General features: G+C 33.5%; 16 protein-coding genes and 3 pseudogenes across 25 annotated transcripts; 10 read left to right on the forward strand and 9 right to left on the reverse strand.

Moving 5' to 3' along the window:
* The first annotated feature begins 9,997 nt into the window (after positions 1-9,997).
* LOC7458219 (BTB/POZ domain-containing protein POB1) lies at positions 9,998-13,601 on the forward strand. Its single transcript, XM_002303584.4, has 6 exons — positions 9,998-10,377; positions 11,163-11,318; positions 11,442-11,563; positions 11,644-11,707; positions 11,903-12,182; positions 12,461-13,601. The coding sequence occupies exons 1-6, from the start codon at positions 10,128-10,130 to the stop codon at positions 13,272-13,274; spliced, it is 1,686 nt and encodes a 561-aa protein (XP_002303620.1). The 5' UTR covers positions 9,998-10,127; the 3' UTR covers positions 13,275-13,601.
* A 761-nt stretch (positions 13,602-14,362) lies between these two features.
* LOC7497818 (uncharacterized) lies at positions 14,363-15,751 on the forward strand. Of its 2 annotated transcripts, XM_024598081.2 has the most exons (2): positions 14,363-14,685; positions 14,850-15,751. In XM_024598081.2, exon 2 carries the CDS (start codon positions 14,852-14,854, stop codon positions 15,557-15,559), a length of 708 nt encoding a protein of 235 aa, XP_024453849.1. In that variant the 5' UTR covers positions 14,363-14,685; positions 14,850-14,851; the 3' UTR covers positions 15,560-15,751. The 2 variants fall into 2 exon arrangements, with proteins under 2 accessions (XP_024453849.1, XP_024453848.1); XM_024598080.2 differs by having other exon boundaries at positions 14,363-15,751.
* A 12-nt stretch (positions 15,752-15,763) lies between these two features.
* Positions 15,764-17,971, reverse strand: LOC18097049 (dynamin-related protein 4C-like; annotated as a pseudogene).
* A 3,313-nt stretch (positions 17,972-21,284) lies between these two features.
* Positions 21,285-23,134, reverse strand: LOC7458220 (6-phosphogluconate dehydrogenase, decarboxylating 3, chloroplastic). The gene has a single exon (XM_002304504.4). The coding sequence runs from the start codon at positions 22,925-22,927 to the stop codon at positions 21,449-21,451; it is 1,479 nt and encodes a 492-aa protein (XP_002304540.1). The 5' UTR covers positions 22,928-23,134; the 3' UTR covers positions 21,285-21,448.
* Positions 23,135-27,592: 4,458 nt separating this feature from the next.
* Positions 27,593-29,672, reverse strand: LOC18097050 (ABC transporter C family member 10). The gene is given in 8 exon segments (XM_052451668.1): positions 27,593-27,694; positions 27,886-28,166; positions 28,242-28,308; positions 28,411-28,512; positions 28,514-28,717; positions 28,792-29,006; positions 29,324-29,456; positions 29,487-29,672. Coding segments are annotated over 8 exon segments (1,290 nt in total).
* A 3,320-nt stretch (positions 29,673-32,992) lies between these two features.
* Positions 32,993-39,445, reverse strand: LOC7458222 (ABC transporter C family member 10). The gene is made up of 12 exons (XM_024597273.2): positions 39,317-39,445; positions 36,826-38,307; positions 36,200-36,520; positions 36,026-36,112; positions 35,333-35,923; positions 35,088-35,252; positions 34,662-34,956; positions 34,291-34,505; positions 33,921-34,226; positions 33,757-33,820; positions 33,438-33,677; positions 32,993-33,357 (listed from the first exon to the last, which is right to left on the reverse strand). Exons 2-12 carry the CDS (start codon positions 38,290-38,292, stop codon positions 33,245-33,247), a joined length of 3,864 nt encoding a protein of 1,287 aa, XP_024453041.1. The 5' UTR covers positions 38,293-38,307; positions 39,317-39,445; the 3' UTR covers positions 32,993-33,244.
* A 4,446-nt stretch (positions 39,446-43,891) lies between these two features.
* On the reverse strand, positions 43,892-46,233 carry LOC7458224 (uncharacterized; annotated as a pseudogene).
* Positions 46,234-47,832: 1,599 nt separating this feature from the next.
* LOC7458225 (hydroxyproline O-galactosyltransferase HPGT1) lies at positions 47,833-52,275 on the forward strand. The gene is made up of 13 exons (XM_002303586.4): positions 47,833-48,111; positions 48,196-48,259; positions 48,346-48,395; positions 48,511-48,704; positions 49,255-49,318; positions 49,437-49,509; positions 49,944-50,067; positions 50,365-50,452; positions 50,564-50,614; positions 51,000-51,071; positions 51,158-51,270; positions 51,729-51,798; positions 51,882-52,275. The coding sequence occupies exons 1-12, from the start codon at positions 47,993-47,995 to the stop codon at positions 51,749-51,751; spliced, it is 1,035 nt and encodes a 344-aa protein (XP_002303622.1). The 5' UTR covers positions 47,833-47,992; the 3' UTR covers positions 51,752-51,798; positions 51,882-52,275.
* A 5,764-nt stretch (positions 52,276-58,039) lies between these two features.
* LOC7497820 (probable inactive receptor kinase At4g23740) lies at positions 58,040-62,315 on the forward strand. Of its 2 annotated transcripts, none has more exons than XM_024597117.2 (3): positions 58,040-58,206; positions 58,831-60,137; positions 61,337-62,315. In XM_024597117.2, the coding sequence occupies exons 2-3, from the start codon at positions 58,904-58,906 to the stop codon at positions 61,981-61,983; spliced, it is 1,881 nt and encodes a 626-aa protein (XP_024452885.1). In that variant the 5' UTR covers positions 58,040-58,206; positions 58,831-58,903; the 3' UTR covers positions 61,984-62,315. The 2 variants fall into 2 exon arrangements, with proteins under 2 accessions (XP_024452885.1, XP_002303623.1); XM_002303587.4 differs by lacking the exon at positions 58,040-58,206 and adding an exon at positions 58,224-58,383.
* A 635-nt stretch (positions 62,316-62,950) lies between these two features.
* On the forward strand, positions 62,951-66,128 carry LOC7497821 (ubiquitin-conjugating enzyme E2-17 kDa). Its single transcript, XM_002303588.4, has 5 exons — positions 62,951-63,118; positions 63,229-63,315; positions 64,205-64,332; positions 64,760-64,864; positions 65,636-66,128. The coding sequence occupies exons 2-5, from the start codon at positions 63,246-63,248 to the stop codon at positions 65,777-65,779; spliced, it is 447 nt and encodes a 148-aa protein (XP_002303624.1). The 5' UTR covers positions 62,951-63,118; positions 63,229-63,245; the 3' UTR covers positions 65,780-66,128.
* Positions 66,129-77,259: 11,131 nt separating this feature from the next.
* On the forward strand, positions 77,260-79,208 carry LOC7497822 (ethylene-responsive transcription factor CRF1). The gene has a single exon (XM_002303589.3). It carries the CDS (start codon positions 77,922-77,924, stop codon positions 78,972-78,974), a length of 1,053 nt encoding a protein of 350 aa, XP_002303625.2. The 5' UTR covers positions 77,260-77,921; the 3' UTR covers positions 78,975-79,208.
* Positions 79,209-83,850: 4,642 nt separating this feature from the next.
* Positions 83,851-84,353, forward strand: LOC7497823 (60S ribosomal protein L23; the record flags this gene model as incomplete). Its single annotated transcript, XM_024598129.2, has 1 exon — positions 83,851-84,353. A coding segment is annotated over one exon (447 nt), but the record flags the coding sequence as incomplete, so codon positions are not given.
* Positions 84,354-89,256: 4,903 nt separating this feature from the next.
* On the reverse strand, positions 89,257-90,642 carry LOC7497825 (arabinogalactan protein 41). The gene is made up of 2 exons (XM_002304508.4): positions 90,376-90,642; positions 89,257-89,555 (listed from the first exon to the last, which is right to left on the reverse strand). The coding sequence occupies exons 1-2, from the start codon at positions 90,485-90,487 to the stop codon at positions 89,458-89,460; spliced, it is 210 nt and encodes a 69-aa protein (XP_002304544.1). The 5' UTR covers positions 90,488-90,642; the 3' UTR covers positions 89,257-89,457.
* Positions 90,643-97,194: 6,552 nt separating this feature from the next.
* LOC127905057 (uncharacterized) lies at positions 97,195-97,807 on the reverse strand. The gene has a single exon (XM_052451219.1). The coding sequence runs from the start codon at positions 97,692-97,694 to the stop codon at positions 97,416-97,418; it is 279 nt and encodes a 92-aa protein (XP_052307179.1). The 5' UTR covers positions 97,695-97,807; the 3' UTR covers positions 97,195-97,415.
* A 3,678-nt stretch (positions 97,808-101,485) lies between these two features.
* On the reverse strand, positions 101,486-104,893 carry LOC7458227 (CMP-sialic acid transporter 1). Its single transcript, XM_002304510.4, has 8 exons — positions 104,725-104,893; positions 104,245-104,328; positions 103,948-104,162; positions 103,720-103,798; positions 103,307-103,476; positions 102,863-103,049; positions 102,139-102,216; positions 101,486-102,029 (listed from the first exon to the last, which is right to left on the reverse strand). Exons 1-8 carry the CDS (start codon positions 104,773-104,775, stop codon positions 101,886-101,888), a joined length of 1,008 nt encoding a protein of 335 aa, XP_002304546.1. The 5' UTR covers positions 104,776-104,893; the 3' UTR covers positions 101,486-101,885.
* Positions 104,894-107,665: 2,772 nt separating this feature from the next.
* Positions 107,666-108,467, forward strand: LOC112327006 (uncharacterized; annotated as a pseudogene).
* Positions 108,468-112,551: 4,084 nt separating this feature from the next.
* On the forward strand, positions 112,552-116,051 carry LOC7497826 (uncharacterized). Of its 3 annotated transcripts, none has more exons than XM_024598279.2 (4): positions 112,552-112,929; positions 113,049-113,162; positions 113,407-115,461; positions 115,609-116,051. In XM_024598279.2, the coding sequence occupies exons 3-4, from the start codon at positions 113,472-113,474 to the stop codon at positions 115,758-115,760; spliced, it is 2,142 nt and encodes a 713-aa protein (XP_024454047.1). In that variant the 5' UTR covers positions 112,552-112,929; positions 113,049-113,162; positions 113,407-113,471; the 3' UTR covers positions 115,761-116,051. The 3 variants fall into 3 exon arrangements, with proteins under 3 accessions (XP_024454047.1, XP_052307131.1, XP_002303628.2); XM_052451171.1 differs by having other exon boundaries at positions 113,120-113,162; XM_002303592.4 differs by having other exon boundaries at positions 112,552-113,162.
* A 68-nt stretch (positions 116,052-116,119) lies between these two features.
* Positions 116,120-124,327, reverse strand: LOC18097053 (protein SPA1-RELATED 2). Of its 4 annotated transcripts, XM_052451170.1 has the most exons (9): positions 124,079-124,324; positions 122,281-123,099; positions 121,444-122,160; positions 120,712-120,869; positions 118,819-119,656; positions 118,248-118,394; positions 117,392-117,709; positions 117,224-117,283; positions 116,120-117,035 (listed from the first exon to the last, which is right to left on the reverse strand). In XM_052451170.1, the coding sequence occupies exons 2-9, from the start codon at positions 123,061-123,063 to the stop codon at positions 116,844-116,846; spliced, it is 3,213 nt and encodes a 1,070-aa protein (XP_052307130.1). In that variant the 5' UTR covers positions 123,064-123,099; positions 124,079-124,324; the 3' UTR covers positions 116,120-116,843. The 4 variants fall into 4 exon arrangements, with proteins under 4 accessions (XP_052307130.1, XP_052307129.1, XP_024454042.1 ...); XM_052451169.1 differs by having other exon boundaries at positions 117,392-117,658; positions 121,444-123,099; positions 124,079-124,326; XM_024598274.2 differs by having other exon boundaries at positions 121,444-123,099; positions 124,079-124,325.
* A 1,466-nt stretch (positions 124,328-125,793) lies between these two features.
* Positions 125,794-131,070, forward strand: LOC7458229 (uncharacterized). 3 transcript variants are annotated; one of them, XM_002303593.4, is made up of 7 exons: positions 125,794-127,092; positions 127,180-127,245; positions 128,058-128,202; positions 128,288-128,506; positions 129,709-129,871; positions 129,956-130,151; positions 130,585-131,070. In XM_002303593.4, exons 1-7 carry the CDS (start codon positions 125,936-125,938, stop codon positions 130,700-130,702), a joined length of 2,064 nt encoding a protein of 687 aa, XP_002303629.1. In that variant the 5' UTR covers positions 125,794-125,935; the 3' UTR covers positions 130,703-131,070. The 3 variants fall into 3 exon arrangements, with proteins under 3 accessions (XP_002303629.1, XP_052307483.1, XP_052307484.1); XM_052451523.1 differs by lacking the exons at positions 129,956-130,151; positions 130,585-131,070 and adding an exon at positions 129,538-129,628 and having other exon boundaries at positions 129,709-129,788; XM_052451524.1 differs by lacking the exons at positions 129,709-129,871; positions 129,956-130,151; positions 130,585-131,070 and adding an exon at positions 129,480-129,512.
* Positions 131,071-134,850: the final 3,780 nt, after the last annotated feature.

A 134,850-nucleotide genomic window follows, 5' to 3' on the forward strand; every position in this document is an offset into this window, starting at 1 on the left:
ATGGATTTAATCCCCCGATCATGTAGCTTGATTAGAGAAAGCATCAAGAGACTAATGAAATCATGTTTTCTGTGAGAAATTTTAAAGTGCTACTGGAATACGTATTAATAATTATTTTACAAGTGAGATATATATATATATATATATATATATATAAAAGAGAGAGTTTAAATGTTTTTTTTTCCATTCATTACCTCTCTTTTCCTTCAAAATATATCCATAAAATAAGTATCATGAATCACTTCAAAATTTTCCATATCATGTTATCTTGATAGAAGATCCTGGTAGAATTTGTTAAGCATTGTTGTTGATTTCCAAGACAATTATGGGAAATGTGAATTATTAGCAAATTATAAAAAGAAGATTTTACTTTCATGTGAAATCAAATTTATGTCAAAAAATTATATCAACCCAAAAATTTAAATTGTTAGGTGAATGTGAGTTTTCAAGAATAGTTTATATTATTTTCTAACACATTTTATCAAGTAAAAATCTTTAAATCTCAATTTACACAAATTTAAATTACTTTTGACTTAATTTTTATTAATTAAAATGGAAATAATAAAATTTAAATTCATAACTAATTGATCAATAAAATTACGATATCATATTGAAATTGCATGTTTTAGCATGTCTCTTCCTCTTAACATTCTCATTCAAGGGCGGAGGTATGTTAAAGGCTACGGTAGGCTGTAGCCCAGGTCAAGATTTTATCAATATTTTTTGACTAATTTTATGTAAACAAAATTTATAATTCTTGATTGAGTTATCAAAAAATTCTGAAAATTTACGTGAAGCCTTCTAATATGATGCTTTAACTTGGGTTAAAATTTCAGAATTTTTTAAGAAATTCAGAAATTTGATAAAAAATCACAATTTGACCAATTTTACGTTGTTGGGCGTAATTTTCAATCCAACCATCAGATTGAGTTAAAATTTTACGAGGAATCTTAAAATATATTGAATAAAATCTGGTTAAAATTTTAGGATGAACGGAGCTTGGTAGTGCTAAAAAAAAGAACCGTAAAATAAAAGCAAAACGACTCATTAAGAGTAAAATGATTATTTGCCATTAAAAAATAAAATAAATCAGTTCTTCCTTCCTTTTATATGTTGCCGACTGGGCAGAAGCAGAATAGAAAAAGAAAGAAAAGAAAAGGTTAGAGAGAAATAGAGAAAAGTAAGGGAAAAACATAAAAAAAAAATCCAAGGAAAAAAAATAAGAAAAGTGAAAGAATAACTTTGTAAACTTACAAAGTCCAACTTATAAAACACTAATCTAAGAAAGAATCAAGTGAAGGAAGGAGGAATTGAGAGAGAAAAAAAAATTAATTACTTTGTTTTTTAGTTGATATGAGATTGTTATTTTATCCCGATTGAGGAGTTGTTACAATATCGATTCAGATTTGATTATAGATGAATTATATTCCACAAAACATTGAAGGATGTAACTTTAATAGTGAATTTATTTTTACTTTTACTTCAATTTTATGTACTTTTAAATTTATTTCTTAATATTTTAAGTAGTGTATTTGAATTAAAACTTTACTGTTAACTTTAAAACTTCATGTATATAAATTAATAATTGATCGTAAATAATATTTATATATTTATTTAATAGCACAGAGCAGGAAAAATTCTTGAATCCGCACTTGTTCTCATTACAGAAAAAGACATTTAAGCATGTCTCTTCCTCTTGAAATTGCATGTTTACAATGCACCACTAACATTCTTTATAATATTTCAATATTTCTCACGTTCTAGAAAAGCAAAAAAACAGTATTAATGGATGCCATTAAAAGCAACTTTAATTGAGATGACTTAACAAGTCTAATCTTGCAATTGTGGGGGCTTTGTGTTGATACTGATGGCTACATAATTATATCCATGAAATCACTAATGGTACTTTTAAGATGATTATTTAAAAGGTGTAAACTTAAAAACTTCGGTATTAGGGCATCATTTAAATTCTTCCTGCCGGAGTCGGTAATAGAAAAGAGTTTCCAAATATAAACAAGTTTATGATTCACAAAAAAGGCGGTCCTTCTTAAATGTTAAAGAACAATCAGAAACAAGCAGAATTTTCCACTTTGTTTCCTTTCAACTGTACGCATGCCGATAGCCATGAGTAAACGAGAGTGATTAACAAGAAAGGAGGAGATTAGATCATCAAAGGAAAGATCCCCGCACGATTAATTGTAACTTGCTGACATTTCAGAGATACTAATTCTTAATCACTTGGTGACGATTAAGATTAATTATTGAGTTAAATAGAAAACTTTGTATTTGGAACTTGGGGGCTTAACGCGAACTTAATTTTCAACATAGATCCTTCTTTTTATTGTTCTTTGTTCTTTTCTTGATGACATGTTAAATCAGTATTAAAAAAACAATAATAATTGGATGAATAATTCTCTTCGAATGCCTACTTTTATTCGTAATTATCAGATCTAAGATGCTTTTTAAAATGGCACTATATGTTTTAGGTATTACCCATTTATAATATTCCACCAAAATGTTTCGTAGAGAAAGCATCCAAATGCGAAAGATTTATTTTGTAAAGTTGTTGAGCTCTTGAGTTTCAATGGCGAATTAGGTCAAGTTTAGCCTCATGCATCCTTGTTTTATTTTGTCCTCTTGATATTAATTTGGTTGGGGTTGATCGGATTTTTCTTGTCAGAGAATTGGGCGGATGGGTTTCGATGCACATTTTAAAAAAATATATATTTTTACATTTTAGTTTCGATTTAAAATTATTATTCACTGTATAACCGTTTACATCAAATAAATGATAAAAAAATAATATAAAAACCTTATATGATTTTGTAAAATTAGAATATTTTTGGTTTAACACCTTTTTTTTTGTTAATGTAAGATGTGTTCATACATTTTAAATATATATATATATATATATATATATATATATATATATATATATATATATATATATATCCCTAAAAAGGGAAGTGATATTTTATTTTTCAAGCACAAATTAAAATAACTACAATCCTTCAATAGGTAAGTACCCTCCCATACACTATTATGGGCTGTCCTTGTAAGGAAGCTTGCACCCTCTTGGACTCTTGGACTAGATTCCTTTTCTTCCTCTGTGAGAAGACTCGTAGCCTTGCTCAAGGCAAGTTTTTCAGAAATTTTTGTTTTCCAATTATTGAAAAAATAAAGTTGATTTGAGACCATGGATATTACAGATTGAGTTTAATGTTATATTGATGAATTCGTGAAAAAATTTCAAATAAAAATTAAGTTTTTCATTATTGTGTCACATGTTCATGAAGTACTGGCCTAGATTGTTTCTGAAAAACTAATTCTCTAATAAAACAAGAAATCCTCCAATGTTTAAATGTTTAAGTTGATAAATATGTATAGAAAAAAAGATAATATATAAGAAATAAAATAAAATAAAGTTACAGGAAGTGCGTATCTATATGTGTATAGAGTCCAGGAGTTGGGATTTAAAATTTATTAATTACCGCTAGGGATAGGCTTGAAATTTGTATGGCATTGGCGTATGGTCTGGAACTTATATTTTGCATGGTCACGACTTTTTATTCTTACTTTATGACTTAGATATATTTATATATTCAGTTCTTGAACTTTCACGAAGAAAAGAAATATTTTCATGAAAAAATAAATAATTAAATATTGTAAAATGTTTATTTGTTATTGGTGAGGATATTGGTTGCAATATTTTTTTTTTAGAAAAGATTGTTGTGTGGGAATGTTGGAATAACTATTGGTCTAGAAAAATTAATGTCTATATTGAATAAAAAATTATTGCATGCTTAGAAAAAATTATACGCACATAAAAAGATTGTATATTGGGAACTAAAAAAATATATAAAGATGTGTGTCAGGACAAAATTAAACACGAGAATAAATACCTAAAATGCTAGGTTTGTAATTATTTAAGGTCAAATAACTATAATTTCTAGCTGTTTATCAGGTTGAAGAGTATGTTTGGAAACGCGGTGTAAATCACGTCATTAAAACTTTTGAATTGTTTTTGTTTAAAATAAAAAAAAAATATTTTTAAATCGTTTTGATATGTTGATGTCAAAAATAATTTTTTAAAAATAAAAAAAAATATTTTAATGTGTTTATAAATAAAAAAACATTTTAAATCATCATCATTATTATAATCTCAAACCTTGAGGTTAGCATGCCTAAATGGTTGGAATGCCGGTTAACGCATGCATTGCACGCACAAGCTATTTTATTTTTTCCTGAATCGGCAGATCTCTTATATATGCAATACCTTGGAATGTGCTGTTTTTTTTTTTTATTTACGTGGGTGTCCGGGCCAACTTGCGCGCATCACGACTAATCTCACGGCCCACTGAACATCCTGCAAGCCCAGTGAGCATGTAAGGCACCGCGAGAGTAACATGCATGCACAATAAGATTCGAACCCAGATACAGAGAAAAGAAACAAACCCCTACCATTACTGGGCCAAGACCTCAAGTACATGTGCTGCTTTTCATCATATTGATGGAGAAGGAAATAATATTGCAGATTATTTCGCAAAACAGTGCACTGATAAGGATACGGAGTTTTTGGCAATGTTGTAAGAAATTTGTTTTAGACTTTTTATTCCAGCCACCCTTCGCTGGCTAGTTTTTATTATTAAGAAAAAAAAATTATTTTCACAAAAAAAATCACAATAATGATAGGAGTGAAAGTTTAATATGAAAGAAAAGTTTTTTTAATATTTTAAAAACCAAACTCAGTAATTTTGTAGCATATCAGGACAAAACATTGTGCTGAATGCCAACTAGAATGTTGACCGTTCAGTCCAGTTTGATTTGAGCTAAAACAAATCTAATCAAATTAGAATTTTTAATTTTAGAAATATTGATTTGGACTGAACTGAAAACTGGTTCAAACTGATTTAGTTTGGATTAGTTCAAGTTATTTTTTACTTTAAAAATCATGAAACCAATGCTTTTAAAATGGGTTTATTTTTTAGTTCTTTAATGAGTTTATTTTAAATTGAATTTTAATAATTTAGCTTAGATTTTTTAAGTTTTATTAACAAACTTTTTGTAATGGACTTTCTAAACCAAACCAGCCCAATTCCTTTTTGTAATGGGCTTTCTAAACCAAACCATGAATGCCAGCCCAACTTTTTGAATAATCCTCTCCATCCAATTCTATTAGCCTTAACAGATATTGATTTGACAAATACTTCTATTAATTTTGTTGATTTAAGATTTAAAAAATCAAATTTTCAAAAAGTTAGATTTTATACTTTTCATAACTCTTTGTTAATTCCTTAAATATAAAATTAAATAAAAATTAGTTAAAACATATTGACCTCTGAAAAATCAAAAGGGTCACATGAGCTAGGACAGAAAGATCAAAAATCATGTGGAAGGCCAAAATTAATTATTAAAAAATAATATGATTCACAGAATGAATCGTGACCCCTTCCAAAAAGAAAATGACATTAATAAATCAAAAGATATGATCTGTATAGCTTGACCCTGTCGTTATCAATCCCAGTATAAATTCACACATAAATCAATATAGCCCCTAGTTTAGTTGTATCAGGAGACGGATGTCTCTCATGGAACGTCTCTCGTCATATGGAGTTAATTTATTATAAATGGTGTACGCTTTTACATAGAACAAAGGATAAGCTATCTAGATGATGGCTCAGTGGTAAGAGTTTGAGACCAAGAAATTTGCTTTCTTTGTAGTCTCAGGTTCGAGCCATGTGATTGCTCATATGATGGTCATTGGAGGCTTACATGGTCGTTAACTTCAGTGCCCGTGGGATTAATCGAGGTGCGCACAAGCTGGCCCGGACACCCACGTTAAACTAAAAAAAAAAGAATAGATTTAAAAAAAATAAAATTTGAAGTTTGATTTGGCTTTTAATGCTTTAAAAGTGGATTGAAATCATTTTCTAAGTTCCTTGTTATTGTTTTAAGGCATTTTGCTTTAAAGAGGATGAAAAAAGACGAGTTTTTTAGGGTTCGGTGTCACAAATGTAGCTCTTCAGTAACTAACTAACCATGCCTTGCATTGGTTGGCATGCTCCCCCTCTTTTTATTGCTTTTTAATTTTTTTAAACATTATTTGATCATTTTATTATTTTTAAAAATAATCATTCATTTTTTTATTAAAATAAAAAATAAAAATATCTCTTCATGTTTATTTATCTTCTATCTAAATAAATATTCACAAAATTACTCTCGATATTATATATTTTACATCGAAATAATACATCAGAAACACGTATATACATGTAATTTTGCTAACAATTTAAATGTATCATAATAAAGTGTCATAGATATTTAAAATATAGTCTACATGAAATATTTTAAATATGTTCTTTATGGTATATTTATGTTTTTTAAGTTTTACATTTCTTCTTAATTATAGTTTGGGGTTTCAAAAAATTAGAAAAAAATATAATTATTTTTAAAATTTTAGTTATGATTTTTTTATATAACCTGTCATTTCGCTAGTATGTTTATCAAAATTTCTCAATTTCATCTCTATGTTAATAATTTTCAATTTACCACATGTATTATCTGATTTTGTTAGAATTTAATTCAATGTCAATAAAAATAACATGGGAAATAAGAATACACTAAACTCAAAAATTTAAATTGCAATGAGTTTCACCCAGAACCAATAATAATAAAAACCAAATATGAGAAAAAGACACTAATACCCCTATTTCAATGGGTTAATTTTTTTGTTCTTAAGGTCATACACGTAATTTTATTGTATTCTAAAAAAAAAAGACAACAACACTTGTGTTCTATAATGCTAGTTTTTTTTTCAGGGCTATTTTAGTTTTTTTTATTATTCATAAATATATTGAATGGACAAAAATATTCCCAAACAAATTCATAATTAATGCATCGTATGAAAAAAATATATATATAAAAAGCAATTTTTTTGGGAAGGACAAAAAAAAAATCACTGTACTGTAATGGTAAGTAGAAAAATATGAGAAATACTTCAGTGTTTTTACTTTCTATTTTAGTTGTTTTGTAATTTTCAAAACGATGTCTCTACATTATTTGATGAGGTATGTTTGTTGCCTAGTTACATTCAAAAGGTTTTTTTGGTTCACAGATGGCTTGTTGAAGAAACAACTAGGCCCATTCTCAAGGAAAAAAAACAAGTAGGCCCAATATCTAATTTGGTATTACTATTATAAATTTTTATTTAAATTTTAATAATTTGTTATCAATTATTATATATTTCATATGAAAATAATAATATTAATAATAATTTTTCCATGAGAATTGGATACAAATTGTTTTTTTTATTAAAGTTTTAAAGTTATTAAATAGATTTTGAATATGATTTTATAACATTTATGATTTTTTTAGCTTTCAATTACACATAAAATATGAATATACTATTTTAATATTTTTTTTTAACTTGCTTTGACAATTATAAAATATTTTTGTCTTAAGAGAAACATTGATTCCATGTAAAAACATTGCATTCTTTAAGATAAATAAGAAATACATCAATTAAAACTTTTATCTTGATGGAAACAAAATCAAAACAATTGTATTTTTGTGTTTGATAAAAACAAAGAATTCTCTAAGATCTGAAAAAAAATTTAAATTTCTTTTTTATCCGTCATACAAAGTGTGAGTATACAAATTAGTGAGACTATATAAGTTAAAGACTAGATTATTGGCCTGTTTTATGTTGTAGATCAAATCAATTTTTTAACGTGAAACAAATAACTAGGCATTGTTAATGTATTTTTCAATAGAAAAGAAATTTAAACCATGTGAAAATTGATCTAATATGACCCGATTATCTTGACTTAAAGACAACCTAAATTACCAGTAAAAATATAGTTTGACTCAAAATAAATATTTAAAATGATTTTTTTATATAAATATTGAGATGACAACACTTTGGATTGATTTGGATCAACCCGGGTTAACCTTCCAATCCGTATGCCGAGTCATAAGATATAACCTTATAAAAAATAAATCAAAACAAATTATAAAACGTAATTTTCAATAATCTTAAGTTTGAAGGATGAAATTGAAAAAATAAATCAATTAAAAAATATATAAAAAAATGACCAAAATCAACTCGGTATAACCTGTTAAACCCATGACTTGATTCACGAGTAGGGATGACAATTTAATTTGAACCTGAGGATACCGACCCAACTTGACTTGAATGTGTAGGAATTTTTTGGACCTGATAAATAATGGGTAGGGTATGAATATTGTCAAATTCGACCTGAAATCCGTCTTGACCTAACCCAAAATATATATTTGTATTATACATATATATTTATAGAATATATAGATTTTTTAAAATATGATATGATATATACATACCTTAATATTGACATAAAACACACACACAAACACGCGTGCGCGCATACATATATATTTATCATTTTATCATATACATACTTCAAATATATATATTAACTATATTTATTTTTTATTGATTAATAAATAATAGTAGATAATAGATACCCATTGAACACTCAAAACTCGATGGATAGTTTATGAATATCTAAATTTCTTACCCAATGGATAATGAGAAGGGTATGAATATTAAGAAATTCAACTCGCGGGTACTTATTGCCATCCCTAATCATGAGATCAAGATAACCCAATAAAAAATAAATTGAAACAAATTATGAAACTCAATTCCTAATCAACCTAGTATTGAAAGATAAAATTGATAAATAAAAAAATAGTTTAAAAAAGAATACAAAAAAACTACTTGAATATATCTGTCAAACTCGTGACCCGACTTATAAGACAGAGATAACCTTATAAAAAACAAACAGAAACAAATCCTAAAATCTAGTTTTCAATTAACCCAATGTTAAAGGATAAAATAAAAATAAAAATTCAATCAGGAAAAAATTAAAAAAAACTTGAGTCAACCTATCAAACTCGCGGTTTGGATTATGAGACTAATATAATCTTATAAAAAAATAAATTAATTTTTTTATAAAACTTAATTCTCTATTAATCTATGTTGTAGAATAAAAAAAACTAGAAAAAAAAACCGATCCCCTCCTCTTTTGGTTTATTTTTTAATAATGTTAATGTTAGTATTTGAGAATTTTATTTTATACTATTTCTTAAGGCTATGTTTGTTTCCCGAAATTCACTTTCCGGGAAACCACTTTCCAAACTTTCCTGTGTTTGTTTGACATTAGGAAAGTTGGTCAACGGAAAACACTTTCCAGTCAAAGGAAAATTTGGCTTGATTTTCAGGAAAGTATTTTCCTGTAAAATTTGGGCGGAAAACATTTTTTGAAAATTGTGAAAAATTTAGAAATGTCATATTATTTGCTAATTATATCAAATTTGGTCTTCAAACTTTTGATTGCTATACGTATTTTGCTTTGAATATTTATTTTTTAATTTCATCTCTTAAAATTTAATTTTTATATTAACTTTGGTTCTCATTTTTATAATTGTTATTTGCTTTTTCCTTATCATTTTTTATTGAAATTTTTTATCTATCAAGTTTGGTCCTCATTCTTTTGATTGTTACTTATTGTTTTTGAAATAATTTATGAAATGTTAATTATTATTATTTTAATTTCTTTATCTTTTATTATTTTTTATTTTTTAGATTTGATCTCTATTATTTTAATTATTATTTATTTTATTTGAGATAATTTATGAAATATTATTTTTTTTCAATTTCATTCTCATTCAACTTTTTAATTTGTAAGATTTGTTCCTCATTATTTTAATAAACTTGAGAAAAATAAAATATTAAAAAGTTATTTTCCAGCTCATTTTCCATGACATAATTAAACACTAAAAATTATTTTTCAATTTATTTTTTATTACACTATCATACATCAGAAAATAATTTACTTTTTCAAAATTAATTATTTTTTTAAAAATTATTTTTCAGCAAACAAATGGCTCTAAAAAATAGAGAACCGGAAAATACTGTCTATTTTGGTAATTATACATTACACCTCCGTCTTCACACTCAAACTAACTTCGGCATTTCCCACACCTTCCTTAACTAACATCAAATCCAAACTAATAAATAAATCCCCAAATTCTAGGTTTCAAAATCTCTAAAAATCCAAACAAAAAATCCTAAAAATTCTCTCCTTTCAATGAGATTACCAGGGGCAGACCTCTTCGGTCCTCGAATTGGAATGGACTCGGACTTCTCTCCGGTCGAGTATCGGTCTGACTATGATTTCGGTTTCGCTTTCAATGACAGTAATTTCTCCGATAGGGTCTTAAAGATTGAGATCGTTGCTGATTTGCCAGATGCAAAATCAGTCGGTGATGGTTGTTCTAGCATCACTGAGTGGGCCCGTAACAGAAAGAGAAGAAGAGAGGATATTATGAAAGATAAAGGTCAGTACTTGTTTTTGATTTTTTTCTTTCTGATTTTTTTTATGTGAATTTGAATAATTGGGAGTTATTTGGATTGATGATCTTTGGAAATTAGTATTGCCAAAGTTGTAGAATTTTGGTATAATGTGTTAACTGGATTAGAAGTAATTTTTTTTTTTTGCTGATCGGGAACCATTAGTTTTACTTTAATGTGTAATTGTTGGCATTACAAATTGATTTTTTTTTTTGAATTTTTATGTGAATTTGAACGTTATGTTTCCAAAGTAAGGAAATTTAGGATATAATTGTTGATGGGAATTGTTGGTCTTTAGTGTTTTTAAGTGTCATTGGATAATTTAGAGTTATCACTTTTTTTTTTTAAAGTAATGGGATTTTGATGTTACCTGAGTGTTTGTTTTTGCTTTACAACTTTTTTTTCAAACTGTTTTTCTCTGAAAAAGCATCAAATTGATGTTCTTTAGGTGTTTTTAGATGATTTTGATGTGCTGATGTAAAAAAAAAAAAAAAAAAAATTGAAAAAAAATAATCATTTTGATGCATTTTCAATTGAAAATTACTTTTAAAAACATCACTGCACCACAATACGAAACATACTCATAATGTCTTTTATGTATAAACAGTGATGAAGTTGTTGCATTTGGAACTGTCAGTTTACTTTAAAGTTCCAATATTTAGCCATATTGGGTTCTTTGATTTTCTTTTTTATAATAAAATATTTTAATTATTGTCCATGTTGATATTGGTTTTACTGATTTAGAAACTGGTTTACACTTTGTGGCATTTAGCTGTGGAAGTTGTGGGGCAAAACAAGGACGAGCAGGTACTGAATTTTAATATTCCAGACACAGAGAATAATGTGGCTTATGAAAATCAAGATGTAGAAGCTGTAGTCATGACTGAGGGGTCTCCTACAGATGCTCAATTGGATTTTAATCAACGTGGTATTTTTCTTATTTTATTTTATTCTATAATCTTTTCTTTTGTGGTCACTTGCATGCAAGCTTTAGCGATTGCCCCGTTAAAACAGCATTCTGTTTGTATGATTGGCTGTTTTAATTGTGTAGGTGATGCTGCTGGTCCAAGCAGTGACTCATCCTGGAGCATGGATTGTTCAACAATTCTAAGAGTTAAGTGTATATATATTAGCTCTGCAATATTGGCAGCCAAGAGTCTGTTTTTTCACAAGGTGAGAAGCTGTGCCTTGTTTTTGCTACTTTTATTGACTGAACTTTGTGCCTTATAAACTTCTTATGTTGTTTCTTGTAGTTATTTTTAAATGGGATAAAGGAGTCAGAGCAGCGAGACGTAACTGTACAGATACATGCCTCTGGTAAATACAGTAGCCTGTTGATGGCTATTTGTTTTCTAAAAAAAATAAAATTTATATAGTTTTTCCAGTGTTAGTTCTGCACCTCTACACATTTATGGGCCATCATTGTTGTCATTATTTCTTTATTCCAATGTTAAGTAAATGAAGTTGACTTGACGCTGTTTTCTTCTTCCCCTATTTGCTCTGCTGGAACAGAAGAAGAGGCCTTATTGGACCTCCTCAATTTTATGTACAGTAATACCTTATCGGCAACCCGAGCTACTGCTTTGCTGGATGTGCTCTTGGCTGCTGACAAATTCAAGGTTGCATCATGTATGAGATATTGCAGCAGGTTATTGCGCAGCATTCCAATGACCTGTGAATCTGCTTTGCTCTACTTGGACCTTCCTTCAAGTATTTTAATGGCAGAAGCAGTTCAGCCCCTGACAGATGCAGCAAAGCAGTTTCTTGCTGTAAAATACAAAGAAATATCAAAGTAAGCCTCTTTTATTTGCCGCTCATTTTTCATTGTAATTGATGGCATGCCTGTTATTATTTGAAATTATCCTTGTAATTTAATGCCGATGTTCTGTGATAAAAAATCGATTTTGGCATTGCCTAAAAATTTTGCTTAACAAGAAACATTTGAGCTTATTATTTTTAGCTGCTTGCAGCACTAATTTCTCATGGAATATGTGGAAAATACATTTAAGCTTCTTTGTCATTTATGTCCTGAATTATTGAGACATCCTGTTGAGCTTCATTTCTGGTTAGGTTTCAGGAAGAGGTGCTTAAATTGCCTTTGGCTGGTATTGAGGCAGTGCTATCCAGTGATGATCTCCAGGCAGCTTCAGAGGATACTCTTTACGACTTAGTGCTTAAGTGGGCTCGTACTCATTATCCAAAATTGGAGGAGCGAAAAGAAGTTCTTGCCAAACGACTAGTTCTATTAATCCGTTTCCCTTACATGACCTGTCGAAAACTGAAGAAGGTTTTAAATTGCAATGAGTTTCACCCAGAACTTGCATCCAAGGTTGTGCTTGAGGCCTTGTTTTTCAAGGCTGAAACATCACATAGGCAGCGTGCTATTGCAGCAGATGAGCCAAATGCTGTCAATCGTCGCTTTGTGGAGCGGGCATACAAGTATCGACCAGTCAAGGTGGTTGAGCTTGAACTTCCTCATCAGCAGTGTGTGGTCTACCTGGACTTGAAGCGGGAGGAGTGTGCACAACTATTTCCAACTGGCCGGGTGTACTCACAAGCATTTCACCTGGGTGGACAGGGATTTTTCTTGTCTGCTCACTGCAACATGGACCAACAGGGCACGTACCACTGCTTTGGACTTTTTCTGGGAATGCAAGAAAAAGGTTCAGTGAGCTTTGCTGTCGACTATGAGTTTGCAGCCAGGTCAAAGCAAACTGAGGAGTATGTGAGCAAGTACAAAGGAAACTACACTTTCACAGGTGGGAAGGCAGTTGGGTATCGAAACCTGTTTGGTGTACACTGGCAAGCATTCATAGAAGATGACAGCAATAATTTTATTAATGGCATCCTCCATCTCAGGGCTGAGCTTACCATAAGGCAATAAGTTTTTATCTCCAAGACATGGCTTTTTGGAGGCTCAGGTTGATTTTGGGTTTTCCAGGCTGCTGTTATTTGATATATTCATTCCAGACATGCCACGTTGTGATGGTGAAAGTAATGTATTTTGACCTCGCTAGATGAATTGTAGTTACTGATCGAGCAATTATTTATTTATTTTTTTCATGCTCATTTCCTTTCCGCTGAGGGGAGGAAAAACAGGGGGGGGGGGGGGGGGGATGTTAGAGCTTAGATCATATTGACTTGGATACTTTTGTTGGTGACCCAGATGCATTTGAGCTCATGATTTTAGCAGGAAATTTTCAAATATTCAGGGTGAGGAAGGAGTCGTATATATTTTGTTGTTTTTCATTCGAGTGGAAACGAACATAGCAATCAAGCTAATCTTCTGTGATGATCATGAAGATCTTTTGTGAGTGTATATATGATATGTCTATGTAGTTACATATAGGACTTGCTTTAGCTACTTTGGCATTTGGCACCCATCTAGAATTTCTATGTCAATGCCGTGTAAAAGAAGAACAAAGACGCTGCTTTGCCGTCAGCCATCATTAAACAGAACCCAGAAATTCAAAGGTACCCGGCTATAATAAGCTTGACCCCTCCAGTTCATGTAAAAAGAAAAAAGTCCTGCTTTTTCTCACTTATGGAGCATGACACGTTTAAATTGGGACAACTAGGTCGCTATAATTGCTTTATTAATCAATTACAGGGCGGGCTTTTGCATCAAATTCCACATGCGAAGTTGCTTCCACAGTGGGGAGAGCAATCAGGGCATGCTTTTATAGCTAATACAAATCCGCGTGTTACTCTCTTTTATTTTTTTTATCCACCAGAAAATGATTAGTCTAACAAAAAAAGCAATTTCTTAAAGCAACGAGGTATGATCGATGCAGCTTTTGCATATCAAGATTAAAGCCTTCTTTTGCTGGAGTTTCTGACGATTCATCCGCACCTCAATTCACGTATTTATAAAAATATCAATGCCAAACGCCGTCTTACCCTCTCGAATCTCTGCTTCGATTTTAACATTTGACTGATAAAACACAGGAACAAACCTACTTCTCTCTCGTGTCAAGCCTCCAAGGGTGACACCACATGAGCTAAATTGTAGAAAACATACTCACCTCAACATATTGGATTGCAGTGGCCTGAAGTCAAACTAAATTGACTTTTTAGACCTTCCTACAGGGTCCCGCTATAAGCGTGCTTTGAAAAGGCATCATGATTCAAGAAAACACTAATTAAGTTTCCAAGAGTTTATGTGGCAATTATTATAGAGTATAGACCCTTCTTCATGCCTCTGATCTCTGGTGTTAATCTGACCCTTTTTCTGATTATATTAAAAAACATTGCTGTTTACAACCAAGATCCAACATGAGCTTGAACATCATCTGGTTAGTTCTCAGCTTGTGTTTTTCACCATTTGTGCACAGCTCAGACAACTTTACTACTGATACTTTGGATACATTTCTTCAGGATTCTGCTTTTAAATCCTTGGTTCGCCAGTGGCCTCACACTGGTGCTTTATACAAGGGTCTGATTCCTGTGAATCTATCAGGTATGGAAGTCTCAATAGTACGAATCAGAAGCCGGACACTATGGAAGATTGGTGCTAATTTTAGCAACTTTCAGATTCCACCCAGAACCATGACATCGCCACATGTGAAGAGGCTGGCTATAGTCTATCAAGACTTGGGCAACTGGTCTTCTTACTACTACAGTGCTCCAGGTTACTCAATGATCACTCCTGTTGTTGGTTTCATGGTTTTCAATGCATCAAACGCAAGGACCGAAAGCACTGAGAAGATTAGCCTTGATACAAGGGGAAAGGCTATAGTAATTCGTTTCGCCAACTCAACGATTCCTGAGAGCATGATAGTCTTTGGAGCAAAATGTGTAACATTTAGTGCTAGTGGGAAATTTCACCTTAGTGAAATCAACCAGCTTAATGAATGTCATTCTCAAGATCAAGGCCACTTCTCCATTGTGGTTCCACTACAGAGGAAAGGAAGAGATAAGAGGAAGCGTAGTCTGTGGTATTTATGGGTGATAGAGTTTGTGCTTGGATTCAGTGTAGTGGCTTTTCTAGGATACTTTGGGATAGTGTCTCTGAAACTCTTGAAAACGAAGACGATTCAAGCAATGGAAAGACAAGCTGATGAAGATTTGGTTCTTGATACTATTTGGGTTGGCACTAGTAAAATGCCTTCTGCAACAGTAACAAGAACTCAGCCAAACCTTGACAATGGAGGTTTTTTAGAGTCCTAGAGTATAGACCTTTTCCTTTGATCCTTGCTTAAATCCTCTTCTTTGTTCAACTCTTCTCTTTTCCCTAGTATTTCTTTTTTCGGAAAGCCTGAGGTATAAAATGTTTTTTTATTTTTTAAGATTTATGAATCTGTTGAACGATGAATATTCATATTCGGCAAAGAAAAATGGACAGTGTTTTGAGCACGTGAATTAGAGGTTACTATATATTCAAGTTAATGTGCCATCACGAACACACTGCAATTAATACTTGCACTCGGATTTGAAAGCTGTTGTTGAACAAGAAGATCCTTTATTCGAAACAAACTACTTCATTGTACGTAGCGGATTGCAAGCAGTACATAACATACTAACAACAAACTGACAGCTAGCCACCGAAGGCAGAAATGTTGTCCATGATATTGGACAGGACATCCTTAGCGTCCCTCACCAACTTTATACTAAGCCTACCGCGTTTAGCTGCTACAGAAGGAGCCTCCTCTAACACCTTTTCAATCTTTCCACCATTAGGATCTGACGAAGTCGGAGATAACTTCAAAGGATTATGAGCCTTTCCATAGCTGTTTGATGGGCTTAGGAGATCGGGTCGTTGAAAGTGGCTGCTAAACTTGAGCCTCACGAACACCTGCAAAACAAGCTTTCTATTATGAGGTTGTACTGTTCAGGAAAGCAGCTTTGGCAAAAGTGTTTTACACCATTTTGTGTAATGTATTAAATGGAGAATTGCCTGAAACACAAAAAGGAAGTAGGGCCTAACCTGAATAGCTCATGCAAGCCCTAGCCCGAACCCATCATTCAATAGTTGGGTTTGGGTTTGAGCCCTCTAACGTGGAATTGGGTCTGGCCTTTTAAGCCCACACCATCAGGACCCATCACTTCATAAACAATCTTCCTTTTCAATTCTTCGTTGACTAGATTTCAAACGCTAAGCTGCAAACGAAAAGCCGCGCAATCAACTAGCCTCCTCAATACAATCTTCCAGTTAGCAGTCATCAAATGCCTGAGATACTCTCAGATTATTGACCTCAACCCCTCCAAAACCTTCAATCTGTATTTTTGAAGATTCATTTTTCGGAACATCATAAATGAATGCCTTCTGTTTGGCCGCCAGCTTGTTCCACTCGTCCAGGTATTCAGGATTGCAAGTGTAATCTGTCAGCTTCTCCATTTGAACAATCTTTAAAACCAAGTCAGTGGACTGCTCTCTCATTTTCACCATTAGAATCTGACTTCCCCATTTAGTGGTTATCAGAAGCTGGTGATAGTTCAGTGTGGTGTACCAAAATAGACAGAACCACGGCAGGACGGGGAAGTAAATTTAGAAGTTCGATCGCTTTGGCTTCATCCGAAGCATGAATTTCGTCCATCCGGATGTTTCTAGCATGGTTATTTCCTGGGAAGTTGAGGAGTTTACTGGAGTATTGGTTGAACATTTCAATCAGGATACTCACCATATTCACCTATCACCAGGGTTTTCCTCAGCTACTCTTTGATCCATAACTTCCATGAAAGCAGTCACGGATTCAGTACTTGACGTCATAGCCTTGGATATCCTCTTCAAACCAGGCACATTTCCATTCAACTTCTCGCAAATTTTCTAACAATCTCCAGCCAGCATCTAGCCATTATAGTAGCTTGAATCTGCATCAATTTTTGAGCCAAAACAGGAATACCAGCAATGGACTTGTCGATCATGGAAAGAAGTGGATGAATTGCAAACATTTTTTCTTCTTCCATCCGCGTCATCCTCACAAGACTCATCACCAATATGATTTCTCACAGAGACATAACCAAGGCCTATGTTCACATCATCTGGAGTAACCTTCTCAAGCAACCCTTCAGGTGCTTTATGTGCCTTTGTAACCACAGCTATAGTCCACTGCCCGGTCTTGTCCACTTGCCGTGACACCCTAATGGATTCAAATGTGGTGAAAGCAACACTCGCGTACAAAATATTAAGGATGATACTCTCTTCAGGTCGTATCCGCTAGATGTTGTCAGGCTGCCGTGAACAGGCACTCCAGTGATTCCAGAAAGATCAGCCATTGTTAGATCAGGAAAACCATTTTTCATTACCACCAAAGTTAATGGAGCATTCGAAATGCCCTTACCACTGCCTGAAATCTCCTCAGTTGCAATATTTATGGCATCTGCAATGTGGACTTCATCTGTCTGACATGTTTTGCTATTAAACTCCAAGAACATCTCTGGTATGAGAGATGGGTGATGTTGCAGCCTCATAATGAGGGGCAATCTAGTGCATATTCCCTGGCCTCGAGGAAGGCTAATACCAGCAAGTGATTCAAGAACACTAGATTTTCCGGAAGATTGATCACCGACAACGACAATGGTGGGGAGTAGTATCGCTTCTTTCATCACTATGAGGTGCGCAACTTGTCAACTCCATCAGGATTGGTCGAATACAATAACTCAAAACACTAAAAATTAAAATTTAATGTAACGATGTTTAATTTACCATATTAGCATTAAAAACATAAAAAATATTCAAGAAAAGTCTATGCAATTTTAAAACTATAAACATGCAAAATAAAAACTAATGGCAAATATCTTTTCAACTCAAATATAATAATAAAATTATAGTATGCATACTAAACATATATTTAAATTTGTAATTGATGTTAATTCAAAGTTCCAGTATGTATCCTAATAATAAAAATATCTATGTTTAAATTAAAATAAAAAATAATATTTATTTATTGAAACACTTTAAAGTTAGAAAATCTTTATTATTGTATTCAATGATGAATCCCCTGTTCTTAAATTTTTTTTGCTCTTTACTTGTATAATTAGGATGTTTATAATATATTGCATAAGATTTCAATAACATCATTTTAGTTTAGATTCACTTCTAAATAAGGTATTAATTTGAACCAAAGTAAAATAATTCAATTATCTCTCAACAAAGTTAACCTAAGCTTTAGATTTGAGAGGAAACACAAAGCATATATAAAAAGAGAAGGAATACACTAAAATGAGATGAGAAAGAGTGTATAAAAATTTGAAGAAAAAAAACTTGTAGAAAACTCTTGCTTCATCCCCCTTTTATAGTAACTTTTGGAAGCAAAACGGTTAAAGAATTAATTCTCGTAATAATCAGAATTAATTCTAAACAAGGTTTTTGAATTAAAATAAAAGAACTCAATTATCTCTCAACAAAGTGAAACTAACCTTTAGATTTGAAAGAAAACACAAAATATAAAAAGAGAATGAATACACTAAAATAAGGTAAGAATGAGTGAATAAAAATTTATAAAAAACTCTTGCTTCACCCTCTTTTTATATAGTGACTTTTGGAAGCTAAATTGTTAAAAAGTTAATTCTTGTAATAATCAAAATTAATTCTTATTATTAACAATATTTAATTAGCCACCATAACTCAAGAATTAAATCTGAATATAGTGGTCGTAAATCTAAATTTTTTACCTAAAAAAACTATTCAGATTATGGAAGAGACTATTAACATTTATGATCTAGAGTGAACAAAACAATAGGTTAGAAGAAATAATTCATCATGGACAAGGTCTAAGTTCAAATTTCAGTTGGCAAAAAATAATTATGTCCTAAAATATTATTTTACAATAAACCCAAACTTGAAGCCCGAGTACAAGTCGATGTGTGTGTGTGGATTTAAACTCAAAGTCTGCTTTGTTTAGGATCTCTCTCCTTTAAAAGCCTAAGTGCTTTTTAGGCTCAATTTAACTTTTTTACTTTTTACTTTATAAATATCAAGAAATTTTTTTTTAGGTAGGATAAAGTTTTTTTAGAAGGTTTTTGGATTTCGTCGAAGTATGCAAACCAAGAATTCTTTAAGATCAATTTCTTATTCACTTAAAATTTATTTAAATTATGTTTATGTTCAATGTTAAAGAACTTATATTAGAGATTAAATTTCTATAAAATTTTAATTCAAAATATGCCAACCAATGATTTTTTTTTCAAAGCAAAAAAATAATATATAGACATTGTTAATGTATTTTCTAACATTAAGATTTTGTATTTTAATTATGAACTAAGAAAGTTAATGTTTGCATTTAATAAAATAAATCTAGAATTACATAGGCAAATAGATATTCAATAAAGTTGTTAATGACAATTAAGAACAAAGTCAAGAAGTTGAGTGATAAATGCGAATTAAGATATCTAATCTCAGTTGCAGGTATTTTTTAATTTTTTTTTATCTAAATACGATAATAATAAAATTTTAAGAGAAAAGTAATAATTTAAATCTTATTAAAATAAAATAATTTTATAGTATAATTCATTATTATTTTTAATAAAAAATATAGTTTTTCGAGTTATTTTGCTCACTCAATAAAAACTAATAACAATCCGAATATATATATAAAAAAATTGAATAATTTTAAACCAGGACAAAAAAGTATTTATTTAATTAAAATTCATTCACATTGAATAATCATTATATATATTTTGGTTAACTTTTATATAATATATATTCAAAAACTAATTAAATAAAAGTTAACCAAAATAATTAGTTTTTGAAAACTACTTATCAGAATCATAAAAGTAAATTTTAATTAAAAAAAACTATTTTGACAATCATGATGCAATTGTATTAGAAATAAAAAGAATAATATAATGCTCAGACGTTATTATAGAAAACTTCTCAGAATCAATTTTTTATTAATTATACAAAAAAAGACATTCATAGGAAATAAAATGAATAAAATAATGGAGAAAAAATTATTTTTTTTCATCAAAGCCTTTTTTTAATTCATGTATTTTTTTTTTGGCTTTTTTACAAAATTATTTTTATAAGAAGCATAAATAAATTTTCTATTCGTTATCTGTAAATTGTAATCCTTAACATATTTATGAACTATAAATATGTGTTGAATTCGCAACAAGTATTTAATAAATAATTAATATGAAATAAATCTATTTATATATTTTTTTAAATACCTATATTTTATATCATTTTAAATAAATATAAGGATTATTGTAACAAAAAAGATCTATAATAAAAATAATTTATAAATTAAAGACAAAATAATCAGAAGTTAATTCAATTCATTTTCGTATAATTTAATATAACAACTGTAATACATCATCAATTAAATTCAAATTTAAAGATTTCGACAGTAATTGAATGTGTTAGCAAAATGACGAGATGATCCCTAACCATTAAGCTCCAAGCCCAATAATCTGCCAGCTATTGCAAAAAACAAGCTTCTGGTGAATCGTGCAGAAGTTGAGCATCATGTAAAGTTCATAGCAGATGATGCATGAAAACTAAAGATTTCCATGGAAAAGGTTTGGAATAAACACAAACTAAAAAGCAACCGATGATAAACTGCCACAAACACCTTAAAGGCTGGAATAGAGTGCATTCCCTTCTCTCTTAACAGAGCATTCAAGATCCAAAAAATCAGCAAATCATCAATTGTTCATTGAATATAAGCAAATCAACAGCAAACTTGAACTGAAGATGAAGTTAACATCCCCGCCAACAAGCATGCTTTCACACTGCAACCAACCTTGTAGCATTGATTTTCATGAACATGTACGACGCATTCAAACAGGCTTATTACTGGAACAAGGAACTTTCATAGAGCATGCGAACTAAGAAGTTTCATATCGAATAGCCTCACAGGAGTTGTAAACATTATTCAGCAGCAAATAAGCAAAATCTATAAAGCAGAGCTGAACTGTATCCTATCTACAGAAAATAAAAAAACAAACTTGCTGTACTCAAGAGGCATGCGTTTCTTATTAACAGCAAATTCTGTGAGGCTAACCAATAACAGCAACGAATCCTCTCAAGGAAACATACAAGTACTACAGCTCAAAGAGAAACATTACCAACAGCCAATTGAAACAAACAAACAGCCGATCAACCCATGAACAGGCTTAACTGAAAGCACCAGCACTGCTCTTGCGAGCAAGTTTTGTCCACTCAGTATGAAATGCCCCTGGACGATCAGTCCTCTCATAAGTATGGGCCCCAAACAAGTCTCTCTGAGCCTGAACAAGATTTGCTGGCAGCCTAGCACGCCTATAAGTATCAAAATAAGCAAGACTGGCACACATTCCCGGAGTGCTAATTCCAGCTGAAATCGCCAACCCCACAACTCTCCTCCAAGCCGCCTGCCTCTGCACCATCTCCCTGGCAAACTCCGGGTCGACAACTAAACTTGCCAAGTTAGGATTCCTCTGGTAAGCCTTTTTAATCCTATCCAAAAACACAGCCCTAATAATGCACCCACCTTTCCAAATCCTAGCTAGCTCACCAAAATCCAAATCCCAACCTTTCTCAACACTCTTAGCCCTCAACAAGTTCATCCCTTGAGCATAACTACAAATCTTGGATGCATACAATGCTTTCCTCACATCATCAATCAACCTCTTCTTATCAACCCCACTCTTAACACTCCCCACTTCCTCCTCCAACCCAGCTTCCTTCAAAATCTCCGCCGCACTCTCCCTCTCCTCTTTCAAACCACTCAAATATCTACAATCCAACGAAGCAGCAATCGTCGGTGCAGCAACAGACAATTCAGCAGCTTGCTGAACAGTCCATTTCCCTGTCCCTTTCATTCCAGTCTTATCCAATATCTTATCAACCAAATCCCCATCAACCAAATTATCCTTGACCTTAAAAATATCACTCGTAATCTCAATCAAGAAACTCTCCAACTCCCCTCTATTCCACTCCCCAAAAATTTCCGCCAGTTCGCTATTCGAAAGCCCACCAACATTCTTCAAAACATCATAAGCTTCCGATATCAACTGCATATCTCCATACTCAATCCCATTATGAACCATTTTAACAAAATTTCCAGAACCCCCTTCGCCAATATAAGTAACACAAGGACCGTCATCAACTTGAGCTGCAACACTCTTCAAGACAGACTCAATATTCTTATACGCCTCAAAAGAACCACCAGGCATCAACGAAGGCCCGTGTCTTGCACCTTCTTCGCCACCGGAAACCCCCATGCCCAAATAAAGAATCCCTTTATCTGCCACCTGTTGAATTCTCCTCTCAGTATTCTGGTACCACTCATTCCCACCATCGATGATAGTGTCACCAGGCTCCATGAACTCGGTCAGAGCAGAGATCGTTTGGTCAACTGGGTTTCCAGCTTTGACCAAGATGATGATGGATCTAGGCCTTTGGATTGAGAGAACAAAATCACGAGGAGAGTAGTGACCAGTTAGGGAGAATGGGCCTTCGGATTGAGCACGGATAAGAGTTTCGTCGACTTTGGAAGTTGTTCGGTTATAGACTGAGATTGGAAAACCTTTTTCGGCAATGTTTAGGGCTAAGTTTTGACCCATCACGGCTAGACCTGCTAGGCCTATGCGTGAAAGAGTAGAGGCGTCCATGGTAGACAGAGAGTAAAGAGGCGAATGAAAGAAATGGGGTTGGTGAATGCGGGGGAGAAGGGAGATATTCTCTTTCTTAAAGAAGGGGAAATGCGACGGACTCGTCGAGATACTGAAAGGTTAATGACTAATGTGACAGGCAGAGGGTTTCGTGACTGTCGATGATTCCTAGGGGGCTGCTGCTCCTGGATGGATGGATGGATGGATGGGTTGGTGGGCGGTTTGGTGTGTTCTGAACGGTGTCATTTTGGGGTAGTTAGAAAGATATATCGCTTTTTTATGTTTTTTTTTAGGGGTGGAACCTTCTAAGTTTAAAGGTGGTTTTTTTTTTAAAGAAAAAAGCAGCTAAGTAAAAAATAATAATTAAATAATACAGCACAAAACTTAATTTTGATAGTACTAGCATTGCCGTCTGTGATTTGCCGCGAGTTCGGTTTTTTTTTTTTTTTTAAAAAATGATGTTCATGTAGATAAAAAAATCACATGAAAAACTGGTTATTTCAAACTTGTAATATTGATAATTAGAATTGAGACTTGAGATATTTTGTTAAATTTATTATCTAAATCATGACATTTAAAAATCTGATAAAAAAATAAAAAGAATTATAAAAGCTTTTTTTTAAAAAATAACTATGATAACTTTTCAAACTCGTGATCCGAGTCATTAAATTTGAAACACCTAATCTGGAAAAACCATGAAGTTCAATTCTCAATCAATCAAATGTTGAATGATGAAATTGAAAAATAAATTTTAATTATGTGAAAGGATTAAAAAATATAAAAATTAAAAGAATAAAGATCAAAATTAAAATACAAAATAAATTTTATATTTATATCAAGGGTGAGATTGAAAAAAAATCAATTTGGTAAAAAAAAAAAAAAAAAAATGAGGATCAAAATTGACATAAAAAATAAAAAAGAATGTTGTAATTAAAGGGTGAAATTGAAAAAGAATAATAACTTTTACAAAAGAGTCAAGAAATAAATAAAAAAATAGAAACAATGAGGATCAAATTGGAAAATATAATATTATCAATTTGAATTGAATGATGAAATCGAAACCATTAAAAGTTTTACAAAAGGGCCAAGAAAAAAAATTATAATCCATAGAATGAGGACCACATTGGAGAATATAATATTTAATAAATTAGGATTGAATGATGAAATTGAAAATAAATAAAACTTATACAAAAAAAAGCCAATATCAAAAATTAAAAATCAAAATAAAAGAAAATGAAGTTGAATTACCAACAACTAAGATGGGTGAACCTGTAACTTTTTAGGGAGGAGAGAGAGGAAAAAAAAAATCCACTAGTGACAAACTGAATAACTAACAGTTACACGCGTCGCACCAACAGGAAAAGTACATGAAAGCTCTTCCAATGACACGGTGGAAGGGTATTTTTGGGCATTGCAAGGGACCGCCCGAACTGTCCAAAGGGCGTTGGAGCCTCAAATGCACCACAGGGTGTCATACACGCGCGCTCACCTTTTTTTATTTAGCCAACTACAAAATTGTCTTTGAGCTAATTTTATAATTATAAAAAAAACATTATTAAAAGTAAAAAACGCACCTTGACCTTAAGCTTAAATTTTTTTGATTTAAAGGGTATTTTTATAGTTTCACTGTGTATTTTAATTATTTATTATTTTTTATATTTACGTAAATATCAAAGTGCCCCTCAACTTAAATTATAATAGTAAAAAAAACCATTGTGAAAACATAAAAATATTTTTTAATATCAAGTTTAATATTTTTTCTTTTTATGATATTGAAGTTATTTCGCTGTGGAATTAAGATGAGAATAATTATTTTCCTCAATCTATTTAATAATAACAAACATATCATGATAAAAAAACTTAAATATTCTTAGTGTTTTAAGTTTTTTTTTTTTGGTGAAGAGATAAAAATCCCATTACATTATACCAATGAATGATGACAATAGATCTAGAGCTCCAGTACTATAAGTTTTAGTTTTTTTAGTAGGTGATTTATTAAAAACAAATATGGCAGAAGCAATTTTAAAATTATAATAGTGAAATATATTTTGAAACAATATAAAGACTTTGGGGCTTTTTAGCGTGCTACTTAAAAAAAAAAAAAACTCATTTTGAAATATATTTTCCATTTTAAAATGATATCAAAGAATTATATATATATATAAAATAAATTATAAGCTGTTTTAGTTTTGAAATTATGCATTACCCTTACTAGCTTCCCAAGTCAGCTTTGAAAAACTATAAGCTTGTTTATTTGGGAAAGACAATTTCCATCCAATCAGATGCTTATTCGATGGATAAGTGGTATTGGGTGAGTTTCACTCAATTTAATTATAATTATGGTCATATTATTTTACCTGCTTTTATAATCAATAAGATATTATATAGACATTTATAGTTATAGTTATAGTATACACAATTCACTGTTAAGTGTTTCAATATAAAAGACAGCTTCGCGAAGAAGTTATAGAAAATATTTAAAAATATTTTTTTACTTGAAAATATATTAAAATAATATATTTTTTATTATTTAAAATTATTTTTAATATTAATACATTAAAAAAATTATTTTTAAATAATATTATTTCAACCATGTTTTCAAATAGCCATGTATCTACACCCTATTCCTTCAAAAAAAATAAAAAAAAATAAAGCAACAAATAAGTAGTAATAAACTAGCAAACTTATATTTGGATTAAAGATTAATTTTTAATAAAAAAAAAAGAAAGTGTGAGCATTGTGGCTTGTTTATTAGCTTGAAAAACTTTGATACATGTGTTTAATCAAATAAATTAAAAATTATATAAGTAAATAAATATTAGAAAGAAATGTTGATATAAATCAAAGACTAAATTGAAAAGTTAAGAAATAAATACAGATTAAATTATATAATCTTGTGTCATGAGGAATTATTTAATTTTATTTATTTAATTATATGCCAATAATTTCTTATAAAAAACTAATAATTTAAATTATATTGAAATAGGATAATTTGTTACTATAACCCTTCATTTTTTTATTAATCTATTTTTCTCAGCCAAGGAAAGGAATATAGTTTTTTTTAGCAATATATTTCATTTAATAAAAACCATAGACGATTAGAATAAATATTCCAAAAAAAATCAGAACAATCCAAAATAAAGATAAAAACACATCTCTTTAATTAAAACCTATTTATCCTGTTAATGCAATTTTTTTTAGCAATTTTTTTATCCAAATATTTACTTGTTGAAGCAAAAAATTATCAGAATCATAAAAGCAGTTTATTTTTTTGAAAAAATTAATGTTTTTATTATTATGTCACAAATGTATTAAGAGTATATGAATGATACACTGAAATGTTTTTTTTTTCTATACAATCATGTGATAATAAAAAAAAAATTGCCAAGGAAAGACAAATAATGTTGTCCACTCTTTTTTTCAAAAATAAAAAATAAAAATAGAAGACATGTTGTTTGCTTGCCTAATTTTCAACCATTAGAATGGTGGTTAAAAAATTAAATGATTTATGTTATTATAAAAAATTTATACAAATACATTTAATTCATATAAAAAAAATCAAAGCATATCAAACTAATATATTTGAAATATTATGCTACTAAAAAAAATAAAAAATATGAACCACTATTTAAAAACAAAACTAATTCAATTTGTTGGTTTCAAAAAATAAGTGACGGCATAAATTAATATTTAAATAGAAACAATTAATAAAAAAAATAAAAATAAAAACAAAACAAAAGAGGCTAGGCATTCACACCAAGCCCAGAGCCACATCAAGCCCAAGCCCAATCCCATGCATTTTTTATTTGTTTCTTAGGAGTGGAGTGAACGACATGTGATTCGTTTTTTTTTTCTACTATAAGCAAGCAACTTGTTATCAACTTGCTAGTATGATAAAATAATAATAATAATAATAATAATAAGGATTCAAGATTTTGGATTTTAAAATCCCAATCTAAGCTTTTTAAACTGAAAACATCTTTAAAACATAATATAAATCTTGAATAACTGCTCACCAGCTCCAAACACTGTAAAATCACTCTCTAAAAATAAAAATCAATTAAACTATAAAAATTTAAACAAATCTCGATATACTTACTTTCGCCGGCATGTTTAGAGAGAAACAACGAATTTAACATAAAGAATTAAAGATCATTTTTTTTGGATAAATATGATGAACCAATAACTTTATCTTCTTCTTTGTTGTTTTCTAGTAGGTTTTTCTTTTCTTTTTTAAACTCAGAACTATGAAATAAATAAAATGATTTTTTAGATCAAAAGAAAAATTCTAAATAATAAAGGAGCTGAAATGGAGAAAAAAGAAAATTAGATGGACAAAAAAAAACACTTTTTTCATGAATTCAAGATTGGCCATAAAGTTTTCGTGATAGTTTATTCCTCTCACTTTTATTTTTTTTCTTTCCTATACAATTTCAAACTATATCTCATGAAATTGGGTAAATTAAAAGAGCTAAAGAGCAGCTTCACGGTTACTATAAATAGTGACATCCGTGCTAGTTCAATTAATTGCATAGCAGTAATAAATTAAACATGAATAAAAATGGAACACATCATTAAATAAAGCATTCAAGGCAACATGCTGACTCTTAAAAATTTCTACTCCATTCCACTTTCAAATCCTGATGGATCTTCGCAAAAATACTGCTAGTCATCAATGCTTGGAGCACGAGACCAATATTCTTTCACCAGCTGCCCAAATAGTGATCCTTCTTCATTCATCAGCTTCCCTGGCTCGTCATAACTTCCCTGTTAATATAAAACCATTTCATTTGCATACCTTATGTTCGCACTGGTTAAAAAAATAAATAAAAAAATTGTTACATTTAATAAGGAAATGCTACTCTTCGAGAAACAATGTCGTCTCTCACCGATCCCAAGTTCTGGCATGACCTACCCCCAGCCAGTTTTCTGTAATGAGGTTATATATTTCACGGTACTTGTAACATATCAAAAAGGCGAAAAAGGAAATACCACTCACCATCACTAATGGCAAGCACCTTGGTGCAGTCCATCACGGTCGGTATCCTGTGAGCCACGGTTATTACAGTGCAGTCCGCGAATTCTGTACGTATAGTTTTCTGGAGGATGGCATCTGTTGCGTTATCGATTGATGCAGTGGCTTCGTCTAGGACTAATATCTTGCTCCGCTTCAATAATGCACGTCCGAGACAGAATAATTGCCGCTGTCCCATGCTCCAGTTTGATCCATCTTGTGCCACTGCGATATAAGATGTAAACGTTCAGGTTCTTAGACCAAGAAATGTTTACCTATAGACATCCAGATTTGCCTTACCTAAAGCATTTAGGCTCTCTTCTTTCTGCTGAATGGCCTCTCGGAGCTGACATTTTTCAAGAACCTTTTGCACATCATGAGCACACTTTTTTGTTAGGAAAGCAATATGGGAAGCTAGACACTATCAAACTTTGGAGTTCGCACATTGGAAATAGTATTTCTGAATCTCCCATATTTCTATATCAGCATGTTCTGATAGAGGGTCCAGGTTGTATCTCACAGTCCCGCTAAAAAGTGTTGGATCTTGTGGAATGATGCCAAGATGGGATCGATCTAAGATCATGAAGACCAATTGTGGAGATGTTAAGGCCATCTATAATGATTTTCCCCTCTGTTGGTTCCACCATTCGAAACAAACTACTGATAAGTGTTGTCTTTCCACTACCAGTCCGACCAACGAGCCCGATTTTGTGTCCTCCTTCAACGAAGCAGCTTATTCCTTGGAGAACAAATGGAGCATTGGGTTGATATCTCACCTGTTTGATGTTATTTGATATATTGGAAGGTCAGGACCTGTAAATTTGTGAATTTGTGAAATTGTAAAATCTACCTTCAAATTGCGAATCTCCACTTCACCAACACTTGGCCAGTTGTGCAAGGGTCGGTTGGTTTCTATTGCTTCTGGAGCTTCACTTGGAATATGCATGTACTGTTCTAGTCTTTCTACAGAAACATTTGATTCTGCTACAAAGCACTGGTACTGGACAGAGAGGATGAGAAAGACATTTATTGCAAGATCATATGATAATGCCATCCCAACAAACCCTGCAATCAAATAGTAGACAACCAAAATGTCCCATTAGACAATAACCCATCAGTTTTGTTCAAACACCACCATGTTTTTTAGTATTTAATTGTTGATTCTTATCAGACGATAGGTGAGAAAATTTCATGCTTTGGAGAATTATGATCTTTTCATATGTAGTTAACTGTTAGCAGAATAGCTAGAAGAGTTTTATACGCGTTCACAAAAGATTAATAAGAAAATAGTAACTGAGGAATGTCTTCATCTTCTAGGATTTTCTTCTTGCCCTTCTTCATTAATGGATTCAGCCACCAAAATGAGATTGTGCTGAATAAACCAGCTTTGGAAAATGGAGTAACATTGTCATCTGAACTGATGTTACTAGCGTCATTGGCTTCATCACCTAGCAGAGGTGCATGGAGAACTTCACAATTGATGTGCGCATCCCTTTCTGCAACAGGACTCTTTCCCTGGAAAACACAAAAGAATAATAAAATTACTCCAAGAGAAGATGAAACATTCGAAACCATTTTAGCTGACACCATCCTGTACAACAGAACAGCTTCCAAAGAGAGGAAGAGTATCAGAATCCTAGAAACAATTAGAAGGCCAGAAATGAACAGAAAAAATTCAGTAACCCCTCTGGCAGCAATTATTTGAAGCCTTGGAATAACACCACCATCCATCCATGCACAGGCAAAGCAGAATAATGACTAGTATTAAACCAGCCCCAAAATACTACTGAAAATGACTGAGAAAATTAGCATCGAGGCGCTGTTGATGTCTTATTGTGCTATGAAAATTTTCAAAATACCCATTAATTATAAGTGAAGATGGTTAAGAAGATTAGCACTTAACATGTAGCAGGAGAATTACAGAAATTGTGTTTATTCATGAATGCGGATCCCTTTTGGTGGGGGAAAAAACTAGAACACTGCATTTTCTTTGCAACCTTTTTAGAGCGTTCCCTGCCATTGCTGAATGCAGTCCATAGATTGTTCTTCATGCTTTATCTCTTTATTAACAAACCTGTAACATTTTACATGGACTGAAAAAGAAAAGTGAAGTGAAAATCAGATCGTGTAGGATTTTAACCAGCATCAGTGGAAGAACTGGCAATGAAATGAATTTCTTCTGAATAATAACAGTTACCATGTATTTCACAAAAAAAAAAATTTAAAGAAAATGAAAGCAAGAGGCATGGGGGCCAAGAAATAATTTCAAAAAGAGAGAGGATAGTAAGATGTTAAATTTGATCATTTTTTTGGCAGATGCATATAAATTTATCTGACAAAATAGTATCAGTAGAACAGAATTTATCTGACAAGTTAAGGGTTTTTCAGAACCCAAACCTGAGCTTGCTTCAGAGCTTGATTTTCAATCCAATTAATATCAGAAAATTAATGGTCTTCTCTAGCTAACAACATGATCAAGCATGCCTCTGGCACGAGCTTTAGGAGATGAAGCAAAACAGAAACAAGAAATTAAGCCCATTACTAATCCAGCAGAAACTAATTTCATGCAAGAAAAGAAAACAAGAGAGTGCAAGCGAGACAGTACATATGTAAACATGCAGCAAAAGCCAAAAAAAAAACAAAAAAATTTTGAGCTTCTTATAAGTACTATTAACAACACAGCAAGGCTAGCTTGTGCACTCGAATAGAATCGTGATTTTGAAAAATTTTATCTAAAAATTATTTTAACCCACATCATCATCTAAAAATTATTTCCAACAAATATATTTATCTTTTTATAAGTTAGTATTAAAAAAAAAAACTTAAATTAATTTGCAAAAAACATAATATGTCAAATGGAACCTTTATCTAATTAATTAACAGTGACTTTGCAGCAAGAGACCAGTAGTACTAATACATGAAACACAACGTCAGAACCAGGCTTTGGACAGGAATTACTGTATGGGCAGTCTTCTGGATCAAATAATTCTTCTATTGTCGTTGATAATCATGTCAGTTGTTGAAATGTCTTTATCACAAACATTGTTTAAAAGATTCGCTTGTCGTGCCGTGTAATAAATCACAAAACTGATAAATGAATTAAAGGTAGTTAGTTTTGTTCCGTTTTGTATGAAATCACTGGTATATTTCATTATAGTTAAAAAAAAAAAAAAAAAAGCAAATCAGAATAGATTTTATCTCCTGAAATCTTGTTTTACTTTAGAAATTCTATTCAAATCCTGGTTGAAATATTTCGGTTCCGTTGCCATTTCGTTACGGCAAGATAGTGCTTTTTCTGTTTTTTTTTTTTATAGAAATATTGTCTCAATTATATTTTTCAATTCAAAAGTTGGATCAAATTAAATAAGTAAATTTTTACATGAAGTCTTTTTACATATTATTATATCTTAGATTAAATTTTTAGGAAAATTAAAGTTTAAAAAGACCTTCAAGACTGTTAATGATATTTTCATAATTTTTTTAAGAAAGATTATTTTATTGTGTTTTTTTTAGATTGATTTTTTTAATTTTATCATTCAACAATAAATTTATTGGTAATTGAGCTTTATAATTTATTTTGATCTGTTTTATTTAGGGTTATTATAATCTTATGACCCGAGTTACAGATTTAGAAAGTTAACCTAATTTGACCTGTATCAATATAATAATTGTCGTCTCAATATTTTTTTTTAAAAAAAAATTATTATCTTGAATTTTTCTTAGTTAAAAAATATTTTGATTTTAGTTCAACAAATAAAATATATATATTGATTTGTGCCATTTTGATTACAAGCTTATTATTATTATAAAAGTAGTTTTGTTCAATGATTATATAGATACAATATATTGATGAAGCAAATTTAAAGTTTGCAATTTATTACTATAGAAGTTAATAGAAAAAAAATAATTTGACAATTATTATTTCTTATCTAAATTTGAATGTGAAAGGACAAAAACTAATATCTAAAATTGTTATATACCTAAAATAAAAAAAGAAAATATATAAAATCAGCATGGCATGAAAAAATCATCATTTGTCACATACGTGACTCTAAGTTGCAGGAAATTATGGTTGGAAAAATGGTCACCGCTGTAGCTGGCCAAAATATACTTTCGTAGAAAGAATTATGAGGAATAAGAACATAATTGTAATCGTAAAGGATGGGGATTTGAGGAGCAAGTTGGTGAGTGTTGCACATGGTTCTTACATAAAGGAACATTCAAAATTCAAAATTCATATAAAAAACTTAAAACAATGTTTTATTGGCCATCAATTGGTTAAAGTTAGTCCAATGGCTGTTATAGAGATGAAGATGATGAAGAAAGGAAATAAAGTTGTGACAATAAGACTTATTCAATGGTCTAATAAGCTTAAGGAAGATGCGACATGGGAAGATCTTGAGGAACTTTAACAACCAATTTCCTGAATTTTGCACTGGTTCTTGAGGACATGAATCTTATATGAAATGGGCACTCTTACGAGCATGATGATTGAGCTACGAAGGATGCTAAAAGCAGAAAGAGCAGCTACAATGGCAGTTATTGTAGTTAGTAGTATAGGTAGAGCAACATTGAAGCAATTAGAAGAAATTTCACATGGCTAAGTAGTTACTAGTTACCAGTTAGGAAGTTGGTTGCTATTCTGTTAGTAGTTAGTTTGGCGGGAAATTCTTTTATATAAGCAAAGGTTGTAAGAACATGATAAACAAGTAATAAGAAATTGCAGTTTGCAGTTACAATTCTTCTCAATCTCTTTCTTCTTCTTCTTCTTCTTCTTCTTAAAGTTTCAGCAGTGCTGTGTTAAGGAAACCTTATCAACTAACTAGGAAGCTCTCTTGTCTATTGTTGTGTTCAATATTTTTTTTCTTTTACATTGGAGAGGATGAAGATGGGCTGTGGTTTTTTTTTCCTAACATGTATTAGTCACTGGGATTATTAAAAATCTGACAGGGTCAAACAGGTTTAATGAGGTCAAAGGTTTGACCGGTTCAATTAACAACCTTACTCAAGCCAGTCTCTGCATCCTAGATTTCTTGGGTTAATCTGCCAGGTTGTGTCAAGTTTAACAACTATGTCTATTGAATTAGCTGATGCTGCAAATATATGAAGTATACAGGTTTTTAATAACAAATTGCAACTCTTCTATCACACAAATAAGAATGCTTTTAAAAATCTCATACACATTAATTACTGTATTAAACCAAAGCCAATTTCTGCCAAGCAAAACACTTCGAATCTTGATGGATTTTCAAGACTTAGCATCTACTAAATACCAATATGTTGCAGCTTTCCTGCCAATCTTTTTAGTAGGTACCATTGTTCGTTGACCGTGACCAGTATTCCTTCACAAGCTGCCCAAATAATGATCCTTCCTTATTCATTAAGTTCAATGGCACATCATACTCTGCCAATTTCCCTGTTAATGGTACCAGTATTAGCATAAATAAACAACTGAACTGTTCTTGCCGCATGTAATAAGGAAACACTACCGCTCACCATCTCTTATAGCAAGCACTTTAGTGCAGTCCATCACAGTTGGTATTCTGTGAGCCACGGTTATTACAGTGCAGTCTGAAAATTCTGTTCTTATAGTTTTCTGCAGGATTGCATCTGTTGCATTGTCGATTGATGCAGTAGCTTCGTCAAGAACTAATATCCTGCTGCGTTTCAGCAATGCACGTCCAAGACAGAATAGTTGCCTCTGTCCCACGCTCCAGTTCGATCCATCTTGCGCAACTGCAAACCGTTATGGGCATGTTTAGCTTTCTAAAACCAAGAAATGTGCATCTTTTAGACACCCTTTTCTTTCCCTTACCTTTAGCGTTTAGGCCTTCATCTTTCTGCCGAATCGCCTCTTGGAGCTGACATTTCTCAAGAACCTTTTGTACATTCATGGGAACAATTTTTTAGAAGATATAGTGTGACTATGATGTTTTAGACAATGGAATTAGGATTTGGGCACATTTGGAGAAGCATTACCTCCCATATTTGTAGATCGGTATGTTCTGATAAGGGGTCTAGATTGTATCTGACAGACCCTCTAAAGAGTGTTGGATCTTGTGGGATGATGCCAAAATGTGCTCTAAGATCATGAAGACCAATTGTAGAGATGTCAAGGCCATCTATGATGATCTTTCCCTCCGTTGGCTCAACCAGGCGAAACAAAGTGCTGATAAGAGTTGTCTTTCCACTACCAGTACGACCAACGATCCCTATTTTGTGCCCGCCTTCGATGACGCAGCTTATTCCCCGAAGAACAAGTGGCGCATTGTGTTGATATCTGACCTGTTTGATGTTAACATATAAAGTCACTCTAAAAAAGTTTTAAGCTATGAAGTTGCAAATTTACCTTCAGATTGCGTATCTCCACTTTACCAACAGTGGGCCAGTTGCTTTGCGGTCTGCTACTTTCTATTATCTCAGGAGCTTCACTAGGAAGGTGCATGTATTGCTCTAGCCTTTCTACAGAAATAATTGATTCTGCTCTGAAGCATTGGTATTGAACTGAGATGATGAGAAAGACATTTAATGAAAGACCGTATGATAATGCCATTCCAATAAACCCTGCCATCAGATCGGAAATAACAATGTTCATTAGACAATTAAGCTTTAGATGAATACAATATCCAAATCATTTTTGTCCGAATACTTTTTCGCACAAAATGTGGATAGTGAAGTATATAATCTGCAGACGCAATTGAAAGTAAATCTCAGAGTTACCTGAGGAAGAAGCTCCTAGAGGAAACAAAGTCATGGCAAGTGCTGAGGCCGAGAGAACAAGTGCACACGGAATTTCCAGACATTGGATTAACCACTCGTTTGCTGAAAAGCTGTGGAAATAAGGACTTGCATTTGCATCAATGAGATCCAGACTATGTGAAAAGAATCGATCTTCCTCTCCAAAAGCTCTGATAGTCATGGCTCCAGCAATGGATTCAGCAAGGTGGTTCACGACCGAAGACTTGGTTGTGCCACTTATTCGTATCAACTCTTTTGCAGTACTGAAGTAGTATCTCTGTATGTTAAGCAAATAAAAACCACGAAATTCTATATCAGGAAGGCCAGGTAAGTCTAAGAAATTAAGAACCAAAGACACTTTCATATCAAAAGAGCAGACAGCAAGGTTGGGGATAGTGGAAGCAATACCTGCACAGCTATACATAGATAAACCATAGGTATGATGAGAAAAAGGACTGGCCAGGTAAGAATAGCTAATATCCCAAGACTCGTGTAAGCATTCAAAGTCGAACCAAGTGACACAGCTAATTTAAATGCCACATCAAGGTCAACAGTATTCAAATCAGAAGATACCTGTCAAAGTGAAGACACAAGAAAGTCTCATAAACCATGCTCCGAAAAAGCATTCAACATCTTAATTTCGAAATTCTTACCCGACTCAGTATCCTTCCCAGAGGAGTAGAGTCATAGAAGGACATTGGTGCTCGGAAAAGAGAGTTGACCAGTGTAGACGAAATTGACTCTGCTGCATCACAACCTAATCTAACTAGACAGAAACTCCTGAAGAGCAAAAGGACTGCCAAGATAAACCCTATGACTGAGTAGATAGTGAACAATTCTACTTTGCTTACATAAGGATTCTGGATGTCAGCAGCCAAGAAATAGTTTTGTATCAGTTGTCCAACTACAAATAAGAAATGCAGACAAACTGTCAAGAAGCAGAACAAAAACCCCTTTCTGTGACTCAAATACTGAATGTAAGGTTTGAGGCCTGTGTCTCCTGTTTCTCTTTCTTCTCTCTTAATAAGTTGATCTCCTGAAGCTTCTGTTTGTTGTTCCCTGATACAAGTCTTTTGAATCTCTTCTTTGGAAACTCCAGTTGTAGTTTTTACAGAAGCATATTCCCTATTCCTTTCAGAACCAACCGTATCATTATGTGCATCGACAAGTTCTCGAAATTCTTGACAAGAAGCCATCAACTCATCATATGTAGCAGCTTGAAGGATCTCACCTGCAGACATTAACTGGTCAAAGTACACAATTTATTATACGAATCGATGGCTTAAACCCATAGTTTATCTTCAAATAGACAGATTACTGAAAGAAAAAAAGTACAAGTAGCTAACCAAGATAGAATTAAATGCTGGAAGGAATTCGACTTGGTGAGTCACAAGTAATACTGTCTTCTCCGATAGAGCTTCCATAACATAGTCCTGCCAACAACCCTCGTAAGTTAGTTTCCACGGAGAAATTTATCATAAGTAGAACAGATAGAAGACAGAAAGAAAAGGGATGATCACATTGAACAGGCTGGTTGCAGTATGAGCATCGACAGCGCTAAAGGGATCATCCAAGAGGTAGATATCTGCATTCCGATAAAGCGCCCGTGCAAGTTGAACCCGCTGCTTCTGTCCACCACTCAGATTAACACCTCTTTCTCCTATTTCAGTGAGGTCTCCAAATGGAAGCAGGTCAATGTCTTTCAGCAGGGAACACCTCTTAAGCACCTCTTGATATCTGACTTGATCCTTTGTAGATCCAAACAGAATATTTTCCCTTATAGTCCCAGTTTGAATCCATGCAGTCTGTGAAACATAGGCTACTTCTCCATGAACATGAACCTTGAAATTGTGGATCAAAATAATTAGAGAGAAACCTCTATGATAGAAGTTTGAAATACAGCACTAAAATCTCGAGAATGTTGGTTTAGATAATTTCGAAATGGCTAATTACTGACTAACAAGTAATTGACAATTGCATGAGAAAATGCATGATGTTCTTATTACTGGATCTCCTAAATGGATATCTAGAGTAAATAAAATGAGAAATACTTGAATCGGAACCTCATATGATTGTATCACTAATATTAACAGAATACAAACATAGAATTGTATCAAGTGGACTATGCATTAATCTGTGGACTTACTATGCCATTGACTCGTGGAACTTCTCCAAGAACTGCAGCTAAAAGTGTTGATTTTCCAGATCCAAGTTCTCCACAAATAGCTACCTTGTCTCCTGGTTTAACTTCTAGGTTAATGCTTCTTAATGTGGCCTTGGAGGAAGGGTCAGTATCCCATGAAATTTCAGCACACCTGATGAAAACAGACAAATTGAGCTCTAGGTCATTGCCTTTTTGCCTTGTATGTTTGTTTTGCAACTCTGGTGCCTCCAGAAACTTTGTAATTCGATCTAATGAAACCTCTGCTTCGATGAACATTGTCGCAACATCAGGAATGAGCCTCACTGGCTCCTGAACAATGCGCAAACTTGCTAAAAATGTGAAGACATTGCTAGCATAAAGTGGAATTCCTAGGATGTAGCATGACCAGAAAGTAACCACTGACACTACAATAGGAGACGACCAAAACAAAATCATTTGACACCCTCTTTGAAATAGAACTATTGAGAGTGATCTTAGTTCCTCCTTTCTTGATGCTTCTATGACTTTCCTGAAATGTGTTTCCCAAGCATACAACTTCAAGACCTTCATATTTGCTAGTGCCTCTGAGATGGCCTTCAGTCTTGTATCTTGCTGTTCCATGAGCTTTGTCTGATACTTATGCTGTAACTTGGCCAATGGGGAACTCGCGAGTACGGTCAATATGATAGCGGCTAAAGCTGATGCAGTTGCCAGCCCCACAGAATAGTAGACAACAAATAATGCAAGACACAGTTGAAGGCTTGTTGTCCATATTTGATGAAACCAATATGGGAACTCGCCTAATTTATAAGCATCTATTGTTACATAGTTCACTATTTCACCAGGAGAGTGATTCATTTTAGCATCATTTGAAAGCCGTAGTTGCTTCTGATAAATAGCTGCAGACAGCATAGATCTTACTTGGACCCCAATTAATCTTGTTCGAAAGTTCCATTGCCTTTCCGACAAAGATTCTAAACATTTTGCTAAAAACAATGCCATTGTTAGCGCATAACCTTCATATGCAAAAGCAGCTTTGCGTTCAGCGACCTCAATGAAGGCTTTAAGAAGCAAAGGGCCAGTGGAAACTGTGATTACCTTGATCAATGCAAAAACCCCAGAAATTAAAATTTGTTTCTGGTGGCATGAAAAGATCATTGACCACATTGAAGGTGGATTAGATGATCCCTTTTCATTCAATTTGCTCATCTGCTCCATATACATTAAGTACCAGGTCTGTGCTTGATCTGCCTGCCTTAACTGTGGAATGTCTTCATCTTCAAGAATTTTCGTTTTACCCTTCTTCATTAATGAATTCAGCCACCAAAATGACATTGTGCTAAAAAATCCTGCTTTGGCAAAAGGAGTAACATTTTCATTTGAACTGATTTCACCAGTGTCATTTCCTTCTTCACCTTGTAAAGGTTCATAGAGAATTTTTGAAGTATCAACATGTGGATCATTTTCCATGATATAGCTCTTTCCCTGAAAAACGCAAAACAGCAATAAAATTGCTCAAGGAAAAGATAAAATATCGATCCAAAACCATTTTAACTGATTCAACCTTGTGCACTACAACAGCTTTCCAAAGAGAGGAACAACATATATAGAAGTCTAGAAACTAAAAAGGCCACAACTGAACAGAACTTCATCACTGCAAAGTGCTGGTCGTGGATTGCCATTATAACTGAAAATTTCAGGGTTTTTTTTTTCTTCTTTCTGGCTAGTCGTGGATTGCCAGAGTTGATACCTTAACAAGTTAATGTTCTTATTGCACCTTGCATTTTCTCGTGGCCTATTTTTTAAGCCATTCAATCACAAGCATTTGCCATGCGCATCCTGAATCAGACTGAAAACTTAGCAAGCATAATACACGAGCCAAGTAAAAATGTATTGTATATAGATCATTTGTGGAACGAGGTCAATATATTAAAAAACTACTGTATACATTTAATATTAGATTTGAATCTTTTGACCCACCAAAAAACTCTTTGACCTATTCATGGTCCAAACCTGTTACACTTTTCAAACAGCAACTCATAAGAAACTTTAATTCAATAATTAGGCAATTGCAGCATGAATGAGATATAAGTTATGTTGGAAGAGGAAAACAAGCATTTGATTGAGTTCAGAAACTAGTTTCTGTGAAACACACATGAGCTTGACAGGATTTCCTAATCATTATATGAGAGTAAAAGTCAAATTTAAAATAAGAAAAAGTGAATGCCACTGTGAAATAACTGTGCTAGCTAGACTCCATGTAACAGAAACTAGCAGTACTGTTGTATCCATTACAAAAGAGAACAAGAAAGAGAGAATGAAAGATAAGAAAAACACAAACGAAAAGCATGCAGAAAAAGCCACCGTATATACATGACTTGCATGTTCTGATCAGATTGTTGAACAAGTACTCTATCAAGAAAGCTAGTGCTTGTGTATGCATATGCTTCAAGCAATAGTAACACACTTTCTATGAATTTCTAGTTGTAATTACCTAAGTAGATCTTGCTTCTTGTTTTCCTTATTTCTTACTAGCTTATAGCTTCCTGCACTTGAACTTGAAGAGGATCTCCAGTACATGATATATAGAATAAAAGTCACAGTACATCCTTCATCATTCAAGTGGACCAATATGGTGACCAACTTTGGCAAACAAAATTAATTAAATGTCTTTCATCTCAACCAAAAAGCTACTTAATCGGCTTAAGTTATTAAGTCCGTAAGATTAATTTTACATTATTTTTTAATAGATATTTTCAAATGAAAGTTTTTTAAACTTGAAATTTACATAAATTTATTATTATCTTATGATTAATTTTATTAAATAAAAGCCCATCACAATCTTAGGTTTAATTTTATCAAATAAAATTATGGTGGTGAGATTTAAACTTATGACCACTAGGTCAATAAGATTTTGATACCATGTTAAAAAATTATCTCAACCAAAAAAATTAAGCAGTTGGATATGAACTAGTATCCATATAAATCGAATTAGTTCTTAATATTATGTTATTTAGTTATCAAGTATATGATGGTTCATCGGATCTAGCAGTTAGATACATTCCATTGCTAGATGATAATATCTGAAAAATTATTTCTGATGAATAAGTAATGTTGGGCTTACCCATAAAGAATTTACAAAAACAAGCAAGAAGTGTTGTCAAAGAAATTACCTGAAACATTTACACAATACTAGAAAATTGTTAAACGCCAACAGAATATTATGTCGGCATTTATACATGATGGTTGTCGACATCATAATTCCTGATGAATCCATGCTGTCAATTAGCTCATCGTCGAGGATTTTATGTTCGGCAGGAATTTCATTAACGAATTAAAAGGCCGATGGAATGTTTATGCCAAGAAAGAAAACTTTATTGATCAATGTTCGTTGAAAAATCCATTGGTATAAAAATTATTGTGGACATTTCCATTGTGGATCCATTAGTCAAGTTGTGACTATTGCAAATATCATCACCAACAGAATTTTCTATATAATTTTTTATTGTTTATTCCATCAGCAAGTCCAAAAACATCAAAAAATTATGTAATTCTCTAACCAAATTAGTTTGGCTACAACCGATGGAATCATCAATAAAATATTTATTTTTGTCGGTAATTTCATTGATATTTCATTACTTATTTATTTTTATTTTTATTTGCATGTTTATTTGTTATAACCTCAATTGTATTTTTTTAAAACCTAAAATCACAACAACAATAAACAATAAATTAAATAATAAAATTTTAGCAACAAAATTAACCACAACTGAGGATTATGAGGAGAATAGGTTGAAGTGTCTTCAATGTATTTAACAACCATACCGACATTATATGTTTCCTATGAAAAAATCCAAAATCTATATCTATCCAAAAAAACTAATAAGCCTATAATTATTCAAAAACAACTTACATCAAACGGTTCAATTATATTGTCAATAATTGTCGCATCTTCTTTTCTTTGTCCTTTTTTTTTATATGTGTTTCCACATGTAACTCCATCAGAATTGATTTGTGCCCAAACTATGAAGTTCGTAAAATAATCATTTTTAAAAAAAGTCTCACAATAAACACTAATTTGAAGAAAAATAATTATAAACATATAATAAAGCCTTACTAGGCACTTTTGAAAGTTCATAAAAGGAAGCGGTCCCTTATTATACATGCTTATAGAACTATAGGTTTCTTTATTTCTTATTTATGATTCGAATCATGATCGTTTCTTGAAATTATTTGACACTATAAATTCTTGAAATTATTCCCAATTATTCTATGTAATGTGGCTCTGTCTATAATGTTTTTATAATGCAACACCATCAAACTCGGCTCTTCTCTTTGTTTATTTATAGGCATTATACCACAAATCACATAATTTGATTCAGGAAATTATTAAACAGAAATAAGGTAACAAAAAAAATGTTTAGTTGAGAGCTCCAATTATTGGAGTTGGATTGGTCCCATAAGAAGAAGGATTGCCATACTGTATGAGTTAATTGTGAGCACAGCAACAAAATACTGGCATAAGCCTGCACAGATCTCAGAGGCACCAGAGGTGGTTGATGTGGTGGCCATCGTCTGGGATTGAATACCGCAAGCACTAGCCACTAGGGATGGAAGGGATTATGGCGGAGCACCGGTGGTGGCAGGGATTATTGTACGGAATATGTGGGCTACCTCCCCTTATAGACGACAGGACAGATCATGCAATGAACCGAGCAAATGGTCTTCGTCTCTTCTACCATGCCCTTTCATCATCATTTACCTGGAAACGGGTGGGAAACGACAACTGTCCTTTTTTATCCGACGCCACAGTGAGAGTCGACGTGCACTCCCCGCGGCCATGAGAAGAAAGTGAGATTTTTAATAATGAGGCTCGCAGGAGTCACGCGGTCCGCATCGGAGCATCATGAGGATTTTCTTGCTGGAGTAGGGTCATTTTATGATGCATATACAGTCCTTGTTATGCTTTGTAACGGTGTGTTTCACATTGAATGTTATCTTTTATTATTAAAATTTAAATTTTGTTTTTGTTTTAAATTTATTTTTTTAATATTTTAAAATTATTTTGATACGTTGATATCAAAAATAAATTTTAAAAAAATAAAAATAAAATTATTTTAATGTATTTCCAAATAAAAAACTACTTTAAAAAACAAACTTCCAAACACCCCACAAATCAAAAACTTAATTTGCTGTCCCATGTTAAGCTTAAAATAAAATATTTAAATTTTTTTTTATGTTTTCAAACTGTTTTGATACGCCATGTAAAAATTAATTTTTAAAAAATAAAATATATATTATTTTTAAATATTTTTAAATAAAAATATTTTAAAAAATAATCATTATTATATTTTCCATCACCTCCCAGTCTACGGCTTTAAAATGAAATGATTTTCTAGAACAGTGCCAGCCTCCTCATTTTTATTTTTTTCAGCCAGCTGACACTCTCTCATGTGAATTCTACTACTAAAAAATATTAAAATTAGGAGTATATTTATGTCTCATATTTTGGAAACGACATGTTTATCTTTTGAAAAAAAAAATAGTTTGAAAAGGCAAAAAGGTCCCATTAGAAATATTTAAAGATCACTTGCATAAGTTGACATGTCAACTTCTTAAATTTTAAAATACGTACATTTAAAAAAAATATTTTTAAAAGTTATAGATAACAGGTATAAAAATTAAGTTTTCAACAAAATATAACTAATTAGAATAGTGAATTTAAATATTAGTTTTATTACCGATAGTAAAAACATCAATTTCTTTTTCTTTTTCTTTTTTTTAGTTTTCTTTAACAATACTTGCTTCATCAAATACATACACGTGTGTGTATCTAATAAAAGAAACTAAAAGGAAAGGAGGTTGAGACTTCCTATTATTATAGCATTTGAGTCATTTCACCATTGGTTTCAATAGTAAAATTATAATTTACCTCTCAATTAAATTATATTTGGCCCAGGGATAATAGGGTTTTTTTCCTTTTTATAAATAGTAAAAATATGAAAATACCCTTAAAGACAAAGACTATATATATCTAGCATCTGGGGCGATTTCAATTTACTTTTGAATGCATAATAAAATTACTTAAATAACTTTAAAGTAAAAAAAAAAAATCATCCACTGCATACAAGAAACTCTTAGCCAGGATGTGGTGTTATTTCGCAACAAATACTGGAATGTGATAAACTTGATTGTTTTTTTATTTTAAAAAGTGTTTTTTAAAAAAAATTAAATTTTTTTATTTTTTTATTTTAAATTAATATTTTTTGATATTTTCATATTATTTTGATATGTTGATATCAAAAATAATTTTTAAAAAATAAAAAAAATTTAATTTAATATATTTTCAAGCGAAAAACACTTTAAACCACACTTTTAAACAGTAAACACCCCCAAAATCATGAAAAAAAAAAGAAACAAAATTGCTACTACGTGGGTATCACACAATACTAGCAACCTGTTTTTAGTAATTTTTAAAATTAGAAAAAGATGGAATCGCTCCAACCTGACTTAATAATCATAATAGAAAAAAAATGAAGAGAGAGAAAAAACGCCCCTTAAATTGGTGGATATCGCCACCCAATCATACACATCTGTTTATGCTTTGATGATGCTCCATGCTCCATGCTCCACCTCATCACTTAATTGTTTGTATCATAGCTCCACTTGAACCAGTATGGCCACCGAACACCCTCTGATTCCATCCTTTCCATGTATGGATGCCACGCAACAATTCCTACGAGACAGTTTTCCATATATAATTTATATTATTCTCTATCAAAATAACACCCTTCGGTTTTGCTGCTGAACGAATTATTAACATCAATATGAGGCAGCGGCACGACAGCACTAACATTTTTATCATCAACAAGAGTTATTCAAAGCTTTAGGTTCAATAATTATGCAGAGTATTGTACAAAAACCGCAATCAAATCGTTCAAAAATATGCGGTCATATTAGTCATGTGTTCTTTAGAGAATCCTTGTTTCTTTGTTGCTCTGGCTCAATAATTAGTCAATGTGTTCTTTAAAGAATCCATGTTTCTTTGTTGCTTTGGCTCAATAATTAGTCAATGCCACTATTACAAATCAGAAAGAGAATCGTATAAACATTATTACGCATTAAGTCAGGAATATGGCTCAAATTTTTTGGTTTACCTGATGGTTGTTTAAAGTCCTCAACGCATCTGTGACAGTTCCTTGCACAACAGTAACATCATCTTCGGCCACAGGAGGCCCCTTCAGCCCTTCAATCACAACCGGCATCGCTAGTCTTGCCTTCTCAGTCAACTTCCCCAACGTATCCCTAATGCCCATTATTCTGCCCCACCCTGAGCCAACAACCACATTCTGCCCACAAACTAATGTCCCTACCTTCACTACAGGCTACAGCAGGAGCCAAAGGGCCCCGTCCCTTGTCAAGTCTCGCCTCTTCTACATAATCTTGGGCATGACCATCAACACGTGCTTTTAAATCCATCATCTTTGCCTGAAGAAGTATAGCCTCCTACAGCTTATCAAACCCGTTTTTTGTAAATAGCCAAAACTACCTTAATATCTCCCACCCATTTCCTCCAGCAACAAGCCTTCTGATCTGCAAGCTGGAGTTTGACTCTCACTAGGTTTCCACTCGATTTATCACGTCATAAATTGCAACTACAATTGGTACATTCGCTGATTTTGCATGAGACATGGGTTCAAGTGTTTGAGGTTGTTATCAAAAGTTATAGTGAATACAAGATAGAATATAGTGAAAATTCAAATTAGATTTGTTTAGTTTAATTACAAGATGCGAACATGTAAACATGTGATCATCCAAAAATCATAAACATATGTTAAAACAAAGCAAGCATACTTAAATGAAATTACATAATTAAAATTAAACTAAATAGTATTTATGAATACTTATTTGGTAAAACATTTAAAATATAAAATAGATGTTGTCAAACATCATTTTAATAGAAGAATTGTATTTGCTCGTGATAATTTAAAATAGTTTTTTATTAGTTAAAAAATTATTTTATAACGAATTTAAATTTGAGTTCAAAATAAACTGGCATGTAGCCATGTCTGAAACTAAGTAAGTGACTTAAATTTAAATTCATTTTATTTATATTTATTTATCATCATTTAAGTTTTCATCGTATATATAAACTACAAAAAAATTATGTAATTTTTCAATATAAAATAAAAAGTTTTAAGTTTAATTAAAACATGATAATCAAATGTTTATTTATATCTATTTTTCTTTTTTAAGTCGACTCCACTTCTAATTTGTTTATTAATCATGTCTTAAAAACAAAATTTTAACAATGGTATCACCCCATCAGCAGCAGCAGCAGCAACGAGCACAACTATGCGTAACTGCTGCTGCACCTCTTGGTAGCAATGCGCTAAAATCAGCATTACCACGAGTGTCAAGGAATGTGATTGATGCCCCTAAAGGCATGCTCACAACAAAAGCACCCAGATGCTGAGTTATGCCTCCAGCTTCCTTTGCTGCCCCTGATGTTCAACGTAGTGCATCCATAAGAGAAGTTTTGCCATGGTCAAAATGACCCATGATTGTTACAAACGCAGGCCGTGGAAGAATTTCTAAACCTTCATTGCCTCCTGATATTGACCCAACTTCCTAAAAAATTGAAACGACAAACAGTCAATGACTGAATCTCGATTTTTCAAAGCAGCCATCTCAAAAATCAATCAAACATGATCAACTCGAAAATGGAGGGGGGGAAGGAAGCAGGGAGCTGAAAGAGCAGATCAAATGCTATTGCCGATATGGTCATCCAAGCTCCGTTGTCAGTTGAATTGAGACTCCCATTTTCTCAGCTTCTTGACATTACGTAATTGAATGTGAAAGACTCCTTACAACTCTTGATGTTAATTAAGCATGAAAAGCTCCATATAATTATGGAGACTTGGGAAGGGAAATTCCATTCCAACCAGCTCCACTACATCGACACAGGGTGGGTCAAATTCTGAGACAACATTTTCACCAACGTTAACAAGAATTTCCTGCGGAGTTGTAACGGGCTCACCAGTACACTTGGCAAGCTCAACAGTGTTCTTGCCTTCAAATATGTCAATCGTTTTATCTTGCAAGGACTTGGTAGTTCTGTTCAGTTTAGGAGGCTCACATGGAGCTTCAACTGGTCGTTGGATCTTCTTTTTGTCCCATTCAGCCAACTTCCATTTCTTTTGCATCTTCAAACCAACTGATTCACTGTCATTTCTTCTTCTACACTGTCATTTCTTCTTCTACCCCACTGATGATATCAAATTACAAAAATAAAAGAAGAAGGAAAAAAGACCAGTTCAGTTAGGCCAGCCCAACCAGCCTGCTCTCCAGCACTGTGGCTTGCTCTCCAGCCTACACAATTACTCTCCAGTCAAAGGGACTGCTCTCCATTACAAGGGATCACACTCCTTTCCAGTCTAAACGCTCGCCTTAGACTGGGCCTCATCCCAGCTATATCGGGACCAGTCCTCCCATGCAAATTCCCAGTAAGCCTAACAACTAGCACACACACTGAGTTTCAACCTCCAATTAATATGACACCGCACTCTCCTATATTTGTATGATAAAAAAAGTTAGAAAAAAATTATAATGATAAAAAAAAAAAAACAGTGTATAATATATATACACGGAGTACTTTTTTGAAAGAGTTCATAAATCATGGTTAACAATCTACTGGGATTTCTATATAAAACTGCAAAACTTGGTTAATCCAAGATGGTTGCCTCTGTGAGACAAAAATCAACACACGAGGGTAAGGATGATAATGAATTTACTTGCCATAATAAATAAGTTTATTTTATATTATTTTTATCATGCCTAATTAATTCTTCAAATATAAAGAATATGATAATTATATAAAAAGACAAGGAGAAGCTCTTTAGAACCAGCTCCTTCAAGATTAGAAGCCCATTTCCTCCCCAGAGTAGAGTCATGAACAATATTGATCAAGGTTATTGCTTCTAAGGAACTTGTTAACGTGGAACACCCGACTAATGATTTCATGGATCTCGCCAGATCGAGGGATAAAGATAATTCGAAAGGAAAAGGTGCGCCCTACACCTTTAACGGGACTCGACGTTTGATCTCACATCCTAATTAATATAATAATTAGCGACGGTAAAGCACAAAAGTTAAATTTTTTAAGGTCAAAATCTACTTAAAATACCTACTTTTAAGCGTCTTTTGTGATTTTCGCAAAGGCTCCGATTGTTCATGTTTAGGGATTGTCTTTTTAGCTTATTTATTTTCTTTATTTCATTATTGATACTGAGTTTTTTTTATTTATTTTTTGTTTGGCCCTTTATCAACTAGCACAAATTAAAATTATTTATCTTGTTTGTAGGCTTTTAGCCATTGGTTATCAATTATTCATAAATTTAAATTTTATTAGTTTTTATGCGAGACCTTTTTGAAAAAATAAATATTTTTTTTGTTTTTTTTAATTCTTTTTATTCAATTTAGGAATTTTTTATTTGATATTATTAAGTTTTCTTAGTTTTTTATTTGAAGAAAATCATTTCTATTTTATTTTTTCTAGATTTCTTAGTTTTTTTATATATAAAGACTTGAAATAATTTTTTTTACCGAGAAGAAAAATTTGGATGAATAAGAGTTAAATATCTTGAATGTTACACAAATTTTAATTTAATTATAATGTTCTAAGTTTTTTGTTTTCCTTTTCGGGTAATACAATAGAATGAACGTTGAAAAAATAAAAGATACTCTGATTTTTTTAATTTTTTTAAAAAAAATTTCACAGTGGCCTCCCTCTGCCACTGTGACCTCTTGCCAATACATCAACTCCTCCACAAACAAAGGAAGGTGTTCAGAAGGCTTTGAGTTATCCTAAATTAAAAGAATAAGGATTGATTTGAAACAATGATTTTTATGAGAAACGATTTAGATAAATATATAAACTATAAGGAGCAAAATGATTTTTTCCCTTTAATCCTTGCAATAAACGAAACCGAGGGACAAACAACTCTCAATTTTTAGGAATAGGAATCAGTTACGACGTTACATCCCTCGACTGACACTCCCTCTCTCTCTCTCTCTCTCAAGCCTCCATTAAAGCAGCAACTAATCCAGATCCAGTCACTCAAATCTACTCATCTAATCCACTTTTAACTACATTGAATTGCTAGCAGAAATGCATACTCGAGGTGGATCAAGTAGCCGGGGGCAATCCGGTTTAGGATTCGGGTCACGGGTTTCTTCTCTTTTGCTAGCCATGTTTGCAACCATGGCTACAATTTATGTTGCTGGCCGGTTAGTCAATCCCTTTTAAATTAATAGTTACAGCCCCATTATTTTTTAGTAATTAAGTGTTTGATTAGTGTTTCGTAATTATAGTTTATGGCAGGATGCAGAGACTAGATTACATTTAGTTGAAGAACTTGATGAAAGAATTGGACAGGTTAGTGTAATTTATTTATTTTTTTTCTTTTGGGTTTAAGTTTATTTGATAAATGAATTAATGAACATTTTTTATTATCATTTTAGGGGAAATCTGCTGTTTCTGTTGATGATACATTAAAAATCATAGCTTGCAGGTAATTAGCTAAAAAAGTTATTTTTTTTTTTAATTTTGTACGTTGGGTCAAATTTGAGAAGCTATAGTGTTATTTAATGTGGTTGGAGTTAATTGCTTAATTTATTGCTGTTTAGGGAGCAACAGAAGAGGTTATCAGCTGTTGAGATGGAATTAGCTGCAGCGAGGCAGGCAGGTTTTGTTTCGAACAAATTGGTTGATAAGGGTGATGGGCATTCTAAGAAAAGGATTTTAGTTGTTATTGGAATTATTACAACGTTTGGTCGAAAGAAGAATAGGGATGCTATTAGGAAGGCGTGGATGCCTACTGGTAAAATTGATTGCCCCTATGCAAGTTTGGAAAATTGTTTGTGTAGTTGGTGGTGGTTATTGATATAGGTGTTGGATTTCTTGACATGGCAGTAGAGTGCAATGTAGATCACTGATTGTATATAGATTTATGTGGTAATAAAGGAGGGGTGTCTGGGCATCATAATTCTTGCAACAATAGTTTTACTTGTCTGAGCAGAATTTTGGCAGGGTTTTTCATGTTGAGAGAGTACTAAACATTTCCGTAAGATTGGTCTTTAGTTGTACTATTTATAAGAATGTTAGTATGCTCCCAACATGGAGGAATTTGCTAGTGTAAAACTAACAGTTACTAGAATTGATATATGATTTGGTGGGTATAGCTAATTTAGTGAGTACCGAGAAAGGTCTCTGATAATGGCCTTGGGGATTGTTTGAAGGCTGATTACTTCTATGATAGAGAGCTTATGTTGCATCCATCTTTTATACATCTGAGGCCTTTTAAATGTATTACTATATACGTTTGGTTGCTTCTTTGGATGGTAGTTAACCTACAGTTGCAATATGTGCAGGTGCAGCCCTAAAAAAAATGGAGGATGAAAAGGGCATTGTTTTGCGATTTGTAATAGGAAGAAGGTTTCTGTTCGATGGTTTATTTTCATTTTAGAGAGACACTAGCTTCTTCTTTTTCTAATTCTGTCTTCAGAAAATCTTGGGGTCATTCTGTTTTTTAAGTCAGCATTACATTTTGCAGTGCAAATCGTGGAGACAGTTTGGACAGGGAGATCGACAATGAAAATAGGCAGACTAATGACTTCATTGTTCTCGTAAGTTTACCTGTTATTCTGTTAATTAGAATTAATTTAAGAACATTTTCTTTTTAAGGTCTTGTTAAATCTTTGCATGCTGGAAAGATTTATACTAAATTCTGCTTTACTAGAAGTTAAGTTTCTTAATCTTTCAACTTTTATAAGATATTTGAATTGTGAAGTATAATAATCACTGCTCTTTGCCTAAGCATTAAATATCCAGGTGTAGACAATCTTAATTTATAATTTTGGCAATGGAGCCTAAATCTTAGTTTACTAAGAAACAAACTAAATTGAATTGTGCTTCTGTCAGGCAACCTGAATTAATGTCGTAGTGGTTGGTGTATGGGGGTAATAAGCTCCATTGGTGTCAGACAGCATGTTTAAATACATGGTAATTTGAAGGAGCAGATTTTAGTTGTATTGTTTACATTCCTTTCTTGCCTCAACAGGATGGTCAAGTGGAGGCCACAGAGGAGCAACCAAAAAAGTCAAAATTATTCTTTATACATGCTGTGGAGACCTGGGATGCTGAATTTTATGCTAAGGTCAATGATGATGTTTATGTTAATATTGGTATGTAGTCTTCAGTAGCATCGTTGTGATAATTAAGCCAACTGCATGTGGCATCATTGTGTGATATACTAGAAAAAGGACCTTATAGGTTATTATTATAAAGGGTTTATTTATGTGAATAATTGAACAAACAGTTGTAATGTTGAGAATAGAAACAAGAAATAAAGAATACAGCTTCAAAATTTTGAGAAAAGTAATACTTGACCTCCTGGGTTATTTTGGAACTTGAATGCTGCAAAACTATGTAATTGCATTCCACATGGAGTACTGCTGTTTATCCTTCACTTTGATGTGCAGATGCCCTGGGAGCAACCCTTTCTACTCACTTGGATAAACCTCGCACTTATATTGGGTGTATGAAATCAGGCGAAGTTTTTTCTGAGCCGTGAGTTTGATCAAAATTCTTTATCCAACAATAACTCCTGTCTTGGTGTAGAAAATAATAATGTTTCATAAGAATGTTATCTGGAACCCTGATATTATATGTATTTTATAGGACCCACAAATGGTATGAACCAGACTGGTGGAAATTCGGCGATGCAAAATCGTAAGTAATAGAGAATTGGTTTTGTCATATTTTTTACAATGGAAGGATATTTGTGCTCTTTATAGTTTGCATATATGCATGGCAAGGTAAGCCTGCCTTTTGATGGTTTGTTTGGTCTTGATACAAAAACACCTATTCTGTCATGGCTTTCATAAATCCCATAATAGCTCTTTAATGTGTGAATAAGTGAACCAATTTTCTGTCGCACGGTGCTAAACACAATTGTAGCTTGATTTCCTCTGTTCATCTCTGCTATGTTGTCTAAATAATGACTCACTCCACATATTACTCTTAGTCCATCAAAGTTACTATAATATAACTGGTGCAGATAAAATACACTGCCAATTCTTCAAATCTGTAGTTAAGAAATCTCTTTATGGTGCAGATATTTCCGACACGCGTCAGGTGAAATTTATGCCATTTCACGAGCTTTGGCTCAGTTTATTTCAATTAACAGGTAGATTTTTCACTTTCTAGCTAATATGCATGACAAAAGAATGTATTTGACTTCAACAAGTCGACCCACTTATTTTGTTTTTACAGGTCCCTTCTCCGTACATATGCCCATGATGATGTCAGTACTGGGTCATGGTTCATTGGGCTTGATGTAAAGCACATTGATGAATCAAAATTTTGCTGCTCCTCATGGGCCACAGGTCTCTTTCTTTCTTGTGTGTGTGTGTGTACAAACAACAACTTTATTAGGAAGAAGTCATGGAAGAGCAAGAAAGAGGCCATAATAATATAACTGATTTGCTGGTTCCAACCTATAGTCTTCAAGTAACACCCTGATGGAGCTTTGACAGTGTGATTCAGTCATGATAGAGAAATACTTATATGTATGCACAAATCAGTTATAATATTGCCTGTTGGCAGTGTCCCATGACATCTATAAAAAGCACTGCCACCCAAGACTTGGTTTCTAATATAGTGACCAAGCAAGGTCAGATGTTGAGTTAAAAAATGATGTCTTGCCCATATCTGTCTGACATGATGAACTAGAAATTGGGTGCATGAATGCTAGCCCTTTTCCTTCTTGATAATAGCTGTTTATTCTCAAAGAGAAGATATCATATCTCCAGGGTCAATATTCTAATTCTATTTGATACCCCAGGGTCAATATGTGCAGCTGTGTGATTGGATCTGCCTTGTTAACACTGCACCTGAATCTAATACATAGCAAGGTAGGCCATGTCAACATGTAACAAGAAAGGGTTCTGTTTGCATTTCCCGTTGCGTGAACCCTCTCTCTGGTTTCTGATGACAGACACGCACGAACATCATGTAATGCATCTGGTGAGAGTTGATCCTGATTGCGACGAAAGTGTGAAATTGTTGATAGAAGATGTATTGTGATACTCTCGCCTTTAAACAACCAGTCTAGGGTCGTTCAAAACCTTTGGGCGAGCCACTTAGCAATTATGAAGATTTTTTACACTGCAGGAGAAGTTTCTCACTGATATATCTTGTAATTGGTTTCTGAGTTGATTCTTGAACTTCTGTTGTCGAGTTATCCTTAAGCACAATTAAAGAGACTCGGATTCTTTCGGATTTCTTTTCTCAGTGGGAAGCAGATCCTTTTTGTACTTGGTTAACTTAGAACAGTGTACTCTTTGATTTTCATGTTCTTTATAAACTATCACTGACAGTTAGAATGTTCATGGATTGGTTTCTAAAACATTTTATGACTGGCTTTCCTTTTGACTATCCATTATCACTGCTACATTTTTGGGTTTTCCACATTGGAAATAGAAATTGTTTGGTGAGCCTGGTGACTTTTCAACTCACTCGGAACAGCGTTGAAATTGAAACCGGTTTGATGCTAGGATGAGTGTTATATCTAGTGATGCTTTGTTTAAGGGATTTCCATCACCTTTCAAATTCATATCTGCCCGACTTTTATGTTTTCCTGCTGTTCGATATTCTCAACACTTTACTCTAAGGACTACTAGTAGTCGAACTCTGGCACGATTGGCTTCCACGTCCAAAGTTAGATTCCCCATTACCTTTCAACTGGTGCACGGGGGATTCTGGGATGGTTCTTCATGGTCGGAGGATTAATAACTAGTCTGGTGGTGAGGTAAACCTACAAAAAAAGGAAAAACTCAAAAGATCTCCTCGAAGCAAATCTTGAAAGTGGAACGAGGGCTAATAAAGAGAGGTGCATTGTATCTCTCTTTATATGACATGAAAATGACAACACGAAACATATCCAATACCATTATCATGCCCAGGACATTTCCTTTGAAATTATGCTAGCACTTCTAGACAAGAAAAACGCGGAGACAAGCTGGATTTTGTCCACCCTTGAAATTCAGTAGCTGCTGCGACCTTGTCTGAGGGTCTAAGCTTCCTTCCGTGGGTCCTTATTTGAGAGAGTAACATGGGACATCTTTTCCAGCATCGTTGCGAAAGAGAGGATCAAAACTGCTCATAAGTCAACAAATCATTCTTTCTGCTTTTTCAAACCATCTTCTTATAACTTCTTCCTCTCCATCGCTTTCTCGCTCACTCTTCAGGAAAAGGGCAAAAAAATCGGCGTTCTTAATTTATTGATTTTCATATATTTAAATCCTTTTCGTCCAATCTCTTCTATGAACTATTTTCCTTTTCCTATCATTAGCTTTATGTTTTTAGGTTTTTGTTTATATTAAAGGAAACAAAATTCATGTCAAAAAGGTTCGAGCTTCTTTCTTTCTCTGTTTTTTTGTTCGTATAAACAACATATCCTTTTAACTGCATCGTCTACGTTTGAAAACACTTTTGACTGACGTTAACTGCTCTCTTCCACGAACTCAATATTATGGGATGAATGAAGAAAATAAATGAATCGGTTTCCTTCATTTAATTGAAACGCTTTTAACCCTTTATTCAACGAATTTTGTTCATACATTAGCACCTTTTCGGCAATCTTTTCCCTTCTGACACAGCTCAACACTTTTCCCTATTACAGGATGGCCGAGCATTGCAGAAAACGTAGACCGCCAAGCTCGCATTCAAATGCTAGGGCTAATGTGTTTGATCACCTTTCAACTTTTTCCTCTGTTTTTGCTAATAAACTTGGCCAATAACTTGTGTTGCTTGCTAAAAAGATCAACTTCCGTTTCAGCTTTTAATTAGTATCTTGCAATTCCAAATTCAACATATTGTCTTTCAATTTTTGTAGTAGAAAACATGTCTATAGCATTAACACAAAATTAAGTTCAGGTCATCATGCCCACGGCATATTGTTGGCAAGATAGCTAGTTATTAACAAAAAAACTAAAAGTGTTCAGTGCGATTTACTGTGGATTGCAATAGTTGATATCGAGGTTGCCTGGAAATTATCAATTTCCTTTTCGTGCATCTTCCCAGTTGAATTGGCTCATCTCGCAGCGTCCGTCTGCAGCTCTCTCTCGTTTTTTTCATCGATTTCTGGTCTTGAGCCTGTGGTCTGAAGGCTTGGATTAGTGTGGCTTGGTGGCCACTTTTGGATTGTCTATTGGCGTGATAATCAACCGCTTTCTGGGGTTTTATGCCCTTATCCTTGATCGGTTAGCAATGATTGTGCATTAAATATTAATTTAAATCCCTTCCCAACTTGCCATGTCCTTTGCACTGTTCTTCACCTTGGAGACTTGGGGTTGCTTTTTGCCAGACAAGTCTCGTTTTGCTTTCAATTCTTGATTTTCCTCAGTCGATTTCTATCTTTTTCACGTCAACGGTATCTTATTTCGATTAGCCTTCCCTATCTATGATCAACTTATCTGCATGCTCCTCTTCAAGTCTCTTCTCTTCTCCCATTTTGGACTTCTCAATCTGCAATCGGAAAACAAAATCCCGTTATGTGAATATTATGAAGAACAGCCACACAACAAGTACAAGGAAATTATTTCTTTTTATTTTCTTATTTAGATAGTGAAATTCTCTCATCCTAAAAACTCCTAAACTAGCCAGCAAAAATGAAAGAAGAACCGAAACAAACCACAAATAGCATATATTTTATGCAGTCCGTCTAACGGCATAAAGTAGTCAACAAAGAGACAGAACAGTCCGACACTTGCCACTTCAATATTCCCTGCCTACACCAGATGAGGCCAATTTCTTACCAAATCGAAATTGAATTATTGGTTTTGCAATTGTAAGGCTGTGTTATGTTGCCTGTATTCTTCCTCCAATTGAACGAATCCTGCAAAAAATAATAATAATAATAATAATAATGCATCGGGTACAGGGGCATGGGTCTAGCCAATAAGGAGCCATGGAAAGATCCATTTGCGACTTTTATTTTAACCACTTCCTTTTGTTTTTCCTCCATGGTTTGGAATTTTGGATGCTTCCAATAGGGTTGCCAAATGGGGTTTTGAGACACTTGTCATGGCATGAGTGGTTAAGCTTGTTGGGCCTTTACAGGGAACTTTGTACACAGTGTTGTATGGTTTGACCTAACTACACAGACAGCAATGGGGGCCAGTGATTTAATTGCTTTGTGACAACAGCAATTAATTCCGAAGGGAATTACCTGTTGAGGTAAAATAGACTTTTCATAAGGTACCTTGGTTATTATTAGATTCGGATCAGTAGGTTTTTTTTGCATTTTAAAAGTAAATTATCTTTAAAAACAAAGACTTATTTAAGCGGTGTCCGAGAGTTTTTATTTTATTTTCATCTTCTTTTAATTACTATAAAGTTAAATGAGTACAGAGATTGTGACATGCACTTCTGAATTGGAACGTTGCTGTTGAGTATGAGGGGGACACCAAGTGAAAACTGAAAAACTAATTGGATTTTTAAAAGTCAACTCTTTCAACAGTGGGTCAAGTTGAGTCAAATTCTTCTAATTGAGTCAGATTCTATTATTTTCCCTTTGCAGTTAGAATGACTTGGTGTTGACAAAAACGAAGAGGAATGTCTTTAGTTTTTCATGTAACTTTATTTAATTCATAATTTCATAACAGATTAGTTGATTTATTATATTATATTATGCAATGAAAGAATTAGGTATGTTTAAAATAATGTCTAAAAACACGGTTGAAATAATGTTTTTTAAAATTTTTAATTTTTTTTTTTACTTAATTTTGTTCTTCCATGTTTATTTGGCTGAAAGTTGGAGTATATTGTTTTTTCCTTTTTGGAAAAAAAATTTTCTCCTAAGTTCTTGTGATTAAAAATATATATATATTTTTTTACTATTGTAGCTTATTTTTCTTATCATTTGATTAAATAAAAACCAACTTATATGATCAATTAGGACTATAACCCGAGTTGTAAATTTTTCTTATTTCTTTAAAGTGCGCTAGTGGCATCTAAACATATTTTTTATGGAAAAAAAAAAGATAATACAGTGCTGCAACATAACACAGGCCCACATATAATATATAGCTGATCATAAAAATAAAATTAGTTGTTGTTGCACAAAATGTGTTTGACACATTAACAATACTTTAAAAGGCATGGGGATTTACTATGCAAAAATATGTTGTGGATCCCCTAACAAAACATTGTGGACTCACTGTTCATGGTTTTTTTTTTTTACCCTTACAAAAAAAGGCAGAGGAAATGGGTTCCCTTAATTTTTGAAGTTTAAGAAAAAAATTAATTTTAATCCAAAACTTTATTTTCTCATTCTTTTCTTAATTCATGGTTTGAGAGAGGAGAGAGAACATCGTCATATTCTAACGGTAGAGAAAAAATCATCATTGACACTAATTTCAACTACTAGAATAACCATTCTTAATGTCAATGAGTTTTATTTGGTGATAAGAGTTATTCTAATGTCACATTCAAATTTCCTAAAAAAACAAGTCTAAACTGGGAAAGATTATTAGTTTAAGGTTGATTTTGAGTTTTTGTACTATTTTTAAGGTCATTGATGGGATCTATCAAGTATATAGGGGGTTATAGGTGTTTTGGGTAAGTAAATGGGTTGAAAATCTAATTTTCAGGCAAAAAATACCTAGGACTTGATTTTTTGACAACTCTTGATCGTCGAAAACTAGGCCAGTAGATAATGGTTATATGTAGTTTTTTTTTTAATTAAAGAGCAGACAACACATCGTTTACCTTTAAAAAAAGATGGGCGGACAATATGTTCTTTACGCTCTATTGTTGGAAAAAATAAAGGTCATGCCTTTTCATGGGCTAGACACATGAGTAGGCCATACCCTGACCTGTTTGTATTTTTATTTTTTTTATTTAATGGATTTTTAACCCCTTAAAATAAAATAAAAAATACATCATTTCATTGTTTGTTTGTTTTTTTAAAGGTCTTTTTTTATTTGACTTATAAAAAACCCTTCTTTTGTTATCAATTTTTAAATAAACTAGGACTATTTTTTTTTTCAATTCCATGTTCAACCCCTAGTTTTGTTTTTTTTTTTAATATGTTGTTTGATGTAAAAAAAGTTCCATACACCTGGTTGATGTTTAATTAAATGGGGTGTATGACCCGAATCATTGGTCTAATAGGTTGATTCTAGTTAACTCGAGATTTGTTTTGTAATTTTTTAAATTGAATATTTTTATTTTCAATTTTTTCCTTGATTTTTTTTACATTTATTATTAAAAATACATGTTAAAAAAGCATGCATATTATTGTTTTCTAAGAGAAAATTTATCTAGTCCGTGGTAAAACGCGAGCAAAATGACTAGTTATTTCCTATTTATCATAACATATTTTTTAGTTTTGAAAGTATGATTATAATCCTTGACTTGTCCCCATTTCACACTTATTAGCTAACCCTAAAACTACACTGTGGACTTGGAACAGACAAATATTTTCTTATCTTAGCCATGCCCAGCATTTTGCCAAGACAGAAGATGAGACGCATACACCAGACCATTATTCCTATATTATCCAATCCAACGGCCCAAACTAACGTCACCCAACTTCCCAGCACCATAATCAACGGCCAAAATCATTCTAACCACATCAATCACAAAATTTCATAGACCCCACACACTTCAATCCAGAAACAAAACGACATCACATAATGATCAGACATACTTTTCATACAGTTCGGCCAAAATTTAATAGTGGCCCCCACCTGTGCGTCCCTCATTCTTCCACGTCACCTCCAGTTTCCCCGTTCACCGTTATTTTTCTCCCCCGCCAGTTACTCAAACGAAACCCCCATACCACCACACCACAGCATATGCAGAAATCATGCACGGTCCCTATACCTTCAGTGTTGTTTTTATTAAACCCTATATTTTAAATCATGCGAAATCAATCCTTTTATTTTCAATCATGTTATTCAGCTTTTTTTTTAACTGACCTGATATCTATACGAATGCCAATTACTATGTGGAATTGGATGGAGGACCTCAAACTGATTTCAATTTGAGATAGAAGAGCATATTTGACTAAAAAGTACTTGATTTGATCAAATATAAGAAGAAAAAGGACTGTAATAATTTATAGCAAAAACAAAAAAAACACACATTTCTGCTATCGGTTACTGAAAAAACCCATGAAACATAGCCGTTGTTTATTTATTTCTCTCTCTCTCTCTAGCATGAAAAATCTTGACAGATTTTATTTATAGTACTCTTGCAGAACTGAGAGCACTATTGTTTTCAAGCTACTTTAACCTTCAAAGAAATCATAACTTGTATGTTTTCACCTTTCTTTCTTTCACTTTTTTATTTTTTATTTATTTTTATCTAAATCATCTTTGTCATGCAATGTGTCATTTCATTGTAATGCATTTTCTTAGTATGCTACTAATTTGTAATTCTGGGTTTTGCTTGAGGTTGGTTTGTTAGTGTTACAGATCTGAAAAATTAAGGTATGAGTCAACTGTTAAGTGTGTGTGTACTATGTTGCAAGAGAGCGAGTAAGATTGTTTGTGCTGGCTTACCTTGTGTTGGGTTTTGTGATGTGTGTGTTTTTTGAGAAATTGAGCAGAAAAGTTAGGGAAGAGAAAAACAAAAAGAGAAGAGCATGAATCTGGTGAAGAAATTCTTGCTTTAAAAATTGAAATGAGTCCACTTTTTGACCAAAACCCATTATTCAAAGCCTGCAAAAGTTTCGTTCTTTAATGTGTAAAACAACCCAGAGTTCATCTCTACTTTTCTAGACAATTATCTCGGAATTTGCCCTTTTCTTTTTTGCTCTCTCTTTCCCTCGTTTATTCACATTCTGTGTTCAGTTTTCTTTTTTTAAAAAATTCGTACTTGTTTATTTTATTCATTTATTTTTGTCCTGGCTTGAAACCATATACGCCATTTTGCAGGGAAAGAGAGAGAAAGAAAGTGAAACAAAACCCTCGAAGGAAAAAGCAAGAAACAGCTCGTTTTTTTGCTTCCATGGAAGCGAAGCACATTTTGTGTTTCATTTTACTGGTGGGGTTTGTTTTGTTTCAAGTAAATGCAGACCCAGTTGAGGATAAGCAAGCATTGCTTGATTTTGTTCACTATTTGCCACATTCTCGGTCTTTAAACTGGAAAGAGAGCTCCCCAGTTTGCAATAACTGGAGTGGAGTCATTTGCAGTGGAGATGGGACTCGTGTAATTTCTGTAAGGTTGCCTGGTGTTGGATTTCATGGCCCGATTCCACCAAACACTCTCAGTCGTCTCTCAGCATTGCAGGTTTTGAGCCTTAGATCCAATGGTATCAGTGGGGAGTTCCCTTTTGAATTCTCTAATTTAAAGAATCTGTCTTTTCTTTATCTTCAGTATAATAATTTATCTGGGTCATTGCCATTTGATTTTTCTGTTTGGCCTAATCTTACCATTGTTAATCTGTCCAACAATCGGTTTAATGGGAGTATTCCTTATTCGTTTTCGAATTTGAGTCACCTTGCTGTTTTGAATCTCGCGAACAATTCGTTTTCTGGTGAAGTCCCTGATTTTAATTTACCAAATCTGCAGCAGATAAACATGTCTAATAATAATCTTACTGGTAGTGTACCAAGGTCACTTAGAAGATTCCCTAATTCAGTGTTTTCTGGTAACAACATTCCATTTGAAGCTTTTCCTCCTCATGCTCCACCGGTTGTTACTCCATCTGCCACACCCTATCCAAGATCTAGGAATAGTAGGGGACTTGGTGAAAAAGCATTGCTAGGGATTATAGTTGCTGCTTGTGTTTTGGGGCTTGTAGCATTTGTTTACTTGATAGTTGTTTGTTGTTCGAGAAAGAAGGGCGAGGATGAGTTTTCAGGGAAGTTGCAGAAAGGAGGAATGTCACCAGAGAAAGTGGTGTCAAGGAGTCAGGATGCTAATAATAGATTGACTTTCTTTGAGGGGTGTAACTATGCATTTGATTTGGAAGATTTGTTGAGGGCTTCTGCTGAGATACTGGGAAAAGGTACATTTGGTATGGCTTATAAGGCTATTCTGGAGGACGCAACCACAGTGGTTGTGAAGAGGTTGAAGGAAGTGAGTGTTGGGAAGCGAGACTTTGAGCAGCAGATGGAGGTTGTTGGAAGTATTAGGCACGAGAATGTGGTTGAACTGAAGGCGTATTACTATTCCAAAGATGAGAAGCTGATGGTGTATGATTATTTCAGTCAGGGGAGCGTTGCCTCCATGCTACATGGTATGTTGCCTTTTTTCAATATTCTTTTTTTTTGCTTATATTCTTGGAGTTCAATTATGCTTGCCATTTCTAAAACAGCAAAAATAAAATGCCAGTATTTGTAATTTTCAATTTCAGAACTAGATGCTTTCAAAGACTACTCATTCAGCATACATGCAGGTGTTTGAGTTCTTGTCATAGCATACATGCATACATTATACATGTGTGAATTCTGTTTCAACTTAACTGGAGGAAATTCACCGCACCTATCCTCTAGATGATTCTGATAGTGTAATACTCTAATACATATTTGCTTAATATCTGATACATGCTTGTTGAAAGATCTCCTTAAGGACCCCTACTCAAGGGCAAGGCGGCCAACTTTTGTTGCTATCTTTGAATGGGCTTCGGTTCATGCATGATATGCCCTGCTGGCCTTGCTAGGTGTGGTGTACTTTGGAAAAGTAAAGGTGGACTTCTTGTTTCATCATCTATGCGTTGTAACTCTTACTGCCTAAAAGAATGCATGAAAGTAATATTGATGGCGGAGTATATGCTTGTGTCCTATTTAGGAATATTTAGGCAAAGCTGTAAGATTTAACAGAAACTGTGGCCCTTAAGTGCAATCAAGAGGGGAATCTTTTCCTAAATTGTAGTTAAGCTAGTGGTTGAATTGAGAATTACTGAGATTCTTGAAATGGAAAGAGAGTTTCGTAGATGGACTTATTGAGATAATCTTTGAGTCTGTTCTTGATTTTTCTTTTCCCCATATGTGATCTCTGCACAGTTTGAGTATCTATTTTTAGCAGGAAATCCATGATATCAGATAGTTGTAATTTAGTGGTGAGATCAATGTGAGACACGACTGAAAAACTATGACATCTTTACTACAATTGAATTTTCTAAAACAAATGCTTCCATTATTTTCCAGAAAGGATTGATTTGCTCTTTAGTTGAATACTTGTCACATGAAGATTCATCCGAGTGCAGGAGAAGGTTGGTTGGTCATGTAAGCCATAATTGAACTGTAAGGTTTGCTGTCCGAGGAACAGTCAAATCTTGTGATCAAGTATGGCTATTCCTCAACTTTGAGAATTTTCTAGTAAGACATACTGTGTGGTGGATGCTTGTTGATCTCCTCCATACTGTTTTCTTTGTGTGTAAATTGGTTAATGACTAGGAGTTGCATATATCATCTGATGCATTGGGAAACTTTGCAGGAAAAAGAGGAGGTGAGCGAATCCCTCTTGATTGGGACACCAGAATGAGAATTGCTATAGGTGCAGCAAGAGGCATTGCTCTTATCCATGCAGAGAATGGTGGGAAATTTGTCCATGGAAACATCAAATCCTCCAACATCTTTCTTAATTCTCGGTGTTATGGTTGTGTATCTGATCTTGGTTTGGTGACTATAACAAGCTCATTAGCCCCACCTATTGCTCGTGCTGCTGGTTATCGTGCCCCAGAAGTAGCAGACACCCGAAAAGCAGCACAGCCTTCTGATATCTACAGCTTTGGAGTGGTGTTACTGGAGCTTCTCACTGGAAAGTCCCCCATTCATACCACGGGAAGTGATGAGATTATCCACTTAGTCAGGTGGGTTCATTCTGTTGTTAGGGAGGAGTGGACAGCTGAAGTGTTTGATGTTGAGCTGATGAGGTATCCAAACATCGAGGAAGAGATGGTGGAGATGTTGCAGATAGCAATGTCCTGCGTGGTGAGAATGCCAGACCAAAGACCTAAAATGACAGAGGTGGTGAAAATGATAGAGAATGTCCGGCAGATCGATACTGAGAATCATCAACCTTCTGAAAGCAGATCTGAAAGTTCTACACCGCCACCTCTGGTGGTTGAAAGAGAATCCTGAATCTCCTTAAGAGCAAGCTGATCCATTCGGTCTACCCTTTTCTTTATTTTTTAAATCTTTTTCTTTATTTTTTCCTGTCTGGTTTTTTATCATCTCAATTTTTCCGAACTGTTCCAGTGAACTGTTTCTGATGAAACTTTTGTCATCTAGAACCTAGTGAGAGAGGTAAGGTTGGGCAAATCAGCAAAATCAGCATATCAGTGGACTTTTGATGCCTGAGAAAGTGGTTCTGTGCATCAGCAGCTTATTGATCCATGTAAATGTTAAAGCATTTTCTCTCAACTGATATTCTTGATTGAATGCAAAATCATGCTAGTTGCATATTTTATGAACGAATACTTAAGCAGAGAGAACCCTGACGCCCCACTGTGATTGCTTTTGAAAAGCGTGAAGTCGGATTAGCTCGAAGGACAGGCATTCTTTATCAAGATTCAGTTGGTCTTCCCCGAAGATCAGTTTGCTTTGGTGCTAAACTGATCTTCAGAAAGAGTAACTAGTGATTTTACTTGGTTTCCTGTACTGGCAGAATTAATTAATAATCTTCACGTCTGGGCTAGTTTTATGAGATACCATCCGCTTTAATTATATGATCTCAAGATTTTATCTCACAAAATATGCAATCTAAAGCTTCACGGGGTCCATATAATTACTTCAAGATCATTTCTGTATGTATACCTGTAGGAAATCAGCACAGGCTCTATAGTGGCATTAATATAGAATCAATCTAGTACACATCAAATGCAAGATACTGAAAGAATCACGTAGAGCGGTAGAGGAAGGAAGTGTAAGGGCAAGTGTACCCAAGATTTTAGTAAAGGGATAAGGATTAAATGGTAAGAGTCAAAAGCTTGACATACCGACATGTAATTTACCCCATCTTTATTACAAAAACACTTCATGTCTATGGATTTGAAGGAATCTGTGGGTCCCCCCATAAAGGATAAAAAGGAATCAACCAATCACCACAAAGACAATTCACACTAACAATAATAACACCACCTAATTACTCTCTCTGGTCTTACAGAACTGTTCTGTCCTTTCATCAGATTTCCCTCTCTCCCTTTTCATTTTCCCCATCTCAAAGAATCTTCAATCCATAATAACAAGTGTAACCAGGAGGGGGGGGATCTCTCAGGTACTGCACGTTATTTCTTTGATCACACGCAACTGTGCTATAATTCTTTTTTTTTTTTTTATTATTATTAGTTTTTATTAATTGATTGAAAGAGCTGGTGAATTTTGCAGGGGGGGTTTGTTAAGTGATGGCATCGAAACGGATCTTGAAAGAACTCAAGGATCTCCAGAAAGATCCTCCTACTTCTTGCAGCGCAGGTTGAAATCGAGATCTAATCGCTTTTTATTTCTGGGTTTTCGTTTTCGTTTTCTTTCGTGTAAGAAAGGAGCTGTCTTTGTTATGGTTTGGTTTTTGGTGTTTTTTTTGGACAAAATAAGGTTTTATAAGTTTTGGTTTTTTTTTTTACGTGTATGATGTGTCCTTCTGAAGTTGTTATGAAAGAAAAAAGGTTATTTCTTTTTTGAGAGTTGTGGTTGCGAGATGAGTATGTTTAAATGGAGTTTTAGCTTGACCGATTCGGTCTATGTTTGTGATGATCAGAGAGGGGAAAACTTGTTTGTGGATGGAAATTTCAACAAGTTCAGGGCTGCATTTGTTATTGATGGAAAGTGGTAAACAATGGTTTGAACATACACGACCTTCTATTCAAAATAAGGGGTTGCTATTGTTGGAAGGAAAAGACTTAGATTAGGGCCTTGTGGATATTCATTGTTTGGAGTGAAGAAGAGTTTGGTTTTAAGGATGTTCTATATACACGGAGCAATATAAGTCATGAGCTATTGTGTTTATTTTTCGGTCGAACCTCAATCTGTAGTATTTCTTCTACCATTTCCTTTAAGTTTTTATTGTACTAAATCTTGTTAAATCTAAAAATTAAAGAATTCTTTGTCTGAAATCTATGATGGTGGGCAAGTAAAATGCTCTGCCCACAAATGTAGTGGTCATTTTCTGTCTTTCTATTCCAAAATTCTGATTGGGAATTCATGGAAATTCTTTTTTCTGTTGCAAGAATTACAGCGCTATCTGCTTTGTTTTCTTCTATTTGTATTTTTACTATGTATTAACTTCCAACTCTGGTGTTTTAGGTTAGTTTCAGAACAGTCCCCCCCCTGATTTTTTTCTGCTTTCATTGATATGCATCTTTAGGCCCTGTTGCTGAAGACATGTTCCATTGGCAAGCTACGATTATGGGTCCTGCTGATAGTCCATATGCAGGGGGGGTCTTTCTGGTTACAATTCATTTTCCTCCAGACTATCCATTTAAACCTCCTAAGGTACATAATTGACTTAACAAGGTCATCATCGCTTAGCAGTTTCATATTTTCCTCCCTGACTTGTCACTTCCTTTGAACTACCATTATGTGATTGGACATTCCGAATAATGGTACTTTCTCATATTTGGTATACTAGCATGAACATTTATAGCCTGAACCATTAACAAACATGGCAGGATTTTGTTTTCATCTTGAGATGCTATGTGTAAGCTGATATGTCTGTTGCTGAAGAGCTGTGCTAGACATCACAGCCAACTTAAAACAAGCGAGAGGTTTCCCATTCTTCTTTGATGTCTTTGAAATGGCTTTGTTGGTTATCACCATTTGTTTTAACGTTCTGAGAAGTTTCATAGAATGGGTGAATTTTTTATTTTCTTGCAGTTCTATTTTACTTACTGTGTTGCCATTCTTTTGGATATTCTTGCAGGTTGCTTTCAGGACAAAGGTCTTTCACCCAAATATCAACAGCAATGGTAGCATTTGCCTTGATATCTTGAAGGAGCAGTGGAGCCCTGCCCTCACTATATCTAAGGTTGTTATTTAGCAGCAACCTAAATATGCTGTATAAAAATGAATATTTACATTTTTTTAATTATTTTCAATTTTAATATTCCCTAGCACTTTTGTGCTTCTTAGATGAAAGACATTACCAATCAAAATAAGGCAAAATACACTTTTGAGTTTTGCATGTGCTTTTGGGGTGTGCTAGCATGCACATGGAAAATTATTTTACCTGCTTAGGTTTTTGTTTTCATTGTCATGTCTTATATTCTTAGTGGGGCATTGCAGCAACAGAAAATAGTTTATATAGTCAAGAAATTGATCACTTGCCACAGTTTGCTGATAGATTCTGATCATTTTGAAGGTCTCATTCATAATGATGTTTTTTGTCTTTAAATGTTATCTAGAGCACAAAGGAGTGGTAGTTATTTGATTTGCATGAGTTTTTGAACACTTTGTAGAAGTTTCAAAATTTTAAATGAATAAGATTGTTGCTGGTTGGTATTCCGTTTTTTACGTTGAAATCAAGCTTCTGAAATGCGTTGTAACGCATTTGTCAAATGCAACAAGGTTTTCCCTAAAGTTTTTGGTCATGAGTTATGTAGATGATGTCATGGTGGCTCTGTTTTTTTTTTTTATTCCATCCTATATTGTTAGATGTTTGCTTGGGACATGAGAGCAGTCAGTTTGTTAAGTTGTTGAAATTATACTCTGATGTGCTCTCGGTTTTGATTTCTGCTAGTTGTGGTTTATTTGCTTGTGTTATGCAAAAGGAGAAAGTTTCTCATTCATCTATTTTCAGGTGTTGCTTTCGATTTGTTCTTTATTGACGGATCCAAATCCCGATGACCCTCTGGTGCCTGAGATTGCCCACATGTACAAGACTGACAGGAGCAAATACGAGACAACTGCAAGGAGCTGGACCCAGAAGTATGCAATGGGTTGATGTGCTGCTATCTGTGTGATAGGGAGATGATCAATTACTGCCCTCCTGATATACATTTGCTGATTTAATTGTTTGTATGAGAAATTGCCTTTAGTACTTTGAAAAACCTGTTTTACGTATCCTAATGTATCCCTATTTTCAAAAACCATGTTCAGAAACCCCATAGGATGATGAGCTGCATTCCTCCATGTTACATCCACAACTCCCATGAGTGATTGCAGAGTTTTTCTTTCTTCCATTACCGGAAGAGATGTTGATGTCCAGGAACAGGGTTACCTTTGAACTTGAAGATGCACCATGGATGATTCTTTGCATGGGAATAGTAGCAGATTCAGTTGTGTTCTCAAAACAGGGTTTTGCAACGCTTAGTATAATTGTTTTTCATATATTTTTTTTTATATCAAAAGGAACATGCAAAAAAAGAAGAGGAAATGAACAGAGACAATGGAACCAAGAGCAAAAGGCACCAGCAAAATCAATAAAGCAACAGGCAATATGTTTCACGATTTGGGTAGCAGAACCTGCTATTAAGACAGGCCTTTGTCCGTGGACCTCGGCCTCAACTCCAAAGCTTCAGATCATGGGAAAACATGCTAATAGGCTCTTCCTACTGATAGAGGCCTCCATGGGGTAGCTTCATATAACGTTGCCTGGACTAGGTCTATAGGAGAGACTCCAACGAGGAAAAAAAACAATATATTTCAAAAGTTTTTCCTGGCTTCGAAGAAAAGAAGGGAGAAGAGAGAAAGATTGAAGAGAGGATGACTAATAAACGACTTCAAAGCACATTTTGATAATTGGGTTACTTTTTTTGTTTCTTCATTTTTCTTTTCTAATTACAAGGAGATGAAGTTGTAAACCTTCATGAATTCATATTGTATGGGAGCACCATTGTTTGTTGCCCTTACTGTACAATTTACTGAAATAGTGATAGCAACAATGACAATAACAAAATTGAAGAATGATAGCTTTTTTCTTAAATCTAATTGCACGAACAGAGTCGCAGCCACCCGACAATTTCTTGTTTGAGCGAGCCAAAAACATGAAGAACGTTGAGAAAATGTTCCAAAAGAAGAAGAAGAAGAAAGGAGGACCCTTTCCATGAAAATATGTGTGCAGTGGGCTAGAAACCTAAGAGATATATAGGCCTATACAGTTAATTAAAAGGAGCCTCCTTCTTGGACATATCTCGTTGGAGCTGGCTTCTATTATTGTTGGGGCGTATAAAAGATGTGTTTAGCGAACCCCAGGAAGCCACCAAATTTTAATAAATTCAAGATTCCATGGCTTCCATTGTTGAAAACACAGCCAGCTCTGTACAGATAAATTTGTCTTTTTAGCCATTAGCCTTAATGAAGGGTCGGTGACGCATTTATATGCCAGCCCTTAAGTTATAGTACTTGGCATCCTCGCCATACCAAAAACTATTCATGACTGCCGAACCCATTAATATATATTGACCATGTTGTCTCATACATGCACGTTCTTTTTCTTTTCTTTTTTCTTTTGTTCCATGGAAAAGAAAATTAAAATGATTAATATCAAGCCGACATATGCATTAAACAGTACCAGATCTTTTATTCCATTTGATCAGAACAAACATCTTGTTTAGCTTGTGATGAATTATTCGAATTATTCGTTTAGAGCGAGCATATAGCTCCGTTTAGGAGTGTGAATCAAACAGAAATTTGTTAAAATTTAAAAAAAAATTATTTAAAATTAATTTTTTTATAATTTTTAATATATATTGATATAAAAATTAAATTTTAAAAAATATATATTTTTAATTTTTTTCTTTAATATTAGATTTTTTTATTGAATTATCCTGTTTTTATGATATGGATTGCGGGTTTGATAGATTAACCCAGTGGACTAGATTTTCTTTTCTCATTTAACTTTTCTTTTCCAATTTAATCCTTTAATAATGGATTAATTGGGAATTAAATTTCATGATTTGTTTTATTTATTTTTAATTAGGTTATTCAAGTCTTATAACCTGATAACAATACTTAACGAGTTAACCCGAGTTGACTCGGGTTGTTCTTTGTGTTTTTTTTAATTGAGGTTTTTTTTTTAATTTTATCATTTAATATTATATCAGTTGAGAATTAAGCTTCATAATCTATTTTGATTTGTTTTTTATTGGGATATCCTGGTCTCATGATCAGGGTCATGCGTTTTTGTATTTTAACCCCTTTTAAATCAAGTTATTTATTTCTTTCTAAAAGGTTATCTCGGTATCATGTCCTTCAATATTGAATTTGCTTTATGCTAGGTTGTTCTTGTCACATAAACCGGATTGTTGGTTTGACAGGTTAATCTAGTTGACTCGGTTTCTTTTTTTTAATTGAGTTTTTTTTTTCAATTCTGTCATCTAATATTGTGTTTAATTGAGAATTAAACTTTATAATTTATGTTAGGTTGTTCATGTCTCATGAACTGGATTGCGAGTTTGGCAGGATAATCTAGTTGACTCAGTTTCTTTTTCTTTTTTTTAATTGATTTTTTTTTTCAAATTCATTATTTAATATTGTATTTGATTGAGAATTAAGCTTCATAATTTATTTTGTTTTGATTTTTATAAGGTTATCTCGACTTCATGACCCGAGAATAGTACTGCCTAACAGCTTAACCTATATTGACTTGGCACATTTCTTGTGTCACTTTTTTAATTAATTTTTTTACAAATTTTATTATTCAACATTAGATCTGACAGGATCGATTGTAAATTGAGCTGTATAATTTATTTTGATATGTTCTTTAAGGAATTATCTCAGTTTTATGACTAGAGTTACGGATTTAGTAAGTTAATTCGGGTTAAATCATGTTATTTTTTTATTTTTTTATATGAGGTTATCTCGGTCTCATGATCTAAGTTATAGGTTTGGCGGATTGACTTTAGCTAGTTTTTATGTTTTTTTTTTAATTAATTTTTTTTTTAGTCTCATCTTTCAATATTTAATTGATTGAGAAATGAACTTCATAATTTATTTTGATTTTCTTTCTATATGATTATTTTGATCTTATAATCTAATCACGAGTTTAACAGATTAACATAACTATTTTTTTAATAAGATGTTTTTTGTTTCCTTCGCCCGTACAAACCAAAAAAAAAGGCAAATGAAGCTTAGTTGTATTTTCATGGGGCACTGTGACCCGTGTCTTTTTATGTGTAGCGTTGTTGTATCTGGAGATATATATTTTTAATCAAACTAAACTAGTTGGTATTTATTAACATTTCAAACATGGGAGACGTGCATATATAGCTTTCAATCTGATCCTTTTCGATCTGAAAATTGCACGTATAAACCCTAATGCATGAAAAGGAAATCAAATTAAGCCCCGGCAAAGGAATCGTGCTCACGATCGAGTTGGAAAGCCAGCCTAGCTTCCTAAATTCAGGGTCTCCAAACTCCTGGAGTAATCAAAATTTTATGTGCTTAGGGTTTGTCTGTGGTGAAGACAAGGGTGGCAAAAACAAGCTGACCCCCACTCAAATAACTCACTAGTGGATGATGTGGCCATTGTTGAGTCGCCTCATGCTTGCAAATTATATGTGGAATTTATTGATTTTAAGTATTAATAAATAAATTATGGGACTAAAAGATACATCATTCTCTCATCATGAATCCTTCTAATCATTCGACCAGCGAGATATCTATGTTTTCTTGCTGAACATTTGCTAGTGGCGACCTTTAGAGGTTATGTTTGGGTGGGCAGGCATGTTCAATTGACTTCATTAACTCCTCTCACTTTATTGCAGTACTTGATTAAGTCGGGATCATGGAATCTCAACAGCAAATTTTGGTTTAACAAGGAGTCATCTTCTTAAAGATTGCTGGATTATTGATATATAATTACTCGTTTTTTAGTTTATTCTCAATTCTGTACTGTGACCTGATTAGATTAATGTATGTAATTAACTCTTTGTCTTAGGATTAATCTATTTATATATATGCTCCACCTCTTGGGAATGATAGTCGTTATAATAATAATAATATGTATTTGAACAATAATATTATTAATATTTCTTGTACCGATAAAAATGTTTAGGTATTATAGAGTTTATTTTTCTTCAACTTAATATTAGTTTTTAAATTTCTTTTATTAATTTACGTTGAATATATACAATCTGTATCGTAAGCTAAAATTAAAAGATAATGATATTTTTAAGAAACTGAATTAGAATTTAGGTTTACGTCGACATAATATATTTTATTAAACTTAGATATATAAACACATAAGTAATTAATTACATATCACAATCATAACACCACTTTGAATTGCATCCATTTGGAGAATGTTAGATGAACAATAATAATAATAAAAAAAAGTGTTTGTGTATATATATATATATATATATATATATATATATATATATATATAAAAGGAGATGAGATGTTCACTTTTGATGAATTAAAAAAGAATGCTATAGTTTTACTGTATAAAATATAGATTAAAATGAGTATGAAATTATTCCTTGCATCTTGCATTAAAATCAAGATGCAGAGTCATCAATGCGACTACTAATTAATTTGAAGAAATAAATGAGAGCAATGGTATTGTTTGTTGTGAATCTGGCAAAGTCCTTGCATTTTAATAGTATAAAAGAGGATTAATTGCTCTTTAATATATAGCCGAAGACTTAATTTGTGGTAAGAGTGAAGAGCTCCCATTAATTATTTCTACCTCTGTCAAACATACCTTCAAGCACAACTTGACAATTTCACAACATTATTGATGTGCCTTATTATATATATATATATATATAGCAATTGAAGAAAACTGTGTGCCTACCAATTAAGGATATAATTAAACCCAGAAGAAAACTAGGGTTTTTTTTTGCCTACCCGAACCCGGCCGGGACTTGAGGGCTTGGCACCCACTTTTCAACTACAATCCAACATTTAGCCTGCCACAGGAGATTCTTTATTCTGCTTCCTTTTTCCTCTTATGAACTTGACTGGTATCTCTCGGGCAACGAGTACTCTGTCTATACATTACAGCTAAAATATATTTATTTAACACTATCCTTTTCTTTTTACAAAACAAGATATTGGAATTAAAGATATTAATTTCAATGCTTTAATTTATTCTTTTTTATAATAGATACCCGTGAGTTTTAACCTTTAAGATTCTAGGTGGTAAATATGATCCTACTCCTAACGCTCTCAATTGCGTGTTGGATCATAAAAAAGAAAAACTTTCATTTTGTAAGCTCCTCGCCTTTAAAAGAAAAGGTGAAGTTATCTATGACCATAAGTCAGGCTGTGGACCTGTGTCAATATGCATCAGTTAATGCCTAGTCTAAGAGACTGAAAGATTGGTTGGAGGGTGTATTTGTTAAAAAAAGGAACATGGCGAAATAAAACAGGAAACACGATACTCTCCCTCTCCCTCAAGTTTCATAAACGTTATGATTATGTAATAATAATCTTAGCTAGAAACGAAGGGTGTCTAGGTCACAGTGCTTCTTGAGTTGTTTAAGAACTTGTTGGGATGTGCTTAATTACTCTCGATGAAACCAGAAAACATCAGGATTAATGATATGGGATTTTTCTCTATTGTGTGGCTCGAAGATTGCTTTAGCATCTAGGAGATGATGCGCCATTGACTTGAAAGGATCTCTAACTTGTTTTCGAGTCACCGTATATATATATAGTAGTTGCAATAAGAAAATGATGAGAGATCATTTCGGAGTTTGAGAAGGGAAAAAAAACAAACATCAAGGTAATTTGTTATAGTAGTAGAAGATAAATTATTAATGAATTAACTGGACTCTCGAGGATTTTGTCGAATACAATGTACCTGTTTGCTTGTTTGTTTATCAATGCCTTCATACGGCCTGTAAATGGACAAAGTCCAAGAAATCTACAACTTTGTGCTGTGTTTGCGAACATATCCATTTACCTATTTCCCTTTTCTTTCTCTTAATTTTTTTTCTTTTTGTCGATTCTCTCGACTCCCTTCAATCCGAAAGAACTTGTCGACTTTTGGTTTTTCACTCTATTCAACCCTTCTCATTTTGCTTGGTGTCTGAGGGTTAATTAAGTGACAGGAGTTCAAAAACGGTTATAACAGTGGTCATAAACCAAGACCTGAAAATTACACTGCTTTTTACCTTGAACTGTAGTTGCAGCTAGCTATTTTACTCTGAAAGCAGAAACAGCAATACTGCTGCATTAATAATATATACACAAGCAAGTAAACTCCTTGTGGGTAAATTCCTTGTTGATTAAAAGTTTTGTTTGTTTCCACAGCTCAAGCCTGTTCTAAAAGTGTTGATACCGTTACAAGACACTAGTTAGCTTTTGTTGATCCTTTCTATTTGAACTGGCACTGCCACCAGTTAGCTTGAGCCGCCATTTTTATATTGCCACATATGAAAACATGGCAACATTCAAGCTGCCATGATCACGACTGGTCTATGTGATCGATGACTACTTGCCATTCATAGATAATTAATTAGCAACTGGCTAGTTCTTGTACAAGCTAATTAATCAAATAATCTTTGAATGTCTACAAAAACGTAGCTCTCCATCAAAGTTATGGAGAGAGTACACGAATATATGTCTAAAGTGCTAACCATTGGTGCATAATCCAAAATTTATTACAAAACAAAACGGCAATCGCTTGATTTTCTTTCTCCTCTTGGTCAAAGGCACTCTCTTTAACAAAAATCGTAGCTGTGACAGCGAGTGCTGACCATCCAATCAATTATTGACATCAAAGAACAGTGTAAGAATATATAATAAGCTTTTGAAAGCTTGGACTGTTGCTTACTTGATTGGAACAGATTGCTTACTTGATTGGAACAGAGAATACCTCACAGCACAGCTAAACCATATGAGCATGACAAAACTAGGAAAACTTACATTTTGTGATGAGGATATCCTTTGCTCGTCCTGTTTTGTTTCGATAGATCCAAAAATTAATTTTAGACCACTAATCCAAAATCACACTTTGTGAAAGATTGATTATTATTATTATTATTATTATTGCACTCGTGTTTGAGGTTGGTGAACAATCTTCTCAGATTCGACTACATATATATGGATTGTAAAATCATTAAGGTCCGTTGGGGATTGCTAGTCAGTACGTATAATTAATTCTTGCAAAGCATTTTTTGAGATATGTTAATCTCATGAGCAGGCATGTATAATTAAATTGGATAAAAAGGATTTTATTGGATGGCAAAAAATAATTTTATATTATTTTTACATTAATCAAAATTAAATCTTATCTTTAAATAGTTTTAAGAGGGTAGACCAACCAATATTGTCTCAATAAAAAAAAAACAGGGCAAAAAAAAAAATCCTCATTGTATTAACAAAGATAAAATTGTCAAAACAAAAACAAGTAGCCTTATTTAGGATATAAAAATTTAATTTAATGTGTTTAAACCAGTCCGAAATACTCTATATATTAAAAAACAAATTCCACCTCATTTGCTAACAGCAAAAGTATAGAACAACCAATTTCAACATTAAATTGAAGACTCCATTTTTATTTTTTATTTTTTTGTAATAGAAAACAAAAGTTGGAGGTGTTTTTTTTATAAAAAAACAAAAAAAAAAGTGTTAGAAAATAATATAAATTATATCTTGGGATCTTAACTAAAAATTTAAATTTTTAGGTTGAAATAATTTTTTGATAGGAAAAAGAAAAAGAAAAAGGTGGATGAGGTGAAGGAGAAGAAGAGGATATAGAGTATGAATATCTTACAAAACTTGTGCAAGGTAGCAATTAGCATAGGTATGTGTACTCAATAGAGAGCGTATACAAACTGTTTGAATTAAAATAATTAAACTTGATATTAAAAAAAATAAAAATGGCTGCTCAGGAACAATTGCTATAATAAACAAAGTGGACGAAGCCAATGAGAGGGGAAAAAAACAAACTTGGACGGCTTTTTTGTTTGACACTTCCTTCAATAAAATTATTGTTAGTCACATACCAATACGGTCTGGCCCATGAATCGAGGCCCAGTTTCTGGAGTGAGTGAATTACCATGTTGTCCTAGCAACTTTGTTGTAGTTCTTGAGTACGTGGAGGGAGGAGAAAAAATTGCTAGAAAAGAGGTGTCCATCGGACACGTTCTGACCATGAAAAGTTATAGACTCATGCACCCGTAAAGTTTTTTTTATTATTATTTTAGATAGGCTAGTTGACTCATTTTCTCAAGTCCAAGCGTCTAAACTCTTTTTATATTGCACTTTTATTTTTTATTTTTAATAAAAATCATTATAATTAAGATAATTAAAATGATATTTAAATATTACTAATTTTTTTCATAATTTTCAAATAAAATTATAGCTTTTATGGTAATATTAAGAATTACTTTATGAATTATTATATATGAACCAAATATATAAAATTTTAAAAATGTTCATCAATGTTTAATAAAAATAAAATATCATTTTTTTATTTTTTTATTATAATTATTTTCATAGTTTTCTCAGTTTAACTATTCTTTTATTTTTTAAAATTCTATCCCGTATAAATTATCGAGTCATGATTTTGAATATTTTTTAAAATTTTCTTTTTAGATTATGATAATTTTCTATTTTAAAAGATAATACTTTTTTATAAGAAAACATGTTCTTTTTCAAAATAAAAAATAAATACATGAATAAGAAAAGACAATTTTGGTTGAAGAGATATATTTTTTTCATTCTTAATTCAAACTATAAGATTTTTATGAATGTTTATTTTAAATTCCTATAGTTTTTATTCAAATAACTTGCAACTAATAAAAAACTATGTTTTTTTTATAAAAAAATACATGAATAAGAAACTAAAATTTTGCCTAACAAAATATATTTATTCCCATAATTTAAATTGTTGTCTTTCTTATAAAAATCTATTTAAATTGCAACATAACTAAATCAAAATAGATTTTTAAAATTGCCTCACCATATTGCACGAAAATAATATGGTTTTACCTGAGTTTGGTGGATTGATTTAGATATTATATTAAATTTATTAATATGATAGTTGTTATTGTTTTACTAGCAACTATATTCTAAACTTTTTCGTTTAACTAGTTATGCTAGCTGATGGTCTTTCTAGAAAACTCAAAAAAGAAAAAAAAAACCTTCATACATAAAGAAAGATATGCTAAAAAATGATTGATAAAATAAACAATCCATTAGGTAATTAATTATCCATATAAAATTTTCAATAATAACATATGTATTAAATTCACATAGCATCAATATATATCATCAACATTTGATGACGGCTCTGAAAACTTTACAAAGATTACGTTTTTTCCAAGGTTATTATGCGTTGGAAAGAGTAGATATGGTTGGGTTAGAAAAGAATACATGCGAAACAATTCTTATTTAATTATAGATTTAAGTTTAAGTTAACATTGATGATGGAGGAATAAAATATATAGTTTTAGCCTTTTAGGAGATTAATTATGTTGTGTGTTTGCAAAACTTAGAGGGGAACAAAAGAAATAAATGACTTACCTTGGGTTGGTGATGGATGGACCAGATCTGACTATAGATAGTACTGTATATGGTGTAGCAATTAATTCTATTAGAGCTTTTAAGGGCTCAAAAAAGACTCTTCTCATGCTAATTTTCTGGGTTCTTCAAATGAAAATTATCAAAAAATAAATAAATAATTTTTCCTCAACATTACTGTTAATTACTACTTAATTATATCAACAACTATATGAGATTTAGACTCGTTATAGAGCTGTAATAAGTAGAAAATAAAATGCGCTGGAAAATTAAAAACTTCTTGTTTTTTAAATGTTTTTTTGTTTAGAAATGTATTAAAATGATATATATTTTTTATTTTTAAAAAATTATTTTTAATATTAGAATGTAAAATTATAACTATATGAAAATTAAATAAAATAAATTTAAAATAAAAAGATTAATTTCTTCCAAATCAATCCACTAACAAGAACATGCATTGAAAGTAGATCTTTACCGTCACATCACTCCACTCGCTTTATTCACCCAGTTAGCTAATGGAACGGAAACATTAAAATCATGGAAATAAAATCATCACGTTTCCATTAAGAAAAATCAAAATGCATAGACCAGTGAATGCAAGGCACTTCTCAAGCCGAATGAATTGAAGCCAGCTAATACGACATTGGATTTCCATGGTTATAACCAGCAAAACCATCAAACCAGAACCATGGTTAAGGAAACAAAGAACAGTGATAACCACACATTAATGAGAGTTTAGCAAAACAAATTTACAGGCATCTCCCAAGCTCAATGACCTGAAGCCAGCTAAGAAAAAACATTAAGAACCCATAAAAATTAAGGGAAAAAAAAAGAGAGAGAGAGTTATAAAATGGCCCCAAATTCAAGGTTGCCTGCCACGTTAATCCTAGCTGTAAAATTTCGAAGGGATAAGAGTAGATGGTAAAAAACCACACTGAATCAATGAGCCAGCACTGAGTGTAACGGCAACTGGATCCTCTAATCGCAAAAGACAAAAACATCCCATGAAGGTTTAACACTTTAAGAATAGTAATTAAGGGCCATTAAACGGGGTTATTAAAACATTGCTAATATTCTTAGTCAAACGAAAGACTGAACTAAGTGTCTGGTCTCACGTGACCGAGAATCCTCAATTCCAAGACTCTTTAGCCGAGTCAGCAGTGAAAAACACAGCCTCCTATTGGTTGAGCACTCTCCCACCGGGCCGACCTTTCCACGTGTAGGAATCCTACGTCCCCATTTACGTAGCTCCTCGTTCAAAATATCTTGCCTTCTCATCCGGGTTTCTCTCTATACACCTGTCGTTCAGCCAGCATCTCATTGCTCATTAGACACGCACTCCACCCCTGCGAAGAAAAACAAACAGCACAAATCTTAATTTAGACCCTGAACTTTATAGAGACTGCCAGATAAGTCTTAAGCTCTGAAAGGATGAGCTTCTGATTTCGTAGCCATCCACAAGTATTTTGAAATTTTAGTAAATGGTTTTGAATTTTGAAAGATGATTTAACAGATAAACTCTTGAATCAGATTTTAAATATCAAGTGCACTACAACCATTTTTAAACACTTATAATCAAATATATAAACCCACAACAGAAATGAATTGTGGTAGGAACAGATTTTTATATTTCAATTGGAGTCTTAAAAGTTCAAGAACAGTATCAATTGAATCCCCTTCTATATACCTTTTAATTTATATTATCCAAATTGTATGCTTACGAATGAAAAATTAAATTATTTTATAAGTTACTAGGTCTTGTTAAAAATTGTTAATGAATTTATAGCAAAGTCATTCGAAAATATCCACAAGCTCAACCAGACATAAAAAGAAATAGACTGAATTGAAATTTAGTTTATAAAGCGAGGACTAACATGAAGCAAGCCCAGACAAAATATTTGGAAATTAAAGATTAAAAAATTAAATGGGGATAGTGGACCGGGTTTACGGCTTAATTGGGATCCTATATAAAAGAGCTGTTTTGGTATCCACCCACAAACCTCGACTGTGCTGGCTCTCTTATCACTCCATCTCCCTTCTCTCTCTCTCTCGTTTCTTGAATCCTCCCATTTCCTTTAATTTCTAGTACCAAGAAAAACACTTTGTGTTCCTCTGATTCCCTAACAAAAGCTCCTCTTCACTTCCTTCTCCGAGTGAGTGTGTGCAAAAGCAGTTTGTCTGTACAACAACGGCGGCGGCGGCAGAAGAAGGCAGTACCGCTGGTGATTCTAAACATTTTATTCCTTTATTATTCCCTTTCTTTTTCTCTCCGGTAAAGCTACCAACTTTCTTTCAAAGAGACTTTCACTTTTGCTTCTTTCTATTACTGCCGTAGTTCTTGGTGTCTCCTCTGTCTTTCCCTTCCAGTATCACTCCCTCACTCGCCATATCTTCACATTTCTCTACTCTTATAGCTCTTCCCGGTTTAGTGTCTTTAAACAATCCTCTTGTAACTTTCCTTGAAGTTTCTCGTCCTTCAATAACCACAACAGGGTCTCTTTATATCCATCTCCTACCTATCTTTCTCTTTATTCTCCTCGTGTCCAGTCTCAAAAAGAATCTCTCTATCTTCTTTTGAGTCTTTCTTGTATTCTTACACCCGTCCTTCCTGTACACTCCCGGCTTCATTTTCCGTGCTTTGCCACGCGATAAAAAAGAAACCCATCATGAAAATGGATCATCCAGTCAAGTTTACTGAGCATAGAAACCAAACCAAACTTTCAGCCCCATTTTTGTCAAACCCGGTCCAATACTCAAAACCACCAAAGATTGTACGGATATCAGTAACTGACACATACGCAACTGACTCTTCAAGTGACGAAGAAAACGAGGTTTCAAGAGTCTCTTCTCGTAAACGACATGTGACAAGAGTCAAAAAGTTTGTCAATGAAATTACGATAGAGCCATCAGCACCACCATCAAGAACCGCTGATTGTGTCACAAGCGACACCGGTTTGAGGGCCAGACCGTCGAGGAGTGCTAGGAAGAAGGTTGGCGTTGATGTGTCTCAGGCGAGACGGTTGCCGGCGACGGGGGTGGTGGGGAAGAAGTTTAGAGGGGTGAGGCAAAGGCCTTGGGGGAAATGGGCGGCCGAGATTAGAGATCCTTTGAGACGTGTACGGCTGTGGCTAGGTACTTACGATACTGCTGAAGAAGCTGCTATGGTTTATGACAATGCGGCTATTCAGTTGCGTGGAGCTGACGCGCTCACTAACTTTGTCACTCCTCCGGCGAGATGTTCACCGGCTGCAGCCACCTCCGGGTACATATCCGGTGATGAGTCAAATAGCAACCACAATATTAACAATGACAATGTTAATGTTAGCTCTCCAATTTCAGTGCTCCGGTTTAGTGAAGAAGCCGAGTCTCAAAGTGTCGGTTCAAGCAGAGAAACCCGAAAGACCGGAAATGAAGTCCGGGAAGTAAAGGAGGACTCCTGTGTATCGGAAAACTTTTCCGACTTTTCGGAGCATAATTCCTCTATCGACAGTCTATTTCCTCCAACAACCGACATTTATGAATTCCGGAGTTCAGTGAGGGGTATTTTTGAGGAAACAACAATTTTTGCTGATGGTGGGTTTTTAAAAGATGATGATTTTAGGGACATGGATTTGGATTTCGGGTTCGGGTTCGGGTTCGGGTTATCTAGCTGGAACGTTCAAGACCATTTTCAAGATATTGGTGATTTGTTCTGGTCGGATTCTCTTATAGCCATTTGAAGATGGCAATAACAATATATGAACGGCATCGCTTTTTTTCCGGCATCGTCAATTTTGTTTCGGCGAGAAGCATATATCGGTCGTGTTTTTTCCCATGTAGCAGCTGTACCAATTTTGTTTGTTTTTTGTTTTTATTATCTTTTGTTTTATGTAAGAGTTTATTATGTGAAATATGAGTGTTAGTAATATAAAAATTAACTCCGTCACAGTAACGGTGATGGTAGAGTTTGGCTACTTGTGCCTTTTGTGGCGTTTTATTGACCTTTGAGATGGCACATGTCCAGTGCACGTGATTTGTCACCATTGTCTTTGAAAAGAGAAAGCATGCTATCAGCTAGTGGAAGACAATCTTACCATAATAATGTAAGGTACATTTCGAATAAAGTTATGGAGTAGTGTGATTTTTATTTTTATTTTTATTTTTATCACTCGGCTGTGTTAGTTTTTGTTGGCTTGTAGATTTCCTTTCTTGTGTCCAGTCAGGACATTAGGATGAATAAATATTTTTGTTAATTTAGTGATTGGGAACGCGCATCTAAACCCTATTTCAACAAAAAATTAAATTGATTTTATTATTATTATTGTTAAATTATTTTAATATATTGATGTTAAAAATAAATTTTAAAAAATAAAAATTATTATTTTAATATATTTTTAATACAAATATTTTAAAAAATAATCGCTATCTAAAAATTATAATTGTAATATGTTGGATAATTGTTCGGTGAATTTTAGAGTAGACAACAAGAAAAATAATTTTTCATGAAATTATTAATTCAAAAATTAATGATATTTTTAAAAATCAAATTAATGATATCTAAAAATTAATTTGAATACAAGAAATTACTCTAACTACACAGTATGATTTGGGGTTAAAAAATTCTTAATAATCCAATATAATTTATTCTCATGTTACCTTTCACTATAATCTAATTGAACTTTGACATGTGGGATATGTCCATTTTTTTTAAAAGAAGAGTTATTCAAATGGGGATCTTGAAGAAACATTAATAAATGGAAAATAACAACAATAAATACACTCAAATTAGTAAAAATAAAACAAAAAAAACCCAAATCAAAAGAAAGCAGAGAAGCGTGTGTTAGATTTGATGTCAAGGGAGTAAAAAACGAAAGGGAAATCTGTTGCATATTTAACGAGATATTTGATATAGGATTTGGCAAGAATTGACGGCATCTAGGATGTGCAAGCCCGGGATACAGTAATGGCCGTTCAAGGTAAGGAATGGCAGCTGCTGCAGCCTACCAGATAGCTAGCGGAGTAGTGATCAGTCAAGCACAGCGAGGCTAGTGGTCGTGTCTCTAGTGACTCAGATTTTTGCCATGGCTGCATTAACAACAAAAAGGGTCAGAGTGGAATTTCTCATTGGTATTACTATACAACATGTTTATTTTTATGATAAAATATGAAATGGATTATAATAAAATAAAAAATTATATACGATAAATATTATTATTTTCTTAGAATTTTAAAGAATTTTTTAAACCACTTATGAATTCAAGAGTTGCTTAAAACAAAAATAAACACAATAATTTACCAGATTAGTATATTTTAGTTTACATAAAAATAAACATATTATTATTATGTTCACTACTTAGCCGAGGAAACCTAATAGTATTTTACTGAGAAAGGTTCAAAGCTAAAAAATATTTATTTTGATGTAATAATCTACTAGATCAGTATCTCTTAACAAATCTTTGAATCGTTTTCAAACTGGTTAGATAGTTTTCATTCACATGGAGGGTTATTGAAAATTTGTTTTAATTAACCTGATTTGAATAAATTATTTGTGAATGAGAAATTAATATAAAAAACTCCTTGATTTTCTTGCTCAAAGAACTCTTGTTTTTTTTAGATTTAATTATTAATTTACGACGGCTAATCAAATATTAGTAATGATATGGATTAATTTTTCAATATTTTAGCTTTCAAAATTCACTATATAAAAAAGGAAGGGTGAATGAAGAGTTTTAAACTATAATTTTTTAGATTCTTACACTCTTCCTCACCTCATTTTTAGTGTTTTAGTTCTTTTTTTTTTATACTTTGGTTTTCCTTTCAAATCTAGACCTTAAATTCATCTTGTTAAGAGATATTTGAGTCATATATTCTTTGGTTTAAAGACCTTTATTAGAAGTTCATATACACTAATATGGTGTTATTGGAATCTTGTGAGGCATAATACAAACATCATAGTCGCATAAGTAGAGAACAATAAAGTTTTAAGGATAAAGAATTTATAATTGACAACAACAAAAATTTCATTACTTTAAAGTGCTTCACCAAATAAATCCTCTTATTTGTTTTAATTTAAACATGTAATTTTTTTTATTACTGGTCTAGATGCTAAAACTTTAAATTAACATCAATTATAATTTTAAATATATGCATAATATGCATGCTAGTATTCTATTATTATTTTTATGATGAAATCATGTTTGATATTAGTTGTATTTTTACATACTTATAGTTTTAAATATATATAAACTCTAAATTTTTATTGGATATTTTTTATTTAGCATGTTTTTTTTTATGAAAAATTAAATATTTTTGCCCACAAGTGTGTGTGTATATAAACTTAGATTTTTTTAATATATATAATTGAATATGTAGGAGGAGGTCACGTCAGATCCATTGTTGAATAGATTTGGCGACAAATAAATCCCAACTTTGCCAATGCATACAAAAAGAAAACAATCTGAGAGGATCTTCTTACATGTCTGATTAACGGTTTTGTTTCTTGTACCTCGTTCAGTGCAGCAGGATGACAATTAGATGCTCTCTTGTTTTTTTTTTTTTTAAGGTTAATATTACATTTCAAAATATATTTTATTTAAAAATATATTAAAATAATTTTTTATTTTATTTTTTAAAATTTATTTTTTATATCTCAAAACAATTTAAAAATATAAAAAAATATTTTTTTTTTTTTAAATAACAGAACAACCATTCAAGATGTCCGGCTAATCCATCACTGCTGTTATAGTACAGTTTTGAATATGGTGGCCCTACTGGCACAGTACCACATTCTGTGCTTATTTGGACCCTCCATTTTGGATAAGAGTAACCCTTCTCTACCTTTGACTAGTCCATCGAAACTGGGCCTCTTAATCTTCCATGTCCCAAAAATTGTTGTTATTTTATTTCACAGGCAAGTAGGTTGATTTTTGAGCCACCTTGCACTCTGCCTATATATATTGTCGAAAGATGGACTAACTAAACACATTTAGTGGTAAAATAGGTGAATATGGAGAATAATAATAATTATACCTTAAACAAGGAATGCCATAGTTCTTAAGTTTATAGACATATCAAGGGATTTCCATCTTAAATATATATATCAAAGATTAAAGTTAAAATTGATTTTAATTAGATATAAGAATAACAGAATACATTAATGCCATGTTTCGTTTAATGTGAAACTAAGGAAGCATTTGGAAACGCGGTTTAACCCGCGTTCCCAAAAAATTTGAATTTTTTTTTTTAAATTTAATATGGTTTGTACGTTTTTTATCGTTTTGATGTGCTGATGTCAAAAATGATTTTTAAAAAATGAAAAAACATCATTAGCATGTATTTTGACATGAAAAGTTATTTGAAAAGCAACCGCAACCACACTGTCAAACACACTCTAAGAGTTGAATGTGCCGAACCAAACCAAACTCTAAAAAGTGAACAAACAAGAATTTGTAAATATTGAGGAGGGAAACACGATCGCATCAAGGATTTGTAAATAAGTTTTCAAAGGGAGCCATTTTATTTTACTAGTAAGTAAAACCAGGAATCCAACACATGAAAACCCAGATGCTACGCGTACTCTCTCATGAATGAACACGCCTTGCTAATTAAATTGCTATAAAAAGGGTCTAAGAATTCCCTTGGATCATGTATCGGCCTGGGTTACACAAGTAGCTCTGCTGCATAACTAATATTGTTCATCACATTCCCTTCAACATCCCCTTTAAAGACGAGGAAACAAGAGGGCAAAACTGCATTCAATTAGCGAGCCGTGCTCAATCCTCAGGGTGAGGTGGTCACGTGAAATTTTCATGGGTTTTTTTCTGCATAAAAATCCCAGCGTTCACTTTCCTCCAGCAGTCCAGACACCCAGTTGGATATCAGCGTGGCAGTCAAGTTTCTCAAATTGAAATAAAAGAAGCCAAGATGCAATATCGTGGGTGGAAAAGTAGGCAGGTAGGGCAAGAGGTGTCAAATTCAAGTGAAGAGAACAAATTTGTGTGGAAATGAAAGATGGATATGCAAGTGGAGCAGTGTATGCGCGCAGGTAGATACATAGTAATTTATGGTATCTCATGAACTGTGTTGGATGATATAAATGCATGCACTCTTCTCGAGCACGCACTTCTTGTGCCACTTACCAAGTACCCATGCCTCTGGAATTTCATGAACTCAACAACTATAAATGATGATCATAATTAAGATAATGTTTCCAACAACCTTTCAACAGGAAATAAAATATTGCTATTCTTTTGTTTCAACCAGGAATGACTTCATTCACTTCGACTCTTACAAAAGAATGGCGTCAAGGACGAAAGGGTGCCCGTTTACGGGCAAAAAGTGAAACTTTTTTCAGGCTTCGATCCATTTGGGCATATGCGTGCAAGGGATTTCCCCTCTGGAGGAATGGCTTGGATCAAACAGTTCAAATCATCAGATAAAATGAAAACAGAAATATTACTCCAATATTAGTAAAACTTGGATCAAGTCGAAAATACACGGATCTCGCATAACTCACATGTTGAATCCATATAATTATCTTTCTTTTTTCCATATATTTTTTCTTTATTATAAATGTGAATGTCCGAGCCAGCTTGTGTACATCTAGACTAATCTCACGCAAGGGCGGAGGAGTATAGGAGGCTAAGGTGGGCTGTAGCCCAGGTTAAAAAACAATTATTAAAAAACTCAATACTCTCCCTGCATAACCTTTACATCATATTTGTGAAGGGAATTAAGGGTCGCTTGAACCGCTTGTCTTCTGCCTGCGTTGGTGATATGGTCATGGCCACTGTCAAGAAGGGGAAGCCTGATCTCAGAAAGAAGGTTATGCCTGCTGTCATTGTTAGGCAGCGTAAGCCTTGGCGCCGAAAGGATAGTGTTTTCATGTATTTTGAAGATAATGCTGGTGTCATTGTGAACCCCAAAGGAGAAATGAAAGGCTCAGCAATTACCGGTCCAATTGGGAAGGAGTGTGCTGATCTTTGGCCTAGGATTGCAAGTGCAGCTAAAGCTAAGAGCTTTAATTTGTCTGTTCCTTTTTTTTGGGAATTATACTGTCGTTAAGTCCTATATGTTTTTGTAGGGTTAATTTTAGTTGTGTTTTTGTTATTTTGACTAAATTTTATTTGGAGCTTTATATGCAGTAATGAACTTTATGGATTTTGTGCAAGAAAAAAAAAAATTTCGGGGCTCCGTCCCGAACCCCAGCAAGGGGCGCTGCGTCTTACAAACGTATCTGTTAAAATAAAAAATAAAAACTTTCCATTTTGTTTTTTTTTTTTAAAAAAATCCACTCCTTACAAAGATTTTGTCTTCTATCATTTATTTAAATCCACTCTTTTACCTTTATCAATAATTGAGAAGCACCATGAGATTTTAATTTTCTTCTTCTCAACAACATCGGGTTTTAGCTTAGGTTTTGAAGAGGAATTTAAACAGAGAGTCACAAGAGTGCAAAACCATCACGATCAAGTAAGAATTTTCAAGCTCTAACTTAGCTCTATAACAAGGATCAGTAACAGTTTATAGTCCAGGATAAAAAAAATTCCTAGCTCCGCCTTTGATCTCACGGGCCCTGAAGTTAACGACCATACAAGCTTCTAGTGATATTGAGAGAACTCGAACTCGTGACCATTTGAAAGTAAATTTAAGACCTGACTAGTTGAACTACCTCAAAAATTAATGAAATTGATGAAAAAATTAAAAAACAGTTAGGGCCAAATTCAAATGACCTCAACCCAAGCCAAAACAGATTGGTGTGTTCAAAGCATTTTAATGGCTATTTTTCTAGGCTTGACTTACCCGATATATGAGAAAACCAACCACGAACACATCATAATGTAAAATAACGAGCTCAAAAATATTAACGGCATCTCACTCTTCTTGACTTGCTAATTGTTAATATAACCCCTATATTTTTCTACCAATGACAATTTCCTGCTAGCATGTCTTGTCCTTTCAAGGGGCATCGCTGATAGCTAATCTCTCTATCAATAGCATAATAAAACATTATAATCAATGATAAACATCAATCTTTTTATTAATAGTATAACGATGAACAACTTATTTTTTTAATTTATCATGATGTAATTTTCAGTCATTATTTTACTCTGTATAAAATAAGTTAACATGATCGAGATTTATAAATACCCGTATCACCATATAAGTTAACATTAGTAAGTACACCACATAAAAACAAGTCTAAATAATAAGAATTTATAAACTAAGCACGACATACCATGCAAGGCAACATAGCCACATTGCTAATCTTGTGCTTCTGCTTCTCTCACCTATTACATTGCTCATCTCCCCTTTATATTTACAAATTTAAGCTTTGGAAGGTCTTATATTTTGATAGAGGTTTTTGCAAGAAAGTTTATGGAAATTATCTCGGCGTTTCACCAACTAACTAGTGATCAAACTTAGTCACTCTATCTTTTCAAAAAAAGTTTATTAAGAGATTCAGAAAAGATTTATTATTTTTTTACACAACAACCTTTTAAAATTAAAATATTATGTTCCAACCCGCCAATCGTCCCCTTATTGCTGGTTCAAGTGGTAAAAATAAGATGAGTTTAAGATAAATGACAGGTGCCTTGTGCACATCTAGAAATCAAATATTCTTCAACAATTTTAAATATAAAGCATTATTTGGACCGTCTGTTTGGATTTGGGCCGTGATTTTTGTCCCCAGCTCACTAATCCAATAGATTTATTAGGGTGTCTCAAAAAAAGAAAAAATAAATAATAAAAAAACAGGTTTCCATGCTAGCCTCCCCAATCCTTCCCGTCAATATACGATAATCGTGTTGTTGGGCTAGTGAGCTAGTCTCATCTGATGCAATATTCAGTGATGGGCCTATTTTTAGATTCATTTTGTAACAGCAATACTTGGGCTTTTTTCCTTCTCCTAATCAGAGGAGCATTTTAAAGATTTAAAGCCCATTTTAACCATTCGATTATAGGAATCAAACCTTAAGACCCCATAGGCCCATCAAAAAACACCTCGACTTGGCCTCTGCATTATAAGCCTGTTTTCTGCAACATTCGAGAAACCAGCTGTTTTCTTGAAGCCACGGGCGGGAGCCTGTCCCGAAGTGGTTTTTTTTTTCTTCTTAAAAAAAGAAAAAAGTCTTCTCGAGAACAAAGCTACAGGTTCAAAGTCCAAAAAGAGGAAAATTAACCTTAACAGGGTTTAATACTACTTCACCAAAACCCTCAATTTTTTTATAAAGAAAACAAGAAATGGAGGAAGCGCGTGCAAAGCCCGTGTGTGCAGAGGAAGCACTGAATCTGTTAAACTGTGTTGCCCAATCGCCTTATGATCAAGACAAATGTGTCCGTCTCTTGCAAACTTTGAGAGAGTGTGTTCTCAATAAGGTGTGTTTTAGCTCTTATTTCTGTGATGTTATTTATTATTATTATTTTATTTTACATATGGGTTTTGGATGTGAAGAATTGTGTCCATCATTGTCAGTATAGTTGTTGGTATTGGGTCAATTGTCAAATTGATTATCCTTTCATAGAAAAGACTCGAGATTTTTGGTGATTTTATTTCGTGGAGAAATTGGTATATAAAATTTTGATAGAAATGAGGCAGCTTTGAAGATGTATTCTTCAAAGGTGAAAAAACATTGTAACTTTGGAGTTGTTTGGAGCTTTATTTTTGTGGGATTTTGAGTTGATGATGTTATTTTGGAACTGAGGATTAAACTGTGAGCAGTACACTTGGTTTTGAAGCTTTCTTGCCTTGGATTTGGCCTCTCTGATGTCAAAACTATATGCTACTGTGCTGTGCAATTAGCTTTTCTCTATGTCAAGTTTGCTACTGATGATACTTCCATTTCACTTAGTCTTGCATTATATCTTCTTTCATTCTTTAATTTCTTATATGGATTTGAACCCTTTTTTCACAAGTCGTCGCGTTACTTCTGCTATCCTGTCTGTTAATAGCAGAAGGGTGGAAATGTGGCCTCTGATTGGTCTTGAGAGCATTGGCTTTGCTTTCCTGGTTCAATCTAGTTAATATTAAGATCTGTGTGATTTGTGTGATTTCCCCTGTTCTCTCTGGGTATGATACTTGGATATCTTAAAAGGGCAGGGCAGATAAAAAATTCATTGATCTTTAGATTTTCTCTGGATTTATCACTATAAGGTTGGAGATTTCACTTCGTACAGAAATTCCATGGGAATAATGGTAGCGTGATTCGAATTTGTCATGATGATACGTTCCTCTTCTTGATTTGGCATCTGGCGAGGTGCAGAAAAGATGCTATATAGCTTCAAGGCCTAATATATTATTATAGAGGGTTACTAATGAAACTGGGTATTACAGTATAGATAGCAAAGTATAACTTAGTGACCATGAATTCTTGCTTCAAGAATATCATGCTCAAATGTTGATGAAGCCTTCAAAAGTACTTGAAAATCAAGCTCTGAGCTGGTTAAAGCTCCTTCATAAAAATGCTCAACTGGGACTTGTAGAAGCAATTTACTCATAAACAATCACATGTCTTTGGCCCAACTCTTCCTAGTCAGTGACCTTATTTTATGACTGTTCAAATGGTTTACGGGATTATAAAGATTTCTTGTACATTTATGTACTAAAGTCTTTCCTTCCTTCTTAAACTGTTCTTCATGAGTGATACTTTTGTACAGAAAGTGAAGAAGTTCTCGCTAGCTGATCAGGACCAACAGGAAGCAAATTCAGTCTTCAAGAAATCTTAATTGAGATTCTGTGCTGGTGGCCTGGTGGGATTTTTGTCTGAGGTCTATTCAGATATTTAGTGTTGAGATACCTGTTTTCTCTCCTTCCCTTGTGAAGGCCTGATGACTATCTTCTAGTTTTACTGTTACAAAACGTTATAACCTATCAAAAACGGTTACCTTCACTTGATTTGGACTGGGAATCCATTTGGACGTTAGAAAGCCGACTTGTAATTTTCAGGATGCTGCAGATTAATGCAAAACCCTATTTTCTGCATTTTTTTTTTTGCTATTAAGACTGGTGGAGAATGAAGGGCAACAATGGGAATTAATATTTATTTATTTAGGAATTTTGATGCTGGATGGCTATTCTAGATTTTGTTACTTGGGAATATCAGTATTTATTATTTAGCAGTGAAATTAGAAACTTCTTTATTCAATTAAAGACTTGTTAGGTTTTCCAATTTCATTTGGATTGAGTCTCTCTTGGTTTGGTCTTTTCAAGATTGAGTGTCTTTCTTCGTTTGTTCCTTAAAAATCTGAGGGTTTTTCCCCCTAACCTTTTGTTCTTCTATCTTATATCAATTCTTGTGCGTTGTTGTATTTTTCATTTGTCTTGTATGATATTTCATAAAAAAAAATCAGAATTAAAAAAGAAAAGGAAGAATAGAACAATTTGTTGATGGCAAACAGTGCTAATAATTCCGGGGCAAAGAAACTTGGAGAAGTTGAAGGAGGCGATGTTCCTAATTGACGAGTCTCTAATGACGTGGGTGTGCTAACCTTTTTTCATCAACACTTCAAAGAAAAAAAAATTTAACTGTAATGTCAAGGAGATTTTTTTAAAAGTATTTTTTATTTGAAAATATATTAAAATAATAATTTTTTTTTTGAAAAAATATTTTTGATATTAAAATAATTTAAAAATATCAAAAAATTTAAAAACACAATAGATAGCCTAAAAAGTCTCCATCTGCTCTGGTTTAACCCAAAGCTAAGAGATGAGAGAGGGCCATCATCAATTTTCTACCTTACTAAGCTACCTTTTACCAGCAACCATTCTCTCCCACAAAAAAGCAACGGCTAGCATGCATGAATGATCATTGTCCTGTCACGCATACACAGTAGTTGAAGCAGGCTGTAATTTTGTAGTTTTGCTTGTTTTTTTTAGACACTGGTGGATATGCATGCCATGTTTACAGAATCCCTCACATGCGAAATCGCAATGAAGCATTTTCTGGAATAAGAAATGTGGAAAAGCAAGAAATTGAATCATCTTTCGGGGTAAATGGAAACAAAGGAAGACAAGAGCCAGGGTGCCTCCGAACAAGAAGATGGCATTAGCAACAACCACAAATCCCAATAACAACAAATTCGTCGTCACAAGTCAGAAACACCGTGTTCATACAAAACAAGACCCTTGATCACAGAAGAAAATAAAAGATATATTCACACCATTCCCAATATCTAACCCGCCCCAACCTCCCCCTATTCTACCTCCTCCAAATTTGAACCAATTCAGAAGCTGTGGGATAAGTCTGCCGCGTGAATGAGGTACGTGAGTGCTAGTGCCACCATCATCAGCACATACGCAATGCCTTGGTCAATTGATGTCCCTGATTAAAAACAAAAGCTCCCATTAATTCCTGGACAAAGCCATAGATCGACTCCATGTTCCTCCATATCATTTTATTTTTTTTAACAATTTTTTTCCTTTTAAGGCAAGATTCAAGAAGAAATGCACTGGCACCTTGATACAGAGTACAGACATTTTAATTTTGTTGTGAGTTCTGTTCGAGAACCAAATATTTTTTAAAAGAACAATTTTTTTCCTATCAACCATGACCATAAATCATTGTTGCTTAACAACTTCAATGCAAGAGCCAAATGCATCAGAATTCAATCTCATTTTCCTTAACACGTACAGATGCTTGCAACCAACAAATAGTACCAATTAATTCCAACAATTTTTTTTTTAAAAAAAAACAATTGGTTCCAATAACTTCCTGTACCATTTATTCACCTAAATCACCCATTAAATAAATTCCTACAAGCCCAAAACTGAATCACACTTTCACGAAAATATCCACAGCACTCCTGTAGTAAAAGAATTTGATAATCCCATTTCCCAAAACCTACAAAATTTTTGCTTTGACAATTCTGAAACTAAATCTCCATTTCATCTCTATCTCAATCTATCAGCTTCCTTTTCCTTTTTCTTCTGGACACGGGACCACAACAACTTTTATTAAGAGAATAATTAACATCAAAACTAAATTGCAGCATTATAAGCCAAACATTACCAAGAACTAGATCTATAAACATTGTGTGTGTGTGTAAAGAAAACCGGGTTCTCATGGATCCGAGATTTACCATCTTAAAAGGCTAAAAAACACGTATAAACAAGAACGTAGAAAGAGAGTTTTGAATCTTTACCATCACTGGTAGGGGCAGGGGCAGGAGCTTGGGCCTGAGCAATGGGCAAAACGATGGCAAAAACAACAAGAAGAGCAACTACAGCTGCAACAACCCTGGAAACACCAGCCATTTTTCTTTTTCTTTTGATTTCTCTCACTGCAACCTCTCAAAAGTCTGCGGTTATGAAGAGCAGGCGCAGAGAGAGAGAGAGAGAGAGGTTAGTGCCTTTTTTAGGGCAAGAATAAAATGGATGAATGATTTGATGATGTTTCCGTTGCTGATTCGATCCTGACGAGGCTTATATAGTTGGCACGAAACCGGTTGAACCGGTAAGACGGTAAGCAAAGGAGTGTGGGGTCCAGGCGCATGTTTCGGTAGGAGAAAGAGGATAGCCATGTGTAGAGACGTTAGTTTCCAGCTACAAATAGATACCCGCCCAAACGATTTGAACAAGTCTATTTCTTCAAAATTAACACAGATGATTTTTAAAAACAAAAATAGCACGAGCAAAAAAAAGATTTTTAAAAATAACACTTTTCAACAACAATTTTTTCTTGAAATATCTAAAATCTAGATAATAAACCTATATCATGCTTGTTTCATGAAAATTAATTTTTTAAAATTATTTTTCAAACTTTTTTATTATTATTAGATAAGCTTTGAATGCCAGCAATAACAATCTTGAATATTTATATATTCTATGGTCAGAAAAATAACATACAAAATGTTGAAAAATTAGCTAAAACTAGCCTAGTAAATGAAATTTAAACCGAACAAAATTTTGAAATTTAATTTTAAAAAATCTAAAATTAATTAGAAAAATTAATAAAAATTAATCTAAAACAACATATTCTTATTTTAATTTGAGCTATAACAAGGAAAATTTACTATAGAATCTGACCTGTAAAATGCATTGACAGAATTCCAGCCACATCCAGCAACAATTGAATTAAAAATTATGTATGTATTTTTATAAAAAAATAAAAAAACACTTATTAAACACGTTCAAGTGTTTTTTTGAATTTTGATTTATTGATATGATTCAATCAACTTGATGAGTTAAAAGACAAATCGGATAACCAGTAAATCTCTATAATATTTAGATTTTACTATCTAAATATTTTTTTTTTGTTAAAAAATAAATTGATATGACTTGCAGTATAATACTCGTAAAAAAATCTAGTTTTTACTACAATGCCCAAGTTTTTCTATTCTTTTCAATCGTATCCTTGTTCTTTTCATAAAAAAAAAACCTTCTAAGAAATACTCAAACAATAAAATAAACTATGCTTTGCTATATTTTGGATATAGTCTGTGCTGTATGCATACAATTAATGCTGCATGCATGGTTACTTTTAAATTAATTTGTCTATTAAGATATTCTTTTATCACTGCTCAAGTTTTGAATCTAAAATAGGACTCTTGTCCCAGCCGACACAGTTCTTATTTAAAAATAAATTAAAACTATCATTCTATACTATACCATGTTGGAATTAATCCAACTTATTGCATATTGCAATACAGCCTTTAAATCAAAACTGGTTCATTTAAAAAAAAGAAAAAAAGAAATTAGCAATACAAGTAGCAGGAGATAATATTTTTTATTTCTATGTAATAATTGGGGGATCATTATGGTTACTTTACTAGAAAAATAACATTTATAATAATTTTTTTTTAACGTGGATGTCCGAGTTAGCTTGTACGTACCTCGACTAATCTTACAGGTCCTGAAATTAACAATTATATAAATTTTTAATAATTATTATATTAGCAATTATAGAAATTGAATATAAAATTATAGAGAAAGTAACCTTTTAATTTCAAACTCCATGGTTAACAATTACAATACTTTGCTTCTCTGAAAGAGTGACTACTTCCGTTTGATTTTCTTCATTTTTCTACATAGAAAGCTGGACAAAATTAATGATTTATTTATTTATTGACATGATATGATGACACGACACATTAATTAATAACTCAATAATTAACTTAAAAAACACCGCTAGTTTACAAGATACAGCTTCGCAGCATAAAATTTTTGGCAATGAAATGCCATGATTGATATTAATTAAATATCTGACAAAAATACAGTGGAAGCGGTTGCAATTTCGGTTAACACGTGGCATTTAGAATCCTGTAGTGCTACTTTCCTCCTGTAACGGCACAAGTTAGTTTATACCTTCGGAATCTTGTACTGGAGCCAGCAAATGCCAACGAAGCTTCTGACTTTGGAGCAACTTTGGAAATCACTAATACCTGATCACGACAGCCAATGCCAACTAGCATTCCTATTTTTAAAGGATTTTCCTTGCTTACGAAGGGTGATCATGCAATTATAAATACTTCTTTTTTAAAATATTTTTTTATTTAAAAATATATTAAAATAATATTTTTTTAATTGTATTTCTCTTTTGTATTTTCAAAATGCCAGAAAATGCCATCCTTATTGTGTGTGTAATATAAATATATTTAATCTTTTTACTTATTATTAACCAAAAATATAATGTAAAGATATGTTTAGGAGTAGCTACTATATATGTGGAAGGGAAGTTTAGAGATTTTGGCCTATATTTAAAATACCTTAACAAATGAATTAATTGGATAAACACACGCCACTTCTCCATTAAGCTAATAACAAGACTCAAATATTAGATCACGTACATGCTTAATCTTTCTTCTTTCTTTTTACCTAAGCCGAACCGTCGGTCGCTTCTTTTTTTTTTTTAGTTTAATGTGGGTGTCCAGGTCAGCTTGCGTGCACCTCGACTAATCCCACGGGCCCTAAAGTTAACGACCATATAAGCCTCCAATGACCATCATATAAGCAACCACATGGCTCGAACCTGAGATCACAGAGGAAACAAATCTCTTGATTTCAAGTTTTTATTACTGGACCACCACCTAGATAGTTTCAGTAGCTACTTTAATTATACCATGAAAGTGGAAGTATGTACGATCGGGCCATGGGAAGACAAAAGAGCCGAGGCATTCGACATTAATAGCTAAACCAAGCCTATACTTTGGGCCACGACGAAACTTGTACTAGAAGCCCTTAGCACATTGAGGTTCATTTCTGTACCAGAAGCCCCTTATATCATCAAAAAGTAGTTGAATATATATAAGCAAATCAAAACTTTCCAGCTCTGGATCATGAAACCCTAGGAGAAAAGAAACCCTAAGTCACAACATTGCGCGACCAAGATGATAGGTATTTATCTGTTTGGATGGTGTAATATTATGGATATATATATAATAGTGAATCTCTTGTAAAATTGGTTTTCCAGATTGGCTCCTAATTGGTGTATGAAGTATTGCAGTGCTGTTCAAGGCTAGCTCATGGCCGCCATGACTCACTCCCTTTACTAGCAACGATCATTGGTTGCTTGCTGATAAGAGACTAAGTAAGTTTGCATCGATCACCATGTGAACGAACGGAGCTCCTATATATGAATCAATCAACAATAATGCATCGATCCTTAATTATTCAAGATCAGTACTGGTCCATCTCAACAATTAATAAAACCCAGCGCGGCAGCTAAAGGTACAACACATCCATTGTCAATATTCATAGAGTTCTTAATTATATGAAGTACTGCTAATCATGGCCGTTCGTGCCTAGCAACCTTAATTAATTATTATACATATATATAGATAGATATTGTTTTCTAGCTAGGTAATGTTTAACCTTAAGTCTTTTTCAAGAATTTTGAAAGCGGGGATTGAATCAACAAGAGGAGAGATGATAGGCCACAAATATATATTACCTGCAAATCCAGCAAGGAAAGGCGACTTCCAATGTTAAAAATTAAAGTTACCCGTCTCTTGAATGCATGATCAGGCTTAATTAGTGAATCACAAAATCAACAATTAATATGGTATTATAACTAATATGAATTCTTAAAAAAAATAAACAAATGTGTTTGCTTAACCAATTTTATATAAAAGATTAGGTTGTTGGGCAAAACTTAATAAATAGTTTTCTATTAATCTTTAATATAATTTCTTCAAGTAAAAACACTTTAAGTTTTAAATTTTCACAAACTAACTATTATTTCGCACAGAAATATTTAATTAATTTGAAGAATAGGATATATAGTAGGAATTAAACTCGTAATAATATCAATACTCTAATACCGTGTTAAAAAATTAGTTCTACCCAATAAAACTTAAACTATTAGACAAAACTCAATGAGTGATTTTATTACTCTGGTTTTAGAAATGATTTCATATTACTCTCTAATATATCATTTTAATTTAAAGATTTTTAAACTTGAAACTTGTACCTTACCTATTGATTTTGTTTTTATTTTAATTAATTTAATTAGATAAAATGCTTTTTTAAGCTTGAAACTCTTAATTTTATTAGTTTAATTACAGAGAATAAATTAAAGATGGCAAGATTAAAATTTCTTATCACTTGATTATTAAAATTTTAATAACATATAAAAAACTATCTTTAACTCAAAAGATTTCATGGGTTCACATAGAATAGTAAGGTTTCACGTTAATTTACTACGTCTTGCATTGGAGCCCCCACCATGCAAGTGGACTTCAATCGGGAACAGTTCATAAACTTGATTTTAATTTGTCTTGAATTACTTCATCCTATTAATCACATTGATCAGACAAAAATAAAAAAAGTAAGATAATCTAGCTAGTGCCTGATTGCTTGCCTGGATATATAGGATATAGCAAGAGAATTCAGACAGCAAAAACATCATGGAAAATGACAGATGCATGAAATTCAAGTCAGCATCAGCGGGAAGGATACATTTTCTACAAGAAAACTATTTATTAAATTGCATAATATTTATCCAATCCAATGCTATGTTCCTGTCGTGGAGCAGAGGGCACTAGTTATTGCCACATTCAATTAGGAACCTACTATAACCAACTTGCACACGTAGTACTGTGTCATTGAATATCATGACAACTTTCATCGGAATTTCTTCTTCCCTGTTGTTGCATCGATCAGAAACTAGCTAGTTATCTCATGAATAATGGATTAATATTCTAGCATCTAATTCAGATTATTTTTTTGTTTGATTTAAAAATAAAAGAATTGCATGTGAATTATAATTAAATATTGTTGATTATATATGCTACTATTAAGAAAATACATAGCATAGTACTAAACAGTGTAAAGTTTCAATAATCACTATATTGGTATATTGTAGTTTTAGAATTCAGAATATACAAAGTATAACCTAAACATAAACTAAATATGTTCTAGCATAAATATAAGTTTGCCGAACAATTCTATAGTCATAAGGTCAAACTAAAACATTTAAACATAATTAATAAGCATGCTTGAAAAAAATTACTTAAACAAAATCTAAACTAAATTGTTAAAAATACTTGCTTAATTAAGCACTTAGAATTTGATTTAGATGAAGATTTGTTATTGTCAATAATCAGTCATTTATTCTTAAAGTTTTAATGCTTCCTCTTAGTGTAAACGAAATGATTAAAATTAGCTTCTCATCAAGATTCTAATTAATATCGTCATTTTATTTAGTTGTATCACAAAACAAGTTCCATAAACTCTAAAAAATATGACTCAAAATCTTTTTATAAAATAATAGACCTCAAGTTTTAGAGTAGAAGGAAAAACTAGAGCATAAACTAAAGAAAAGTAATCGGGAATAAATGAGGTCAAGAAAAATTCAAAAATCTTTGCGGGCTTAAAAATTATTTCATAACAAACCTGGAATCTAAAATCGGAGCCCGTGTCATGCCAAACCGAGCAAGTGCGCTCGTGTGACTTACATCCAAAGCCTACTTCACCTATAGTCTCTCTCTTCTAAAAAAAGCTTTGGTGTTTTATAGAATCATCTTTAACTTATCAATGTCTCATCATATAGGCTACAAGATAATCTTGTATTTTTTAGAAGTAAATAGAGAGTTTTGAATTTCATAAAACAAATCAATCAAGGGTGTTTTATAATTAATTTTTTAATTATTATTAATTTTTTTTAATCAAGTTAGTTTTTCATGTTAAAAAATTTTGTTGGAAATTTTACTCATTTTTAATTTGATCTTAAATGTACTTATTAATCATATTTACAAATAAAGTTTCTAGTGCCTGCATCCTGGCCTCTTGTTGAATTCATCAAACTATTGATTATAAAACTTATAATAGCAAATTTATGACTGATTGAGAATGGGAAAAATTGCTTGCCCAACATCCAAATTTACCCCGAGACGACAAACAACACAAAATTGATGGTTTATATATCAAATTTAAGGAACGTTCACATATAGGATATGTGCCAAGCTATCATATTAAAATCCCAATGCAATGGTTCTTAGTTTACTATTGAGGGAAAAATCACTAAGAAATATTGATAATCTATCATATTAATTAGTCTTGATGTTGACTGTATCCAATTTGATAAAGAATCTACATTATTAGTCTAGCAATCTTCTGAGCTTGTCACCTCAAGAGTAAGAATTTAATATATATATATATTGACCTATGAACTGCATAATTAATAACGTCGTGTCTATAATTAATTTTATTAGTTAACCACATAATACAATTATTATTACATGTGGTATTTTTTAATACAATGACCCCCTTTATTATAGCGAGACGAGGAGGTTGATGCTATTCTTTGAGTTTCTCCCGTGCTTCAACAGGGTCAACCTTTCAGCGAGATGTTTTCACCCTGGTGAACCTCTAGAATTTAGCAGAACAAAGCCTCTAGAATTTAGCAGAACAAAGCTAGCATATATATATATATATACAAGGAAGAAGGAAGAATGAGACATGAGCAGAACAAAGCCTCTAGAGCTAGCATATATATATATATATATACAAGGAAGAAGGAAGAATGAGACATGAATACCAGTTGATCTATATATCAACTTACCGGCAATCTTCAATATATTTAATAGGAAAAAAAACACAGTTAAAACTAGGATATGGATTTCATAAACATGCTAATAATTATTTAATACATGATTTTCTTACTACAATACATTACATAGATTGAGTTACGTACAACATGATAGTATGTGCAGAAATTTGATGATCACCATCAAATTGAGGACTTTCACTCATTCTCTGAAGGCCAAAGGAAGGCTCCCATGGCAAACTTCCTCTTCTGGTTAGCATCTCCAATAGCAGGCAGCCCGTACTCTTTCAACAAGCAGTCCAATCTCCACTCAGGCATGGTCTCGTAGTCAGACTTCTTGTACCTTGGGTAATGCAGTGGCATCTGGAAGCAAGAGCAGGTGCCTCTTTTGCTTGCTTGATGCTGGTTATACCCATTAGGCCTCAAGTCTTTAGGCATGGCCGAGCTGACACTGCTTGGGCAGCTAACTCCACTCATCTCAACTATCAACTCTCTGTCTTTTGAGCATAATCAGGGCTAGCAATTGGCCTCTTATAGACAACCTAGAGAGTAAGGTTGAACATTTGAGCACGTCCTAGAACCTAAAAACCACAATTTTGATGGCATGCATTAATGACCTGAAAGTGAAGCTTTTTTTTTTTTCATGGTTTTATACTTGTATTGTACGCATGCTATGATGTTAATGAGGGCTGAGTTCCATTATGCAATATATATCTTCTTGCAATGACAGCTACATATCACAATCCAAATTAAATGCATGAAAAAAGAACGTATGGCTACAATTCCTTTACCATTTGAATTATAATCATATATCATCTATCTAGGTATTTTCAAACGTTCAATGTAGAAACGATATTTAATGCACTTGCCAACCAACCCAGTACCTCAAAAAGTAAGAATATAGTAACCATTTAGGTGGTGGCCCAATGGTAAAAATTTGGGATCAAGAGGTTTGCTCCCTCTGTGGTCTCAGGTTCGAGCCCTGTGGTTGCTCATATGATGGTCACTGGAGGCTTACATGGTCGTTAACTTCAGGGCCCGTGGGATTAGTCGAGGTGCGCGCAAGCTGGCCCGGACACCCACGTTAAACTATATATATTGGCCTTCATGTAACCAGAAGTCTTGACATATAGAGTTTAACTCAGATGGTAGATCCCTGAAATAAGAATTGCTTGGAAATATGAAAGGTTAGATGATCTGTGCTATCCAAGGGCACCCTCTTCCTCCACTACACTAATTTAAGCATTTAAGGGTTCTTCAAAAACACATGAGAGACACCAGACCCATTTATTTCAGCCATTCCATTTTGTTCAGTTAGTCTAGTGTTAGCTTTGCGAAGCCCTAATCTCTTTAAAGTTTCGGCGACTTCACCAAAACTCATGCTACTCAACTTGATGATGTCCACCTGCCGCCCCTTTATTTTATTCGTAGAGTAGGTATCGCGAACTCGTGGATCAACTCAAATTTCTTCTAGTATAAAAAAAATATGTGCAAGTAATGGTAACGGTTTCAAAAAAAATATAGATTTTAAGAACTAAAAAATCTATATAAAAAAAAACTATTACAACGAATAATATTATACGAGGTGATGACGAGTCAAAGCAACCAACCGCCTTTTTTATTTTTTTTTGTTAATTAATAATAATGATATGTTTACATCCTTGTTTGTCATTTTTTTTCAATTAATGTGGATATTTGGGTCAGCTTACGGGCACTTCGACTAATCCCACGGACCCTGAAGTTAACGACCATCTAAGCGTTCAGTGATCCTAAGGTTTGTGAGATTCGAACCGGTGATTTTTAAAAACCAAACCCAAAATCTAATAAGTTAAATTACACTACTCAATCTCATTGTTATTATTATTATTATTATTATTATTATTGGTTATGATTGTGTAGGAGAGTGCTAGGGCAGAAGGACGCTTGCGAGGAGTTACAACGGCTTGATCAAGCCCTAATCAACACCTGGTTTTAACCTTGGGTTCTTTGCTAGCCATTCATGGTGAACGGGATGGCCTTATGATCCAAAAGGCATACTATAAATGGGCTCCACCGAATGGGGACAAATCTGTATCACTTCGTTTTTATCTGATGAACCCAATTCAGATCCAATCATTTTAATATCGAGCATAATCGAAGGCTGCTTGACTCAGCAATATTATTTAATAATATTAGCCCCCACAAAAATGTGGGATTTCTTATGCAAGGACTCTTCCTTGTGTCGAGAGGTCGAGAGGAGCAGCCTCTCATGCTATTCCTTGCCTGCTTCGATGGGTAGTTCGTCTTCTTCACTAGGGCGGCTTGCTCGATTCACCAACTGACCTATTCTAAAATGGAAAGAATGGGTTTCAATTTTCAAGCTACCATCCTATATGATCTGATCTCTAATATTTATATGCTATCATCATCCACATCATGTGTGGTGAAATATCTTCTCTACTCTTAATAGAAATAACCTTCTCATCCTTGATCACTACCAGGGATGTATATGCAAAATATTGAACAGTTCAGAGCTGTAGGCATGAAAGAAAAGATGGATCAATCATCAGAGAGTAATGAGTGGCCAGCGAGGTTGTTTGGGAATGCAATTGGCAGTGCGTTTTAAAATTATTATTTTTTAAATTGTTTTTTTATATTTTTAGATCGTTATAATATTTTAATGTTAAAAATAATTTTTTTTAAAAAATTATATAAATATTTTTCCGAATAAAAACACTTTAAAAAATAATTGTTATTTAATAGAAGAAAAATGCTATGTTCTTTCCTTTGGTAGAATCTTTCATGTCAGAATATATTGAAGATTCATGAAATAGTAATCAATTAAAAAGAAAAAAAACTTATCAACGTCTGTAATGAGTCATAGTGATGCTTTGAACATGTGTATAATATGCCATTAATCAGCACAGCTTCATCAATTGGAAAAGCCATTACTTGTCCTGATACATTGGTCCTGTCCATGCAAGAGGAGTTCTTCAATTAGGAAATACATCAAGAAACTTGATGTACTAAAAGACTTTCAGATGTTTTCAATCAGGTCCTACCAATCATATCTGTTCATGTCGTGGATGAGAAGGCATATTATATGTGATTTTCATATTCAATTAGTAACCAAATTGTTAGCGCTAATAATGTATTTAGCAAGGACAAGCAGATTATTGTTGACACTAATATATGGTTTTCATGTAGGCACACTTACTAATAATCACTGCCTACCAAATGACGGATTGTTAACATTTCCAACAGCAACAGCCCAATCTCTACTCAGGCATGGCTAAAGTCCCTCTTCTTGTACCTGGGATACTGCCTGCAATGGCATCTGGAAGGAAGAGCAGTTGTTTCCTTTTGATGGCTTGATGACGTTATTTTTATCCTTGAGGCCATAACCCTGCAGAGGCAGTGCTGGGCCAGCTTCTCAACTCTCTTTTGTGAATAAGCATGCCTGGTAATTGACATCTATAGGCATCCAAGAGACTAAGGGAGAACATTTGATCATGTACTGCAACTTTAAAAACTTAATGTGGATTTTCATGGATTTTTAGTATAGGCATTAATAGTTCTATGTGGGCATGTTAGAGAACACAAAGCTACACGTGACACTCCAAATCAAATGCTCAAGGAATCGTATGGCTAGAATTTCCTTACTATATGAACCATAATCATAAAATAGCATATAATATAGTTTTTTTTCGAGATCAAGGTGCGTCTTTCAAGCTAACTTTCAGAAATGAAGAGTAATTTTCTGTTTTCTTGAACAATTCATTCATCAAAAGGTCATTATTCTACACCTTTTGGATTTCAACATAGAATGAGAATAAGTTTAGGTGATTACTCTACACCTTCTTTATGCAAGGATTCTCTTTCTTAGGGCGAGGTGAGGAGAACATGCCTTGCCTAGGCTAGTCTTTGTCCCAACTCTATTGTTTTCAAGAGTCGTCTCTTTCTTTACCAGGTTAAATCGATTGATCAGCAGATCTAAATTTGATTTGAATGGAAGGAATTGATTTCAAGCTCTTCAGGCTAGCCTTCTTTATTCTTTTGCCTGAATTCTAGAGGTCATCTCTCGAATACAGGTTGACCATTTGCTAAATAATCTGCATCATGTGGCGAGATTTTCTAAGGCTGCCGAAGTAATACTTTTAATAGATAGAAGCACGGCACTGTCGGCATAAAAGAAGCGATGGGGTCAAGATCAGACACTAGAAAATCCAACGTTCATCCAACCAAAGGAAGTCTCATGAGTCTTAAATGGAAAATTTGAAGAAAAGAGCTGGCAAATATCTCATACCTTGATAGCATCTGTCACCTGCAAGTACAACAATGTTTCTGGATGATAGTAATCAATGAAAAAAATGGACATAAGAGGAATTACATTACAAGAATCTCATGATTGATAATGATTCTGAATTCTACTTTGAACTTGCATAATCAGCTGATACTGCAAATAATTAGACAAAATTGACCTTTTTCTCTTTCGAAACTAGAGCCAAAATCTTAATAGATGGGTTATATAGCATTTGTTAACAGTGGAGAAGAATTCAGTTGTTTGTAGAATGGGTTCTGATTAAAGGATATCATGCTTCTTCATGCCTGCTGTGCAGAACAATTGCTTTCATGCCACTTTCAATAAGCAATTGGCAGAGGCTAATCTTTTGAGATGTGCAAGAAACATCAGGAATCTGTTCTTCGCTCAACTGCTACTTCTTTCAGGCTCTCAGGAGCAGCTCTGACTTGTGTAGGCAAATCCACAAGCATGTTTGGAGGGGCAAAATACATGTGCAGTGACATCATACAGATGATTGTACCCAATAAAAGCTACAGCATGACAAGGAAAATAAAACATCATTGATGGTATCGAAATCAACCAGCATATGCTATAGGCAGAAAGGATTTTATATTTGATAACCTGTGAGTGCATGAGTACCTGCAAAGTAGGCTTGAGGTTAAAGAGGTACACAGACAAAACCATTGTTAGAAGCATTGCCAGTGATGTAGAATACACCTGAAACAGGAAGAAACAAAGTATAATATTTTAATAAAGGCACTTGAGGCTAAAGGGCCTAAATTACAAGTAAAAAGACTCTCAAGACTTTCGTACATCCTATAACACTGGTGGCATGTAAAGATATTTTGTCAAAAACCTGGAGCCTTGTCTTTTACCAGCAGTCTTATGAGCATGACTATAGCAGACTTTGAGTTCAAAATGGAAAATTACAGTTAATAAAGCTTGAGCATCCTATACATTGTGAGGAAATGGCTTTGCATATGATGCCAGAAGAATGAAGTTCTCATAAAGCCCTCTTCCGTCATGGTTTCAGGCAGATTCATGAACAAACAGATAGTATGGAATGATGACAAGCAAGGGTAGCTTTGGGGCAACCACCCCTGACTGGATCCAGAGAGATCCTGGGTCTTAGTCCTCCCTTGCCCTCTTCAGCTTGAAAAGATGGAGATATTATAGAATGATACTACAGTATATAAATGAAAAATCAAGGGAGCATTCTAGTTTCTACCAATCCTTTCACAACATTGTCATTGAAATTTTCTCATCATCTGCATCTATGGGACACACGGCACCGAGGGATATTGTCATGCTTGTGTGCATCCTCTGAGAAAGATTTATGACGGGCCATAAAAAAAGAATTTACCTTCACAATATTATCAGCATACTTCATCAACCATGAAACCAACAAGCCAGTGGATCCAAGATTCAGAACAACCATCCAAGTTGTAATACTGTAGCCATTGAAAAGGCGTTGCCACCAAGATCCGTTCTCGTAGCCACCTCTGTAATCATCCAGGACAAGCCGAGCCATATTGAATATCGAGCCAAATCTGAAATGGAAGGAAATACCTACATCATCATCGTGATGAATATAATAATATATTTTACCAAGGAATGACTCCACATTCTCTATTGCAAATAGCATGTACATAGAGCAGGGTCAGGAATATATAAAGAAGTGAAAGATAGGTCCAAGAGCTTGGAAGAAGATATCAGATCAAGATTTCTAGCATGACTACTTGTATGCAACATTACTATAATAATATATGGAAAGGAAAAAGTCATTGAGTGGAGAAAAGATACCTACGTATATAATTGTACATTTTGCCAGTACAAGCTATCATTGTTCTTCTTCATAAGAAACTCTGTGTAGACACCTGCTAATGCGGATAGACAAGCAGATAGTACCCCCAACATATAGCCTTGGATTGGAGCAGCAAACAAAGAATCACAGGATGCTTCTCCACAACCTTTGACCTACAATAAAAGAAAGGGCATAAATAGTTTTTTTTTCTTTTTTCTGGTTATGGATAAATGTTAATCAAAAGAGAATTAGGATCATGAAAAAACTCATTAAAACAAAGACAATGATCATGTCGTTAAAACTTTAATCTCGATAAGAACTTCCAGTACACAAGTACAAAAAACCAAAGAACTAAACAAAGCATGGAGAGTAAAAACAATAGCTTAAATAACAGCACAGACAATTCAAATAATCACCTGGCTCGTGGTTGTTCCAACAGCTAATAGAACAATTGCCATCCACTGCAGATTAGAGAGTCTCCTCCTCAAGAATAACCTAAAGAATGAAGTTTAGAGAAGGGGGGGGGGGGGGGGGGCAGTCAATGGATCAACTGCAATGATGCTAAATTCATACTAAAAGACATGTAACTCGGAAAGTTAAGGATCAAAGGGCATAGTTTCATAATCATAGTACAAACTAGGCACCTGAATAATATCGCAGTGGTAACAATCTTCAAATTACCCATTATCTGATATGTGGACGTATCCACATAAGTCAATGTAGCAAACTGAACATTGTTATGAATTAGATATATGATTGAAGGAATAACATATAAGCGCACACTCTTCCATTCTGTAGTCACCCTGGTAGACGGTGATATCCGACATTCTCTCCAAAGAAGCAAAGTAGAAAGCAGCAGCTGCATTTTTTAAATAAACAGGAATGTCAAATTACATGGACAAAACCGGTTAACAAATCATGATCCAAAAAAAAAAAAGTACCTTGAAAACTTCAGCAAGAAAGGGTACAGTGGCATAGTCGTACAAATACTTTCCATTGCTCTGAGATAGAGTCGTCAAAATGCCCTACCAGCATAATATAAAAGGAGGAGGATAGGTTAATCATTAATAATTTAACATCTTCTGAAAAACAAGCATAAAAATTACTCTTCTAAATACAATCTAACTTCCTCGGATGCTCTCCACGTCCTCCAACCATCACAGCACACGAAATCAATTCACTCATCTTATTCGATCAATCATCCGGTTTTTCTATTATTCATCTTTTCTTTCTCAAGACAGAAATGCCTGATCTCTCTCTTTTCTCATGTTCTTATAATTATTAACTCTTAATTACATTTTCATAATCAAGAAATCAATAGCAGTGGCTAAAAGGAATTGTAGATTCAAAACTTAAACAAAAAAATCAAAGAGATGTATCGAGATTTTAAGGAAATAGTTAGGGATTTGAAAGTGAGTGACCTGGGAGCTGGTGAGAATTGTGAGAAGTACGGCAACGAAGTACCACTGCATCCTTGTCTTCCTCGATTTCCTCGCAACTCTACTATTACTACTACTATTCTCTCTGCCTTCTTTTCTTTCCTTTCTCAACTCCTTCCCCCCTCCAGCAGCTTATAATTATTTTTGTTCTTGGATGATATATTAATATTTTGAATATAGTCATTATATAATTACAATTACGTCCTCTCCTTGATACAAAAAGTATCTGCTAGATAATTGACACTTCGGATTAAATATTTTTAAACATAAAAAAAATTTAGTAAATTATAACTTATTTTCTGGAGAAAAAAATAAATTAAAAACTATATAGAAATGATCTCATGTTACCTCTCTATATCATTAATTCAAAAATAACTTAAATAACCAATAAAAATATATTTTAATTCAAAACAAATTTAAGATAATATTTTTTTAAAAAAAATATTAAAATGGTAACATATTAAATTGATCTTAGTTAATAAAGGTTAATCTGTCAAATCCACGATCCAAATCATAAGACTATAATAACTCTATAAAAGATAAATTAAAATAAATTATGAACCATAATTTTTAATATATTTAATATTAAAAAATAAAATAAAAAAAATCAATTAAAAAATTGATAAAAAAATGACACGGATCAACTAAGACTAACCCGCTAAATCCATGATCTAGGTCATGAGACTAAGTTAACCTTATAAAAAGCAAACCGAAATAAATTATGAAACTTAATTCTTATATTAATAAAATATTATAAGATGAAATTGAAAAAAATAATAATTAAAAAAAGAAAAGAAAGAAGATCTAAATGAACTGAGTTAACTTACCAAACTCACAACCCGAGTAATGAAATTAGGATAACATCACAGAAGACAAGCTGAAACAAATTGTGAAGCTTAATTTTCAATCAACATAACATTAAAGTATGAAACTCGAAAAAAAAAAGCAATTAAAGAGGACAAAAAACATGAGTTAATCAAGTTAATTTTCAAAATTTGTGACTCATGTCATAATATTAGGATAACTTATAGAAACCAAATCAAAAAAAATTACAAAACTCAATCCTTAATAAACTCAATATTAAATAAATAATAAAAAAAGAAGATGATGTATTATTTTACTTTGCATCCGTGTTTTAGAAAATTACACTATATATTATATTCTTAGTCAACTTAAAAGTTAAAACAAAATAAAAAATAAATAAATTTATCCTCCTATATAATACAACACAAACGCACAAACTACATTTCAATCCAATATACACAGAATTAGATTCTCCTTTTATATGATTTTTTTCTCACTGTAAGTGTTCTTGTCATCTCTTCACAAACATATAATTCACTTGAATCTTAAAGAACTATCAGATGATGCACGTTTTTATGTACAAAGCTTTTTGCGTAGTTGAAAAGAAAAGAGAAGAAGAAAAAGAAAAGGAAAATAATGGCTTCGATTATTTCTCGTGAGTTTGCTGAAAATTGAAAAGAAAAAGGGGAGAAAAACATGAAGAAAAAATAATGGTCTACAATATTTCTTGTGGGCTTGTTGAAGATAGAAAATTGAAAAGAAAAAAAAAAGAAGTTAACTATGGTGGTCGTTAGGGTTTATTTTAGTTTAATGACAAAATTATAGTATTAATATTACAAGGGCTATAATTTAGCCATTAAATAAAATATAATGATAATTTTATAAATAATCTGATATTTTTTGTTGGCTTTTTTATATAGGAAATTAAGTAATATAAAATTATTAAAGTTTATGATATAAAGTGTTATATTTAAAAATACAAAAATAAAACAAAAAAATAATAACCTCAATGTAATTTTCCCTTAACTAAACTAATCTTCCTTCATTGATCATAATCGTCTGTCGTAGCACAATTAAACCTGCTATTGTTGTTAATAGATTGATTATGGCCCTCTAGCCCATAGTTTTGAAATCCGGCCCGGCCCGGCCCGGCAGATTGATTCGGAATCCGGTCGATCCGGGGCTGGAACCGGGTCGAGTTGAAGAAAAAATAGAAAAATTCATGACCCGGTGTGACCCGGCCAACCCAGCGGGTTGACCTGGTGATCCGGTCAAAAACTCGATTGACACTCGTTGACTTTCTTTTTTTACACTAAAACGACGCCGCTTTGAATTTTTTTTTAAATAAAAATTGACCTGACCGATCCGGTGACCCGATCAAAACCTGAAACTCGAATCTTAAACCGGACTGGATTTTTAAACCGGACTGGATTTAAAAACTATGTTCTATCATATTTTTTTGTACCCAGATAAAAATATTTTGTAAAATTTCCGTTTTTTAAGTTTTTAGAGAGAGAAATTTCCTCCAATTACTCCCAAAACATTGACAAACTCGTCACATCATAGGTCTGGTGCCTTTATGCGGGGTTGGGTTGTTATCGGATATGTTTGACTAATTTGTTTAATATTCAATAATATAAATTAAGTTTTTAAGATGTTTGATTCCGAAACATTTAATTAAGTTGTTATTTTTTTTAAAAAAAAAGAGGTCTAACTGCACAATATAAATGCGTATTATATATCAATAAACACTACTTTAAGTGTGTTTTAAGCAAATGAAGAGTAGAGCTTTAATATTAGCAATGTTAAGAATCATGCCGTTTGGTTTTTCTTCATTGAATACAAGTCCTTGCTTATAACCCATCTGTCTTGGAGTTCGTTGGCAGCTTGTTTTTCTCTTAAGAATTAAACTTGATGAGAATTTCTCAACACCGTGCAGAACCTTCTCCCCGGGAAATCGAAATTATGAAGATCTGTACAGATGAAACATTGCACTGATAGAGTTTGTTAACTTCATGGAATAGCAGGCTCAAATCACTCATTGATTGCAATTTTTTCTAGGTTAATATAAACCTGTCTCTTGTCTGCGACCACTCGGTAAAACGCACCCCCGTCTAAGATGTATCTCCCATGCTTAGGGAACCAAAACGGAAGGTCGTCGTCATCGGAAAACTCAGGATATTTCACTTTACATTTTACTTTTAGTAGCCTTAGTGTGCTTATATGTTTTCTTGTTAGTGACTAAAAAGAGGGAACTTGTTTACTTGATGCCCATGTATATGCCAATATTCAAGTCGGGTGGATAGAAGGCGTCCTTCCATGGAGTCATTTTCTTTCTACGAGTTTTTGCTTGGGATGTCATGGTTTGAGTAGGGATCGATGTGGTGGGGTCCAAGTTGACTAGTTTCTGCTCATGATCTTTATTCTCATTAGTATGCCTCTTTCGAGCCTTCATCTATGATAGCTAATTGTGATCCTTGCCGCGGAAAGTACGTACATGGCCTGTTGCCTGATGTTTCGTGGTGATGCTGTGCCCAATAAGGACGTTAATGTTGATGTTGCCACCATCAAGACCAAGCGCACTGTTCAATTTGTCCCCACTAGATTCAAGTGCGGTATCATCTACCAGCCACCCTCTATTGTTCTTGTTCTTGGTGATGATCTTGCCAGGGTGCGGAGAGCTGTGTGCATGATCTCCCTACTCCACCAGTATTGCGACTTAATTGCGAGGTGCCTCTCTCACGTTGACCACAAATCTGGCCTCATGTATGCAAAACGTGCCTTTTCGTGCACTGGTATATTGGTGAGGGTACGTAACAGAGGAAAGTGAGTTCTCCGAGACTCGTGAGGATCTTGCTGCATTCGAGAAGGATAATGAAGAGTTTTGTGTGAAATCAGCTGAGGGTTATCTAGTAGCCTAATATAAATGATGTGTTTCCGTTTGGCAGAGGCCATGTTGCCTGTTTCTCTTAGAGTTTGTTTGTTTATTTTGTTGTTTTTGTTTTTGAAGCAAACCACGGGAAAGAAATATGAGGTAACGAATAGAATTTTATTCACTGTTCATGAACCTTACTATTATTTGCGTTGAAAACACAGGATTATTGAAAGCAGTACAATGCTGCTTCTTCTATTGTGGAGAGTGACTCTACTGTTCACGTAAACAGTGAAGACTGTCTCTACTATTCCAGTTGGACCGGGTCCGACCCAGTAAAATAAAAAAATTAAATTAAATTAAATTTTTATTTTTAATTGTGTTTTATTCGAAAAATTAGTGTTTAACATTATTCAATTACACTCCATAAATTAGACGGAGATCGCTTGATGACGTAACATTCGTAGAATTTGATCGCAATCTCAATTTTATTCCTGATTAAATTTTACTTGATGTTGTTGCGCGCTTAAGAAATCAAGGAAACTGTAGTAGTTGTCAGATGTATTTCATACGTGATGGAATTGTAGATAGTTTAATGGAACAATAAAAAAATATTTTATATAAAGTATTATTTATTTCATGATGTAATAGCAGTAGTTAAATCTACCATATTTAAATTTAAAACCATCAATATTAATATATATTTTTAAAAATTATTTTATTAACTCAATTTGAAAAGCAATCTTAACCAAACACATTAAACTACTTTTTGTTCAACCTCAATTTCAACCACAGTTTTAACCAAACATATATCAATACCAAACCATCCTCAACCAAAAGTACTTTTTATAAAATATTTTTTTTCAAACCACAACCACAGTTTTAACCAAATATATATCAATACCAAACCACCCTCAACCAAAAGTACTTTTTATAAAATATTTTTTTTCAAACCACAACCACAAAAACTACCACAATACGAATGTTTTTGTGTAAAGAGCTGAATTGAGACATTTTAAAATTAACTTATTTGATCAGGTTTAATAACATAATTAAAAAATTATTTATAGTTTTAATATTTTTTTATATTTTAAAAAAATTAATTTGATTAGCAACGCATAAAAAAATATGGTAAAATATCCTAGTTTTTATTATGTTGGGTTTGTCCTGCACTTCCATGCAAATCTCTTTATGCTTTTACCTATAAACACGCTCACTCAATTAATTATCTGTCTATTTAACTCTCCTACATAAAACAGAGTTAGCTTAGAAAGAATATATGCGTACCAATAGCACAGGTATGAATGTGCTTCTAACTTTGTTTATACCACTGGCAAATAGTTTTTATAACAGTAATAAAAAAAATAACAACAACAATAATAATAATTAGTATTATTTTTATAGCAATATTTTTTCACGACCAGAAGTATTTTTTTTTCAATTAATTCTACAAATAAATACTTTATATCATATGAATTCAAATAAATGGTTTTTCAAAAACATTGATTGAAATACTCAAATTCAAAAGGTAAATCTTTTTAACCATCTAACCAATTATTTTTAATACCAAAATTCCCAACTTGTAGCCAATGGGAAGCAACGAGCCCTTGCGTTCATAAAGTATTCTCAGAAACGAGAAAATTATAATGCAGGCGTTAGGCATGAAGCAAACACAGCGACCTGCCATTATTATTATTATTATTATTATTAACAATAATAATATCTAACATCGTGGCCCCACGCCGTCACGTCTAAATGGACGTGCCAGGCAATATCATTCCATTACGCGCCATGTGGCAATAACACGTACTTTACGCTGGTAGGACGGTCAAGCACCTGATGACCGTTACGAACTTCAACCCCCTGTAGTCTACAGTCTGCTCCTCCCATCGAACAATAATAATGACCAGATAGGTGGCTACGTTTCCCGCGGGTCACGGACAATTTCTTTCTTTTTTTTTAACGTAGAAAAAAGCCATATAAATATATTTTAAAATCTTTTATGTCCGGTAATTCTTAAAAATTTAAATATAAAAAGATAAAATTAAAAAAAATCAATAAATAAAAAAAATAAGCATAAATAACTCGTAAATTTAAGTGAGGCCATCAAAACTCACGAGCATGATCATGTGAATAAGATAATCTGATAAAAAAAAATAAATTTTAATTTTAAAAAGAACTGGATTTTGAAGGACAAAACCATAAAAGATTTTAAAAAAATGACCTCAAAAAATATGTGGACCACTCAATTAAACTTGTTGTCTAGATCATGAAATGAAGATAACATGATTGAAAGGAAACCGAAGAAAATAATAAAGTTTATTTTTTAAAATGAAGAACTTTGAAGAATGTAATCGGGAAAAAAATAATGTTAACCCGTGTTAACTTTCTAAACTTAAAATCCTAGCTAGTGACTAAATTAGAAGAACTCTATTTAGAAAATCACCATTTTAAAACTCAACTTGACCCGATGGATTGACCCATGACCTAGGGCTTAATTTGGATTGAGTTTCAAAACATTTTTTATTTATTTCGGGGGGGGGGGGTCTCTGTGAAAACTCGTTGACTATTTTTTTTTATTTTAACTTTTTTTATAAAATAAATTGACTAGGGTTAATCCACCTGATTCATGACCCTGCACTTGCCCCGAGTCGGGTCTAAAAATTATGGGAAACACCACGAAGACTAGCTCCCATTAAATGTCAATATTAAAAAAAAATTAATAAAATAAAGAACTAATTTGAAAATAATAACAATGAGAAGACAATCTAAATTTTGAATCAAATGGCAAAATTAAAAAGAAAAATCAAATTATAAAAAAATCCCAAAAAATCAACAGAATGAGGGTTAATTTTTTTTAAAAAAACCAAAATTATAGATCCAAAGATAAAATTGAAAATAAATTAAAATTTGATAAAAAAGCTAAGAATAAAAATCAAAATTCAAAATAACGAGGGTCAAATCTTAAGTATCTTTGAATTAAATGGCAAAATTAAAAAGACAGAAAATTCACAAAAAAAATCCAAAACAAAAATAAAAATCAAGAGAAAGAGAACTAAATTTGAAAAAAATAAAAAATCATGATCATGGATCCAGATGACATTAAAAACAAATTAAAATTTGATAACAACACAGAGCATCAAAATTAAAAATCAAAATAATAAGAGTTAAATCTAAAACATAAAATAAGAGGACATATCTGATCTTTTGATGGCTAACATGAAATTCAAGGGGGAAGAGACAGAGAAGAGAAAAAGAAAAGAAAATGGCAATTGGCGATAAATCATCACCTTAACAACCACATGTGCACCCATGTAGAAGAGGGCATCGAGTAGCTTCCATCGCCATAGCAGAAGTTGGCCTGTCTCCACGGGACAATGGCTCATGCGTTGCTTTAAGGGTGCAGAGCTTCACCACACATTGACTCGTGCATAACAAGTGCCAACATCTTTTTTTTCCTCTACTAATTTTAAAAAATGGGCAAAGATTGGATTACCCCCAACTCAACTAATAATACCAAAAAAAACATAGAAAATAACAGAAACATCCCTGGACGCAAAGCTTAGAAAAATTGATTTTAAAAGCAATTTAGTCAATCTAATTTTTAAAATAAAGTTTAAAACCAAAAATACTTTTTTGATACGAATTTAATGAAAATAACTTTTAAGAACAATGTAGTAATTTTACTATGTAATAAAAATATAAGCCGATCATAATGCCCCTTGTAAATTTGGCAATGAGATTTGTATCCCATAAAAAAAAAAAAAACTGAATTACCCTCCTAACCAAGCTTTTTTTGTCTGGAAAGGGTAAAAGGGACCAAATAGTTGAATTCACCTCATCACATCCATGATTGGTGTTATTCGAAAGACTAATTTATTAGATCAATATTAAAAACATATGAGCATTAACAAATAATAACTTCAACATCAGGTAGTAATCGATGGGTTATTTTATTTGTAATTCGGAAACAAATTGGAAAAATCCACCATGTATTGTATTAGTCCACAAGAAAATAATGTTTCTCAATTTTTTAAATCATAACATAAATGGCTTTTTTTTTCATTGAATCATGGTGAATGAGGTTCTCTGTGTGTGTGTGTGTGTGTATATATACATATGAAAAATCAAAAGCGAAAGTCGCGGGAAGCTATAAATATGGGAGAAAGGAAAACAAGGGAGACTTGTCTCCATAGAAACCGGGACTAGTTCAACGGTCAAGCCTTCTTGGTTCTTGCTCTCCCTCTCCCTCTTCTTCAGTTTTGTAAAGAAAGGCAGAAAAACTAAGAGGGAAAAATTGAAAGAAGAAGAAGAAGAAGAAGAAGCAGTTTTTGCTTATATTTGGGGAGTTGAGAAATTAGACAAGTCAAAGCAGTTTTTGCTTATATTTGGGGAGTTGAGAAATTAGACAAGTCACCTTGAACTTTCCGTTTCTTTTTTTTTCTTCTTCTTTTGTAACTGTTTTTGTATCCTTCAGGTGCTTTTCGGGCAGCTTTTTGGTTCCTTAACCGGTCAGTTTGCTTGTGTTTTTTTCTATTTGTTTGATTGTCTTTTGTTTTGTGTGTGTGTTTTTTCTTTCGGTTTGCCTTTTGGGATAGCATATAGAGATGGGTTATTCATCTTTGATCAGATTGGAGAAGGGGCCTTCGGATTCTTTGTTGATTTGGCAGAATTTGATTGCAGTCTTCATTTTCTTGACAGCTGATTTGGTTGAGGTCAAGAAAGAAGAAGGTTTTGGCTTCAGGTATGGATTTAATCTGGTCCTTTCTTATATATTTCTTCAATTCATTTCTTGTATTCAAAACATCTTGTAAGAATATAATATATGTTGTCCGAACTCTGATGTTATATAGTCTTTAATTTATTTTTTCTTTTAATGTTTCTGCTTTGATTTGCAACATGTTCTGATGGGTTCTTAATCTGATTAATATTTTTTGTTGCAAGCCCTGGTTTTTTAGTGCTGTTTGTTGAATTTTTAAACTTGACAGGCAAACATATTTTTTTCATTGCTTCATCTGGGGTTAATTACCTTTCCTTCCATTTGGAGATTCGGATGGAACAGTTCAGGCAGACAGGGGAAGTGTTGGGAAGTTTGAAGGCTCTGATGGTATTGCAAGATGATATTCAGATCAATCAGAAGCAGTGCTGTTTGCTGGTTAATATCTTTTGTTTGGCCTTTAAAACGATAGCGGAGGAGATCAAGCAGAACCTAAAACTAGAAGAGAAGAACACCAAGTGGAGGCCTCTTGAAGAGCCTTTGAAAGAGGTGTATAGGGTATTCAAAGAAGGGGAACTTTATGTTAGGCGTTGCTTGGATAACAAAGATTGGTGGGGAAAAGCTATTAGCCTTCATCAGAATAAGGACTCTGTTGAGTTTCACATCCACAACTTGCTTAGCTGCTTTCCTGCTGTTATCGAGGCGGTTGAGATTGCTGGAGAAATCTCTGGACTTGACCAGGAAGAGATGACAAAGAAGAGGGCAATGCTGGTAAAAAAGTATGATAGGGGTTGGAGTGATCCGAAACTTTTCCAATGGAATTTTGGGAAGCAGTATTTGGTCCCTCGGGAAATTTGTAGGCAGATGGAGAGGGCTATGAGAGAAGATAGATGGCTTCTTATTGATACAATCAAGGAGAAGAGAAGGGCATTGCCACCAGGAAAGAGTGAGCATCGACTTGGAGAACTTTTGCTGAAGAAACTAAATGTACTAGCACCAGCTAATGGCAAACTCCCACCAAGTTCAATTTTGTTAGAAGCAGAAGATTACCAAGTGAGGAGAAGGTTAGGTGGAAATCAGCACAAGGAAATTCAATGGCTAGGGGAGAATTTTGCTTTGAGACATTTCTTTCACGATTTTGAACCGTTGAATTCCGAAATTTCTATGCTTTTGTCCCTTTCCCATCCCAACATAGTGCAGTACCTCTGTGGCTTTTATGATGAAAACAAGAAGGAATGTTTCCTTGTAATGGAATTGATGACCAAAGATTTCTATTCTTACATAAAAGAGAACAGCAGTCCGAAGAAGCGGGTTTTGTTCCCTCTTCCAACTGTAGTTGATATTATGCTTCAGATTGCAAGAGGAATGGAATTTCTCCACTCACGGAAGATCTACGTGGGAGATTTTAATCCTAGTAACGTCCTTCTCAAACCCAGGAAATCTACAGAAGGTTATTTTCATGTGAAAGTCTCAGGGTTTGGCTTAACATCTGTCAAAAATCATTCTTCTCGACACTCATCGCCAGAGCCAAGTCCAGTCGATACTTGCATTTGGCATGCCCCAGAAGTTCTGGCAGAGCAAGAACAGGCAAGAAATGCCAGCAGTAAAAAGTACACAGAGAAAGCAGATGTTTATAGCTTTGGGATGCTTTGTTTCCAGCTCTTGACAGGGAAACTTCCCTTTGAGGATGGGCATCTTCAAGGAGACCAAATGATCAATAATATAAGAGCAGGAGAACGGCCATTATTCCCATCCCTTTCACCAAAATACCTTGTAAGCTTAACCAAGAAATGCTGGCATACGGAGCCAAGTTATCGCCCTACTTTCTTGTCTATTTGTAGGGTTCTGAGATACATCAAGAAGTTCCTTGTGATGAACCCTAACGACGGTCAGCCTTATATACAGTCGCCGCCTGTAGATTTTTATGACTTGGAGGCAGGGTTTCTAAAGAAGTGTCAAGGGGAGGTGACTTGTGATCTGCCTTCAGTGTCACAAATTCCATTTCAAATGTTTTCTTATAGGCTTATAGAGAAAGAAAAAACTTGTGTACAAATTAAATTTAAGAATTCTGAAGCAGCAAGTGAAGCAGCCTCAAATGGCTGGGATGAGAGTAACTCTGTAGTGGAGGATCATCACGTACCTTCAATTGATGCCAGGTCGTTTACATCTGACGTGAAGTCTGTTGGTTTTGATATGAAGTCGACTTTCACTGAAGTTCCAGACAGGAAAATTCCATCTGACTTGAGGTCAGTTCGTTCCGAGCCCGCTGATAAGAAACTACTGTTGATAAAGAAAACTACCAGCGTGAAGGTCAGAAAAGTTCCAGGTAAGGTTTACCTTTTCTCACAATGTAGGTTTCAAATTTATCTTAATCTTCCTTTTAATTAGGTTTACTCTGTTTTTAAAGATTTACAAGTAGCATTGCACTTGAACTGAAATAATGAAATTTAAGAATGTTGGCCTTGTGATGCAGGAAAGCCAAAACCCCTACCACCATCGAAATCATTGCCATGGACGCCACCAGGGCACAGCATGAAGATGAGATGCGAGAGTCCGAAACCATTATCCAAGAGCAGCATGAGCCCAATCAGACGCAGATCACCTGGACAAGCTTCAAACCCTTAGAAATCTTACTTTCTGTCACCTTCCCAAAATTAGTTGACAGCATACGGAATCAGATTTCTTTCTCCGTGAAATTATTGTAGATTTGGTTTGAGTTTAGAACTTTTTTAAACTTTGTTATAAGTTTGTGTCTTAGCAATTCAGCAAACAAAAAAAATAAATAAAAAATGAACAAGAAGAAAGTTGCGTGTCAGGATTGGAGCCTTTGTACTTCTGCTCAAGCTGATTTTTGATAATCTCTTAGTCTGATACTTTCAGGAGATGTTAAGTTTGAATACTTTCCTTGTGGGGAAATCTTCCATTGTTTTTCTTTTTCCTTTACAAGACTTGCATAATGTTACCAAGACTATGCACAACTAATATCTCCAAATTGAAATAGCTACATTACAATTAAAATAATCTTTTAAAACAATATTATCATATACAGAGTTTGTATTCTATGAAATTTACAAGATCAAGCTTTTACACTTTCAAAATTTAATCCGTAAATACAAGGAAATTGATGGAATTGGTCTAAATGTCCACTTTGCTTCAAATCTGCCTCGTTATTAAACAGGACTTCAAAACTCAAGAGTGCATACGGAGGTCCTTGCCAAAAATTTCAAGGGCTGAAAACCAATTCCCAGATGCCGAAATTGGTCAGACACCTTGTCACCAACGTAACTTGTAGCATCTCATGATGTTGGCTTTGAGAATTTTATCTCAATCCAGCTCATCTTGATACCACGTTAATCTCAATCAATTTTGTTTTATATTTACTGCCAATATCCCCTCTTAAACAATACGATATTCAGGTGCTTTCACCTGCAAATATCTCAGAGCTTGTATCTGATCTTTCTTATCTGGAGATCGGAATCGGAATTTGCTGCTCTAGGTGAAGTGCAGTTCAGCCAACTGAAACCCTATGTCACTCAGCAAGTAGAGACTGTAGAGCAGATGACACACTTGTGTGCTCAAAGATATTGCCAAGCAAATTTTGCGGTTTCAGTTTATGAATATGCCTTCCAGAAAAGGCTCTGATCCCCATGCAACAAGGAAGTCACACGAATGCAGTTTCTTGATTGACCCCAGATGGCTACCTTTGCGTCAAACCATCTGCAATACTTTTAAACACCCACTTGAATTGGCAGCAACAACCATGTCTGATTTCCCTCTCCAGCAGACACTTGAAACAAACAGCCCATTGTCATCATCTGTCTCCTTTCCAGAAATAGGATCGATTGAGCCAAACTTGTGAGAAGTGATTGGCATAGGTAGAGATCTATGGTAAGCAAAAACCTGAAAGGAGACAACATCACTTCAAGAAGTTAAAAGTAGCTGTATTTTGGCAAAAATGGTTGACGTGTTGTATATAAAAGCTGGGAACTCTATTCTTTTCCCTTCCATTTTACCCCTTTTCAGTGATGAATTGTCATCCTCACTGGTTATCAGGCAAATCAACATGACACGAAGAACTGAAGCCATACCTCATTTGTTTCTGAACCACATGTTATGTAATCATTGGCAACAGATAGACCCACAAAGTTCTACAGGAGCAAGAGATGCAAAGTTAAACCCAACACGCAGGGGAAATTGAAAAAATATAAAAATAAAAGCAGCGCAAGAACAAACTGGCTAGCTCCTCCAACACCAACCTTCTCATTAGTGTGCCCACCAAGGGTTACGATACAAGCACTGACAGATGAACTACTAGAGCTGGTTTTATTGAGATCCCAAATCTTTAGTGAATTGTCAGTGGATGCAGTAACAAGAGTTTCAGAGTCCAAGAACTTAACATAGCTCACAGCTTTGTCATGGCCAGCCAACACACACCAGGGGGCTCTGCAGTTCCGAAGATCATAGCAATAGGTTCTGTAATCCGCAGATCCAAAGGCCAGCAAATGAGTAGAGTGAGAAGAGAACTGCACACAGCAAACATTTGCAATATTCCTGATTGTGCTTATACTATTTTTCTGCAAAAAAGTTTGAAGTGCATAAGCTTTTAAGCAAATTGCAGCAAGAATGTCAAAATTTTGAGCAGCAGCAAGAGCTATGACAAAGAAGAATAAACATATAAAGTTAAAAGAAAAACCATGCAGCACTATGACATTTTAACATAAATGGTGCTAAATTGTGACCATTAATTCCACCATGTGCGCATCATGCACAGAGACATTTATGAAGAAAGTGCTGTCTTGTCGTCCTAGTTGAGCAAGTAATATCTCAGATAACTTCCATCAAAAGAGCATATCTTGAATGAAGTTTATGCATTAGAAAAACAAGCATAATTCAATGTGGTAATAGAACTGCAATTGATATTTTTTATGGCTTTCTATATATCAATAATAATAGCAATTCTGCACTAATAATTTCTTCAGGGTATTGGAGAGAAAGAAAACCAGGGGGGAGGGGGGGGGGGGGGTTGGGGTTTGATGGATTAAACATTCTTCTAAGTCTGGTTTTAGGAATCCCAAACTATTACAAAGTAAAAAGGAGACGAGGAGAACATGCCTCATTAATGCTCCATAGCTTCACAGAACAATCATCACTACCACTGGCTAATTTTGTTGGGCATACTTGAGAAAAGTCCACGGACCAAGCTCTCTTTTCATGCTCATTGTATTGAAAAACCCCTTGACCAGTACTCACATCCCATAGCTGGAGTGCATCAAAGCAAATAAGGTAAAGAGCAACTTAAGGAATTTAAGAATACAACTGAAAAATCTAAAATGTATGATGGAAACAAATAAGCAGGAAAATCTGAGGTGGTCAGGAAAAAATAGCAATTACAGCATGTAAGAGAAGGGACCAGTATGCTTCAAGAGGTGGAGAAACCTCACAAACATAGACATAGATTAGCAACAATGTGATTTTCTTTTTTAAGCTGTCATTTGATTAGCGAAGGTATTTTGGACATGACCCTGACATCCTTTTATAACCCACAACATATTCAGAAGCTGATGTAGAAAACTCGATATCCATGCCAGAAGTATGACAAGGTTGTCCCATATCAGGTCAAACATTGATAATCACAGAAAGGTGTTTCTTCGGTAAAAAATCTAGCATGCAAAGATATACACACCTTCACAACACCATCATATCCAGTTGAAGCCAGATAGTTCTTGATGTAGCTGTTCCAGCAAATGCAGCTGAGCTTTGACTCATTTGACATTTCAATAACTGGATAATGAATATCAACAGGGTCATTAAAGATTGAATTAAAATCAAATATCTTTATTTTCTTTGATACTCCACCAGCAGCAAAATAGTCTGCATCACGGTCAAAACTCAAAGAACAAATAACATTTGCAGAATTGCTAAAGTCCCCAGTTCTTAGTAGCCCACGCACTTCAAACTTACTATAACGAGCATATTTGCACAAACCATCAAAAAAGGATCCAAGGCAATCAGTGGTGTTCTGTGTTTCTTCACCCTCTTGTTCTATATACCAGTTCTCATGATTTCTCAGTAAATCATTATCTTGGCGAATGGTAGCATCAGTCTCAGCAAGCTGGACTTCAGATCTCATGGAGAAATAAGCACTTTCAAGCTGACTGATATTGCTCATCAACCTCATATCATTTGTCTTAAAATCAGGTGATACTTGAGAAAATGCCTCCAACCTGTAAGGTTCTTTATGCTCAGAGGTAGGTTGCCTTGCATTTAGAAAGTCATTCTCTAAGCAAGAATGGAGCAAGTGTTTCTTTGAGCAGTTTCTCCTACCAACCTCTTCAATATCAGTATCCAAGCACCTGATATCTTCCACTAACTTACTGGCATGGTTCTGCTTCTGTTCCTTCAATGAAACAAGGAAATGAAACAATAGTTCTGATTCAGCATCATCTTGGTTGATAGAGGATGATAATTCTTCTGCGGACACCTCCTGCAATCCATTAATCAATTCAGATTGTAGGATTTCCCTGCCACATGCATACAAAATAGAATGTCACATGAGTATTAGTTTAAAGTTTAAACAACTTGCACCTCAACTATTGCATGAGTTACTGACAACCATCCCGGTAAAAAAGCTTGAACATCTCACCATCAACTAAATGCACTAGTTTGGGAAGAAAAAAAAACCTGAAATGGATTTTTTATGAGAAAAATAATGATTTCTCCAGTGCAAATTTCTATCGCATTTATGGACCCACTTACACAAAAACTGATGCATGTGCAATTTAATCCCATAGTTCATCCAAAATCTCAATAAGGTCCTCAATCTCTATAAAAGGGGCAGTTTTAATATCTCAACCTATTATAAGTGGTTCAACATGCCTGTTCCATCTACTTCCATTAGTAATATCATGATGGACAAAAGTCAAAATCATCCAGCCTTCCTTTCATTTCCCTTTCACTGACCAGGTTGAACAAAACTTTCCACAGTTCACTAAGGTCCATGAGACATACTCCATTAGATGTGCACTCAAACTTCATGCCTTTAACACCACCAACAAGATGAAAGGGTAGACTACATATGTATAAGTTGGATCAGGTGAGAGAGTGAATTAAAACAAATAATTGGGAGATCTAATGTTGGTGAGAGGGTGTGAGATAGGATCTCCAATGATTTAGTCACCCATTCATTTGTAGAAGCACAACTTATGGTGTTGAGGATTTTTTTTGGCAACAGGCTAGCTTTCCATCGATGTAAATATTCTGTTTATGAAGAGGTGAACGCAAATTAAAAAGAAATGAAATAAAAAAAAAAACAGTAGGGAGCACAATTAACTACTTGAAAAATTATAAGGTTGGTACTGACACTTCCAAAGTGCTTGGATCACATTGAGTTCAAGGAAAACTCTCACAACCAGATTAACATCTTGGAAAAAATTAACAACTCTTATGACTCAATTTAAGTTTTGTCCTCTAATAATTTAAAGGTCAAGACTATTGATTAATGTAATGTCATGCTTCTAAGGTCTTCATATCCAATAAAATTCAAGATTTTACAAAATTTAAAACAAGCTAGGATTGCCTTGTTGATGGGCGTGATGAAGGTTCAGGATGAAGTAGCCAAAGGCAGAATCCAGCTTCCCTTGGATTTTCAGATAGAAATTGAGGAGGAAGAATCCTGTGACGAAGGTCTGACATTACCATCGCTTGTGCTCTGTCAGAGTCAAAACGACCAAGCAACTGAAAGAAACAACTTAATTAATCATATATATATATAAAAAATTCAATCCAGACTCATATATCTAAACAAAATAAAAGGGAATGACAAACAAAAATAAGCATTATGCATCGCTGATAGGCTTATCTAGCCAACAAAAGAATAGTACTGGTGCCAAACTTAGATAATGGCAGCAATTTTATGGTTGTAATTTCTACTACATATGACAGCAAAATCTTCTCAGCTTGTGAATCACAACCTTTTAGAAAGCCCAATAATCAAATTTGTTATGGACAAGTAGCATTTGGGAAAAGCGACAAAGCAGCAAACAAATGAGTTTTTTTTATTACACAGAACAATGTGCCAGCTTTCAAGACTCATGAAACATGAATTTATAAGAAATAAAATGCTCTTTGAAAACATTTATTTATGGAAATAAATTCTGCACCATGGTAAACCAGAGTAACAATCAGAGTCATCGCACGGATGAAGAAGATTTTTCATTAATAGCATTTATCAAATAATGAAACATGAGCAATATCATAGAAGTTGAGTAAGAGTGCCCAACAGACAAGACAACAAAAAACATCTTCGCACCTCAAATAGTAGAATTCCAAGACCATAAATATTTGATGCAATCCTGCAGATGCCATCATTGAACTCCTCGGGACTTGTATACCATTTCTCTTCCAACCGGTCAACAATAGCAGTCAACTGTCGTTGACCTGTTTTAGACAGCTCATGGCTGCTGGACTTGGCCTGAATCCCATATTCTGTGTCATGGTTACGTTCAGTAGCTTCATTTTGAGAATCTTGTGAGACAATTGTATCGACACCCCCATCACTTGTAGATTCAAGTTTCAAGCTATGTTTTGTAGATAACTGAGGCCAGCTACTTATATAGTTCATGCTCTCACTAAACTTCTGCTTCTTGGCAAATGCAGTAACAAAAGAAAACATTCCTTGTTCCAATGGCCTTCTCCTGACCGCATGATTGTCGGAGCAGGGTGTATCTTGATCCATGGAACTTTCTAACATGTCTCTTGGGACAGCTGAACCAAGGTATTTAACCTGATTTGATTGCAACAACTTGAAGCTGGATGGCCGCAAGTCAGGCAAGGCAACTCCTTGAGAGTGAGAATAATCCACTAGATCAACAATCCGTCTAAATATTTGCAATCTCTCAACTTTATTTGCTTTTAGCTGTCCAGCATTCAGCCATTTCCTCAAACTCACTCCATCATGATCATAACCACTAGGGCTCGGCCCAGTGATACCATATGAAGAAGTCATCGTTACAGTTTTAGCACTCAAGTTCAAAGGAGTATCAGAAGCTGCCAAAATGCCACCCCTCACTCCATCATGATCAGAACCACTAGGGCTCGGCCCAGTGATACCATATGAAGAAGTCATCGTTACAGTTTTAGCACTCAGGTTCAAAGGAGTATCAGAAGCTGCCAAAGTGCCACCCGCGAACCTTTCATTATTCTGGTCTCTTGGCCCAAGTTTCAAGCTATCATGTGGCGGCCCTCTATAAATAATCCCCTTACCTTTCAAGGTGTTTTTGACAAAAAACTCAGAAAATCCTGATTTTGAAAGAATCTTTGTCCGGAAACTACCATGTGAACTCACATTGCCTAACAACCCATTAAAGTCAGTATGCACCAATTGTTCTGAGACTTCATTTCTTTCATTGCTCAAGGTTTTTTGAACCAAAATGTCAGATGAAGATGGGTGCTGCACATCTAGCAATGCTTGACCACTGTCCCTATACAAGGTATTACTACAAGAAATCCCAGTTACTGATCCCCCTCCAATTTGATAAAGATGCGGCCACTGGCTCTGCCTGGCTTGCATCCTTTGCCTATTGTTTGATGTACCAACAACAGCTGAGTTTGAACCATCATAATTTCTCACCATTAATTCTTCAACCATATTCCCAGCATCATCCATAGAGCGAGGGCTAGAACATGGCTGTTTGGATGCATCCATAGGAGGGCTTGCACTCCTATTTCCATTCTTGCCCTCCAACTTATCAGCAAGTACATGGAATGAACTCTCAGGGTAATCACCAGCACTGGCTATAACTGTTTCACGAGATTCCAACAAGTTGGAGCTTTCAGGTGGTTTCACAGAATACTCGCTCTCTTTACCTTGGAGGTGTGCCTCCTCTGCCATGTCCATCAAAGCCACTTCATCACCCAATCCCTCATCCATACCATCCAAAAACAGACAACTCTATCATGTAATCATCTAGCAATGTAAACAGGACTTGTTTTCAGTCAAACATTTTGTGACCACATGCACATCATCAATCCTCCAAAAGTTAACAAGATAAAAGGCAATGACATCAATTCACTACACTTAAAAGTGCACAACTTTGAGCATAAATCACCCAATAATTTCAAGCCCACAAAACTTTTAGCCATAATCTTCACTAAAAAAAAAGATAATCAAGAAATGTTTCTCTAGAATAATCAATACTTACCAAATTCTAAAGCAACACATAATCCAAAAGTTTCAAAACTTCAACTAAATGAAAGCCTAGCAAAGCTCTCTATCTGGAGGCTAAAAATCTAAACGCAAAGAATTTCTAAAATAATCAAAAATTACTAAATTCCAACACCAACCCAGAATCCAAAAAGTTCCCAGCTTAAACAAAATGAAAGCCTAGCAAAGCTCTAATTCCAAGCTAAGAATCATAAAATACAAGATACGAGAAATTAAAAAAAATAATCAAAATTACAAAATCCTAACAGCAACCAGAATCCAAAAGGTCCAAAAATCTCAAAAGATGGAAACCAGCAACAGTCATCAAACAAGCTAGTAAAAACCCTTTGGCAGCTAAGAACCGGTAAGTGCAAGAAATGAAACAAACTTAACCAAAGAATTCTTTCTCCTCAAAACTTAGCTATACAATTTCACTTCCTCACCAAAACAAATGATTAAGAAACCTTTTATTAAACACTAAAAAGTTTTAAATTCTAACGGCAACCCAGAATCCAAAAAACATCCCCTTCAACAAAATGAATGACTGGCAAAATTTGATCCTCAACTAAGAATCAGAGAAGGCGATGAAAGAAATAAATTTAAAGGGATAATTACTTCTCCACAACACAAAAAACCCTCAAAATGTAGTCTTTGATATCTCTTAATTTTCTTAGCAACCAAAATCATACTAAACTGAAAAGGACAGCCAAATGCAAATCCAATAATAAAAAAAAAAACTTACCTCCATCGAATTTGGAGTGACATGGAGCACTTAATTTCTTTCAAGTAACGAATTTGAAAAGGCCAAACTGGAAATTTGTAGACCTTGAAATAAACCCTAGAAGGAAGTGACAAGTGATAATAGAAGAGACTCCTATTGCGTGGAATGGAAGTGAAATATCTCTCTCTCTCTCTCTCCAGCTTTGCAGCTTCAAATTTTGGATAAACTATTTTTGTTATATTAAGTTTTTTTTTTTTTGGTGTGTTTAATTAGGTGTTAATTTGATACTTGTGTTTTTATTTATACTGTCATTAGATCTACGAAAGAAAGGTTCCAAATAGTCAGGAGAGAGGGTGGCCTGTTATTTTTCTCAGGGAATTATTTTATTTTATTGATAATTCTAGTTATTTAAAAGAGCATCGTGCATTGTTGTATTTACTAAAATGTTTTTTTAAAATTATTTTGATATATTAATATAAAAAAATATTTATTTGATTGCTCTGTTACACGTTGCCTAACAATTTCACCGCTGCGCGCGCGGGCTCTAAGCGTCTTTCGAGCAGTGTGTTTATAGGCGCACCCCGGCGCCAAGACCCCTAACAGCTTGCTTGTTTGCTCTGGCTCTTGTTTTCTATTCTTTCCATCCTGAGGTTTGTTCTAGATGTAAGAAATTCCTAACTGAATTTGATTTATACAAAACAGGCACAACTGCTTAGCCTTAATACTAGTTTTTAATGCCTGAAGATGTTAAGCTACTGGTTAAACTAATTTTTTTTAATATAAAAAAAAATATGCAAACATTATTAACGTGTTGCGAAATAAAAATTTAATAAGCTTATAAATATTAATAAAATTCAAATTAATCATTTGATATGCTTATAAATTTTTAAAAAAAATTGTTGATGGTAACCAAATAATGAAATTAAAAAATATACATGTGGTATTACATTTTGAAGGACCTTTCATTATTTTTATTTAATTATATGATAATAATATTTATCATAGAAAGCATTATAATTAAATTTCATTGAAATAAACTATTTTGCTATTTTAATCCATCAGTTTCTTATTAAATATTTTTAATTATAGCAAAAAATAAAACAAATAGTTTTTATTTCTAAAATCCAACCACCGGGAAGGTGTCGAAAGATGGAGCACTGGTTTTTTTAATTAATTTTTATATAAAAACATAAAAATACATTATTAGAGCCTTAATAAACCAATTTTTTCAATTTAAAACACTCCTAACTTGATTAAAAAAACATAAAATTTAACTAATTTTTTTTTCTCAACCTCAATCTATTTTTTCTAATAAAAAATATCAATTAAACTATTTTCATTAAATAAAACTAATTAACATCAAAAATAAATTTTTTACCATAATATAAATAACCAATAATTTTCTCCTTCATTCCTTATTTTTCAGCACTTTCTGACACATTTCTAAAACACAAAAACTTAAACAAGAATAAAAAAAATGTTCTGGACTAAAACATATAATTATCAAATTAAAGGAATTAAAAAAACATTTAACAATAATTTGAAGTCATATTTTCCCAAAAAAAAAAAGTTTTGAATGAACAGTGCTTGATTCGGTCAAAATTTAAAATTGATTTTGACTCCATACGGGGGAAATGTTACTGCATTTAAAATAGAAGATGATTTTTTATTTTTATTTTTTGTAATTTCCCCGGAATAAATAAAGAACATCCGCCCTTGTAGAAAATAATACTCCAGTTACCACGTCGTTTATAGTCTTTAAAATCTCCTTCCTCCTCTCTCTCTCTCTCTCGCTCGCTCGTTCGTTCATTCACACACCACAAAACAGATAAACCCTAACCCCCAAATTCTTTGTATTCAAACCCTAATTCTACAATCATGGCTTCCAATAAAGACGGCGATCCTTCTCTTGGCTACCTAACACGAAAAGATACCGAGGTGAAGCTCCCCCGCCCAACCCGAGTTAAGAACAAAACCCCCGCCCCGATACAAATAACAGCGGAACAAATCCTCCGCGAAGCACGAGAACGACAAGAAGCCGATATCCGACCGCCCAAACAGAAAATCACAGACTCAACTGAACTCGGCGATTACCGTCTCCGTAAGAGGAAGGAATTCGAGGACTTAATTCGACGCGTGAGGTGGAATATAAGTGTTTGGATAAAGTACGCGCAATGGGAGGAGTCTCAGAAAGATTTTAATCGCGCGCGTTCAGTTTGGGAACGTGCGCTCGAGGTGGATTACCGGAATCATACTTTATGGCTGAAATACGCAGAGGTGGAAATGAAAAACAAGTTCATAAATCATGCAAGGAATGTGTGGGACCGGGCTGTTACCCTTCTCCCGAGGGTTGATCAGCTCTGGTATAAGTACATTCACATGGAGGAGATGTTGGGGAATATTGCGGGAGCTAGGCAGATTTTTGAGAGATGGATGGGGTGGATGCCGGACCAGCAAGGTTGGCTTTCATATATAAAGTTTGAATTGAGGTATAATGAAGTGGAACGCGCCAGAGGAATTTTTGAGAGGTTTGTTCAGTGTCATCCAAAGGTGAGTGCGTGGATTAGGTTTGCAAAGTTTGAGATGAAGAATGGCGAAGTTGCGAGGGCGAGAAATGTGTATGAAAAGGCGGTTCAGAAGTTAGCTGATGATGAGGAGGCTGAGATGTTGTTTGTTGCATTTGCGGAGTTTGAAGAGAGGTGTAAGGAAACGGAGAGGGCTAGGTGCATTTATAAGTTTGCTTTGGATCATATACCAAAAGGGAGGGCGGAGGATTTATATAGGAAGTTTGTTGCGTTTGAGAAACAGTATGGTGATAAAGAAGGGATTGAGGATGCGATTGTGGGGAAGAGGAGGTTTCAGTATGAAGATGAAGTGAGGAAGAATCCTTTGAATTATGATGCGTGGTTTGACTACATTAGGTTGGAGGAGAGTGTGACAAATAAGGTGAGGATTAGGGAGGTGTATGAACGAGCAATTGCTAATGTCCCGCCTGCTCAAGAGAAGAGATACTGGCAAAGATATATCTATCTATGGTAAGTTTTGGATTCGAAATTCATATTGCATTGTGGTATTTGTTGTGGTCGAGTGCTGATTATAATTCCTGCATTTGTGTGGTTTAGGATAAATTATGCCCTTTATGAAGAGCTCGATGCGGAAGATATAGAGCGAACGCGGGAGGTATATAGGTAATCTTGCTTTTTCTGAAATGATTATATTGGTTTCTCTTTTTTTGATGTTGATGGTGGTCGGTACAATGCTCTTTAGTTTCCCTTTATTAAACAAGGAACTGGTTGGTGCGTAATGTCTTAGCTGTCAAAAGAGTTGCCAGCAGAGCATAGGTGTTACAGGAGTCTGTGTTTTCAAGCGCTTTGTTAATTGATAAGAATCTGTTGTAGTATCATTGATTTTTTTGGGGGGAGGGGGGGATCAAGAGAAAATATGGATCAAATATTAATTGAAGTGTTCCTAGTTAGATTGAATTGTTGTTCTTTTCTAATCATCTATTCTGAAAATGTGATGATTTTGTGTTCATGCTGCTCTGCTGCTCTTTGATAGATCTATGAGAGCTTTCCAGTGCTCAACCATCTTAATGGCGCACACTGACTATGTGACAGCATTCTTATCTGGAAAAAAAAAAAATTTGTGGCAGCACAAGCAAAGTGATTTTTTTTTGTCTCTAATTTGGTGTACAAGTGTACCTTTGTTAGCATACAATGCTGTGTGATTTTGATTTGCACATTAACTTCTCCCCACCTGTCCTCCTCATCTCTTCCTTTTATACTCCATACTTTCTCACAGACATATTGCATGCTCATTTATATCATACTCTGACTGTCTTATGATCATAAATTTGCAACTTATTGTCAATAATGAAAAAAATAAAAAAATAAAAATAGGGGTTCCAGAACAATAACAATAAAACAAAGGGATTGGTGCATTGATAAGTCGATCCAACTGACTTTGAAGAGTTTTCTAATTCACTTTTAAATGTTAACAGGGAATGCTTGAACCTGATTCCACATGAGAAATTCTCATTTGCGAAAATCTGGCTTTTAGCAGCTCAATTTGAGATCCGACAATTGAATCTGAATGGAGCTCGGCAAGTTTTAGGTAATGCTATTGGAAAAGCTCCTAAAGATAAGGTAAAATCTTGGCTGATAATACAATCTTTATGTTTTTATTACACTATGTTGATCTGTTCTGACACCTTTGCTTGCTGACAAACAGATATTTAAGAAATATATTGAGATTGAGCTGCAGCTTGGTAATATCGACCGTTGCCGAAAACTCTATGAGAAATATTTAGAGTGGTCGCCTGAGAATTGTTACGCATGGAGCAAATATGCTGAACTGGAGAGGTCCTTGAGTGAAACCGAACGGGCACGATCTATTTTTGAGCTTGCTATAGCACAGCCAGCCTTGGACATGCCGGAGTTGTTGTGGAAGGTAATTTATATGCTGTCCCCATTTTAGTTAATTACATATTTGTGATTCATGTCCTTTGTTGACTGTAAACCTGATCTTGGCATTTATATGTTCTGTAAGTGTATTGCGGGGCCAATAATCATAACTCTGCAGTGCAAAAATGGTTGCACTTCCTTGATTTTAAATCAAGGTGTCTCTGTGTCCTGTAATGGTAAATTTTCATATTTGTTTGATTTCATGTTTGAATCTAATAGTCTATGTATGTCTTGAAGACCTTTTCACAAAGAATGCAATTATCATACATTGTGATACATGGTGTCCCAAACTTCTATTTTTCATATATAAAATGGTTAAAGCTACTTGTCAGGTTAATGACAACTGTAGCAAATCACGTTATTCTTCGAGTCATATCCGTGCTCTGTTTTCTCTTTCATTAATTTTTGTTTTACCTGTCTCCTGTCCATTATATCATCTGTATCTTTTTGGGCTGAGTGATTTTTGTCGCTAAAGGTTGTGGAATGACATTCCTGACAATAGGAACCATCAATCAGACATTCCTGACAATAGGAACCATCATTCAGACCCCTTCTGCACGTACGCATTGATTTCTTTGAAGTCTCATCACCAGTTTTTTACATAAGAAGCTGTGGTGTTTGTAGAGCTGGGAATTTGTTATTTGCCCACAAACTTAGCCTGGGTGCAATTCCATATACCCTTCATCAATTATAGGAATTAACTATATGTCCCTGGCTCTCTGAACATTCTTGATCTCCTCATTCTCATACTACTTTAACTTCTTTGAATTCTTATCGCTGGCTTTCCTTGCATGGAGCTGTTGTCTCTGTAGGTCATGGACTTTGTTATTTGCCAAGGAACTTACCTTTGGTTCAATGCCATACCTTTTTCCAATCAATTTATTTCTTTTGAATCCTATTTAGTTTTTTTTCTCTGTTATGCTGTTCATCTGCTCTCTTTTCTCATTACACTGTGTCAGTTAGGTTTCCTCTTGTAGTATATTGTTTAATGGAAGGAATCTGGACGTGTGCATATAGGACATTATTTTTGGAAACTGTGGTAAAGGAGAATCATTGTTGTCATTCTAAAACTCTAAGCTGCCTGATTTGATAACTTTTCTTGTTTAAAGTAAGTATTATTGTTTTTTGGTTAGAGGGTCGGAGGGTATGAAATGTACTGCTGGTGATCAGTTTTTCCTCTGCCTGCAGGCATATATTGATTTTGAAATCTCTGAGGGTGAATATGATAGAACTCGGGAACTTTTTGAGAGGCTCCTGGATCGCACAAAGCATCTAAAAGTTTGGATCAGCTGTGCAAAATTTGAGGCATCTGCCATGGAAGAACAGAACTTGTGCATTCAAAATGCAAGAAGTAAGGAATCCTGATCTTTTTAACCAGTGCATTCCTTAATTATTACATACTCAGTTAGATTCTTACCGTTAAATTTTTCATTAGGGGTTTTTGAGAAAGCTTTAAACTACTTCAGAATGTCCGCCCCTGAACTGAAAGAAGAAAGAGCTATGCTCTTAGATGAATGGTTGGACATGGAGAAAAGTTTTGGCCAGCTTGGTGATGTTAGCCTTGTCGAGCCTAAGCTGCCTAAGAAACTGAAAAAGAGAAAGCAGATTGCTTCTGAAGACGGCCTGGCTGGGTATGTAATCTACTTGTGCTTTTATCTTCCATCTGTTGACACCATTGATGATGCCAAAAGCATTTAAAAAAAAATCTCCAAAAGGCATCAACTTGGTGTTTTATAGCCTGAAAGCACATTGCACAAGCAAGTTAAACTGAAATGGCCATGTTTCTCTCTTAATAAAGTTTTAATGGGTTTGGTTTGGATTCTGAAATTTTCCAATAGTCACTTAAATTTTGGGAGAAGTGCTATCGATAAAACTCACTTCTTAAATTGGGTGCCACATGCATACATCTGTACTAAAGAACTGAGTGTTAACATGCCCGCTTAGCTTGGTCCTTAGACATGTCAATGAACTGACACTCCGTTGTTTCGATGCTACTGATTTTACAGATTCAGTTTTCTATGTTCCACCCTGTCCTTATCAGTTCCGCTAACCATTTTCTTGCAGGTACGAGGAATACATAGATTATGTATTTCCAGAAGAAGCTCATGCCCATAATCTCAAAATCTTGGAAAAAGCACGGGAATGGAAGAGGCAAAGGCTTGCTTCTGGTGCTGACGATTAGTGGATCTTTCGATTTTGTACCATTTTGTTTTTCCTAATCTGTACATATCCAAACTGCTTGTGGCACGTTGGTAAAAACAATGCGTCGGCTACACATTTGATGAAAGAGGGAAAGGGAAGAGGAGAATGCTCTCAAGGGTTAAGTCAGGAAGAGTATATTTCAAGGCACGGAGACTTGCTAAATACATCGTTTGTGTTGGCAGATCAGTTTATCTAGGCATGAAGTTGGCAAATCCTTGTAATACAGTTTTGAAGCAAACTGCTATTTGTAGCCTTTGTTCTTTGATTTTTGGAACAGTAAAATGGGGAAAAATTGGATGGTCGATAATGTTCATTGTTTTTCTGATCAATGTCACAATCTTTTAAGCATCAACTAGTAAAATTACCCGCACTAGTTTGCTAGTAGGATTCCGAGTTGGATTTCAAGTTGATTTCTAATACAAGAAAAGAAAATGCCAGTGTTATGAATGCATCATCGTTAATTGAAATATAAAAATAAAATCTGTGTATGTGTATATATATATTTATTGTGTGCGTGGGTTGTGTGAATTGATAAATTATGAACAAATAAGTGGTTTTTGTTTCTATTAATGCATTGTGCTATAATTTATTTATATTAAATATAAGAGAAAAAATTAAAGATAAATTATAATAATTTCTTTGAAGTTTTATGAAATTAAAAAGATTAATCACTATTTAAAAATAAACTAAACTAAATGATTTTAAAAATAAAATAGAATGTATTAATGAAGAGCAAGAAATAAATAAGGTCAGGCTCTATTGGGCTTATCAAGCTAGTCTGGTGTGCTAGGCCAAGAATAAAAAAGCTTAGGCTTGCATGCTTGATTTATTGCTTTTTTAAAAAGATTGGATAACGTGCTCGAGTTTTTTTTTACAAAAAAAACAATGTTATTTATTGTGATAGACAATCTGTCATGTTCTAAAACGAAGAATAAAAGATAATATTTTTATTATTTTCATGCAACTATATAAAAAACTAAAAGAATAAAGAATTGGTGAAAATAATATAAAAAATGATAATAATAAAATATATATTATTCTCATTAAATACTTATGCCAATTCTTTAAACTTATGCACATTATTTTCCTATATAATTATATAAAAAAAAACAAATATTACAATTAAAAAATTCATATATCATTTAAAAAACATGGAATAATTGAATATAATAGGGAAAATGTAGTAAATCAAAACCATCGAGTTGGTATGCCCCAAAGGTTAAGGGTAAGACGTAAAATAATAACAATCTTGTTTTCGGGCTACCAAGATTATTTCTTAAACCTCCGGCCAGTGGCAGAGGCTGGAAAGGAAAATAATAATTTCTGACTTTCCCTTGAATGATTCAAGATTTTAGGGATAAAATTAATAATATTTAAATTTTAACCCTTCCCAGAGAATTGTTTTTAATCTTGACCCTTTTTTTAATAAAAAAAAAATCGTTGCTCCGCCGCCATCTCCGGCCATGATAAGGAAATCACTCTTTTTTTCTTCATTTTCCGCTCCGTTATGTTAGAACCGTTTGCTTCTGTAGGCAGTAGATGGGATTGGTGGACTTTGTAGCTTGCTGCGAGTCAGGCTTGATGGGCCTTTCCTTGTAAAACAAAGAAAAAAGAAAATGTAATAGTAAGAATGGTAGGAAGACAAGTTTTTAGAAAATAGTCGGCAATCCCATTATCTTGAGTTTAGAAAACAAGCAATTGCTCCTCCTAATCCACCTTGAGTTTCACTGTATTGGTCAAAAGATAGATTGTTTCCCTATTATCTTGCAGCTTCCAATTTTAGCAACTTGATCTGCTTGTGTCACTGTTATCTTCTAGCTTCCAGTTTTAGTAATTTGATTAGATTATTTGACCGCACTGGTCAAATCCGTTTTTTTAAAACATAAAAAACTATAAAAGAATTGCTGAAAGAACTTAAAATATAATACATATGAGATGAGACCTTTCATGAATATTGATATGATAATATATTAAATAATATTTTATTTAATATTAAAACAATGATATATTGGATCGACTTGAGCTAACCTTGATTAGTTTGCAAAACTCGTAATCCTGGTTATGAGATCATGATAACCTTATAGAAAGCAAATCAAAATAAATTATGAAATCTAAATTCCAACCAACAAAATGTTGAATAACAAAAATAAAAATCAAATATTCAATTTAAAAAAAAGGACAAAAAAAAATGCAACTTGAGTCAATCTGAGTAAACCCGTCAAATCCACGACTTAATTCATGAGAACGAGATTACACCATGGGAAGCAAATTGAAAAAAGTTGCAAATCCTAATCATTAACCAACCTAAATATTAAAAGAGAGAACTAAAAAAGAAATCAATTTTAAAAATCAAAATAAAAACTAGAGTTAACTCAGGCAAACCATTCAAACTTGTATCCTGAGTTATGAGACCATGATAACTAAATAGAAAGTAAATAAAAAAAATATTATGAAGTCCAATTTCCAAGAAACTAAATATTTAACGATAAAATTGAATTTTTTTTTTTGAAAGGTCTCAAACAAAATGACATGAGTCAACCAATGCTCATCTTCCACATCCGCGACTTGAATCATGAGACTATGATTACCTCATAGAAAGAAAATAAAAAAAATCATGAATCTTGATCCCAAAACAATTTAATGTAGAAATTGAAAAAAAAAACTAAAAAAATAAAAATTAAAAAAATGAGGATTAAATCTTAACTAAGAATCAATTGGCACTTCATTTTGGTATTTTTTACAAAGCAAGGAGCAAAAATCAATGAGGGGAGAGAGAAAAGAGAAAGGAAAAGAAAGGAAATAAAAGTATCTAGCCAGAGTGACACCGTTGCTCCTCAACATGCACATCCTGTCTAAACATAAAGGCCTCGTCGAGATGATTCTAGCACCACCAAGAAAGACAACATTTGAAAATCAGTGGCCGTTGCACGCGATGCCAGAGTGCGGTGACCTACCTCTCATGTTGGCGTATATTTTACAAGCACTAGCAACTTTCACTTTGTTCGTATAATTTAGTCCTTGACCTTGTAAAAAATAAGATTGAACATTTGTTTTAGTTTCAAATTTGATCTTCGAAGACTTAATTGTTTTAAAACAATGAAACCAAGTTTTATTTTGTTAGATTAATCATTAACAAAGTCCCAATATGTTTTCTTGACATTGTAAGATCCTTATATCTAACAAACCGAACAAATCATCAAATCTAATATATAGAAAGAAAAAAAAACTCAATGTAAAATGATCAATTTTTTTTTTAAAAAAAGTGGAGCAATAAAAAAAATTCAAATGATAAAAAAAAGGGGTGAACATTTCCCCTCCTCGTTCAATTCAATCCTTGATCTATCAAGAAAAAAGGGCTAAACATTTACCTTATATTCAAATTTAGTCCCTAAAATTTTAATTGTTTTAAATCAATAAAATTTCATTTTATTTTTGTCATTTTATTTATGAAACAACAACAACTGATTCTTAATTGATATATTGTAACACTAATTTCCATGATAAGTGCCATACCACATATCATTTTTTTAATCTTGAATTTCTTTTTATAAAATAATATTGAAATAACAACATAACGAATCAATTTGGGCAAATCCGGGTTGGCTTGCCAAATCCATGATATGTATCACAAGATCATGATAACCTCATATAAAGCAAATCAAAATAAATTATGAAGTTCAATTCTCAATCAACTCAAAGTTGAAGAATGAAATCGAAAAAGATTAATTCAAAAATAACAAAAACATTTGACCTTAGTTAACTTATTAAACCCGTGACGTGAGTCATGAGACTAGAATAACCTCATAGAAAGTAAACAAAAAAATTACATGAATCAACCCGGTTTACTTTTTCAAACACATGACTAGGGTTATGACTATGATAACCTTGTATACAAAAACCAAAATAAATCATGAAGCTTAATTTTCAATAAATTCACTGTTGAAAGTTGAAATTGAAAAAAAAATCAATCTAAAAGTAGAAAATGATGAAACGATCTAAGTCTATCCAAGTTAAACCGCAAAACATGTACACTCATAAGACCGAGATAATCTCATAGAAAGCAAACAAAAATAAACTATAAAGCTTAATTTTCTAATTAATCCAATATTAACAAATGAAATTGAAAAA

This window comes from Populus trichocarpa, chromosome 3 (genome assembly GCF_000002775.5).
Source record: "Populus trichocarpa isolate Nisqually-1 chromosome 3, P.trichocarpa_v4.1, whole genome shotgun sequence".
NCBI lineage: Eukaryota > Viridiplantae > Streptophyta > Magnoliopsida > Malpighiales > Salicaceae > Populus > Populus trichocarpa.

What these genes read in the sequence shown, in the direction of transcription:
- LOC7497818 (XM_024598080.2), top strand. Translation starts at nt 14,666, where the DNA reads ATGAGCTTGAACATCATCTGGTTAGTTCTCAGCTTGTGTTTTTCACCA.
- LOC7497826 (XM_002303592.4), top strand. Translation starts at nt 113,472, where the DNA reads ATGGAACAGTTCAGGCAGACAGGGGAAGTGTTGGGAAGTTTGAAGGCT. An exon ending in GAAGGTCAGAAAAGTTCCAG is followed by an intron (nt 115,462 to 115,608) that starts GTAAGGTTTACC and finishes CTTGTGATGCAG; the next exon opens with GAAAGCCAAAACCCCTACCA.
- LOC7458229 (XM_002303593.4), top strand. Translation starts at nt 125,936, where the DNA reads ATGGCTTCCAATAAAGACGGCGATCCTTCTCTTGGCTACCTAACACGA. An exon ending in CAAAGATATATCTATCTATG is followed by an intron (nt 127,093 to 127,179) that starts GTAAGTTTTGGA and finishes TGTGTGGTTTAG; the next exon opens with GATAAATTATGCCCTTTATG. An exon ending in GTGCATTCAAAATGCAAGAA is followed by an intron (nt 129,872 to 129,955) that starts GTAAGGAATCCT and finishes ATTTTTCATTAG; the next exon opens with GGGTTTTTGAGAAAGCTTTA.
- LOC18097053 (XM_024598274.2), bottom strand. Translation starts at nt 123,063, where the DNA reads ATGGATGAGGGATTGGGTGATGAAGTGGCTTTGATGGACATGGCAGAG. An exon ending in GTGGGCACACTAATGAGAAG is followed by an intron (nt 117,284 to 117,391) that starts GTTGGTGTTGGA and finishes TTGCTCCTGTAG; the next exon opens with AACTTTGTGGGTCTATCTGT. An exon ending in GTGGTTCAGAAACAAATGAG is followed by an intron (nt 117,036 to 117,223) that starts GTATGGCTTCAG and finishes GTCTCCTTTCAG; the next exon opens with GTTTTTGCTTACCATAGATC.
- LOC7458225 (XM_002303586.4), top strand. Translation starts at nt 47,993, where the DNA reads ATGCATACTCGAGGTGGATCAAGTAGCCGGGGGCAATCCGGTTTAGGA. An exon ending in GGCGAAGTTTTTTCTGAGCC is followed by an intron (nt 50,453 to 50,563) that starts GTGAGTTTGATC and finishes TGTATTTTATAG; the next exon opens with GACCCACAAATGGTATGAAC. An exon ending in AAATTCGGCGATGCAAAATC is followed by an intron (nt 50,615 to 50,999) that starts GTAAGTAATAGA and finishes TTTATGGTGCAG; the next exon opens with ATATTTCCGACACGCGTCAG.
- LOC7497822 (XM_002303589.3), top strand. Translation starts at nt 77,922, where the DNA reads ATGAAAATGGATCATCCAGTCAAGTTTACTGAGCATAGAAACCAAACC.
- LOC7458220 (XM_002304504.4), bottom strand. Translation starts at nt 22,927, where the DNA reads ATGGACGCCTCTACTCTTTCACGCATAGGCCTAGCAGGTCTAGCCGTG.
- LOC7497825 (XM_002304508.4), bottom strand. Translation starts at nt 90,487, where the DNA reads ATGGCTGGTGTTTCCAGGGTTGTTGCAGCTGTAGTTGCTCTTCTTGTT. An exon ending in CCCTGCCCCTACCAGTGATG is followed by an intron (nt 89,556 to 90,375) that starts GTAAAGATTCAA and finishes GTTTTTAATCAG; the next exon opens with GGACATCAATTGACCAAGGC.
- LOC7497821 (XM_002303588.4), top strand. Translation starts at nt 63,246, where the DNA reads ATGGCATCGAAACGGATCTTGAAAGAACTCAAGGATCTCCAGAAAGAT. An exon ending in TCCTACTTCTTGCAGCGCAG is followed by an intron (nt 63,316 to 64,204) that starts GTTGAAATCGAG and finishes ATGCATCTTTAG; the next exon opens with GCCCTGTTGCTGAAGACATG. An exon ending in ATCCATTTAAACCTCCTAAG is followed by an intron (nt 64,333 to 64,759) that starts GTACATAATTGA and finishes ATATTCTTGCAG; the next exon opens with GTTGCTTTCAGGACAAAGGT.
- LOC7458222 (XM_024597273.2), bottom strand. Translation starts at nt 38,292, where the DNA reads ATGGAAAATGATCCACATGTTGATACTTCAAAAATTCTCTATGAACCT. An exon ending in TTCCACGAGTCAATGGCATA is followed by an intron (nt 36,521 to 36,825) that starts GTAAGTCCACAG and finishes CACAATTTCAAG; the next exon opens with GTTCATGTTCATGGAGAAGT. An exon ending in CTGCAACCAGCCTGTTCAAT is followed by an intron (nt 36,113 to 36,199) that starts GTGATCATCCCT and finishes GGTTGTTGGCAG; the next exon opens with GACTATGTTATGGAAGCTCT.
- LOC7497820 (XM_024597117.2), top strand. Translation starts at nt 58,904, where the DNA reads ATGGAAGCGAAGCACATTTTGTGTTTCATTTTACTGGTGGGGTTTGTT. An exon ending in CGTTGCCTCCATGCTACATG is followed by an intron (nt 60,138 to 61,336) that starts GTATGTTGCCTT and finishes GAAACTTTGCAG; the next exon opens with GAAAAAGAGGAGGTGAGCGA.
- LOC7458227 (XM_002304510.4), bottom strand. Translation starts at nt 104,775, where the DNA reads ATGCAGTGGTACTTCGTTGCCGTACTTCTCACAATTCTCACCAGCTCC. An exon ending in CAATTCTCACCAGCTCCCAG is followed by an intron (nt 104,329 to 104,724) that starts GTCACTCACTTT and finishes TTATGCTGGTAG; the next exon opens with GGCATTTTGACGACTCTATC. An exon ending in TTGGAACAACCACGAGCCAG is followed by an intron (nt 103,477 to 103,719) that starts GTGATTATTTGA and finishes CTTTTATTGTAG; the next exon opens with GTCAAAGGTTGTGGAGAAGC.
- LOC127905057 (XM_052451219.1), bottom strand. Translation starts at nt 97,694, where the DNA reads ATGAGTGGAGTTAGCTGCCCAAGCAGTGTCAGCTCGGCCATGCCTAAA.
- LOC7458219 (XM_002303584.4), top strand. Translation starts at nt 10,128, where the DNA reads ATGAGATTACCAGGGGCAGACCTCTTCGGTCCTCGAATTGGAATGGAC. An exon ending in ATTGGATTTTAATCAACGTG is followed by an intron (nt 11,319 to 11,441) that starts GTATTTTTCTTA and finishes TTAATTGTGTAG; the next exon opens with GTGATGCTGCTGGTCCAAGC. An exon ending in AGAGTCTGTTTTTTCACAAG is followed by an intron (nt 11,564 to 11,643) that starts GTGAGAAGCTGT and finishes TGTTTCTTGTAG; the next exon opens with TTATTTTTAAATGGGATAAA.